The sequence below is a fragment of the Magnolia sinica genome, chromosome 2, assembly GCF_029962835.1.
Source record: "Magnolia sinica isolate HGM2019 chromosome 2, MsV1, whole genome shotgun sequence".
NCBI lineage: Eukaryota > Viridiplantae > Streptophyta > Magnoliopsida > Magnoliales > Magnoliaceae > Magnolia > Magnolia sinica.
The window spans coordinates 1,083,418-1,227,596 of record NC_080574.1 but is presented as its reverse complement, the minus strand read 5'-3'; the positions used below and the strand labels follow the sequence as shown (position 1 = coordinate 1,227,596).

The 144,179-nt window shown below is 39.3% G+C and overlaps 8 protein-coding genes across 21 annotated transcripts; 4 read left to right on the top strand and 4 right to left on the bottom strand.

The window, feature by feature from the left end:
- The first annotated feature begins 13,546 nt into the window (after window positions 1–13,546).
- LOC131231297 (beta-1,3-galactosyltransferase GALT1) lies at window positions 13,547–24,095 on the top strand. Of its 3 annotated transcripts, XM_058227445.1 has the most exons (8): window positions 13,549–13,774; window positions 15,132–16,368; window positions 17,604–17,839; window positions 17,962–18,243; window positions 21,176–21,304; window positions 21,390–21,569; window positions 22,814–22,921; window positions 23,351–24,092. In XM_058227445.1, exons 2-8 carry the CDS (start codon window positions 15,603–15,605, stop codon window positions 23,558–23,560), a joined length of 1,911 nt encoding a protein of 636 aa, XP_058083428.1. In that variant the 5' UTR covers window positions 13,549–13,774; window positions 15,132–15,602; the 3' UTR covers window positions 23,561–24,092. The 3 variants fall into 3 exon arrangements, with proteins under 3 accessions (XP_058083445.1, XP_058083428.1, XP_058083436.1); XM_058227462.1 differs by lacking the exon at window positions 21,390–21,569 and having other exon boundaries at window positions 13,547–13,774; window positions 23,351–24,095; XM_058227453.1 differs by lacking the exon at window positions 13,549–13,774 and having other exon boundaries at window positions 15,112–16,368.
- Window positions 24,096–28,466: 4,371 nt separating this feature from the next.
- LOC131231288 (GDSL esterase/lipase At1g74460-like) lies at window positions 28,467–31,450 on the top strand. The gene is made up of 5 exons (XM_058227433.1): window positions 28,467–28,890; window positions 29,026–29,156; window positions 29,388–29,627; window positions 30,120–30,369; window positions 31,059–31,450. Exons 1-5 carry the CDS (start codon window positions 28,644–28,646, stop codon window positions 31,310–31,312), a joined length of 1,122 nt encoding a protein of 373 aa, XP_058083416.1. The 5' UTR covers window positions 28,467–28,643; the 3' UTR covers window positions 31,313–31,450.
- Window positions 31,451–35,864: 4,414 nt separating this feature from the next.
- On the top strand, window positions 35,865–37,279 carry LOC131237985 (uncharacterized). Its single transcript, XM_058236117.1, has 2 exons — window positions 35,865–36,622; window positions 36,834–37,279. Exons 1-2 carry the CDS (start codon window positions 35,884–35,886, stop codon window positions 37,277–37,279), a joined length of 1,185 nt encoding a protein of 394 aa, XP_058092100.1. The 5' UTR covers window positions 35,865–35,883.
- A 24,119-nt stretch (window positions 37,280–61,398) lies between these two features.
- Window positions 61,399–69,957, top strand: LOC131231269 (granule-bound starch synthase 2, chloroplastic/amyloplastic-like). Of its 3 annotated transcripts, none has more exons than XM_058227412.1 (8): window positions 61,399–62,276; window positions 65,722–66,262; window positions 66,750–66,814; window positions 67,115–67,192; window positions 67,297–67,407; window positions 67,655–67,699; window positions 68,426–68,599; window positions 68,689–69,957. In XM_058227412.1, exons 1-8 carry the CDS (start codon window positions 61,884–61,886, stop codon window positions 69,643–69,645), a joined length of 2,364 nt encoding a protein of 787 aa, XP_058083395.1. In that variant the 5' UTR covers window positions 61,399–61,883; the 3' UTR covers window positions 69,646–69,957. The 3 variants fall into 3 exon arrangements, with proteins under 3 accessions (XP_058083395.1, XP_058083400.1, XP_058083408.1); XM_058227425.1 differs by having other exon boundaries at window positions 62,183–62,313; XM_058227417.1 differs by lacking the exon at window positions 67,297–67,407.
- A 2,580-nt stretch (window positions 69,958–72,537) lies between these two features.
- On the bottom strand, window positions 72,538–91,216 carry LOC131231232 (defective in cullin neddylation protein AAR3-like). 6 transcript variants are annotated; one of them, XM_058227366.1, is made up of 9 exons: window positions 90,867–91,169; window positions 88,566–88,650; window positions 83,841–83,898; window positions 83,591–83,666; window positions 83,366–83,448; window positions 79,541–79,637; window positions 78,663–78,702; window positions 73,703–73,800; window positions 72,538–73,102 (listed from the first exon to the last, which is right to left on the bottom strand). In XM_058227366.1, the coding sequence occupies exons 1-9, from the start codon at window positions 90,913–90,915 to the stop codon at window positions 72,780–72,782; spliced, it is 909 nt and encodes a 302-aa protein (XP_058083349.1). In that variant the 5' UTR covers window positions 90,916–91,169; the 3' UTR covers window positions 72,538–72,779. The 6 variants fall into 6 exon arrangements, with proteins under 6 accessions (XP_058083349.1, XP_058083357.1, XP_058083364.1 ...); XM_058227374.1 differs by having other exon boundaries at window positions 83,841–83,892; window positions 90,867–91,167; XM_058227396.1 differs by lacking the exons at window positions 72,538–73,102; window positions 73,703–73,800 and adding an exon at window positions 77,700–78,504 and having other exon boundaries at window positions 78,657–78,702; window positions 90,867–91,216.
- A 9,911-nt stretch (window positions 91,217–101,127) lies between these two features.
- On the bottom strand, window positions 101,128–116,330 carry LOC131231200 (myb family transcription factor PHL8-like). 5 transcript variants are annotated; one of them, XM_058227323.1, is made up of 8 exons: window positions 116,194–116,330; window positions 108,079–108,318; window positions 102,767–102,926; window positions 102,611–102,687; window positions 102,449–102,506; window positions 102,278–102,371; window positions 102,112–102,181; window positions 101,128–102,012 (listed from the first exon to the last, which is right to left on the bottom strand). In XM_058227323.1, the coding sequence occupies exons 3-8, from the start codon at window positions 102,921–102,923 to the stop codon at window positions 101,380–101,382; spliced, it is 1,089 nt and encodes a 362-aa protein (XP_058083306.1). In that variant the 5' UTR covers window positions 102,924–102,926; window positions 108,079–108,318; window positions 116,194–116,330; the 3' UTR covers window positions 101,128–101,379. The 5 variants fall into 5 exon arrangements, with proteins under 5 accessions (XP_058083306.1, XP_058083313.1, XP_058083321.1 ...); XM_058227330.1 differs by lacking the exons at window positions 108,079–108,318; window positions 116,194–116,330 and adding an exon at window positions 102,997–103,332; XM_058227338.1 differs by lacking the exons at window positions 108,079–108,318; window positions 116,194–116,330 and having other exon boundaries at window positions 102,278–102,368; window positions 102,767–103,332.
- Window positions 114,597–116,357, bottom strand: LOC131231226 (uncharacterized protein At5g19025-like). Its single transcript, XM_058227357.1, has 2 exons — window positions 116,230–116,357; window positions 114,597–115,490 (listed from the first exon to the last, which is right to left on the bottom strand). The coding sequence occupies exon 2, from the start codon at window positions 115,488–115,490 to the stop codon at window positions 114,792–114,794; it is 699 nt and encodes a 232-aa protein (XP_058083340.1). The 5' UTR covers window positions 116,230–116,357; the 3' UTR covers window positions 114,597–114,791.
- A 13,060-nt stretch (window positions 116,358–129,417) lies between these two features.
- LOC131225759 (uncharacterized) lies at window positions 129,418–130,829 on the bottom strand. Its single transcript, XM_058221351.1, has 3 exons — window positions 130,503–130,829; window positions 130,355–130,413; window positions 129,418–129,859 (listed from the first exon to the last, which is right to left on the bottom strand). Exons 1-3 carry the CDS (start codon window positions 130,603–130,605, stop codon window positions 129,725–129,727), a joined length of 297 nt encoding a protein of 98 aa, XP_058077334.1. The 5' UTR covers window positions 130,606–130,829; the 3' UTR covers window positions 129,418–129,724.
- Between the last annotated feature and the right edge of the window lie 13,350 nt (window positions 130,830–144,179).

Genomic DNA, 144,179 nt, shown 5'->3' with positions numbered 1-144,179 from the left:
GTTACTATGACAAGACTATAACAGACGCAGCTAAAGAGCTGAAGGTTGGGCTGACACTGCTGAAGAAAAAGTGTAGAGAGCTGGATATCCCTAGATGGCCCCACAGGAAGATGAAGAGCTTGAAGACACTTATCAACAACCTTCAGGTCCACCTCTCTCTCTCTCTCTCTCTCTCTCTCTCTCTCTCTCTCTCTCTAATTTAAATTGTGGTGTCCATGCAAATGGCATACTGCAATCTGGGCTGACCAAATCTTGGGCCCCAATTTTGGATGGTCCATCACCTGAAATTCACACCGATTGAACAATCTCAAATATCTGGTTCTGATTCTTGAAATTGGACCACTGAGTCCATTCTCTAGACACCATTTGGATGGTTATGACTATCCGATCATGGCATGTGTAGATCCCTTTGGACTGTCCAAATCATGGGCCCCTTTGTATGTGGATCATCCCCCAAAATTCACATCGATTGAATAGTCTTAACCATCAATTTTTGGGTTTCTCAGCATAACTGTCCATTTGATATCCACAAATCTGATGGTTAGTATTGTCTGATCAGAGTAATTTTTAGGCATTAATTCTCAATCCACGGTTGGCCCTGTGGTTTGGATGGCTTGGATTTAACATGTAGGCCATGTGCATAGTGGATGAGACAAACGGCTTAAAAGGTGGTGACAAACTGTGACCTTGATGTTAGTAAGATTGCATCGACACATGGGCTTTTGTAGGAGTTGGATGGGTTGGATGGAGAAGTTGGAGAAACCCAGCTGAGGACTGCAGAGATAATGCAACAAAGGAAGCTCATGGAAACGATACCAGCAATGCAAATAGAGGAGAGCACGAAGAAGCTCAGGCAGGCTTGCTTCAAAGCTAAATACAAGAAAAGAAGGCTTATGGAAATGGTTGATTAATGAAAGATATTGCCTCGAGAAAGACTGATGGACCAAACCAATGGGAACAATGTAAAACTGCTTCTAAAGCCTCTTAATTCAAGCAGTATGGCCTGCCTTATTTTGGAACAGGCTAATTTTTTATAAAAAAATTTCATCCTGGTGAGTTAAAGGATCAGTGGGTTTTATGAAATAAACACAAATGGTGTCCACACACACAAACCTACGGTTGCAATCCAGCCTCATTGTTCCCCTTATAAGAGGTCAACTGAGTTTGTGAGTTAACTCAACAAGACATGCTAATTACAGTTTCGTTTCATATCGACTCTGCTAAACATTTTGTCTAGTTGAGTTGACTCGATTGAGTCTTATATTGAGTCACCAAGGACTGGTTTAGATCTTAAGTTGCTTAAGATAAGTTACTTATGCCACTGGTAACTTATCTTAGTTTCTACTTATTAAGAAGATAAATATTTTTGATAAACAACTTATGAAGAGTAGAAAAGATATATATATATATATATATAAAGATAAAGTGATTAAGTACTTTTAAGTAAAAAAAAAGTAACAACTAATTATAAACCAAACTTATCTGAAATAAGTTACTTCTCTACAGCTGAAAAAGTAACTTATTTGGTGGTATCCAAACGGGCCCTAAGTGTCAAAATTATACATCCATTCTATCCCATCCAGTAAAACATACATTGACCGGCGTAAGTTCTTTTGTGCAATACAAGTGTTTTCTCTAAACACCCAAAATCTTCTTTGGATCATACACACCCTTCCGCTTGAGAACCTCCGTTGCAATCGAGGCAGTAGAATCGACAGGATTGCTGATGATGTAGATGGAAGCATTCGATCAGCTATCTACCGATTGCCTCGACTAGTGTCTTGACAATCTTGGCATTAATGTTGAAGGGATCATCACAAGCCATGCCTGCAGGTTTTCTTAGAACTCTTGCAGGTATGGCAACCACGGACGCGGATTAACTACTGAACTCAGTCTGGGTACTGAAGTGATGTCACCACGTTCTGTGGGCCCCACCATGATGTATGTGTTGTATTGACACCGTCCATCCATTTGGAGAGATCATTTTATAAGGGCATGAGGCAAAGAACGAGGAAGATCTAAAGCTCAAGTGGACCCCACCACAGAAAACAGTGGTGATTGAACGCTTACCATTAAAAGCTCTTATAACCCTAGAAAAAGAAAAAACAAAACCTAAAATAATAAATTTTAATTGAAAACCCTAATATAACACTTTAAACAAATATTGGATTTTGCGGAACCATTTTGGAGGTTAACGAGCCAACTAACCTTAAATTGTTAGCCAAAATATAGAGCTCTTCAGTAACTTTCTAACAATATATTATATGTGGAAAAATGAATAATCGGTTACTGAGTTAGGGCTATTGAGAGCCAGCCCGCTTTGGCCTGAATTTGTGCAATCTTAGTCTATCCAACAGTTAGTGGTCCCGTTCTACATCAATCAGCAACAACTCCTTCGGTCCTTCCACATTTGCAATATCACAAAGACAGAAATTTGAGACAAATGGGGATACCTTACTTAGAGGCGCAATGGGCTGTCCTATCCCTCTTATAGCTCCGAGAAAAATCACTAAAATAAAAAATAAAAAAATGAAGCCCAGAAGTTAAGTGTCTGTTTTTCAAATCTAAGCTTCTAGTGATTTGAGCCTTGTGCCAAAGGGCTGAAATATTTCATAAGGCTAACTAGAGAACTGAGCCTTGTGCCAAAGGGCTTCGAATTCGACAAGGAAGGTCTGCCAACCATAAGAACCGATAGAAAGAGCTTCTACTATTGTTGTAGCCATTGATTAGATAAGTAAGACCAGAATCATATCAAGATCATGGCTGTATATACGCCAAAAATTCATTAATTAATGGTCAGGATGTAACTGTTAACTACCGCAGCGGGTCAATATCTATAGGTGTACCAGGACCAAAGAAAAAATTTCTCTTGAAATAAATTGTTTCTGAAACCATGAGTTAAAAAATGAACTACTTCCAGTTGATTCAAGTTGATGAGAACACCCATGAAAGCCAATCCATTTTGAACGATACTCTCATCCTGTTGTCATCTTAAAATCCATTGCACAATTGAGTTAGCATCCTGAAAAAGGAGATTGAATCAATCACCCTCCATTTCGAGTCATATTTTATCCAGCATGAGAAGAAACTTGTTACATGCACTTTTGGCCCACATGACCGATGTTTGCAAGTTCATGCTTGGGGTGGCCATGGACCAAGTTGCTCGGACCAGCCGTTTAGGGATATGGCTTGGGCTTGAAATCCGGGCCTAGTGTCTGGGCCAGACAGGCCAGGGTTAATGAGGAGTGTTTAACCTAGCAGGTTGCTATTATACAAAAGGATGAATGATGTGACTATACTTACGTTTTCAGACTTTATTATTATTATCATTATTTTGGATCTGGGTCATATTCCTATTATCAAAATCATTTATATCAGAAGACTTGTTGCGAACATTTATCAAATATAGACTATTTCAAACATTTGATTATCTTACTATTTTCTTTACAGATCTATCCTAGCCCAATTAAGACCTAAAGAGGGTAGGGTAGGGCTAAGGCCGTTTCAACCCATTCGGGTAAAGATCAAGCTTGGGCATAGTTTAGAGAACTTGGGTTGGCCCTAGCTTGGCCCATTGCCACCTCTAGCACATGCTCCTGAAGGAAAAATAATTTGAACCACCTACCCTAAGACATGTCATTATTGTAAGACGATTTAGATATCATAAAAAAAAAAGAAAAAGAAAAAAGTATAAAAATAAGGTTTTATTCACATGCATTCAAACACACGTTAGACAAGATTTAATATGGTACACGTATTGTCTAATCTAGTGTGATATTTTGCATGTATTAAAATATATAATCTTCCATAATATATTTATTGGAATCTTGTATGAGTTGTACATTGACCCACAACCATTGTTAAATAACTGGATCATTTGGTCCATGCGTGTCTTGCGGAGGTCAGTCTCGCTCACCAAGAGCCACGTGGGTGGAACTTCAATGAGATCCAATTCGTCCATCAGGTAAGTTGCCTCATGTTCACCCTGAAACCAAAACAAACATGATGATCCAAAAATCAGCTAGGCCACACGCCAAGAAACAGGTGGTAGTTTTGTGTAGGCCCTGCCGTGTTGTTTATACTACATCCAATCCATTCATTTGACATAACTCACCAGGATGAAATGGTTAGCCAAAAATTACATTGTTCTAATACTCAAGTGGGCCATACATGAATTTAAAGGTTTTAGGTATGATTTTATACCGGGTGGCCCAAATGAGTGTTGAATCAGCATGATTTTAGGAATAAGGGATAAACAAAAGGGTGATATACGTAATGGGCGGTGTAGATTTCATGCAAGTTAAATCACTCCCTGCGTGAGTAAGTGACGCTGCTATGTATGCATTTTTACAACGGTTTCCGCATGCAGGAACCTTCGGAGATTGCGTGTTGTTACTTTGAAGGTTTACTGCGCAAAACTCACATAACCAGATGATTATGATCCTCCAATCAATAGCCTACAAAATTGACGGCCCAGATCATTTACATAAAAACTTTGATCCATCTATTTGTTTGGCCCACCAGGAATCATTTATGGTATTAAATAATCAGCTATATCAGATGGATTGATTCATCCAATCAGTATGATCTTTGCATGCTAGCCCCTTCACATGTGTGATGGACCTATCTATCAAAATAGGTAGACGGTGTGGATGGTGGTACCCAATCCGCCCCCAGGGAATCTCGAACGGAGATCTGCCAATTTTAAGAAGTTTGCTCGAATACATGCAGAGGGACTTGAGCCTTTTAATCTGGATGAGCTTCCAATGATTCAAACCGTTTAAAAGGTAAGTCTCTACTTGTATGGTGGATAGGAAATAAAAACAATTTAAAGTATTGTATTTCAACTATTTGAAATTTGGCTTTGTAAAATCAAAGGGTTGGCCGGGTTCTTACTTGATGTAGAGCGGGTTGTAGACAGTTTCATAGCTAAGATAGATCAGAAAAGGCCCGATCGATGAAAGAAGTGATTCAGACCGTCAAACTTTAAATCAAGAGTATCTCACAATCTGGAATGAATTATTGGGAGTAAAATATATGATTTTGAGTAGAACAAGCTACTTTAGCCATCTAACCCGACTATGCAAGCCGGATTTGCGAAGTATATCCATTGATTGTTTCCTTATTTTAATTTCAATTTTACTGTAAATAGTAAGTTTTAGTGTCATTATAACTTTTCATATGTTGGGCTTTAAGAGTTGTGCCGCACACAGGAAATGCTTAGAATAATTAGAAAAATAGCTTGGTGAAGCCAAATAAAATACTTATTATTATTGGCTAAAAACCTTGCGCACTAGTAGACATCATGAATGTCTATAATAAGTTTATTATTTATAGTAAGTTGTAAATTTTATTAATTTAGTTGTAATTCTGATTTCTCTCTCATTATTTAGTATCTATATATTAAAGGATTGTAAACTCATTTATTTCATTCATCAATCAATTTTAAAATTTATAAAATTTATTTTATATTTTTCTTGATCTTTTTCTTGCTGATTCAAACAGTCTTTGTGAGAAGTCTTGAAAATTTTCATCAATTCAAAACAATTACCCTCGTTGAAAATTGTGCTCAACCTCATGTCCTTCACTGCACCATTACTCATGCATAAGTGGTAGAGGTTTCAACACGAGGTCATGAATTTAAGTGGCCATTGCTATATGTATAAGCTACTGTAGTGTGAGCGCGTGGGTGTGATTAAGTATATATATAAGCTACTGTACTGTGAGCGTGTGGGGAAGTAGATGTTCAAGAAAGAAAAAAGATCAAAGGTTTGAAATATTAAATTTCGATGAATCTTTTGACCATCCACCGTCGTACAAATTTGAAATATTAAATTTTGATGAAATATTAAAGTATGGATCCTTACTTTTGCTGTGGTGTTAAACTCACAAGAGCTTCAACACAATTAACATAGGTGGTGAAATCCCGTTACGAAGGGAGCAGATTGGGTGTTACCCTTGTTGTGGTGCCCACCTTGATGATTTGCTGAATGGTACGTTTCGCCAACCCATTTTAGAATGTAGTCCAGAAACTTAAATGTAATAATATCAAAAATACAAAGATCAACTTCATCCGAAACTTTTGTGTCCCACAAAAAGTTTCTAATGATTATTCATCACTTTTTCTAGTTGTATGGTCTTCATAAGATTTTTTTCTTCTTAAGGTTTTAAATCTCGTCTTAAAATGAGATGGACGGCCTCGATATAACAAAAGTACATCATGGTGGCCCCCCACATGCTTAGGGTAACACCTTAGTGGGTATCACCCGAGTAACAGCTTATCCGCTCCCACTTCGGAGCTGCGCGTTGACTCCCATATCAGTTCTCCGCCATTTAAAAATGGTGATAAGTTTTTAAGCGTACACATGCCATAGTTGTACGACAATCCAGGCCCTTCAAGTCGCTTACCCAACAGTGCATTGAGTATGACTGAACAATTGTACCATCCGATATTTTTTCCTTCGAATTTGGAATCTCACCTTGATGTTTTTAGCCATTCATTTGATAGACATCATCTGGAAGATTAGGATTGGTTGATCAGTGTAATTTTTATATATACTCTATTGACTATAACGGCCTATAATTTGGACGGTCTGGATAGCTGTACGTCAATGCTACATGGGAGTTAAATGAGCACCCATTTTTAAAGTGGCATAAATATAACTAACATACGAGTCAAGCCCGACAACTGGACGAAGGAAGGGAAACAGCGTTTATACTTTGAGCCCTAGATTTACCCAGAATAACGAAACTGCCATCGCTATCTTTTAGACGTTACGAAAAAGGACAAAATCTTTGAAAATTTGATGGTATCTGTATTCTCTCGACGAGAGTGCATCCGGGAGTACCATAACTAGTTGTCTGATCAGGACTTTCCTATCAAAATGCCAAATTTGTAGAAAATCAGTAACATGAAAGAGATATATCCCACAAATAAAAATCATACGGAGAAAAATCAGATCGATCCACTGATCAAATAGGTCACAATATCAGAATCATTGGACAACTAATGATACTGACTCAACATATAGGTGTGGCCTATAAGATGAGATAAACGATCTGAATTTTATAAAGGGTGATCTTAGTTGTGGGACCTACCCTTTCAAGGGACTGATTAAGTACGAGAATGGAATAGTAGCGTAAAAGACACCGTTGCGTGACAAGGTATGATGCTTGCGCCTGTATCGTAATAGCTACCTTTCGTCAACGTAGCACAATTGCGGAAGACACGCAAAAATAAAGGGGCTTGAAGTATTCCCCTCGCGCGTAACCCGAAACGCGTGATAATCGCCGCTTATACTAAAATGACCTGAAATTACTAAAATGCCATTGTCACAATAGCCTCGCGTTATTTCTGTTTGACCTGTTTGGCTTTATAAAATTTTTTTTTTTTTTTTTTGCCTTAAAAATATTTAGGTAGCTACTTAAAATTTTATATATATATATATATATATATATATATATATATATATATATATATATATATATATATATATATATATATTTTTATTTTTAAATTTCTACTTTAAAATACCTACCTCCCGGGTTTCCCAAAAATCAGTCAATCAAATCAAAGATCTCTCTCATTGAAATGTTTGTTAATTGAGCAGGGGGCGTAGCGTGCACCTCCATACATGTGCCATCATGGTACACACGTTCGAGAACAAATCTATCTACCAGTTGTCCAACTATGTTTTTGCTCAAATTAAAATGGTCCACTCACTAGGTAAGGCCCCATATCGAGAACTGGTGGATAGGTTAGAAAATTTCAGCCAGGTGTTTTAAAACCTTGCATTTGTTTTCCAAACTTTAGTCTACTTAACCAGCAGATCAATTGGACTAGGGTATAAGTATATTGGTGCCTTTCTAATAGAAGGATTGGATCGTTGACACATGATTGCAAATGTGTGATGTGTACATGAGTTGTATTGCATGCTAACGTGGGCTTAGGTATTCTTATCTTTAGAGAAGCCGACTAACATGACTTCCTTATAAATAGTTTTGTGGAGCCCACTATGGTGACGTTCAACATCGACTCCGTCCATCCATTTCTTCGTACTATGATAGGGTATGACTCAAACATTAGGTGGAGCTAATAATCCGGTGTGCCGCGCCACATAAAATACTGGAAATTCAACTTCTCACATTGAAACTTTCTTGATAAAATTGTTTTTCCTAAGCATGTGCTTCTTCGCGTATACAATTCTTAAGAAATACATATAGAAGTGTTAATTGCTTTTGATAGTCAATTCTGCCGTTACTAGAAGCAATGCCAGGCAGGTCTTAAGGAACGATGACCCTTAGATCGGTTAGGATGGGATCAGATAGTTCCCACGATTCCACACTTGGACCGAAGCTAATCCATGAGAGGACCTCATGAATGAACGATGTAGATAAAATGTCCATCCGTGCATGATCCCAACATCCCGTTCCTTATGCCTAGCTAATGAAAGCCAGGTTTTTCTTTCCTTTTTGTTTGGACTAATAAACTCATAGCGAGGTGGGGTGGGCAAGAATGAACATGATGAAGCTGATCACCGTCTTCTTCAAAGGATAAGCACTCGAAATCTATAAAGCCTCTCTAGACTCTAGACTACTGAGACCTCTTGCATCCATGAAGAAAAAAATAAAATAAAATAAAAATAAATGTTATAAAATTTATAATTTAATTGATTGATAATTAAAAATGAATATACCACTCTTTAATATAGGGATTTTGAACTTTTGAATAAGTTTTGTAATCAAATTTCGACTCAAACTCCCTCAAATTTGTAACTTACTATAAATGGTAAATTTACTATTTATAATATATATATATATATATATATATATATATATATATATATATATATATATAGATATCTAAATATATAGTAGAAATGGAAATAAATTTGATTTTCAACCGTCAATGTGATGAAATCTCAAAAATGCAGCATGGACACTAAAGTAATTCGTCTAATCCCAAAATCATATATGGTATGTTGAGTAACTCATTTCAAATTGCGAGAGACATCTGTTTTAAAGTTCTGGCAGTCTTGATGACTTCCACCTCCGATCGGGCCTTCTTTGGTTCATCTTGAACATGAAAGTGTGCGCGACCCGCTCTATAGTATGGACCCTATCAATCAGTGATCTGCGTTGTACATCGGTTGGCCCCATCATATTGCCATCATGGGGAACTTTTGAGACATCTTCCTTGCAAAAATATGGCGTAGTGCATATAAGAACTGTACGGGAACTTACAGGTCCCCTCATCACCAAACATGGTGTTTGCTGAACTATGGGATTCTGCATGTTTGGTGATCTGAACTGTTTTCGATGGTCTGCTCAACCGTCTTTTGTCGGCTACTAATGGAAAGGTTAAGATCTTCTAATCTTGGAGTTTTTATTTTCTGAGGCTAGGATCATTAAAACATGGCCCTGCCTCTACCTAATCATGTGCATGCGCAAGCGTAAGCTATACGTTTGATGATGAAAAGGACAGGGTAAAATCTCGTTAACCATGGAATTTGGTAGCATGTGGTTGGGCTTACCGAAAAAAATATTATCGACATTTTCATACTCTGAGAGAATGTATGGCGCTGGTTGCACTTGAATTCCTTGTCCAACAAGCTTTATTCTCCGCGAGATTCACCTGTGTACGAAAAACCATATATCCACATGAGCCTATTCACCTGCTTATATCTGTGTGGGCCCCACGGCGCTGTGTGTTCCATCCAATTAATCCACACAATAAGTGAACCCTACCATGATGATTGGATTTATAAAAAATCAGGCCTATTGAATATCATTATGTTAGCCTTGCATAGTAACATAATTGACCATGGCCACACATAGAAAGCAATTCACCATCACCGATAACCTCCAAAGTAGTGGCCCAAATAATGGGTTCATAAACTTGATTTTTGGAACATACAACTATCATGGTAGGGTGGCACTTATGGACTGATTGGATGCCAAAACGACATCACTGCGGACTTATTCATTGTAGAATAAATCCAAGGTCCGAGGACTTCAAGAGGAACCAGCATCGATCCCTAGCTGGGGTGGCTAACATGGAGTGTGTGCACTGACATGGGTGTGTACTAACAAGCTAACCCAAAAAAAAAAAAAAAAAAAACAGAGAGGAACCGGCGTGGTGCACACTCTGATTTATTTTATTTTTTTCAATTGGAGGGCCTGTTACTCGGATGCAGATTGGGTCCTACCCTCGCCCAAGGATAGGCAGGGCTCTGTGGGGCCCACTGTGATGTAAGTGTTTTATCCAAGCCGTTAATTGCTTTTCTTGAATTGTTTTAAGGTAAATATGTAAAATTGAAGCAGATCCACAACTTCAGTGTACCACGCAGGAGGAAGCTGCAGTGAAAATGACACCGACCGTTGAAACCTTTCTAAGGGCCACAGTGATGTCTTTTTTATCATCCAACCTATTAATAAGGTCATGTAGACGTGGATGAAGTGAAAAAACAAATATTATCTTGATCCGAAACTTCTCCAGCTCCCAAGAAGTTTTTAATGGTGGATATTAAATCTCCACTTTGTGGTCCACTTAAACCATGTACCTTTCTGAGTTTTTAGTGCATAGCTTAAAATGATCTGAGAAAAGCAATTAATGGCTTGGATAAAACACTTGCATCATGGGGGGCCCCAAAGAACCCTGCCCGGACGGATTACCGTCCGAGCAGGGTAGGACGCAATCCGTGCGCTTTCCTGTTACTCCATACTTGAACTCTTCGTGGATCCGGGCAACTGCCTAGGTGGGTCAGACAGTCATGATAGGGCTTGTGACGTATGTGTTTTATTTAAGGTGTTTATCTATGTTTTTAAAGCTCATTTTAGGGCCTATGTCCAAAGTTGAAGTATATTCAAAGATTAAGTGGATCACACCGTAGGAAATAGTAGTGATTGAACACCAACTGTTAAAATCTTCTTGGGGGCCACAAAATTTTGGGGGACAAGGTGATATTTCTGTTTTCATCTAGGTCCGTATGACCTCATCAATAGATTGGATGTCCAATAAACCTGTTTCCTGTGATGCGGCCCACTTGACCTTTGTACTAGCTTTATTTTTGGGCTCATGTTCTAAAATGAGCTAGCAAAATAGGGGGTGGGCGTATATTCAAAACATACACATTTACTTGGCCCCAACACCTTCCCATGAAAGCATATCCAAATATCATGTGTCCAGTAACAAGACATGAGATAATGACGGCCACCTTTGAAAGCTTCCCATGATCTAAATTGTTATTTATTTATCATATAACCTTTTTATAAGGTCACACAAACCTTGGTGAAACACAAAAATGATTTTGATTCAAATTTCTTTAACTACCGTTAACTTTTCAACACTAGGCTTTCAATGCCTACTTTTCCTCTGGTGGTTTTTAGAGCATTCGATCCCTATAACGGATAGACGGCGTGGATAAAACACATGTATCACACCGTGCGACACGGTCACGAAACTACGCAGCTACGTGGTGCCGGCAGGCGTCACCACGCAATCCGTGTCCTTTTGGAGCGGGTTTAGATTCCGGTATTTGTTCACCATCGCTTAAGTTATTGAGTGACTTTTGTCCAACCAGGAAAATGGACTATAGGAATCGTGGCCTCAGTGCGTATGAATCATGGCCCAACATTCACACTGTTATAGCTGGCTTGCCACCTAGTTTTTAATGAATTTGTACTGCCGGCCTTCTAATTAATAAATAAAATTGAATGCTCCGGTGGGGACTGTGATGCTTGATACGCAGGCATTAAGAAACTGAACACTTGGAATATAGTAAACTTAAATTACGCTGTCCAAATAGTGGATCCCACTATGGATGGAAGGTATACCAAAAATAGCACTAACGTGATTTTCTAACGGTGGGATTGATAGGCATTTTAACTGAACGATTAACATGAAAAGTAGCCACCGGCTATAATTGGTCGGTTTTCCAGTTAAGACATGCCACGTGTCACTTTCTTTCGGAAGGTAGCGATTAGGTGCGCCCCGGCCTCACCCAAGAAGGTGCGGCCCTTACCGTTGGGAACACGTTGATTTATGAATTATAAATCCATGCCGTCCATCCATTCTTCCAGCTCATTTTACGGTAAGATCCAAAAACTGAAGGAGATCCAAATCTCAGGTGGATCATACCATTTGAAATAGTGTGATTGACGATTAAATTTTTTTTTTGTGGGCCACAAAAGTTTAGGATCAAAGAAGATATTTGTTTTATTTTCCTTTTATCCTATTTGTGTAACCTTATCAACAGGTTGGATGGAAAATAAGAATTACGGTGGGTCCTAGGAAGTTTTTAATGGTGGACCGTTCAACCGGCATTGTTTCCTATAGTATGGTCCACCTGAATTTGTATCTTTTCATTTTTGAGCTCATGCACTAAAAATGATCTGGAAAAACACATGGACGACGTGGATGTAGAATACATACATCAAGCTGGGCCCCACTATAAGGGCCGAACCGTCTTCGGAGAGGACGGGGCCGCACCTAGTCCGCTTCCTTTCCGAATGCCTCCACCATCAACCAACACCCCTTGCATTACAGGTGTTGACTTTATATGTGCTAATCTGAATGGTTTTAAAAATCTTATCGCTGAAAATCTTGTGCTAGCTCAATCCACAACACGTCCTACTATTTGGACGGTCTGGATTCCGCAAATGCATGACACGCATATTGTAGGGAGACAGAACACTCAAGTTTGGACAATTTCTCCGGGCGATTCTTTCTTGGTAGTGTTCGTTTTTGTCTATGTCGTGACTCGGGATCCGGCATGTATCGTTACCCACTGGGCCCACATGGTGAGATGGCCTGATGCTTTGAACCGTCCATATTCTTGTTAATACCGTACACAAGTTCCAATCACATAATCATCTTTCAATGGTGATGTTAACTTTTGATTTTTAGATATTTCTCTTTTGATAAATCTATATTCATCTATACAGATATTGATTATAACAATCATCCATTCAGTGTAATTTTATGATGATGGCCCATATGCCGTACATTTCACAACATGGACGGTTCCGATATTCAGATCATGTTAGCATGTTGGCCCTCGTGGATGGCGACAGACGGTCATTCTCAGTCGCGACAGAGGCAAAACGAAGTCTTCTTAGTTGGTTGAGACATTGATACTCCGGCTGCATAGGTCGCTTGATACACAAATCACTCAGAAAATGCAGACGTAACATATGTCAACTCAAATTAACCGACTTAGATTGTGCAATCAACTATTTTCAACTGACAATCCCAATATCAGATTGCTTTAACAATTGTAACCTCTGCTTCGTAGGCACTTTTGTTTTCAGAAATATTTTTAATTTTTAACCGTCCAGTAAATATCCATCAATCCGATAGTCGGACAATCAAATAAGCCTAAATTTTCTTCATGCTACATCTAGATTGGTCACCGTATTTTGGACGGTTTAATTGTACTTCTTGTATGCCACGTGTGCAACTTCTAACTGACTGTGTATCAATCATCACGTTCTGCCAGAGTATTAAAGTTTTTCTCTACATAAAAGTGGGGGACTGTTTTTCCTCTCCTTGACCAGCATCGCCCTACGAAAAAGGGTAGAGTAGGAAAAAAGAGAAAAGAAAAGAAAAGAAAAGCAACAGCTTCTTGTAAGTTCTAACCTCCCTCCGGTTTGGCGTAGAGTTCAAAACAAGAGGCTGAGAACCGAACCTTCGTCTCCTCTCCTCTTGCTCGAATTCCACGCGATCTCGTCTTCTTTTCTCTCCCTGCGCCAGAATCTTCGACCAATATTCAAGGTACGTTTCTTTGCCGCTCGTCGAGAGTCTTCTATCTGATTTCTCCTCTTCGTTGGAATGATTTTAAGTTAGGTTTCGTTGGATTTGGTTTTCTTTTTCCTGTTCTTTCATCTTCTTTCGGGTTTCTAGTCGTTTGTTGCTGAGCTTTTTTTTGGGGTGGATGGGTAGATCTGGTCAGAGGTTGTGTTCCTTGTCTGTTTTTGTTCCGGAATTGGAAGATTTGGACTGGAACTCTGGAGTGATCGTGTGGAGAACTCTTCTGTTTGTGATATTGATTGGGAATTAGGGTTTCTTGGACATTTTTTTGGTATTTCTTTTTTCTGGAATTGAGGTTTTTAAATGGTTTGAAGGTTTGTGGAAACCGAGGTTTTTGACCGAATGTAGTGGAATGGTTGGTCGAAGAACTACTTTTCTAATTTTCGGTGATTTGCTTGAAGAATTGTTCTCTCTCTCTCTCTCTCTCTCTCTCTCTCTCTCTCTCTCTCTCTCTCTCCGTTGTTTTTTTTTGTTTTGTTTTGTAATCTGGGTTGAAGTTAGGATTTCTTTTTATATTTTTTGTTTTTTCACTTCATTTTGGAAGAATGTAGTTTGCATTTGCTCTTTGTTTGTGGAAATGTAGATTTTAGCATGCATGTATGCATTACGTTGACTTGGACGGCTTCGGTTGCGAATTTTGGGTTTCTTGCCTGATTTAGGATGATTTGGGGATGAAATAACGTTTTCAAGCGTTTAAATGTTGGGGGTTTCGTGGGAGAATTCTTTCTCAAAATTATCTCTCTTTCCTGTAACTCAGCTTTAAAACTGCTTTCTTTTTAAATGAGTTACCGAAGAAGTAGGAGTTGAGAAGTTTAGAATTGGTTTATGACTGGAAAATGATACCTTTGCGAGTTGAGAAGGTTGAAGTCAAAACCTTTTGTTCGGAAACTCTTTTTCTGATCGAATGCGACAATTTCAGCAGGATAGTTCTTTGTTTTTCATCAACTAAATTAGGAAGAAACAGGGGATGTCTTTGGTAGCAGATGTAAATATTTACATGGACACCTACTTTGTAAATTGGCAAAACATGTTGCTGTCATTCAACTGTATTAGTAGTTTCTGTCATCCATTTTCAATTGTTGGGTGAAATCTGGTTAGCTGGATTTCCTTTTCTTGATCTCTAAATTACAAATAAGCTGCCTTCGTTTCTCATAGCAATGTTGCAACCATTAACTCCATCTTATGATACCTTGTGGTGACTAGGCTTTAGTTGTTGCTGATGTGTATTCCTGCAGATTCTTTAATTTATCCAGCCATCTCCTTCGGGGATTGCTTAGTCTGTTGAGCCTTTGACCGAAGCTTTTGTTTCCAATTGTCACAGAACAAAGTGAAGAGGTCAGAGATGCTTCCCGAGGAAACATTTTTGTAGTTGCATTATAATAGGACTGATGTTCAGAAATTTTGACAGTAAGCTTCCTGTCATTGCTTTATGCCTGCTTGCAAAGCATACAACTTCGCTGCATGGGATAATAGACGGATGATATGAAGATGTGTCTTAATTCATCACTGTAAAGATGTGAATAATTCCTTCTGTCTGTATAGTTTGCTTTCATTGAAAAGCTGGATTCTGTGCTGTTAAGATGTATTGGTTCATCCTTCATGAGTCCGAAGACATAATGCACTTGCTGCATTGGAAAGAAATTGTCAGATATTCACAGGCATGCCATTTGCCCTAAAGTTAAAAATTGTCAGATATTCACAGGCATGCCATTTGCCCTAAACTTATCTCATTCTTGTAAAGTGTGCCACGCCGAGCTGTAAAATATCAAAGCGAAGGTGTTGTTCTCTGAAGATGAAGAAGTGGTCCGGAGGTGTTCTAATAGCGTCCTTGTTTATGTTGTTGGTTCTGAGATATGGTGTCATGGAAAATGCCCTTGGACAAACATCAATTTTAAGTCCCTTCTACAATACATCAGATCATCTTCGTTTGAATCAGGTTGGGGTTCCAAATGCAGTTCAAAATCCTGAAAATAATACAGAAGTGGTTTCCACTAACAGCATAGTCTCCAGTCTTTTTACTCAAAGAAACTTTTCTGATGAAGAAGTACGGTCTTTAGAAACATGGAACCATTTGAAACAGTTAATTAGTCAAGCTGAGGCTTTACCTCATGCTGTTGAGGCTATCAAAGAAGCTGGAGCTGCATGGGAAAGCCTTATGGTTTCGGTTCAAGAGGAAAGACAGCTTGGTTCTGTGAATGGAAGCCTGAGTCACAAGAAGAAAGAGAAACAGTGCCCATATTCTCTTCATAAAATGAATGCTTCTGAACTTGGGGATGGTAGTGGATATAAGTTACAGATCCCTTGCGGCCTGATTCAGGGTTCCTCAATCACTATTATTGGCACTCCAAGTGGACTTCTTGGAAACTTCCGGATTGACTTAACAGGAACACCGCTTCCAGGGGAACCAGATCCTCCCGTTATCTTGCATTACAATGTCCGACTTAGTGGGGATAAGATTACAGAGGATCCTGTGATTGTCCAAAATACTTGGACCATAGCTCATGATTGGGGTGCAGAAGAGAGGTGTCCCTCTCCTTCTCCTGAGAATAATGGGAAAGGTATCTATTCCTGTTAATATTTTCTGGTATTCAAACAGTGGAAACTTTTCTCATTTGCAGTTCTTTATAAGTTGTTTTGCCACACGCATGCACATGCGTGCGCGCACACACATTACTTGACAACTTCAGTTTTATTGTCTAGTTATAGATTTCTATAGAAGCCATTTAAATTCGATTATTCTATAGTATACTTTCAATTGGAGCAGCTTTTTTCTCTCGTTAGGCCAATGCTTGTTCTTTAATTTTGCTTTAACATTGAATCAATAATTGAGAAGTAGTTTATCTTGTCTAAATTGCGAGGATGTTATAAATTTGATATTGATGCCGTTTGGATGGTTTTCTCTTGCATAAGTATTGTAGTGTGCAATCATCAAGGGTCATATCTTGTGCTGACATTGTTCATCTCGGTTTTAGTTTCTAATGTGTGGATAATGTGTAGATTCAAGGGAGTACATAGAAATCATCATGAGCAATGATTAAAAAGCTAGAGAAATCGAGTCAAATCATCCAAGTCAATTCGGCTTCAGTTGAAACAATTCCAAAATTCCCCACTTAAAACTTGAACACGAATGTACTTGTCTCATTCTGGATAAGTCCTGCCATGCAATTTATCATTTTTCGTCCATGTTATCTGTTGCAAATCAAATTTTCTTTTTATTTTTTTATTTATTTTTTTAATTTTAAAATTTATTATTATTATTATTATTACTATTATTTTTGTCCATTTTGGCTGTTTCATATTTCTTTGAGTGACGTCATAACAATATGTGGCTTTGAGGTAGTGGTTCACCATATTTCTTCTTGTTCTTGTGTCGAAATTCTGAAATATCATGCCTTCTGATTTAGGATTGAATGGTATATGCAGAATATTTTCAGCCTTGTTTAGTTCATAGTTGATACTTTGTACTTGGAACGAAATCATGGTTTATATTCTTTACTGTTGCCTGTGATGGTATCTATTGATGGTTTGATGCATGGCAATCTGCCCTAGTAGGTTGGTAGATTTTGAATGATGCTATTCCCAAGCAAATAGGGAAGGGATACCGTGTCTTCATTCATCTCATTTGATCTATCATCTGATTCATCTTGTCTTGAACAATTAGCTTGCGCATATTTAAAAAAGTTTTTATTCAATTTCGTTTTCTTTGGGATTCTGTTGTTCTTACTTTACTGTGATCAATGCCAATTTGATTCCATTACAGTCTACCTTTTGCTCATCTTAACTGTCTTTCCAGTGGATGAATTGGACCAGTGTAATCCAATCGTGGGCAAAGATGATAAGTGGTGGTTTCCAACCAGTAAATATTCTAATGGATCGAGACGACCTCCAGTGGCACTTGACAGTGCTAAACCGAGACGCTATTTTCCTTTCAAGCAAGGATACCTGTCAGTTGCCATTCTTCGAGTGGGACCTGAGGGAATCCAGATGACAGTCGATGGAAAGCATATAACTTCTTTTGCTTACCGCGAAGTAATTTCACTCTTGTCATCTGTTTTTTTATTTTATTTTATTTTTCAGTCTGGTTACTCCTCACATATTGAGAACATCTGCATTTAATTCGAATTTATTTATTTCTGCTGATGAAATTTCAGAGTTTGGAGCCATGGCTTGTTAGTGAAGTAAGAATTTCAGGGGACCTGGATGTGATTTCTGTTCTTGCTAGCGGTTTGCCCACGTCAGAGGACTTAGATCATGTCATTGATTTAGAAACACTTAAGGCGGCTCCTCTTCCAGCTCACAAGCCGCTTGATCTTTTTGTTGGTGTCTTTTCAACGGCAAATAATTTCAAGCGTCGGATGGCTGTTCGGAGAACTTGGATGCAATATGATGCTGTGCGGTCAGGAGCTGTTGCAGTCCGCTTTTTTGTTGGGCTGGTGAGAACTGAGAACTGAGCATGTAGTATCAATTGATGTTGTTGTTGGTATTGCTGTTTCTCTAGAGAACTGATCGCCTATAACCAATCATATGCTAACTTAACCCATGACTCATATTTTACAAGCATTTTTTCTTTTGAAAATATCCTGATCAGCTCTGATTTCCTGTAACTTAATGTATGATGTCAAATGTACAACCACATTGAAGGGTGCTCTATTTTGAAATCTTAGAGGGCAGGGTTCAATCTCGGTCGACTTATCAGAAAATTTATGTTGACATTGATATTAGCATCTTTGTTTCTTTGTAGGGTGTTAAACCATTAGATAATGCAATAATGGCCTTTATTTATGGAAATCAACAGGTTTTTACAAAACATATATATAGCAGTCTCCTGCGAACCGGACTGCAAGAGACCTTAAGTACGGTCTTAAGTGGTCTGCGGCTCCAGTGGGCCCCACTTCAATGTTTATGTGAAATCGACCCAACCACCAGGTGCATCACCCCATGTTAGGCCCGGGGCCCAAATATCAGCCCTATCTGTGATTCAGGTGGGCCACACGAAAGGAAACAGTTGGGAGAGAGACATACATGGCTGATTTTTTTAAGGCCCACAATGATGATTACGTGAAGTCACTCAAACCATTAATGCCACGCTAAAATTAAGGCATGGTCCCCAAAAACTGGGCCCATCTGTGATTTACGTGGGCCACACCAAGGGAAATAGTTTGGAGGGTGAGTGTCGCCTGTACACTGTTTCCAATCATGCGTTCCACCTGAATCACAGATGGGGCTTGTTTTTCATCCCTAGGCCTAAAATTGGTTCACTCACCTGCTGGTTGGAGTGGGTTTTGAAAATACATTATTATAGGGCCCCACCCCAACTGTACAACCCTTTACCTAAAATTTACATGAAAGCTTTTATGTGGATGCTGACTGCGTAGTGAGGCAATCGCCACCCTTTACCGTGGTGTGAAGACTGTGGGGCCCACCGTGATATATGTGTTTTATCCAAACCGTTCATCTGTTTCTCCAGCTCATTTTAGGGCATGAGACTATAAGTGAAGCATATCCCAAGCTCAAGTGGACGGTGGACCACACCTTAAAAAATAGTGGGGATAATGATGTCCACTGTTGAAGCCATCCTAGGGCCCACATTGATGTTTATTTGTCATCCAAATCGTTCATAAGGTCACACAAACCTAGATGAAGGGAAAACACAAATATCAGCTTGATTCAAAACTTCTGTGGCCCCCAAGAAGTTTTCAACGGTAGGCATTCAATGCCCACTGTTTCCTGTGGTGTGGTCCACTTCAGCTTTGGATATACTTCCAAGTTTGGTCTCATGCACTGAATGAGCTTGGAAATGGATGGATGGTGTGGATATCACAGTGGCCTCACATAGTCTTCACACCACGGTAAATGGTGGTGATCGCCTCACTACACAATCCGTGTCCACGTAAAAGGCTTTGATGTAAATTTTGTAAGAGGGTTATAAAATTCGGTGAGCCCCGCCATAATGTATTTTCAAAATCTAATCTAACAAGCATGTGTGGACTGTGCCATTGGAAATAGTGTACATGAAACACTCACCCTTCAAATTATTTCCCTTATTGTGGCCCACCTAAATCACGGATGGACCTGGTTTTTGGGGCCCATACCTAAATTTTATTGCGGCATTTAATGGTTCGAGTGGATCTCTGCAATCATCATGGTGGACCTTAAAATCAACCGTGTACATCTTTCTCCCAATTGTTTCCTTTGGTGTGGCCCACTTGAATCACGGATAGGGCTGATATTTGGGCCTTGGGCCTAGGTGACACACCTGGTGGTCAGGGTGGATTTCACATAAACATTGCGGTGAGGCCCACTTGAGCCGCAAATCACTTAAAGTCTCCTATGGTCCTCCGGTTCTCAGGAGACTGCCACACACACACACACCTCTGGTTCTCAGGAGACTGCCACACTCTCTCTCTCTCTCTCTCTCTCTCTCTCTCTCTCTCTCTCTCTCTCTCCACGCGCGCGAGTAGAAGGGGACAATTTTACCTTCTCTCTCTCTCTCCATGCACGCGAGTAGAAGGGGACAATTTTACCTCCACAGTTAGTTTTCCTAGATCACCTAACTTTGAATGTTCACAGGACATGGAAAGACATTTTACATAATGCTAGGGGTATTTTGTAACTTGGGGGTGTGCCTACTTAGCAGTATACAATTTAGATGTTACCTACAAAAAGCCAATAAATGGCTTAGATTTTACCACATAAAAGCCTCATACTCCTCTCTCTATGTGTAGCACACACTGAATCTCTCTCTGGTCTCTACGTGTAGCGCACACTCCTCTTGCTGCTGCATGTAGCTGTACCCTGTATCTCTCCCTGTATGTAGCCCACACCCCTTCCTTCCTCTCCCCACATGCATTGCACATGCTATACCCTGCCTGTGTGTGTGTGTGTGATTATAGGACTGTAAGTTCATTATAACAGGCGGCGCGTGCATGCACACAAAGAGGCAGGGAGGGAGGGATGATCCCCTAAGAACCCCCCACCAAATGGGGTGGGGCTCGCTGTGATGTGTCTCTGACATCCAAGCCGACCATCAGATGCATTCCATCAAGTTAGGCGTGGGGCCAAAAAATCAGGCCGATCCAAGGGAAACAGTTGGGATGGGGACACCCACCATTGATTCTGCATGGGGGCCATGTGCTGTGTATGTGGAATTTGGACCATTCAGCATGTTCATAGCAGCAAGAGTTGAGTCGTGAAAAAGGAGAGTTCACTCTTGTTGTCTAACAAAAGTTTTTGGACCATTCAGCCCCTTTTGTATCTTGATTCTAAGTTCTAACCACCATTTGAAGAATCTAAGGATCAGTTTCCTGTTTCTGTCGATGAAATATTCATCTAGATCTAAATAGTGACATTCATGGTTTCTTGCAGCATAAAAACCAGCTGGTGAATGAAGAACTTTGGAACGAGGCGCGTACATATGCAGATACTCAGCTGATGCCTTTTGTTGACTATTACAATCTCATTACATGGAAGACTATCGCCATTTGCATTTATGGGGTAAGTTCACACTTCTTTTTCTGAAACTGTGAGTTCTGCCCAGCTGAGTTAAATTTCTCTCTGATATATCTATATACTCGAACAGACAGAGGTTGTTGCAGCTAAATATGTGATGAAAACGGATGACGATGCATTTGTCCGTGTGGATGAGGTGCTAGCTTCTTTAAAGAGGTTAAATGTGACACGGGGGCTGTTATATGGCCTCATTAACTCAGACTCCCGGCCTCATCGAAATACCGACAGCAAATGGTATATAAGCCCAGAGGTGAACATTCAACTCTGCATTTCTAGGTCCTCTACTAATTCTGCTATCCCAAATTTGTGCAAAACAACAATTTGATCAAACTTGACTATGTTCGGTGAGGCTCTGATACCAAGTATCTTCCATTTTATAGAATCAGCGTATTATATATTGACTTGGGATTGTTTCCGAGTCGAATTCTTAGTTCTTGAATGTTGCTGAAGATCGTGTTGCATCGTATGTGCAGTCTAGCCTAATGTTCAAACCAATGTTACTTAAAACATGAAACCCGACCCAACCCAACCCAACCCCTTAACATTTTCCATTCTGGATTGAGTGATCCAGATTATCGGTCATTTGTAATCTAGATCACTATTTTTAGCTACCCGAAATCATGGTTCTATATTATACTACTGATTAAGTTCATGCAAATTTATATTTTCAATGTAGAGATTTATATAGTTATAATATAACACTAAGCATGCTAGGTTAATAATAATAATAAAATTCATCAGTTCGTATATAAAACTATATTGCTAACACAGTGTCTGTATTGGAGTTACATGATAGAGGTGGGTTGCATCAGGTTGGCTACTGGGGTCAAATTTATGCTATTAACTTTCATTGTGAATCAGATGGCAGGATGGGAATCATGTAGCCAACCCAATTAATTGGGATAAGCCTTAGATGATGATGATGATACACTATCCTACCCATAGTGTTCCATGTATTAGAGGAAATAGCATATGGTATACCCGTTCCTGTACCATGTATCCAAGCAACCCATGATCCAGGTAACTGTGAGGATCAATTAGAATTATGTCTATTGGTTCTCTTGGTATTAAGTCCAAATTCCCATGTCATGTAAAATCAGTAGAATGGCTAGTCGATGCACGTGTTACATATGATCTTGGTGACTTCTTCACTAACAAGGCAGAGTTGAGCTAGTAAGAATCAAAAGACCTATTTCCAGGTGGTTTCCGATTTCTGAATGTTGCATAAGATCATGTTGCTTGCATCATAATCATAGTCTTGCCTAGTTTTCAGAAACTTATGTCTGCACAGGTTCCAAGTTCTGATTTTAGACTCTGGTTTCATATGGCTCAGTCAGGTTGAACTCAGTAATTGCAAGACTTATTGACTTGGGTCTGAGTTTTTGAATGTACCTAAACCCTTGGGTAGGGTAGTGGTTGTTCTTGTTGTTTCTGTTGTCATTATCTTTAGGGTGCTCTTCTGGTTCTTGTCTAAATTTCTGTCTGTCTGTCAAGGAATGGCCTGAAGACACATACCCTCCCTGGGCACATGGTCCTGGTTATGTAGTTTCGCGTGACATTGCAAAGGCAGTCTACAAGCAACACAAAAAAAGGCAGTTAAAGGTATGCATAACTTCTTTTCTCATTTATTTAATATCTTGGCTCATGCACACAAAATACTTAATGTGCATCCATTGCTTTTGTGCTCGCACATGTGCGCAAAAGGTCAAGGTGACATATTGCTGCAAAATTTGTGAAACATGCATGTGCCTACACATTATTCTTAAAATAGTGTTGCCATGCAGCTCCATGCCATGCAGCTCCATGTGGTGCATATGATGAATAGAGCGATATGTACTCTACATGGAAGCACATGATACATGATATGTGGCAACTGAGCAACATGAGAAACAGACTTTGAAGTGTCATTTTTTGGCATTTGGGTGTCTACTTGCATGCTGCGGCAGTTTTCATCATTGTGCATGTTCTTGTGCCACGTGAAAGTTAGGATTTCACCTCTTTGAGCCGAAGATAGTGATCCTTACGTTGCAGATGTTCAAGCTGGAGGATGTGGCTATGGGCATATGGATATCGGAGATGAAGAATCAAGGGCTGGATGTTAGGTATGTGAAGGATGAGAGGATACATAACGAGGGGTGCCAGGATGGATATGTTGTGGCCCACTACCAAGAGCCCAGGGAGATGCTCTGCCTCTGGCAGAAGCTGCTGGAGGGAAACGGTCCTAAATGCTGTGGCGGTTAACATTTGGTGCCCAAGTGTTGGATTAGCGCATCTAATGCTCAAGGAAGAGATGTGGCTGACTGATGCTCTCGGGATGCTACTAACTCCAGTTTTAGGGCTAGTGGTGTATTATTAGGGTTTCGGGATGTTGGAAAATTGAGCTCGAGGAAGAAATATGCTGAGGGTTTAGGATAGGATGGTTGTAACTAGTGTTTTTAGGGAGAGATGTGATGGCTAACTAAGGTGGGGGTATCCAGTTTTTTTTTTTTTTTCCTTGTTATTTTTAAATTCTATATTTTATTTTATAGATGATAGGAACCACGGTTTTTGCAATAGAGATGGCTAACTAGGGTTTTTAGGATGGGAGAAGTGACACCACTCCATATCATCACAATTGGGGGGCAGTGTTGAATGAGTTTGCTAAGGAAAAAAAGGGGTTGTATAGTTTTGTAAAAGGGCACTATATAAGACAGTCATTCCATTCATTTCACAACATATATTGATTTTTAGTTTCGTCACATTTCCGGTCTATTCCCAACATATATTGATATTTTTTTTAGTTTAGTCGCATTTCCGTGCATTTCACCGCATAAATTGATTGGTAGATTGGTTGCATTTCTCTCTCTATAATTTTGCACGTGGGAACCAGTGGGGGCTACCTAATGTACCTCAGATGTCGGACACATTAGTTTGGCACATGTTCTGCACGCAATGTGAATGATGGGACATCTGTTTTTGTTTTTGGGTCTGGATTATGAGTCGGTTCAGGTAGGAGAGGAACCAAGTACATAGTAGGATTCAGTCTCCCCCTATAGAAGGGGTTGTGCACTACCAGTTCAACCAATGAGCTGGATGCAGGACCCCCTGCTTGATGGCATGGTCCACTCCCTAACATGGGAAAGGAACTTCACGTTGGCATTCGTGTGTCAGGTGTGGTTGCTGCATGGTTGCTTTATTCAGTGTGTGCATTGGCTCAGAAACCTGAAAACTCGACTGAATGTAAAATCTTAATTATTAATAACTTGCTAGAATGTTATATGTATTATAGAATGCATAAATTAGTATAAGGCGGAGAATTTAATGGAAAACTTGGGAAAACTTCCATCAGTGGAGTTTTTGACTCAGCTAGATGATGGCTAGAAAGAAACGCTGAAAAAAAAAAAAAAAGACCGATGAAATTGAGGATAAGAAAAGAAAGTGAAAAAGAGTTGTCAGTGGAGTAGATTCAGAATTCAGTGGCAATGAGTTGACTTGGTCAAGTTTTGATTTACTCGATATGTTTTTAAAATTATGCCCGAAGACTGTTTGGGTGCCAATTGGAGATGTGTTTAATCCAATATTTTACTGACAGGGGCTGCCAATTTAGGGTTATTCGGACTTGGATGTAGAGAAAACATAAATATCAGCTTGATCTAAAACTTCAGTTTTCCCTTAAAAGGATTTTAATGTCAGGCATTTAATCCCTACTGTTTCCTGTGGTATGGTCCATTTAAGCTTTGAATCTGCCTCATGTTTGGGTTCGTCCCCTAAAATTTGCTGGCAAAATGGATCAATGGCATGGATATAACAAAAACATTATGAAGCCTGGGACTGCAGGCAATCCGCCCAGGGGGAAACAAGGCAACTTTTCTTACTAACATAAAAGCCATTGTAATCATAGTGGACATGGATTGAATTCCCACCATTAAAAACTTGTGAGAGGCAGAAGCTTTGGATCAATATGATATTTTTGTTTTCCCTTCATTGAAATCTATATGATCTTATGAACAGGTTGAATGGCAAATAAACATCACAGTGGCACTAGGAAGGTTTCAACGGTGAGTTTCATTATTGGCGCTGTTTCCTGTGTTTTAGTACACTTGATTATTGGACCTGCCTAATTTTTATACTCATACCCAAAAATGATCTGAAAAAATGAATGGACGGCATGGATAAAACCATAGATCACAGGGGCAGGACACAATCCGCTTCCCATTTATACAGGACGTCTGAGCTGTGCAAAAGGTGTGCTACACAATTAAGTTGATCGAGTCATAATTCAAGGTGGTCGTCCTTATTTTGGTGGGAGTTGATATCCATTGTGTTGGCATCTTTTGCATGGCGAGCAAGCATCACCTATTGGCAGGTTCACATAGCATGGCCGCACCTAGACTTGGGGCTTTCAATAGGTTGGGTTTGGGTCTTGAAGGATCTGTGTCCGGGGGTTGATTCAGGTTGGGTCGTTTTTTTTGGACGTGAACCTGGATTTGGTCGGGTTTGGGCATATGCGTGCATAATGTACCAATAGGTGTCTGAATCGTAATTTCGAGTTAGATCCAGGCCAGGTACACATCAATATTTAAGGGATTCATATGGTCGTGACTCTCTGAATTATTGGATTACGATATATAGTCTCTTTCAGACACGCGTGTCTTAGCAAACATCATTCCATCTTTCAAATACTGGTCCAGAGAGAGAGGAATGCTCACCTTCTTACGTGAGCACCTGTGCACACCTTCGCACACTTGTCATGGTCACAGAATCTGAACGGTCCACGTGATGCGGCAGCCCTTGAAAATCTATGGGCTTAATTTTCAGCCTGATCTAAAACTCTAGTGGGGCATGCCAGTGTACACATGGTATACTAGTACATAATCTAGACCGTTCAAATATTGGGCCACATGCCCAATCCAAACCATTGATCTGATGGGCAGGACCGCCTTTGAACACTATAGTTTGGATTGAAGATGCCGACTCCTCTTCTTTGCAGAATAAGGTTATTCTACAGATTTATTTGACTGTCTAAACACTATTGAGTTCTCTGGTTTGAGCCTAGCTTACCCATTTAAAAAAAAAAAAAAAAGTAAAAGAAAAGAAAGAAAAAACCTCTATCTAGAAATTTTCCAACTGCCTGCCTGTGGCTTCCCTTGTTGTGTGTATGTTGTCCACGCTGCTCATCAAATCAGGTCTCTCTAATCATCAGGTGGGCCACGCTACGGAAGCCAATGGACAACCACCCAACAACATCTAAATTCACATGGTGGACCTGTGTGACAGTTGGGTCCACCCTGCTGGACGGATTGGATGCCATACATCTGCTAAGGTGGGCCCACATTTATAGAGAATGTTGCATATATAGAAACCGACCTCCTGGACTGAAAACGAATATGCCCCATCTCTGCCTGAGTATGATCCATCGTACGGATGGTGACATAATAATGTCACTCAAAATTATCCAAATCATGAGTTGTACGGTGGATGTAACAGGGCCCAAAAAAATCAGACTAGAAGGAAGATCTTAAGCGTCCAATTGTGGCCAATCAAATGGATGGTTAAGATTGTCCGATGTTTGTTTCCAGGGTGGATGAATGGTAATAAACACGCAAGGTACTTGAAAAACAAAAAAAAAAACTTCCTCGTAATTCTATAGTCAAAAGGGTAGGTGAACAATAATAACCTGCCTTTAGCTCCAATTTTCCAGGGGTGGTTCAACCGTGTTATAACTTATACCCCATCACCAACTTCCTCGCCATGTTTTCATGTGCACGCTTAAAAGACTCGGCAGGTCAGATCGACTCCTTCGGTACCGAGTCAACTCAGAATTCGCCTGAGTCAGGGCTGAATTGGCCCGACTCGCAGCAGGATGGGGTCCCACTCAGTCCAAGTCAACTTGGAAAAGTTGCAGTAGACTCCTTTTTGGAACCATGATTTTTTTAAAATTAAAAATAAAAAAAATAAAAAATAAAAACTTTATGGCAGAATCCCTCAAAATATTTCATATCATTAAAAAATGGCTTTACTCTAAAAAGTTCCAACCTTTAAGGGTTCAAAACCCAAATTTCCTCCTCTTATCTTTTCTAGAAAGTGGGGACTTGCACATTGTGGGGCCTACGTGGTGCCTGTTTGTGTGAAATCCAACCTTCACAGCTAACCATGAACCAATAATCAGGTGGGTCACACTGTAAAAGACAATGTGCACCACCTAAAAACCTCCAAATTCACAAGTGGCCCACCTCATGATTCCATCTATCTGAATTTTTTAGTTGGTCTGATCATCATGATGCGGTAGGCCTGTTAAATTGGTTGGATGTCATATGCACACTACGTAGGCCCCGCAATGCTCAACTCCATTCGTCCAATTGTGACCTATGCAACTAGCTGGACCACTAAGTTATGGTCACCTTGCCCATAATTACTAATGGGCATGCGCATATGACATCCAACGGACACAAAAGCTCAGTCCCACAATGAAGATCGATTAGTGTGAAATTAAGACAAATTCATTCATCATGTGGGCCACACATGTATAATGGATCAGATCATGCATGCCTATCCATTCGTTTTCTACGATGTACCCCATGATACGCAATATGGCTACTAATTAATAGCAGTACTAATTAATAAAATAAAATACAATTATTATTATTATTATTATTATTATGTATTATGATTATGGATGGATTGGGTCACTTGGGTCAAGATGCATGCTAATTCGGCTTTTGCATGTGACAACAGAGCAGCCATTCATCAGGTTGGCCCACCGCGTATGTACCATGGCTCAAAAGTCAAGACTGATCTGATCATCAGGTGTGCCACGTCTGCATTGAATTGCACTCCCAGCTAAATTTCTTCAAGTGTACTTTTGAGTATGACTGATGAATTAATGACGCAGCCCACATGATGAATAGCCGTGATACCCCACAGAAATATATATACGTTGGGCCCACATGATCAAAGGTCAGGAAGGCTCAACCCTAGGTGTATGGTTACCTTCAACAACTAAGCGCTGAAGTGTATTGATTAGGCCAACTCCCCAACAATGGATGAACCTACTTAACAAAAAATAAGGCTATTGGACTCTAGCTTTGAATTTGAATTCTATTTTGAGTAGGTTTGAATTTGTAATGGTTGGTTCATCCAACACGTCCCATTCTCTCTTCATCTTTACAAACATACGTCTCCCATTCTAATGATTTCCAAACGCTTTCAATCACTTGTTTTGTACTCAAAATCTACCTGGGTTTTACAAGTTTCCTTCTCTCCTTTGTGCTCTTCTTGTGTTTAAATACCACAAATCTCTTGAGCAAGACCACTACACTTTTTGGGTGCTTAGACATTGATAGAAATGGGACACACAAGGGCAAGCATGTCGACCATGATGGTGATGGCTGTGCTCGTCGGGCTCATTGTGGACCAGGGCTCTTGTAAGGTCGTCCAATTCATCTTCGGCGATTCATTGTCAGAAGTCGGGAACAACAACCGTCTCAGTAGGAGCCTGGCTCAGGCAGCTCTCCCATGGTATGGGATTGATTTCGGTGATGGAATGCCCAATGGGAGGTTTACGAATGGTCGCACCGTTGCCGATATAATAGGTAACTCTGAGTAAACTTGACTGGGTCGACTCATAGCCCAAATGGGTTTTGCCCATTTGCTTGTTTTAGACCATTTCTATGCATTATCAAACATGCTTTTCTCACCACTTCGTGTTTATTATGAAATGTTGCTAGGTGACAAGATGGGCCTTCCAAGACCACCAGCATTTCTAGATCCAGCCGTAGACGAGGATGCGATATTACAAAATGGACTGAATTATGCCTCTGGGGGTGGTGGGATCTTGAATGAGACTGGACAGTTATTTGTAAGTAAACTATCTATCAAGATGTTTAGCATGGCATATGTGACAAAAATGTATGAGATGATCCAGACTGTTCATCTTATGCCCTATTGAGGATGGGGCATACCCAAAAAGTCATCTTATGCCCACTCAAGAAAGGGACCAAGACGAACTATATGGATCGCCTATACGTGCACAACCCTTAATTAAATTTTACAATGCAATAAGGAAAAGCATGCATGATCTTTTGGGCAGAATCAAAGATTTTCACTCTCCAAGCAAATCGAGTTGTTTCAAGGAACACAAGTGCTGATAAGGAATAAGATTGGTAAACAAGAAGCTGAGAAATTCTTCCAAGAAGCTCGATACGTTGTCGCATTGGGTAGCAATGACTTCATCAACAATTTCCTGCTACCTGTTTACGCCGATTCATGGAGCTACACTGCATCAGGATTCATTAACCTTCTCATGACAACACTACAACAGCAACTAAAGGTAAGGTGCACAGAACATGCGTAGTTAGGGCATCAACAGGCAGCTGATTATATGTCTTGAGTTTCAAATCCAAGCAGTTGCATTGTTATTTTTTATGGGAAATAGTTGATCAGGCGAGTGACTCAGTTTGAGTCATGGCAAATCACATCAAGCTGATTGAGTTTTCAAGCAAACTCGCCGAGTCTTGTTGAGTCTAGACCAAGCTCGAAGTGTCATACAGTCAAGTTTACATGGCTGGATTACAAGCTGAGTCACTGAGTTTTAGAACTATGGCTAAGACAGAGACTGATTGTTCAAGCTTATGGGCGCGTTCCATGCCCTCCTAGCGCAACTCAATTGATCCCTTGAGAAACAAATGTCTATATACATATGCACAACATGATTTAGTCTTTTTTTAAAAAAAATAAATTATTAAATTCAATTAAATTGGTTGATTATTATTATTATTACAATTTGAGTAATTAGACGATGCTTTGACATGTCTTCGTGCAGCTATTGTACACTTTAGGTGCTCGGAAGTTGATGTTTTTTGGGCTCGGGCCCATGGGGTGCATTCCCTTGCAGCGTGTCCTAAGTTCCTCTGGCGATTGCCAGGAGAGCACAAACAAACTGGCACTTGGTTTCAACAAAGCTGGGAATCAGCTCTTGGAAGGCCTATCAAGCCACCTTCCTAATGCAAGCTTCAAATTTGGAGATGCTTACGATGTCGTCAACGATGTAATTAGCAACCCATATGAACATGGTGCGTATACATGAGTTTTTGGTGCCTAAGGGTGCCATTTCCCTAACTTAGGTCACTCCCAAGTCCTGATTAGCCTTCCCCAAATGCACCAAAATTCTCAACTCCATCTATAATCACATCAAACCAGTGCTAAATGCTAGTTTTTTATTTTTATATTTCCAAAATGGGCTCGAACAAGTTTAGTGGGTGTGTTTGGATGCACTAATTGAAATGCAGTGTTTAGCTTAATAAAGTGGAAATAATCAAATTATAATTGCCTTAGCATATTGTAACTTGCAGCCATAGTTCAAATAGCTATTCTTTTTGTTAAATGGTGAGCTCGACCAACCCAAGTGACTTCGGCCAAGCCAAACCGAGTTGTGTTGAGTTGGCCGAGTCAGCTATCCGACTCCATGACTCTGTCCAAGTCAGGATCGAGTCAATGCCGTGAGCAAGTTTCTTAGCGACTCAGCAAGATTTTTGAGTCGACTCAACGAGTTGTAGAACTATGATTGCAATTTACATTATTTTCAAGTTGGACTTGACGGAAATGGCCACTCGGTCGTTATGATTGCTAGGAAACATCATTAGTTTTATCACTTCCTCAAATTTGAACCAACGTTTGAAATTCAATTCACTTGTGCATCTAAACTGGGAATGTTACATAGCATTTATGCTCATGATCATCTTTTGGATTTGGATGATTCTAGGTTTCAACAACTCAGATGCACCATGTTGCTCCTTGGGACGGATTCGACCGGCATTGACATGCACCCCTGCATCAAGCCTGTGCACAGATAGAAGCAAGTACGTGTTTTGGGACGAGTATCACCCGTCGGACCAAGCAAATGAGATAATTGCTAATGAGATTATTAGAAAACTAGGGTTTTTGAAAAATAATGAAACAGATGCTCCAGCAAGTGCACCAGCAGGTGCACCAGCACTTGCTCCCTCTCCAGCGTAGTGGGTCATGGCACTGTAGTTTTATCGAGGGATGTTGTAGCTTATGTGTTCTTTCCATGATTTCGAAGTTTATATATGTATACAATTGAGTACAACTCTCAAATTCAAGTAAGTCTCATATAAATTCAATGGTCGTATATTTTTGCAAGAAGTGTATGAAAATGCATTGGGGTCACAAGCCAAGCAGTGAATGTTACAAGTCCTTCGATTGATGGACGGTTAAAATCATAGAATGGTCAATGGCATAGTTCTAAAACTTGGTGCTGAGTCAACTTGACTAGACAAGAAATTGAGCTGAGTCACTGTGAAACTTGCTGAGGAGATTTAATCAGTTCAGACTCACTTTGACTCGTAGAGTAGGCGAGGTTGACTCAACACAAATTGCTTCAATTAGCTGTTTTTTAAATAAAGTGAAGATAGTAATTACAACTCTAACAGACTAGTGCTGTGAACCATAGTTTCCAAAACTCGTATACTTGACCTGAAACCTAGTTGGGTCAACTCGAATAATTGAGATTTATAACCGAGTCTCTTAGAATCTCCATACCCAGGTTAGCCTTTTTATTTATTTATTTTGTGTGTGCGCTTACGAACTTTATATATAGTCATACTATTTTATGCATTTGTTGTTTGTGGATGAGATCATTTTTTTTTTAATTTTAAAAAACAGAAAAAGAGGAGCGGCTGTCTGGTGACCTGTCTTTTGAAGTCGGTGTCCCACCGATCATCATGGCTAACGTCACTCGAATTTGTGACCTCCACTACTATGTGGGTGATGTAAATATTGCATAAGGTGTTCCAACCAAGGAAAACTATCTTGGCCTTTATATCTATGGATGATTAATGGTTAAGATTACTTCTCACTGAAAAGAGGAGTGCCCTAACTAGTGACCCACTTCTTCAAGTATCCAGATTGGGCCCGGATTCTGATCTGATCTGATCTAAACCAATCAGACCTGGAATCTGATCTCATCAGAATCCACGGATCCGGGTACCTGTCGAGAGGCTAGGCATGCTGGTGAAACTATCACCTGGAGGTGCTATATTTGAAGCTTCACATTCAGCTCTCTCCTACCAACACCTCACTTGTGTAGCACATCTGAGCCGTTCGAAAGGTGTGGTTAACACCTTTGAAACAAATGGGCAGCCAATGGTGTGGACCAGTGTATAGGTGTGGCCACAAAACTAGTGGATTAGCCTGACTTTTACGGTTGGTGATCTTTATGGGTGTGGCCCATCTGGTCCGATGTCTTACACGTGAGACACGTGGTGCGTAAGAGGTGGCTGTATGTGGAAGTTCACATGCAATGGTTGTATGTGATCATTTCTCCACCTATTTCATTCTAAGAACCTGTTTTGAAGAGATGTTGACATGGATACATAAATCGTAACCGGACTAATAGTATCTCAGTTAGTCTTATACGAAATCCCTATAAATTTATACCATTTGTTGTCATCATCTTGTTATAAATTATTATTCTTAATAGGGAATGATCAGATGCGTCCAAACATGTGACTATTTCCATAGGGTCAAGCTATGTGGGGCCCAGTGTCATGCGTGTGTGCAATCCAATCCGTCCAAGATATGCCCACCCCTGTATTACATGAAGCTCAAAATTCAACCTAACCCAAACCTGAAGTAGGCCACACCACAAGAAACAACAAGGAGAAATGGGGAGGGAGAGATCCACCTTGGAAACTTCCAGATTTTGTATGGGGCCCATCGCAGAGAGTATATACTATCCAGTCCGATAATCATACGCTCCCTACTATGATGAAGGCATATCCCAAAAATCAGTCCATTTCATAACTTTTTTGGATCACACCAGGTAAACTTAGAGGTTTTAGACATGATTTTACATTGTAGCCTGTGGTGTAGACCACTTGAGTTGTGGATCGGCCTGATATTTGAGATTTGTGGTGGACGTGAGGTGGCACACCTGATACACGGTTTGAATTCTAGATACACATCATGGTGGTCACTACAGAAGCTCGACCTTATGGGAAATCGCACTCTTCCGAATCGACGTGACCATTCACCACTAATATCTAAGATGGAAATCTGGTGGGCCCACAGAAAGATGTGGGTTGTTTGGTCGGTCGCGTGATATGTGATATAAGCTTTGACTTCTTTGTGATTATCCATTCATGTAAAATGCAACAATGTCTTATATAAAGGTTCTGATCACGTTGGCCCGGCTGCTTAGAGTACCCATTTCGCATGGACTATTCAGGGGCTGGGCTTGACGGAGTGCCTGTGCTCTCGTCACGGCCTACAGGGGATCAGGTCTAGCCCATTTGCCTACCAGCTAGGCATAAAGATAACTATGAAGGGTAAAATTGTCATCAAGTTCCAAATTATATTTAGTTGGGTGTTTGACTTTTCAATTCTTAAAGTCTGTGATATTTTTACTTTGAAACTTGGTTCATAAAGGGCTAATTTATAACTATGGGCTCCACCATGATATATGTGACACATGCATACTCTTTATCTGTTTTCCTTGAACGTTTTAAGGCATGAGCTAAAAAATGAGATGGATCCAAAGCTCAAGTGGCCCACACTTAGGAAATTGTGGTGATATAAGATTTTTAACTGTAGGTGTTCAACTCTCTGGTTCATGTGGTATGGTTTACTTGAGCTTTCGATCTACCTTAATTTCGAGTTCATGCCTTAAAATTAGCCCTCAGAATGGATGGACAGCATGGATAAGGCCACTTATATTACAGTGCACTCTACATGAAATATGCACCTTCCTTCATTTTAGTGTTCAAAAATTAAGTTGTTACTGTTAGGTAAAAAAAATACACGAAGTACATTAATAATTGAGGAAAATGAAAAATAAACACAGCTTGAGCAGCAATCACATGGATGGAAAACGATTTTAGCCATTTGTTCGTTGTAGCGGGGGAAGTTAAACAATGGGACATTCATGTGATTCTGCTTGCGCCACGTGTTCCTAGATAAAACACAATATGAGCAAGAGAGTAAAATGACTTTTTTGCCCCTACATTTGCAAACAAAACTAATAGCCTGCACGTGCCCACACTCGTTGAAAGATAAAAGTAAAAAGTGACGATGGCAGGTCCATGTTTTTTTCAGCCTCAGGATGAGAAAGGGGTGAGATAATATCTACCATATAAAAATGAAGTAGGTTGTGGATATTTTTGCTTCCAAAATTAATTTTCCTCATGAATAAGGACATGGTAAAACGTTTTAATTAAGTCAAGAGTACGTTAGGAAAATGAAAATATGGCTGACCTCAATCAAGCAAAGCAGCGAAGAAAGATTTCACCTGTGAAAGCCAATGTGCAGTTTCTGTCTTACCTGCCGACTTTCTCCAACTTGAGCTTAGGAGCTGATTGTTTTTATTTTTTAATTTTTTTCGTCTTCATACTCCCTCTCAACATGTGCCACACACCCGAGCAGCAGCCGTAGTAGTAATAATGATTGTGGTAAGAATCGGATCGCACCATGCTGTGAGTGCTATTTTGATTTTGATAGCATGTGGTCCAGTGATCACATCAAAAGGATCAACTTAACCATTGACTTGTGGAGTTGATTGCAACCATAAAGATTTTTATTTTCAATGGTTCACATTCAGCCAAACACATAGGGTGGCTAGAATCACACGTTTAAGTGTAATTAAAATTTTTTTAAAAAAAAAAAAAAAAAAAAAAAACTGTTGCCTGCCCTATGGAAACACCCAGAAAGTGGACGGTTCAAACATTCACCACGTAGAAAATGAATATGGACCTAAATGGGTCGTATGGCCTCACACCTAACGGCCCAATAAAAACTGAAACCCACAAAAGGGAAAATTAGGGCGACTTGAGCCTCTTACCTAATAGTTTTAGCATTTAGCTCTTCTCCGTTGAAGTTCCATGGACCCACTTACAAAAAGGGTCTTAAAAATGTGATAAGAAGCTAGTCAATAGGTGCTCTTAACTATATTATAAGCAACGTTTGGCCTATATTGGAAAGAAAGTAATATACTAATTAAATACCCCATGACCCTATTAACAACCAAAGGGGAATTATGAGTTCTGATGCATATAGAAATGGGAATTTGTGAATGCTGTCCAGGTGCATCCCTTTAGCACAAGTGGGCCCCATGGTTCATTGATCCAGACACGATTGTTCCTATTGCGGAGATAGGACATACCAATAAATAAATAAATAAAGTCTTGGTTCGTCAATTCTATCCATATATATATGATACAGTACATAAACTAGTTTGGACCATTTAGATGGGCCAATAATCCAAGGGTTATTTATAATCATTTAATCACGCGTCTATTCTGAATTCCTTTATATCAGGGGTCGGGAATATTCCTGAATCAGGGCTCCTACGTGTGCAAACTTGCATATCACCATACAGTTCCTCACACCCACAATGTATTTTTGTGATGGGATGCCAAACAGTCAACCCATCTCCTTCCTCGATACTTCACTTGAATTAACAAATAACAATCTTGTGAGTTTATATACATTGAGAAAGCATTGCCAATTTAAACTGACTTTGCATATCTTACCTTACTCGTACAAAGTACAAGGAATCAAGTTGTTTTGAGATGGCTTTACTTTTATCATGTTGGCTTGCCATTGAAATCATTCTCATCCCACATGGATTTGAGAAATGGTATCGCCTCAGCTTCTTCATCCATCCAGTCCTGCTTGTTTTGTGCCAGATTTTCTTATGGGCCCAATTTCTAGCAAGTGGGATATTGATTTTAATCATCCATCCTCTTAAACGCATTTGGTATGCGTTTTTATGGGTCTTTAGACTTCTAAGAAATCGAGTAATGTCCATGAATTTCCAATGCGGACCAGATGATTATGGAGTTACACAGGGTAGTGGAACGTATGAAGCATTCGGTGTTAATGGCCCAATTCAAAGTATAGTGTTATATCATTCTTACAGAGATGCGCAGATCATAGATGGATCAAAAGGAGTATTAGGAGATAATAGAGACCTGTCTGAAGAGGAGGAAGACAACGAGGAAGAATCAGATGTTCAAGTGTATGGGGATTCAGAAGCGGACGAGTCGTCTTCCCTTAATTGTAGCTCTGAGTCGGTTTCCCTTATGTGTAGCTCTGAATCGTCCATCGCTGAAAGGGTAGGGGAGAACACAAGTGAAGAAGAAGATGTGACGGCTTCCCTTATGTGTAGCTCTGAATTGTCCATCGCAGAAGGGGTAGTGGAGAACAGATGTGAAGAAGAAGATGTACAAATCGATGAGTTTTACAACAAGTACACTGAAAGAATGAAATGGTTTGACCTACTCAATTACGAGCGAACATGCGGAATAAGTGAGTATTTCTTCACCAACCAAGGAGATCTCAATATGCAGCACAACACACCATGCCACAATCTATGTCACCCAATTACGGTGTTGTCGAAATCTTGTTTTGGCATTTGAAAATTTAAGTACCAAACATGGGTTGTGGCACACGCTTCTTTCAACTCATTTCATTTGATTATGTTCTTGATTTTCTCACTAACCATTTCCTTTTATGATAGACGCTGATGCAGGTGCAATCTTGAACAAGAAAATGGGGAATTCGAGCTTATTAGAGAGCAATATTGAGCCTGTGAATTTCTCTCTCCCTTATATAAACTGTAGCAAGGAGACTAGAAGAAAGCTTATAAGGAGCTTGGAGAGTGATTTTGAATTGGTGTATGTGGGCCAGACATGCTTATGTTGGGAAGCCCTTCATCATCAATATAGGAAAGTTGAGGCACTTGCGGACACTTCTACTTGTATAAGAAGTGCATTCTATGAGAAAGTGGCAGGGAAATTCCAACAATTTCAGGTCTTGTTGGAGAGGTTTATGGAGAATGAGAGGATTGGAGGTCAAAGGTTTTGGAATTATGTCCAAAGCAGACTGCCACTCAAATATCTACTACAAGTTCCTGAGATTCCAGGTATTGAACTTCCCCTACAAAAGAAATGCAATGGCCACTAGTATCATTTCATTGTTTAAAAGCACAAAGTTTCCGACTTGAAACCTAGTTGAGTCGAGTCAACTCAAAAACTCGATTGAGTTTCTCGAATTAGTTTTTCCCAGTTTTCTTTCAGTATTTTATAAATATTTATTAAGTACAAATAACATAAATAATGTCGACTTGTACAAAGTCTACTTGAATTTTGCTGAGTTTTTTTTTTTTCGAGTCGAGTAAGGGTTTTCTCGAGATTTGATCAGAAGGGAGTTTTTCTCTGGTCCTGTTGAAATCTGGTCAGGTCAAGTCGAGTTGGGCGAGTAGAGTCGAGTTTGTAGATTATGATATCATCTAACTCTCCCCACCTATGGTCAAGTGAGGCCTTCCATCATGTGGCCCCCACTGCCTATGTGGCATGGCCCACAGTGAGGCTTGCCTGGCTAATGGGAGGGCCAGGCGTATATAGACAAATGGACGGTTAAAGGAAATTGACAACGGTCATGTTTCGTTTGCATGTGTTGCTTACTTGGTGGGCAGATCGGCTTGCCAGTGGGCACGTGGCAGGACACACCTGATGAACGGCTGGGATATAGCGTGGGATAGATTTGTGAGTGGCCACTTTAGGCCCACATGTCTGTGGAGTTACCAAAATACCCTTGTCGATTTGGTTGGAGATACAGGACTTCTGACTTTTTGTACAATTGGGTTATTAATATAAAATCATGCGTGTTCATCTGTTTACGAAAATAACGCATTAAAAAAAAATGTATTTCTGTCAATTTAAAATTTAGTGAATTTTGTACATTTGTTATCATGTTGAGAAGGAAGTTTATTAAAAAACTATTTTGCTAGATTTGCTTTTAAAATAACTATAAAATATTATTTTCCTAATGACCTAGTTAATCTAAAGTAAATGGAGTTTAACGTATGTCGTTGGACAAGAGACTTGACTTTGAGATCTACTGCTCAATCTTTCCATGACCTAGTGATCTAGAGCGGGTTGAGGACAGTTTCATGCCCAAGATGGACAAGAAAAGGCCCGGTCAACGACAGAAATGATCCGGACCATCGGACCTTAGATCGGTCATATCTCACAATCAAAAATGAGTTATCAGGCATAGAATATATGATTTTGGGGTAGAACAAGCTACTTTAGCCAACCAACCCCGCTATGCCGGGTTGTGCAAGCTGAATTTGCGAAATACCCTCGCATCGACGGTTGTTTCCCTATTTTAATTTTGTTTTTACTATAAATAGTAAGTTTTAGTTTGATTATAACCCTTCATCCGTTAGGCTTTAGGAGTTGTGTCCAACATGAAAAGTGCTCAGAATAATTAGGAGAACAACTTGGTGAAGCCAAATAGGACACTTATTATTTTTGGCTGAAAACCTTGTGCACCAGTAGACATCACGACCGTCTATAAATAGTAAGTTGGAATTCTAGGAGTTTTATTTATAGTTTGCTTCTGATTTGTCTTCCATTGCTTGGTACCCTTATTTAAAGGGTTGTAAACTCGTTTATTTCATTCATTAATTAAATTTCAAATTTATTAGAATTTATTTCTATTTTTTTGCTTTCTTTCCTCGTGCATTCGAGAAGTCTCTATGAGGAGTCCAGAGAAGCTCCATGGATTCAAAGTAGTTATCCTTGAGGAAGACGGTGATCAACCTTATCACGTTCATCCCTGCGTCAATTGGTATCAGAGCGAGGATTCCCTTCGGGCCGATGGCAAGCAACGAAGGTATGAGCCAAAATCCTGTGGACGGTGATCCATGGATTCGTGAGCTTGCAGAAAGAATGGAAGCTTTCCACCGAGAGAGTCAGTTAACCATGTAAGGGCTGCAAGCAACTCACGACCGTCTTGCGGATGTGTTACTTTCGCCCTGAGCCCTAGGCAGTACTCCACCACTCGTGGTTGCTGTACGACACAACACCAATTTTCGTAAAGCACTACCAGTGGCAAACCATAAGGTGACACTAGATGATTCAAGTTCTAGCGATGAAGACAATAATGAAGGTTTTGCCCGACGACCAATACATGGAGGCGATTGGTAACACGAAACGATCTGTCAGAATCTGAGTAATTGAAGGTGGCACGATTTATAGGTAGGTTGCGACCGATAATTCAGGACCGAGTTCAAATGTACCCAATCGGGACCGTGGATGAAGCAGTTCAATTGGCAGGTAGGGCAGAAACGCAACTTGCGAGGGTTCCTGCTCTGCCCTATCCTTCAATTCGACCCCTCCATGACGAGTCTCACGCAGGATCTAGTGCTGACATGAGGAAAAGAACCAGTAGAATAACATTCTCAACCTCCTACAACCACAAGCTGTGATACGGGGAGTGGCTCATTTAGACCTCAACGTGTAGCACCCACAACAACGGGCCCGAATAGGATTCCAAATCTTTATGCTCGGCTATGGTCAAACAATTGTTACAACTGTGGCCAACCGGACAACTTATCAAACAACTGTCCTCAACGTCTCGTGACATACTTGACCATAAACGAAAGAGGCATTGAATGTGAGGTCGCAGAAGAAGATCTCGACTTTGATGAATATGAACAAGCTACTGAGAAAATAGCAGATAGCAGTGAAGTGACGGGTGAGGATCGTGGCAAATCTCTAGTTGTGAGGTGATTACTGCATACCCCACAGAAGGAATTACATTCATAGCGACACAATATATTCCGTACGCGGTGCACTATCAACGGAAAGGTCTGTGATGTGATCATAAGCAGTGGTAGTAGCAAGAACATCGTCTCAAGAGTAATGGTGGATAAGTTGTAGCTACAAACGATAAAACATCCTTCCCCGTACTCAATTGGCTAGATAAAAAAGACAAACGAGACCAAGGTAACTGAACAATACACTATCTCATTTTCAATTAATAAAAATTATAAGAATCAAATACTTTGTGATGTGGTCGACATGGAAGCATGCCATATATTACTCGGTCGGCCTTGACAATTGGACCGTGATGCGACCCATCGAGGACGAGACAATGTCTATATATTCGTCAAGGATAGTCGAAAAATAATTCTTGTCCCTATGGCACTAGAGAACTACCCTGAACCCTCTAAAGTGGAGGGGAGTTCCCTTTTGACCATTCAAAATTTCATGGATGAATTCAAGGAAACCAGCGAGGTATATGCTGTAGTGGTGAAGGATGAGGAATCGAAACCCTCAAACATTCTTCCAAGTTTAAGACTATTGCTAAACGAATTTAAAGAAGTCTGGCCTGAAGATTTACCTGATGGATTGCTCCCCATGAGAGATATTCAATATCATATAGACCTCGTCCCTAGGGCTAGCCTACCCAACCATCCTCATTATCGGATGAGTACGAATGAATGTGAGATATTTTAGGGGCAAGTGGATGAATTGATCCGTAAGGGTCTCTTGAGAGAGAGCATGAGCCCATGTGCCGTACCAGCATTATTAACGCTAAAAAAAAATGGAAGCTGGTGCATGTGTGTCGACATCCGGACAATCAACAAAATTACCATCAAATATTGGTTCCCAATCTCGCGGTTGGACAACATGCTCGATATGCTAGAGGGGGTCAAGGTGTTCTCTAAAGTCGACCTGAGGAGCAGGTACCATGAAATTCTTATCTAACCCGGTGATGAGTGAAAAACGACATTCAAGACTAAGGAAGGGTTGTATGAGTGGCTGGTCATGCCCTTCGGTCTATCGAGCGCACCAAGTACTTTTATGCATTTGATGAATGAAGTTCTAAAACCGTTCACTGGCCGATTTGTGGTAGTATATTTTGATGACATACTAATATATAGTCAGGATGAGATGGAGCACAGGAAACATCTCAGGTCGGTCCTATAAATTAACAAGTTGTACCTCAACTTGAAGAAGTGTAGCTTTTTAACGAACAACCTTTTATTTTTAGGATTTGTTGTAACGTCCACGGGCATCCGTGTGAACAATGAAAAGGTGCGAGCGATTAGGGAATGACCGATCTCGACAAACATTCATGAGGTGAGTAGTTTTCACAGGTTAGCGACCTTCTATCGTCGATTCATGCAAAACTTTAGCACAATAGTCGCGCCTATTACAGATTGAATGAAAAAAGGATCATTTCAGTGGACCGATGAAGCTAATAAGAGCTTTTATGAGATCAAGTATCGGTTGTCCACAAGACCGGTCTTGGTGGTTCCTAATTTCGATAAGCTGTTTAAAGTAGAGTGTGACACTTCATATGTCCATATTGGAGGAGTATTATATATCACAAGAAGGTAAGTCGGTAGCCTTCTACAAAGAGAAGCTCAGCGAAGCCCGAAAGAAGTGGTCGACATATGAGCTTGAGTTGTACGTAGTTGTTGAGGCGTTGCGACATTGGCGGCATTATTTGATTAAAAGAGATTTTGTTATGTATACTGACCACCAAGCATTAAAGTTTATTAATAGCCAGACTAACATGAATCATTTGCATGCTAGATGGGTTGCATTTTTAAAGAAATTCACGCTCATTCTGAAGCACAAATCAGGGCAGCAAAACAAGGTGGCTGATGCACTTAGCCGTCGTGCATCACTATTTGTTATGATGAGCAACGAGGTGGTCGGCTTCGACTGTCTCAAGGACCTATATGCCGAGGACGAGGACTTAAAAAATTCTTGAGTGAAGTGCCAATAAAGTAACCCCAATGACCTTCATATACAGGACAATTTTCTCTTCAAAAGGAATCAATTGTGCATCCTTCAAAGTTCTCTAAGAGAGCAGATTATTCAGGAGCGACATGGAGGTGGCCTCAATAGACACCTTGGGCGAGATAAGACGCGAGCTTCTGTGGAAGAGCGGTATTACTGGCCACAATTGGTACGTGATGTGGGAAAAGCGGTACGACGTTGTCATGTTTGTCAGACCTCCAAGGGGCAATCTTAGAATACGGGCCTCTACAACCCGTTACCTGTGCTTGATAGTCCTTGGGAGGATTTATCTATAGACTTCGTGCTTGATCTCCAATGAACACAACGCAGCATGAATTCAGTGTTCGTGATGGTAGATCGTTTCTCCAAGATGACACACGTTATCCTATACAAGAAGACCCTCGATGTAACACACGTGGCGAATCCATTCTTCAAGGAGGTCGTACGGTTACACGGGGTCCCCAAGACTATTACTTCTGATTGTGACATGAAGTTTATTAACCATTTTTGGCAGACTTTATGGACTCGATTTGATACACGACTTCAATTTAGCAGTGCTTACCACCGACAAACTGATGAGCAGACCGAGGTTGTAAATTGCACATTGAGAAACCCCCTTCGCTGTATTTTAGGAGAAAAATCGAAGCAGTAGGATTTAACCTTGTCTTCAGTAGAGTTTGCATTCAACAACATGGTGAACAGCTCGACCAAAAAATCAGAGTTCTAAATTATCTACGGATGAGTGCCTCGTCACACGCTTGAATTGGTCCATCTGCCCAAGCTCCTAGGCAAGAGCATTGCAATAGAATATATGACAGGCAAGATCATGAGCATTCATGTGAAAGTGCAGACCAAGTTACATACCTCGAATGAGAAGTATAAAGAACAAGCGGACAAGCATCGACGACAAAAAATGTTCGAGGTGGGCGACCGCATTATGGTTCATCTGCGTAAAGAAAGATTTTCGACTGGGACGTACAAAAAGTTAAAGAATAAGAAGATTGGACCCGTCCCAATCATCTGAAAGATCAATAACAACGCTTATGTTGTCGATCTTCCAGATGACATGGCGATCTCGCGGACTTTCAATGTTGTGGACTTGACCGAGTATCATGAACTAGAGTAGAATGAGTTCTTTTGAAGTGGAAGGGACTGATGTAAAATGGATTGCGGACAGTTTAATGGCCAAGATAGATAAAAGAAGGCCCGGTTAACGACAGAAGTGATCCGGACCGTCCGACCTTAGATTGGGCGTATCTCACAATCCGAAATGAGTTATCAGGCATAAAATATATGATTTTGGGGTAGAACGAGCTACTTTATACAACCAACCCCGCTATGCCTAGTTGAGCAAGACGGATTTGCGAAATACCCCCGGATCAACGGCATTTCCCTATTTTAATTCCGTTTTTACTATAAATAGTAAATTTTAGTTTGATTATAACTCTTCATCCTTTAGGCTTTAAGAGTTATGTCCAACATGAAAAGTGCTTAGAATAATTAGGAGAACAGCTTGGTGAAGCCAAATAGGACACTTACTATTTTTGGCTGAAAACCTTACACACTAGTAGACATCACGACCGTCTATAAATAGTAAGTTGCGAATTCTAGGTGTTTTAGTTGTAGTTTGCTTCTGATTTCTCTCCCATTACTTGGTACCCCTATTTAAAAGGTTGTGAACTCGTTTATTTCACTCATTAATCAAAATTTGAATTTATTAGAATTTATTTCTATTTTCTTGCTTTCTTTCCTCGTGGATTCGAAAAGTCTTTGTGAGGAGTTAGGAGAAGCTCCGTGGATTCAGATAGTTATCCTTGAGGAAGACGGTGATCGACCTCATCACGTTCATCCCTGCGTCACCTAGTTTTACTGAGGGTGCGATCGTCACATAGGACATTGAAATCCCACCATACTTGTGCAAATTTGAATATCCATACTGTCACGCCCCAAACTCGGAAAACGGGCTTACAAAATTTTCGATCGTCGAATCCGGTATCGACAGCCTCCGTAGTGCTCCATTCTCGAATTTCGGTACTCTCATGCCAGATTCCGATCCTGGGATCCTACAAGGAGGATTTTCAGTATAAATTTTTTTTTGGTTTGTAATGGAGCATAACCACAAGCATAACCAAGTCACAAAACAACATCATCACATATCCACTAAATCAAAAACTTTAAGTACAATGCGGAAAGGGAAATACAGGGTGATTAAATAGCTTTAAAATAAACTGATGCGCACTCCTGCCTCAGCGCTGCTACTGTCCAACACTACCTGCACGCAACGGTCGTGCATAAGCTTACAAAAGCTTAGAGGGTGCTGTAAGTGTGTGTGCAAGGCCAATGCCAAGTGTACAGTATCAGAGTAATGCGGAAACATGCGGTAAGTCCATTAATGCTATCAGCTGTACCAAAGCTATATGATGTAAGACATGAATGCTATCGGCCATACCAAGGCCATGCGATGCGAGGCCTATGTAGCCAAATGTCATATGCAAGATGCAAAGCAAGCATGTCAGTCCTCATCAAGTACACATATCAGTACAGTTCCTCTCTGGATATCACCAGGGTCTGATACACTCTATACAGACTGCCTCCTCCCTACCTGCACAGTCGAGCAAGTGGAATAGACCTCACTATCCACCTGACCAGTAGTCTACCAATACCTACCCGGCTCGTCGATAGCGGACTCATTTACGAGTTGGTCAAACTCAACCTAACTTATAGCCCCCTCACTCGGGCGGATAAGGCCACACCCCCTTCCAACCGACCACGACACAGTGGGAGACGCGTCCTACTGGTATTCGGCACTCGGGCGCTCATGTATCCACTCGGTCTAGACGTTGGAGCATCTCCTGTTACCAAAAAGGTTCTGAAACTTTCGCCCAAGGACATCCTAAGTGCCCACAATGCTAGAGCCAATATTTTCGGTATCCGATACGACCATCCACGATGTGCTTGTGGAGGCCACGGCCTTGATGTCGCTAGGGCGTGCAGTGATCAAGTCACACATATGCGGAATACATGAGTCACATCGTCAAATCATGCAGTAATCCTGTGCGTACCATGCACTCATGTGGGGGCACTCCGTCTCATAAGGAGTCCCGTAAATGCCACAGCCCAACGGCTTATGCTATGATCAAACATTCCTCATATCAAGCATACATATGATGTGTATGGGCATGTATCATGGAGCTATACTAAGCATGTTATAAAGTGATGAATTATCCCTACAATGTAAATGGGCCTAAAAGGCCTACACACCACAAGTACGGCCTATCAATGGGCCCTAGGGAGAGTCGTAATGCAGACATTTAACCAACATTATACATGCAATGTGGACGTCAAACCAACATTGCACCCAAGGCATAGCCTGCCATAAACCATGGAGAAATCACGCATTGCAATGGACCCTAAGGACAACCCATTGGGCCTCGACCCATGGGCCTTAAGTACATCAAATGGGCCGTATCACATGGGCCTTACATTCATCAAATGGGCCACATTAATGGGCCTCACCAATGGGCCTTATGTACATTGCAATGGGCCATAACCCATGGGCCTTAGAATACATCAAAATGAGCCTAATCACATGGCTTTACATATCTTAAATGGACTACACTAATTGGGCCCCATATGTACATCAAATGGGCCTCATAACACGAGCCTTATAAATGCCAAGGTGGGCCTTAAAATGGCCACAAATACATACATACATACATACATATATATATATATATATATATATATATAAATCATGTCCAAGGATCAACCGACCCTCACTTCAAAAAATAGTGGTAGGACCCACTTGAACCACAGATCTGACTCAATCTTTAGCTCATGCCTTAAAATGAGCTCGCAAAATGGATTGACGGTTGGGGTGCAGCACAAGCATCATGGTGGGGTCCACAGTCCAGACAGCGGACAGTGTGGATAAACAGATAAATCATGGTGCGCCCCACCGTCTGTTGGACAGTGGAAATGAAACACGTACACCACTTTGGGCTCCACCGTCCAGTGAGTAAATACATAAATCACTGTGGGTCCCACGTGGGGCCCACCATAACATTTATTTTCCATCCAAACCGTTGATAAGGTCGCATGGACCTGGATGATGGGTAAAAATAAATTGCAGATTGATCCAAAACTTCTGTGGCCCAGAAAAAGTTTTCAAAGGCAGACGTTCAGTCCCATTGTTTCCTACGATGTGGGCCACCTGAGCTTTGGGTGAGACTGAAATTTGGAGGACGGCCTGCTGCCCTAAGGGCCCACCATATGAACGGCTTAGATGACATATAAACATCAAGGTGGGGCCCACGGCTGGAGGGGAAATGTTACGATGGTTTTGAAGGCGCTGATATATATATATATATATATATATATATATATATATATATATATATATATTTATATTTATTTATTTAAAACCCTTAATTTTGTGGTTTTTCAGAGGTAGGGCCCACATCTGTTGAATCCGGGTCCGCCGATGGATTCTACCATGTATAACAAATCCATCAAGTCCAATATTGGGCATTTTTGGGCATGTAGAAAAACTAAGGTGAGTTTCAATGGTGAAAATTACTATTTTCAAAGGTGTGGCCCGCTAGAAAGTTAGATCAATCCCAAATTTCGGCTCAACGCCTAAAATAATCTGAAAAATGAGATGGACGGCTTGGATTTGAAGCATACATCAAGGTGAGGCCTATATGAGTTGGCCACCAAGAAGCTTGTGAACCAAGCTTATATTTGTGTTTTCCATGGACGTCCAGCGTCCCTGGACGCTGGACAGTCTAGGCCTATCACTCGCATAAGGTGGGCCCTGTTTAGGTGGGCCACCAAATGATGGGTGCTGTGGATACAATATATATAAGGTGGGTCCCACCTATAGATGATTTGGGATAAAATACAAGCCTTATGGTGGGGTCTATTCGGGCGGGCCACACAATCACACCAACATCACATGAAAAGAAGAAAAAAAGAAAGGGAGGGAGGGAGAGAGAGAGAGAGAGAGAGAGAGAGAGAGAGAGAGAGATACATGTGTGATGGAGGGACCCCAGCACTATAGGCCCTCCGTTTCAAGCATCCAATCATACATCAAGTGGGTCCCATTGCATATGGGCCCACCAAATTGAAAATCAACGGTGGAGATCCTTTCTCCACCAAACTAGAAGGTCTAGATGACCCTATTCATGCCAGAAAATAAACATCATGATGGGGTCCATGGAGAATGGCCCCATCATGGAATGATCTTAAGCATCAAGGTGGGCTATTAGCCACATCAAGGGTCCAAAGTGAGATCCATACCATTGATCGGTAGGCCTCACTTGGCCCATCATAAGAACATGAAAATCTAGCCTATAGAAGCACCCACCGGTCGATCTTCTCGGTCCGTTGAAATGTCGGTCTCCTTAAGCTTCACTTTGACGGTGGAAGATGAGAAGTGAAAGGCTAGGATGGAGGATTTGGGATGAGAAAGTGGGCCACACACATGCACTCTCTCACATGGAAGAGAGCTTGGACGTGAGCTCTCTCTTTGGTTGCTTGGAAAGTGTGAAGAGAAAGAGAGGGAGAGATGGGATGTAAGGAGAGGAGTGATGGGTGTGAGTGATGGGTGAGGTGATGGTGTACTTGACTAGCATGGGTGTGTAAGAGAGAGGGTGAGAAAGGATTGACTTTGGAGAGAGAAAGCATGGGTTGCTTTGTACTTGACATGAGGTGATGGATGGGATTGATTGATGGGATTGATTTGACATATTGTAGAGATTCTCTTGGGATTGCAAACGCGCGGCATTTTCTTCGAAATAAACGCCGGCTCACATCTTCCTGCCAGGGTATCGGATCGGTGCGAGAGACGCGGCGTTGGAACCACGGCGACGGTGCGGTCACAATGGTACAAATCTTGATTTAAGCCGACTCAAATCTATAGCATAAGGCTTAGGGTCGATTGCAATGTCGATTATACGTCACAGGTTGCCGAAATTCGACAGGAATGATCGTGGGATTCGACGGAACAGTACGGACTAGAATACGGGTCTTACACATACACTACCAATTTTAAGGTGAGAGAGGTGTGTGCCCATTGGGGCAAAATGTCATGCTTGGATCCATATCGCCGAGGGTGATGATACAATAGAGCTAGTGGAACCAGAATATGATAGTGATATATCTGAAGGGAACACCATCTAATTTTGCATACTATGGATGAAATATGGTCCAAAATATGTCTGTCAAATGATTATAACTATTTGATCAGTGGCCTTCAAACCAACTAAGATACATAACCAAAAATAGTTAATGTAGCAGAGCAAACAACTGGTGAGATAATGGTTGCTTCCTAAGAGATTCCAATAGTCATGGTTAAGCCCGAGGACAACCTCCCATTCCTCTAAGGCTGTAGACACCCCACCCAGGCTGATATCTTGAGAAAGCTAGAACAATCCAAGAACCATGGTCTAATCCAAACCAAACTGTGATCTCAAACCCTAATCCCAAAATCAAACCCTAATCCAAAACCCTAATCCTAACCTGAGCCATCACGAGCCATCATTCAAAGTCAAAGCACACCCATTTGAGCTTAAAAGCCTGAAAAGTGGATTACTGGACAAAGTGGAACATCAGATAAAACCTATCGGTCAAGGCCCGGATCGAACCAGGCTCGGGCGGTAGTCTGATTACCGTTACCGCCAGCGGTAATCCAATTACCTCCGCGCGTGAGACATGTGTGCCCTCCGAGTAAGAGCTATCCCTCGTCCCAAAGTCAACTTTCCTATAGATTTACCCCTAAGCCTACTTTATTTATCATCCTACCAAGCCTAAGAGCTTATGAAAGTATGCCACATGGCATTCCTCTCTCCTCAACCAATCTCAAGTTGTCATATCAACTTTTACAGTTCATAAACCCAATAATTATCACAATGCCAATAAATAGCTCTCTCCTCTTCACATTTGAGACACAACAAGTCCAAGAGAGAAAAAACTCTTCTCATTTCAAGGGAGAGAGGGAAAGAAAGGAAGAGAGTGAGGGTGAGAAGGAGCTTCCAAGCCTCCAAGTTCAAATTTTTCAGCCACCCCTTAGCCTCCTTCAAACCTTCTCAACCCACAAGTCTAGCCTAGATTACTCATGGTGCAACCCATGTCTTGGCCTACTCAAGATCAAGCCAAAGATCTTTTTATTACATACTAGTATTCATCAGGACATTTATTTCCTTCTCAACATCCCTTCTTCTCTAGATCTCCAGTGAACGTATGCTCTGTGACTTGTCGTATATCGGATCCTTTCACATCAGAAATTCCTAGCGATCTAGTCCACGTTTTTTTAAAAACCTTTTTGCATAGGCGTCATCACATCCATTTTCTAGACATTCCTTGGGCGTATGTTCTGTTGCTTCCCCGAATCCCGGATCTTGCCACATCAAAAATTTGGGTTTGTCTAGTCCCACTTCGATCATATCATCCCATCCCCTAAAATCATCTTACCACACAAAGTAGAGACCATACACTCGTACGGGAAGAGAGGGTGCCTAACACCTTCCCTCTTTGTAACTGAGGTCCCTTACTCAGAATCTCTAAAATCGCAGATCCGGAGTCAACTTAAAGTAAGGGAGTCTTTGGATTCTCTAGCTTTACATATTCTGCAGGTTCTAGCCGACTGCGGGATTTTGAGTTAAGTGGCTAGTAGCGACTTCAAGTCTACATTGCATCACCAATCCAAATTAGCCAAATCACCCCACCATAAAACATAAATCTATGTGGGCGCCGATTTCCAGTGTTCATAGAATGGCAACTCCGTTAGGGATTTGCTATCTCGTACTAGCTGAGACCTGACTTGAAATAATGTGGTAATATAATCTTAGGGGATATTCTATATATAGACACTTACATTCATACCTTACATAAAAAAATGAGCATCGACCTTTGGCTTGCACCCATTTAAGGATTTCGTTCACCCCATGCTTACCTGATCCAATCTTGCCATTGCAAAATAGGAAAAAGAAACCATTGCTATTGAAAGGCATCCCTCAGATCGCCTGAGCTCATGGCTGGTAATACTTTAACCAATGCATTCATGGTCGATATGGCTCAAAATCTCAAGGCTTTGCAGGACCTTCTTGCCCAATGTATTGAAAGAGGGGTTGCCCAAACTATACAAGTATCATTGCTTAGTGCTCCAGTCATCTCAACTTTCCAGCATCCTCTCTTTAATGGGAGTTACGTTCAACGTCAAATTTCCTCGGCCGACAATCCTTTCCAACGGCCTCTCACTGATGAGAACCGCTATTAAATGCAATCTCCCACAATCAGGAATCTCAACCAATTCCAGCATCTTCATCCTGATAGGAGATCCAATCAACTCTAAGGGGCAAAATCCTTCTCATCTGATCCCTCCGAAATCGAAAAACTCCGCGAGCAATTGCAAGAGATGCAGAGAAAGCTACGAAAATAGCAGGGGGTAGATCTCTCATCTACTAAATTCAGGGATCTTTATCCCTTCCCTGATGCAAAGGTACCTCAAAACTTTAAAGTATAAAAATTCCAAGGATATAATGGTACAGGGTGTCCTATGGACCATTTAAGAGCATTTTATGGAGAGTTTAATAATATGGCAGGTAATGATTGAGCATTGATCCGTTTGTTTCAAAACTCCTTGAAAGGCGATGCGTTAGATTGGTACACGTCATTAGACTACCATCGAATTAAGACTTGGGAACAACTTTCCTAAGCTTTCATTGATCGTTTCGTGTACAATCTTAATGTAGCGTTCAAAAGGGTGGATCTTGCTGCCCAAAGGTAGAAGAATGATGAGTCATTATCAACTTATGTTGGACGGTGGCGGGCCATGGCCACCAGAATGAAAATGTCCATTGATAATGAGGAGCAAATCTACATGATTATCCACTCGGCAAACTTGAGTATCTCTGGATACCTCGTCACCTATCCATATGCAACTTTACTCAACTCATCCATGCTGGGGAACAAGTCGAAGCTGGAATAAGAGCTAGGACGATCTCCCCTTCGTGGCCGCATTAGGCCTCCCCAGTACAACGGATAGTGGAAGGAAGGCCTACCGGATACAAGAATGGTAACAGAAGTGTTCCTGACCTCCATCCAACAGAAGAAGACAATCTTGTTGCCTTTACCCAAGGTGCTCAAGAGGGACAATGGTAACAACAACAGCAAAGGGAGATCCTCAGTACCCCAATCATGGTTAGCAGATGAGGATGGCCCGGGAACCTAGGCAATTTACACCGATGGCCTAAACTTACAGCGAGATACTAGCCATGGTAGTCCAAAGACAAATACTTACACCTTCCCTCTTTGTAACCGAGGTCCTTTACTCAGAATATCTAAAATCGCAAATTCGGAGTCAACTTAAAGTAAGAGAGTCTTTGAATTCTCTAGCTTTATATATTCTGCAGGTTCTAGCTGACTGTGAAATTTTGAGTTAAGTGACTACTAGCAACTCCAAGTATACATTGCATCACCAATCCAAAACAGCCAAATCATCCCACCATAAAACATAAATCTACGTGGGCACCGATTTTCAGCGTTCACAAAGGGGTCATTTGGATACATGTAAAGTCTTTAAGCTATAAACGAAATTACATGTAATTTAATTATAGGGGCTATTTGGATGCATGTATTTGTCTGTAAAAGCTTTACATATGTTATAACTTTTAGCTGTAATCTAAAACTTGATAAAAAGTCATATTTCAAATTACAAATATTAAAGCTAAAAAGACATTATACATATTAGAACACAATAGTTAATATACACTTATGATATTCGAAGCCCACTGTAATGTGTATGGTACATCTGATCTTTCCATCGTATACTTCCCTTAATGTTCTCTTGTGACCCTAAAGAAACAGATTGTCGATTGTCGATTATCAAATGGATCACATGAGGGAGGGATGAGACATTCACTATTAAAAACTTTTAGATTGCATTCAAGAGTCACTGTAGAAGAAATTCAATCCGTTTTATGTGTGCATTCTTTAATGCTCTCTTAGGACCCTAAAAAAACATCTTATGTGATTTATGGATTTGGAAGGTTCACCCCCATGCTCTATGCTATGAATAGCTACTTTATTCATTATAAACACTTTACAGTCTACCCAAATCACTAATATTCTATATACCTGTAAACATATTGTCACTTGAAAGACAAAAAAGAATAACATGTAAACTAATTACACACCTAAAATTCATTTTATGCCTAATGTATTACAATTAGAAAATTTATTGGCATCTAAACAATTCCTAGTATTTCAATAGTCATTGCTTCATGCTCTAGCTAGAAAGGAGAGTATTAGACTAATCAAGCCCGACAACAAGAACGGTAACAATAGTAAACTAATCATATGGATCTTTTAATTATAAGTCATCCGTGGCGTGTATCACTAACAGATGACTTTGATTGATGTGTCACCTTGTTGGGGGCCTTGCACAAAACCTTAGGATCTAGCCTCCCAAAAATACCAGAATTATGGGATAATAAAGTAATGAAATAAATCAAAGCATAAACCACACCACACAAGAGATTTTTACGTGGAAAACCCTCAAAGAGGTAAAAACCACGGGACCTCGTCCAGATCAACAATCCACTATGAAGTAGAACGTTACAACTTTCTTCACTCACGTAGGAGTGGATAATCAATAAGAGAATAAAAGAAAAACAGAGAGATCTTACCAATTATGAGGACGTAGAAGCGCTGAGATGTCAAGTGCACAGTAGATTACCTCCACGAGCATAACCTCCCTTTCATAAGCTTCCTCTCTCTCTTTCTCTCTCTCACACCTTTGATAGCCCTAAACCCTTTAGCAAACCCTTGCAAAGATTTAGGAAACCTTCTTGCATTACCTAGAAAGCCTTAGGTACCTCCTATTTATAGTTTAGGAAACTTCCTTTCGCATGGGTACGAAAATCGCCTCAAAATTTTGAATCTCGTACAAAATCAGACTTAAATCTGCATAAGCTCGACTAGTCGAGCCGTGTCCTCGACCGGTCAAGCGGCCCACTCGACCGGTCGAGTACCTCCCTCAACTCGTCAAGCACCACGAGAAAAAATAACCTAAAGTCGCTGGACTTTGAGTCAAGTCAGGGCTCGACTAGTTGAGCCTCACCCTCAACTGCTCAAGTAAGGCTCCCGACCGGTCAAATCATGGGAGGAAATCCCATCATTGCCTAGTGTATTTGGGTTCTTCTAAAATATAGGTGCACGCACTTATTCTCATCTTAAGAAAACAGATGGATGATCTATTAACCTAATACAATCTTTATGATATCCTCTAACTACTACCTTTTAAAAATAATTACCATGTGATTCAAAAGATATTTCTTTTATCTTTTTCGTGAAAATATTTTAAATGCAACTTGCCCACAATGGCAAATTGGAAAAGGTTAGGATATTCTAATCTCTTTCTAACTATGGATAAGACTATTTTAGTAAACCTCTTTCATATAAACATCTGTTTTGGCCACCACGAGAGTCTGTGCTTCTAAAGACAAACAACAACACGACAATTACTCAGGGCTGTCAATGGGTACCCAAACACGTGGATACCCAACGGCTTTAATGATTCAAGGTCCCGATCTTTGGACCGGTTGAGAACTTGAGTTTAATTCGGGTCTCAGCCTTGTGGGCCGTGAAAATTCAGTTGCTGAGTCCACAACTTGAGTCAGATAAAATCTGGTCAGGTCGGCGCAAGTTGTTCTTGCCGGTTTTAATATACATGTTAGCTTTTTCAGAACCCATCTCCCCTGGTATGATTATAAAATTTGAACTGTTCATACGATGCAGCACCCCATAAATCCCCCAGGGCCTAACTTTCACTTGTTCGAAAATTTTGGTGGGCCATGGCAAAAGGGTGACAAATCAAGGGAGGAAGCTAATTCCTTTTGCCATGGCCCACCAAAGTTTTGGATCAAGGTGAAAGTTGGGCCTTAAGTGTTTTAACGGGTGCTGTATCATGTAAACGGTTCAGATTTTACGCTCATATAATAAGAAATGAGTTCTAAAAAATTTCTCATCAATTCTAGTGAGAACTGTTGTGCAAGTGAGCATTCCTCTCTCTAGGGAGAGAGAGATGTGTGTGGGCCCTGCCATGATGTGTGTCAAACATCAACACCGTGCATTTGATGGTTCGCCTTCAGGTTATGTGATATTTCAAAGATCAGTCGTATATAGAACTCAACTGGGCCATGCCATCTAAAACTATGAGAAGACTTGCTTAAAATATGTAAAAGTACTTGGTGGGGCCTACCTAAGTTTTGGATGCGGCTGAAACTTGGTCTGACCCCTCATCCAAGTAGGACACACACAATGGATGGTTGGAATTGTTAACTACATCTCAGTGGGCCCAATAAATGATTATGAATGTTTTAATGGGAGGGTAACCCTTCTCAACTTTGGTATGTGATATGGCCCAACGAAGTCATTTATTGACTTGATTTTTAACCACGTGGCCCATCATGGAATGATGCATCTAACTGATGGTGTTGATGTTCAACCCACATCATGGCAGGGCCCACACAGCTTGACCTCATGGGAAGTTCCCATGACATGGACCTCCTAGTACCATTTCCCTGGACGCGGATTAGTACTGACGGGTTGAGTAGCGAGACTGGCTACTGAAGTGACGTCACCAAGTTATGTGGGCCCCACTATGATGTATGTTTCATATCCAAACCGTCCATCCATTTGGAGAGATCATATTAGGGCATAATGTAAAGAATGAATCGGATCCAAATCTCCAGTGGACCCCCCTACAAAAAACAGTGGGGAGAGTGACGCTCGCCATTAAAAACCTTCTAAGGGCCACAAAAGTTTTCTGGTGAAGCTGATATTTGTGTTTTTGCTTCTTTAATGTCTTTGTTAACTTATTAACAAGTTGGATCTCAAATAAACATCATGATAGACCTTAGGAAGGTTTCAACGGTCGGCGTCACTCTACCCACTATTTTATGTGGTGGGGTCCATTAATGCTCTGGATCTGCCTCATTCTTTTTCTTCTTTCCTGAAATTATAGTGTGGGTGTGGATACAACAAATATATCATGGCGGCCCATAGAACTTGGTGACGTCAGTCATTTCAGTAGCGAGTCTCCCTAATATATATATATAAACGCTCACCTGCGAACCAGTTCGTACGTACTACGTACGAACTTTTTTGAGAACCCATCATACGTGATGTGCCTAAGTGCGCAGGGGAGCATGACTCTATATATATAGATACGCATGCTCACCTATGCACGTGCGCACCTTACTTTGCACACGTGTTATGGGCATCTAATCCGAACAGTTCATGTGATGCGGCATCCCATGAAACCCCAAGGTACCAATTTTTATCCTAACTATAACTCTAATGGGCCATAGTAAAGAGAGATACAAATCAAGGAAGGAAACTGTTTGCTTTTTCCATGGTGCACCAAAGTTTTGGATATTATATATATGAAAGAGAGCCTCTTCACACACCATGCATGTGTCAAAATGGCACATGCGTGTGATCTATGTCTATACATCGAGTGAGCTACACCATCTAAATGCTCTTATCAGCTGTGAACTCAACTCGAAACCTGGGTCCCAAGGCCCAGAGGGTTTGTATCCTATCATATCAAAGTCAGATCATAAAAGAACCAACAAAACCCTAACAGGGTTAGCCCCTGGTCGAGGTAGCATATAATCCAACCCATTGACAGCCCTATCTCATGGAATTCTCCATCAGTTGCAGAACCCCAGCCAACCCAAACCCAGTACACATGGCACAAATTATGAGATCTGGACCATTCATCTGTTGGACATGATAATAGATGGGCCTTCAGATGAAAGGCCCGTATCATGCCACATCTATAGAGATTTGAGCACTTCACAACTGACAACACCTACTCACATTTTATCAATTAGCAACAAATATCTTCTCTTAATCTGTTTTCTTAGCTAAGTTTCTTCCATACTAATGCTTGCTTTGGTCAATAAAAAGGGTATGTGGGGGAAGAAACAGAGTGGATGGAAGGTAGAACCCGTCCCATATTTGCAAGAGCTGTGATGAAAGCCATAGAGAAATCCATCACAACCTTTTGGGATTTCATAAAGACAGACAGCAAGTGGAAATTAAGAAACCTTTTAAGGACCAATCCACAGGTAGAAGACCCAAAGGACTTACATCTGCTAGCTGACCTCACAAAGGCTCTCCAAAAGGTACTTTCGACTCATCATTTTCTCTTCACATCTAACTTCTCTTTAGTTAGGTTAAGCTAAATTAATAACAAACCTCTTATATGAAAACTTGTGCATATTACAAGATATTTACAGCTAATAACACTTATCGTGGTGCATCATCATGTTTATAGTGTCCATAAACACCAGTTTCTACAAATTAGGCCCCTGGTATGGTGATGCAGACCGTTGATCTTATGATCCCTACTCCTGATGGGAGATTCTAGAAAAAATAAAATTATAGAGGTCTCTAATCCTTAGATTGGTATTCTATAACTCGATGGTTAAGAGAAAATACAGGAATGTTGCAAAAATAAGTGTGAGGATTGGATGGCTAGGATCTTCTGATCTTAAAGAACGCTGGGTGATCATCAATCCGCAGCGAATCCCTTGAGAGCAACGGTTTAGATCAAGGAACCATTGGAGCCAACTTGTATGAAACAGGTGCTTCAGGACAAAATTAGAAGTGGGACGTATCATGATCTTATCATTCCTCTATTTAATGATCATCTCCGATCGAGTTTTTGCTCATCGAATGTGGACGGTTGCTTATTTCTTTCATTAAGCTTCCATTTTTGGGCCACTGATTGGATGGCTACCACAATTTGGTCACTTTGCTTCTTGTTGCATGGCCCATCAGGATGGAGACCTACCAAAGCATCATTCCCTAAAGCATTTTAAAAAAATATTTTTAAAAAAAATGCTTTGGGGAGTTGATCTAAATGGCCTTCTATCTAATGTAGATAAATGAATTGTGGGTTAGTTTCTTTTTTTCTTTTTTCTTTATTTTTTCAGAAGGAGCTGATGATGAAGAATTTACGAGGGAGGAGGAGATGTTGTTTGAAAAGGACAAATCCACTTGAAGAGTCTCAAAGATTGCAAGTCCTTTTTTGCATGATAGACATGAAACTTGTATCAATGGTCCTCAAAATGTCTCTGATTTCCACACATCAACTCAAATGGTGTCAGCAAAAGCTCACCAATATAGATTTTAAGGAAGGTGGGGTTGTGAGGGCTGGCACTAGTTGCTTATTTCCACCTTCCTAGCCATCTTTCGTGATTTAAACTGTTGATAAGTGGGGTTTTCTGTGGATGTACCGTTCACTGAATATACCCAGGCAGGAAGATCCTAGCAGTGTAATATCTGGCCTCTTTCTTCGCTGGGTGTGAACTATTGCTCTATTTGTTTTCTTAGCTGTCTATTTGTTGCCCACTTATTAAAGGGTTAGGATTTCTTCCAGTTGGGAAATTTCGGTGCATGGACGCCCATAACATCAACTGTCTGGACCACTGAAACATGGGGCCCACTTACCATCAGTTGTAGAAAATGAAGACCCGAGTGGAGGTGCATGTGTATATTGGTGTCATTTCATTGCCTTGTGAACTAATCTTGTGAATGTAAATTATCTTCTCTTTTGTACAATTTGATGAATGGTCCTGAAAGTTTCATGGAAGCCAATTGCCTATGCCCGCTCCCACACAAATTCGTGTGGCATTAGATTTGTGGGGCCCACTGTGATGTCTGTGTGACATTTACTCTGCACATCAGTTTCGTCATCTCATGTTGGGATATGTATCTAAAAATGAGGCATATCCAAAACTCAATTGTAGCACGCCACGGAAACAGTAGGGATTTAAGACACACCTTTGAAACATTCATGGGGCCATGGAAGTTTTTTACCAAGCTAACATATGTGTTCTCAGTTCATCTTGTTCCATCCCCACTCTATCTTGTCACATGGACCACTTGAGTTGTACGTCTGCACATTTTTGGAGTCGTGTCCTGACATTAGCTAGAGCCAAACTGATATGCTCAAAGTGGATTTGTCACGAACATCGTGGTTGCCCCACACAGCTTCCACCTTATGTAGGCTGTGGCACATTAAAGTCAACTCCAAGTTTCACAGCATGAATAATAATAATAATAATAATAATAATAATAAAGCATTTTTGTTCGATCCCTGAGGCTATCAGATTGGCACGAGTGTCCATTGTTCAATATCACTGAACATTGGTCCAATGGGCCCTACCCCATACCCCAAAAATCTCCTGAGCAAGACAATCCTTACCTTTCACATACGTTATGTAAGAGGTATGGCATGTGCAAACCGCAAAAGAAAGAGGATTTGTTAAGAGGGTGAGAGAAAACCAGCCGTTTGGGGATAGAAAGCCTACTGGCTTTTTTTCTTCTTGTTTTTTTAAAAAGGATTTTAGCTGTCCCATGGGCAACATTCACATCTTTTAACTTAAGGGCTCACCTGACCTAACCTAAGCCTAGCCATTAATATCCCTCTAGTGCATGGCCATCATGAACCTTAGAGCAGCTTAGCCCGTTGTGGATGGCGGAGCATTTAGTAAACTTGTAGCAATTTGTTTGTAGGTGTGGGTCTCTAAAAAGCTAAGGCTTGCTTGGTTGCCCCTGAAAAATCAGTTCAGCTCATTTTAGTTAGCTCAGACATTTTCACTATAATTATAATGCATACAGTTGGTTGAGTCCCACCGAAATGTGTTGATTACACTACTTGGACGATCATGCACGCCCTTATAGAAGTTGAAGTGGGCCCAAAAATTTGGTGAACCCAAAACTCATATGGGTCACAGCAAAGGAACAGTCAGAAGTGGGCCCAAAAATCAAATGAACCCAAAACTCATATGGGTCACAACAATGGAACTGTCGGGAGTGGGACGCCCACCATTGATTTATGGAGGATTTCATTGCAGTGCACATCACAACGTAGTGGGTCCTCAACAAAATTAATAGTGGGTGTCCACCTCCCAACTATTACCATTGTTGGTGGCTTACCTGAATTTCGGATTTGGCTGATTTTAGGCCATGTGGCTAAAGAAAAAGGGTTGCTTGCATGATAGTCAGAGCAGATATCATGATCAACACATTACTGAGTAGCCAACATCAACTGCTTATACTTATAATTGTAGTGAAAAATGTTTGCACTTGAACATATAACATATTTATCAGAGGGTTTTGATGAAGCATGGTCACCCAACCTACACAAAGTCAAGTCTATTTTTTTTTTTTTTTTTTTTTTTAAAGCATGGAGAAGGACAGCGCTGTGTTTTTGTTTTTTTTTTTTTCAAGGCATGGAGAAGGACAGAGCTCTGGAGGCACTGGTACGATTGCAAAAACATGTGAGTAATGTTACATTTATATTATGGAATTGGCGGATCATCTATGCATCAAGAATAAATATTCAACGTAACACTCACAAAGGCATATTTGATTGAAAAACCATTCCCAACGTTGTGTCATAACTGAGGGATGTCAAGTCTTCCACGCCTTACACTTTCAGGAAAACCTTCAATGGAACTAGGGTTTTTTTTCTCACGTGGGTGAATAGACCAAGACATGGGTAAATGGTCCAATATACGTATTTATACAAAAGAGGGTTAAAGTATTTTACCCATCACATGTCACTCCTCTGGAGTCTCCACAACCTGAGTTTTTATATCTGGATTAATAACCCTTGTATATACAGGGACCATAGTTTAAGCGTTCCGCCCCGGTACCGAATTGTGATGATCAAAACTATAGCAGGGCCTACTGAATTGCTTAATCTGAGCCATCTGACCATTAAATTTAAACCAGTGATCATGTGTGGCTATTCTTATAAAAGTCTTCCAAGGCCTAGTTGATGCATGCACAAAATCCAACCCATCCATCATATGACTCACCGAAACCTTATTCCAAAGCGCCAATAATCATAGAATAGGGAAAGAGATGGAAGGAAACGCCACCCTTCATTTGCGTGGGTGGGCCATACTGTTGTGTATATGACATCCATGCAATTCAGACCCTTCATCTGCCCTGGGCTGTTAAGTAGGCCTGAGCCCATGAAAACGGCTCATTCAAATTGTGGTTCACATTTCAGACGTGTCAACCGACCAGAAATAACCCCTCACGTGCTAAATGGTGGATGTGGATTGGGGATATCAAATGGACGGTAACAAGAACATAAAACTTTCAATGGTCGGGATTCAACAAAAAAGCACGCCAATCAAATGTGACAATTATTTAATCAATATAATTGGTCTACGACGCCATCATGTAGCTTGATTTGCATGCATGCATGCCACGTTCAAAATGTGCTGTTCACGAGTATCAACCACCACACTCTGCAAGAGTACAAAATAACAGAGATATTTGATACTCCGGCGGAGTATGATGCTTGATGCGGAGGCACTCAGAAACCTCGTGCATGACATATAAGAACTCAAATTAAACAGACTAAATTGTCAAAACCCACTGCACAGTTCCAAATCAGAGTGGTTGAACAATCCTAACCTCTGATTGGTGGACAATTGTTTATTGAAGTACGACCATTGAATTTTTTATTTTTTATTTTATTTTAGGGCGTCCAATAAATGCCGACCAACCGGGTAGTCAGATACCCATCACAGCAGTGATTTTTGGTGCATGATACATCTAAGATTGACCCATACTTTGAGCAGTTTAGTTTGAATTATGTCCATGCTACAAAGGAAATTTCCAAGTGCCTGCGCATCATCCATCACACTCCATCAAAGTATCTTTTTTTTTTCTTCCATAAAACACTCTTTGAAAAAAAAAGAAAACGTGAATGATTATCTCCGATTCCAAATTTTATATATCCACCCTCAAAGCGTCATAAACGATCATTTTCTGGGGCCGGACCAAAATACAAATGTTCTAGGACGCTTAACGAACAAATTGACGTGTAGGATCCACCATGATGTTTTACTATCATCCAATCTGTCTATCATGTGATGAAATTCCCACTCTAATTATATCCCAAAAATCAGGATGATCCAAAATTCAAATGGGACACACGATATACAGTTATTCCTAAAACCTCTAAAATCACATTGTCGCCCACTTGAGTTTCAGAATATAGTAAATTTCTTTCAGTGTCCATTCATCCTGGTCGGATGAAACTTCTGAATGGATTAGATGAAAAATTAAAAACATAGTCGGACCCACATACCGTCTGGAAGGCTTTTAATGGTGAACGTTCCCATCCCAAATGTTCTCTGTGGTGTGGCTTACCTACTTTTTGGATCCTTATTTTTTGGCATGAGGAGAGTAGAAGGGGCACACATGATGGAAGGATTGGATTCCATTAAAACATCACGGTGGGCCCCACGCATCGATTTCTCTGTCAAGCTTTATCCTAAAATGTTTGTATTGAATCGGGCCTCAATGAATCATATTGATGGGGCAGTAATATCAACTTTAGGGGGTAGAAAAACAGAAGTCTCTCTCTCTCTCTCCACGTTTTTCCCAAGCTCGTATCTGTTTTCTTGCTTTTGTTTATGAGCCGCACGCTGCATTATCAACTTCCAAAATCAAATCTCTGGTTTCATCTCTGCTGCAATCTGAGCGAGAATCTGGACCTCAATCTGCCCTGTTCACTCCCTTTCAATGGGCCCATTTGAACATACTCAGGGCCAGTTATTGTATGGTTTCTTCCACACACATTTTCCTCTGCTGTCTTCTTTAAATCCCATTTCGTCGATTGGGTTTTTTTTTAAATCCCATTCCTCAACCAGCTCCTCTTGAAATCCCGTTTCTCCGACTGGTTTTTCTTCCGTCTCCATTTCCCACAACTGGGTCTTCTTGAAATCCCATTTCCTCAACTGGGTTTTCTTGAAATCTCTTCCAGTAATACCATTTCCTCAGCTGGGTCTTCTTCATCTCGTTTCTCTTCAAACTTTAATAACTTTCTAATTCTCAGAGTCTTGTAGACAAACATAAAGATGGCTTCTTCTCTTGGGTCTCTTTCTTTTTTCATCGGAACAGTGATGGAGAATTCTGTTCTTCTTTCTAACAGAAGCGGTCATCAGCGTAGATACGCTATCAATGCATTCCATGGGAAAAGTTCTCTTGATTCTGGTGTAAGTAGTTGCAAATTCGGGTTTCAGAAGTTAGCAGACCGTGAAAATTTCGCAGGTATTTCTTCAAACGGCAGAAATACGATAGACCAACATCGTAGAAGAAAGTTTGGGTGGAGAAAGGGCCTAAGAGCAACAGATAAAAATGCTGTCAAGGGAGGGAACGAGGACAGTGATGACGATGTACCAGACTCACTTCAGGAAACGATCGAGAAGACTAAGAAGGTCCTAGCTTTGCAAAAGGACTTACTTCAACAGGTTTTCCCCCCTCTTTGAGCTGATTATCTTCTCCAAGGTAGATTTGTAGACAAAAGAATGAGTTGATCTTATTTTAGTTAACAATGATTATGTCTTAGAAATCTTGATCTCTAATACATATTTATTGTCAACATAAACTCATTATTTATCAGAGATCAAGATCTCTAATACATAATTACTGTTAACTAAAATGAGATGATTCATTTTTTGGAGTTACCAAATAGGGCTAATCTCTACATGCTTCATGTAAATTTATGAACTCATTAGTAAGATAATCCATGAAGGAATTGAAGCTGTGTTATGATTGAATGCAAAACATTTAATCCCAAACTCCAAAAAGAAGAAATGAAAATTAAACAATTTTTTAGTAATATAGAATTAGAAATAAGACATCTAGAGTTTAATGAAAAATCCAGAGTTGGGGACAAATGAACATTGCCAAAATAATGAGGGGAATGTCACGAGACTAGTGATCGCAATGGGAGAGTGATTTCCTGACCATAAGTTGGATTTTTGTTGTGTTTTCCCGTTTACTTATGTTTTCTCTTATGTGTTTGCGAAGGGTTGCTGGTCCCCTTTTGTAGATTCTGATCCACTAATGTAATGGTCAGATCATCAACTCTCCCAAGGTGAAACAGCCCTCGCATTTAGAAAACGTTAATCCTTTTATTAATCTCAATTTAAGCAGTTAAAAATGATTTTGTAAAATAAATAATGTTAATACAAAATGAAAACTGATTAGAAGCTCGATTAACAAGCCGATGAGGAGATTAACCAAGGAGCTCCACCATGAAGGGCTATCATGGCCATTGATCCATCATTGAATTGGAGGTCTAATGGGGAATTAACCTTTAATCACACAAGACCAGAAGGAATTCACTTTCACTCGATCATATATTGGCAACGTCCGAATCCCAAGCATGCTAGGTTTTTGGTATCAATACCATCAATAACGATATCCGATACTTCTCCTGACTGTTGTCACTTTTGTAGATCATGCCTGGTTGAGAACACAATTTTCCATATCTATCAGTTAGACATCCCCTTGATAAAAGTGTCCAATCTGCTGATCTTTGTGTGGATGCATGGGCAAGCTCTATTTGCAAATCAACGGTGTTTTTTATTTTTATTTATTTATTATTTTTATGAAACTGTGACAGGGTTGATATGCTGTCTTCCTGGGCGGGAATGCTGAATTGATCTCCACTTATATCACACTTTGTCTAGCAAACCACCACTCATTTCCCTCCAAGTAATTTCGAGTTTTCCACCCACATCAATGAATTTTAGACAAGAGTGGGGTTTTCATTGACTTTGTAATTGTTATTTCACAAGTCCAATTGCAGTTGTTTTAGTTTCTTCTTTGGTGCTGTTATCATAGGTAGGTTCTGATTATATCTGGGCTTTAGAAGTCACTGCCTAAAACAGTTGACATATTTAAAGACGATTCCTCTGAGCTTGTTTTATATGTCCATTTCTGCTAGTTGTGAAAATGATTGTCTCTTTTAATCAAAAGGTATTTACTGAACTGAGGTATAAATGCCAAATTGGCAACACATCCGAAAGTCCTACTCGCTTGCTCTTTGATATTTTCAGTAATCAAATACGAGGCAAAATTCTTGAAATTTTTGAAAACCCCTTTCCTAACGTCATTTGGTCGGTGCTCTTATGAGTTTGAGCCGTCGAGGGTTCAATTCCATCGGCCAATCGACTGCTCAACCGGTGAGGACATGGGAGGATGAAAATTTCATCTTGTCAAGTTTATACTGCATGTGTGCCATATGTCTGTGATGATCTGAAATGTTCATTTATCATAACTCTCTTGGCCATAAGCACAGTGGTGAACAATCATACCCATGTAAAAAATGTTCTACAAAAACCAGCGACCAGATTTTAGTGTTTTGTATACAACATTATTAAATAGTTAGGATTGTTAGATCTCTGCATTTTCTAGTCTATGACCAGTTCATGGATTTCCCTGATGAATGTGAAGTCTGATACACGTCCCATATATCATACAAAAACTTGGGAGGACGAAAATTGTGAACTGTGTCTCATTCCATGTGTACGCATCTGGGTATCATCTCTATGCCTTTTCACAAATCCTTTGGGCATTGGTTCAATCTAGCAGGTTGGATGGAGTAAATTAATAAAAAAGAAAGTCCTTGTTGTGTGGTGGCAAGACTGTTATCTTGTCATGCCTGTATTTTAGAATTAGAGTCGGATTTCAAAATCTGTCCAACTGTCTCACTTCATGCAAGATCTGGGCCGTCAATCTGAGGCCTTTGTATGTGTCGTGGCCTGAAGATGAGGCTGGTAACACGCCTCACCAGGTATGGGCCCCACCAAGAATGTTAGGTTGCCCAAAATTATGTCTGCTACTTGCCCCACTATGAATGTTCCAGTCTACACCATATATTTAGCCATCCAAGAAAAGAAAAAATTAAAAAGATCCAGGTAACTTGTCCTAGGGACTTCTCTCTAAAGCTCTCTTTGGCAACCGTCATTGAGTCTTCATCTTTGCAGTTGCTAATTGCATATTTCCTTCAGTTTTCTGCTGGCCCATTATAGTCATTCCCCAACTGGATGTTCCTCCTTCCACCTCCAAGAAAGTTAACATTCTGGTTGTTGTCACTGTAATTAGCTACACACTGTTTGAAACTCATTTTTGGAAAGGGGGGAAAAAAAGGCTCAAAGTAACATCATATGTTTCAGAAGATTGGAAGAATACTCTTCAAAAAAAGGCTCAACGTAACATCATGTGTTTCAGAAGATTGGAAGAATACTCTTCGAAAACCAAATTAAAGTCGTTAAAAAACACATTTTTCAAAAAAATAAAAAATAAAAAAAATTGATGGTGATTTGAAAATAGAGATTGGTTGTCATCATCCCTTCATAGAATTGAGTAGATGGTGGAAAATTTCAGTGGAGAAGAATAACCTACATAGGTATTTTTTAAAAAAAAAAACAAGAAGAAAAAACTATGTTAGGCTTTCCAGTAAAGGAAGGATATGAGAGAGGCAAAGAAGTTGATCTTCTATGTAAATTATTACTTGTGAAAATATTAATTCCACCCATTTAATTGAGGTTTATATAAAATATATGCACATGTGTACATGTATCGTCTTTCTTTTTTCACTCCTATTAAAACCTAAACTTTTCTTTCTTCGAGTTTTTGACATTTCTGATTATTTGACCAAAATTCGACCGTCTTTTAAGGGTCAAAACTGAATTAAACACTGATGTGTCCCATACTGTTGTTTGCCATAAGGCTTTATGCTAACTATAGTTGTCCCTGGTCATCATTTTAATTATTTGTAGTATTCAATACATTTCTTGCCGATGCCTATTGTACTTGTATTTCTCATCAATGTGTCAATTTGTACTAATATTGCAGTAATCCAACCCTAAACTGCTTTGCTTCAACTTCCCCATTTCATTGCAGATAGCGGAAAGGAGAAAACTCGTGTCATCTATAAAGAATAGTATTGTTAACACAGAAGAGGATGCAGTTTTTGATAGAGAAAGTGATAATTCTTTCTCAAATATGGATCTACCTTCTGCATCTGGAGAGCTCAATGGAAAATTTAGAGGTGAGATGCTTCCTGACAGTTATGCCCTCTCAACTACAGTTGAGACATTGGAAACCCTGTCCCTTGATGCCGGTGGAGATTTTGAAGCCGAAAAGAAGGAATCATGGGAGAAGAACTCGTTTGAAGAAGCTTACTCCACTATAGATTCTTTCAATGACTTCAAAGAAACAGCTCAGTCAACAATAATGCCATCTTTGCTCCCAGAAGCCTCTGAAACTCACCATTTTAGAGATGAAATGTTCAAAGAGTTGGCAGAAGCAAATGTAGAGGGTGAGAGTGGTGAACTTACTGCGGATCCTACGGAAGAAGACTTAAAACCCCCTCCTTTGGCTGGGGCAAATGTCATGAACGTCATAGTTGTTGCTGCAGAATGTGCTCCTTGGTCCAAAACAGGTACTTTACATTTTATCGTAACCCCCCGTTTCAACACTGAGGTCTTGGTATCGATCCCTAGTGGGGGTGGCTAACAGTGAAGTGTCAACTGACAGTGTTGTGTACTAACAAGCTGACAAAAAAAAAAAAAAAACCTGCAACCCCTTCTTGTGAGCATGACATGACATTTTCAAAGACAGAATTGCAAAATAAAATTTCTGGAGGCATAAAAATGGTTTGTAGCATGCAACCGGTTTTAGGTACTCGGTCCCCAATGGACCTAAATGTACTGGGCTTTTATATAGGTGTTTCATTTGTATGTTGCTTGAGCCATTCTAGGTAATCAGTCCTGAATGGACCTAAAATGTACTGGGTTTTTATATAGGTGTTTCATTTCTATGTTGCTTGAGCCATTCTATGTAGTTTCTCTTCTTTTTTTTTTTTCTTTTTTTTTTTTTAAATTTTATTTTTAATGCAATGCAGACTGACTGGTAGTGAGTTCTCTTAGGTGGACTTGGAGATGTTGCTGGGGCTTTACCAAAGGCTTTGGCTAGGCGTGGGCATAGGGTTATGGTAACTTTTCCTCCATGCTATGAACATGGTTCTTGCAAATAAGTAAAGAAAAATGTCATTTTTCCCAGATCTGTCAGGTTTGAGAAAAACCAGCTAAATAAGCCAGTTCACAAAGAAGTGGACCTGAATGGCTATCCATAGTTGATAGCTTGACGCCAAATTTGCAGTTTTGGGAATTGAATTGCACTGAACTGAGTTGGACCAGCTGGGTCAGTCCGTTCTGACTTTGCACTTTCAAGAGGATGAAATCATTAATAAAATAGAAAGTTCTTGAGTAATTGATACCGCCTGTTTTCTTAGGTCGTTGCACCACGGTATAGTGACTATCGTGAAGCCCAACCAACAGGAGTAAGCAAGACGTACAACGTGAATGGTGAGGTATGCCGATATGATACATTGCTTGTAGCTAGATTTGATTTTCTGTTAGCATATTACCAAAGTACCTTCTGCTTGATTGTGGCTTGTGATGTTTTAACATGCAGAATGTGGATATCACCTATTTTCAAGCCTACATTGATGGCGTGGATTTTGTTTTTATAGATAGTCCTATGTTTCGCCATCATGAAAAGAATATATATGGTGGAGATAGATTGGTGGGTCCCCATTCACATGATTTGCATTTGGTTGCCAGTTTTTTTAGGGGTTTCATTTAGCCATGTTTATTCTTTTTCAATTGCACTGCTGTACTTAGGATGACCTTTCCCAATTTAGCCTGTTTAGTCTTCTTCTTCTTTTTTTTTTTTTCCCCTCTCATTTTCAACTTTGATTTTCTATTTAGCATTGTTTAATCTCCTTCAACTTCTTTAATTTCAAACAGCTTTGATTTTTCATTGGATGCAGGAGATATTGAAGCGCATGGTTTTGTTCTGCAAGGCAGCTGTTGAGGTATGGTTCCAAACCACTGAATTTGGAACATGACTAAAAATGGTTACTGTTAGGGTGAATACTCATTATGGAGTACTGGTCTCTATGAATCTTGATGTACTCGCTCATTACTAATCCTTTTGTAGAACAATCTGCTTGTTGCTGTAGCACGGCACTGTAGCAGTGCCATAGCACGTGAAAGGAGGACAAGAAGAAGAGGAAATCCCTAATTGAGTTGGACCTCCCCTCTCCCTTTCTATAACTAAGAAATCCAATATGACAATTATATCTTTTAAGTAACAAAAGCAAAAATATCCAACATGTTTAACAGCTACATGGTGCTAATCTTGAGGGCCTATGAGAAGCTACAATGAGAAGAAGGAGAAGGAGAACTAAGGTGGAAGAGAAACAATGAGAGAGAGTGAGAGATGGAGAACATGAGATGCTTAGTCTATCGAAACCCCAACCCTCTACTCTTAGGGTCTGTTAAACAGCTACATAGTGCTAATCTTGAGGGTCTATGAGAAGCTACAATGACTATGGGCCTTATTACATAGACTTGGGCGCAAAGTACTCAGGTTGGGTTTGGGTCAATCTGAACCTAATTGACCCAACCTGAGTACAGATTGGGTTGTGAAGGTCCGCAGGTTTGGTTGAAGTTGGAAAACACCAACCTGATTTGAATTCAGGTTGGCGTTTTCCATCTCCGTGACTTGTTTAAAAGAAGAGGAGCTAAATTGTTTTCAGGTCGTCTGGCATGTTCCATGTGGTGGCGTCTGCTATGGAGATGGGAATCTGGTTTTTGTTGCAAATGATTGGCACACCGCATTGTTACCAGTTTATCTCAAGGCATACTATCGTGACCAGGGCTTGATGAAATACGCCCGGTCCGTTTTTGTAATCCACAACGTAGCACACCAGGTTTGTCCCACAAGCCCCTATGGATTTGGATACTGGTTCTTGAAAATCACCATCTCTTAAGTGTATGTTAATCCAGATTTATCATTCAGGGTCGTGGTCCGGTGGACGATTTCAGTTATGTGGACTTGCCAGATCACTACAGGGACCTTTTCACATTGTATGATCCGATTGGTGGCGGCCACTTCAATATTTTCGCGGCCGGCTTAAAAGCCGCAGATCGAATTGTTACGGTCAGCCATGGTTATGCCTGGGAGCTGAAAACATCAGAAGGCGGCTGGGGTCTGCATGAGATCATAAATGAGAATAGTTGGAAGCTGAAGGGTATTGTGAATGGAATCGACCCAAAAGAATGGAATCCAGAATTGGACATCCACCTAAAATCTGATGGCTACACCAATTACTCTCTAGAGACCCTTCAAACAGGCAAAGGCCAATGCAAGGCAGCCCTCCAGAAAGAGCTCGGCCTGCCTGTCCGGAGTGACATCCCTCTGATTGGTTTTATTGGAAGGCTGGACGACCAGAAAGGTGTCGACCTTATCGCCGAGGCCATGCCGTGGTTAATAGGCCAGGATGTTCAGCTGGTAATGTTGGGAACTGGGAGACCAGATCTTGAAGAAATGCTCAGGAGATTTGAGAATCAAAACCACGACAAGGTCAGGGGATGGGTCGGTTTCTCAGTGAAAATGGCGCATAGGATAACCGCAGGTGCAGACATTCTACTGATGCCGTCGAGGTTTGAGCCATGTGGTCTGAACCAACTCTACGCAATGAGTTACGGAACCGTTCCGGTTGTTCATGCCGTTGGTGGACTGAGAGACACTGTGCAGCAGTTCGACCCATACAAAGAGTCTGGGTTCGGATGGACATTCGACAGGGCGGATTCAAGTAGGCTTATACATGCTCTTGGGAACTGTTTGTACACACATAGGGATTTCAAGAGCAGTTGGGAGGGTATCCAGAGACGCGGTATGATGCAAGACCTGAGCTGGGACAATGCTGCTCAGAACTACGAAGAAGTCTTTGTCACTGCCAAGTACCAGTGGTGATCTTTGGAATGTGAGAGATGGATGGGCTGTTTCTGTTTTCAGGAAATTTGGTTTCCGCCATTTCACCAGGCAACTGGCTACAAACAAAGCTTCAAATGTCTGAGTGAGTGTGTCAGTGTAATAATATTTTAGCTGCTTCCCTGTATCTTGTGAGTTTTGTTTTTGTTTTTTTCTTTTTCTTCTTTCTCCAATCTTTCTATGCTTCTGTATGTAGGTTTATAAAGGAAATGTTTCTCAATTCCAAAACAGAGTTATTCATCTGTTCTTTAGAATGGTCCTTGGTTTTAAATATACTGGTTGAGCTTTCTTTCACTATTGGCTTTCGCTGCATTGAGGAACGCTGCTTCATTGTGGAATTTATGGAGCTGTTTAGTAGTTTATATTCGTTTTATTATGCATTGCTTGGGCTGAGGGATTGTACTCTACAATTCCCATTTTCAGTTTGTACAAGTGGTGGGTACAGTTCAGATCATCCAAACTGTTGGTAACCACAGATCAAATGATCATAATTATATGATATTTGGACGTGCCATTCATGTAAACTGTTTCTGTATCTCCTTTCTTAACTAACTTTTTATTGACCATCTATCGAAGGGTTGGGATTCTTTTATTCTGAGGAATTTTGGGTGCATAGACATCTTTAGTATGTCCTATTGTTGGCAACCACTTTTCACTCGCTGAACCGTGGGCCCCGCTTGATCCCCACTAATACAAGCTGAAAACCTGAGCAACACCATACTACCTTCCTGCCTAGCATTGTATGATACCTCTATATTTGTATTATTCAGTACTAATCATCCCAGCAATGTTTTTTTTTTGTTTTTTTTTTCTTCTGGTCGTTAAGTAAAATCCTCAAGCTAACTACTTGCCCGCCCACATGTTTACAATATAGTCCCACATGTTGAGTATCTGGCTCATTGTTCAAAAACTTGAGTGACCCGACATCCAGTCGGGTCGGGTCAACTCGAAGAATTGAACCAGTCTTTGTTCAACTTGACTCAATGTCCAATTGGGTTGGGTTGACTCAGAGACTTGAAAGAGTCTATCAACTTGACTCAATATTTCATAATACATCATGGAATATTTAGCATAATGGAGACGTGTGCGCACCATGCTTATTTATATATAAGCAGGAAAACTAGGCAAGCATGCGCTAGCCCAGTCGGTGCAATGATTCAGTTCCTCACCAAGAGATCTTGGGTTCCAAGTTCAAACCCTGTCTGCCCCTGGCTGCAGCATCTCAGGTGAAAATCTTGTGGAACCATGTAGACTGAGTTTTGAGTCAATTCACCAAGTTTTAGAACTTAATGATACTAAATTCCATTGATAGAATCGTCTGATAGGAGTGAATTTTCAGACAAACCATCGATGATAAGGCCCTACATATGGGTGGACCTGATTGATACATCATACATCATCATCCCTTGTCGTATGCAGAGTTGCTCTACCGTATTTAGATTTCTTTCTACTCCAAATCTTCCTCATTTTTCTTCTGCATTCGACTGAATAGTTAGGCAGTTTCTACAACAACAGACCTTGCGGTCTGGTAGAGTACATCCGGCAGATAGGACCCAAAAGATTAATCTAACGAAATGCAACAATAAGTGTGGTTTCATAAAAAATCGTCAAGATTGAAAATTCATAGACCTTGGAATCAATGGCCTTCAAAGAAATTGTTAATGGTACGGTCCATAGTCAAGGGGGTAAAGGGTCAGAGATCCATCTTGTAAACCGGTTGGATAATCGAGTACAACCCTAGATCCAATTGCTACAGCTAAGTAGCTATGTAATGTAGGTAGTGTGCGCGAGTGCATAAAAAGAGGGTTGCTGGATGGTTTGGATAAGTAGAGATTTTGTTCATATATTTAAGGAGGCTAAAATCCACGCCTTCTTGTTTTTCCCCCGGCAATGGGCAAAATATCACCCCTTATAACGTCCTATTAGAGGAGATTACCTAAATGCCCTTAACCCAAGGGAAATTTACATTTTAAGAGTATTTCATCTTTAAGGAAAAATAAATAAATAAATAAAACACGTCATTGTCATCTAAGCCTTATCCCAATCAATCAGATTGGCTGCATGAATCTTGTTCCACCATGGCCAGATCTTTACCATAGGTTATCAAGTATTTACTTACTACCTCCAACCAACTGTTGGGCCTTTGCTTTTTTGGAGGCTTCAACTCGTACCAACTCACTACTATGTAGTGCAGTTCTTGGTCTCCATTGCACGTAACCAAACCATTTAAGTCCATTGGTGCTAATCTGAGGTTCCTTAGAATGCATTAATTTATGAGTCTATCCTTGTATTGCCATTCATCCATTTCAACCCCATCATTTCAGCCACATCTTATGAACATTTTTTACCAACAGCTCTTTCTATAGGATTTAAAATAAAAATAAAAATAAAAATAAAATAATTAATTTTAAAAGAGCGGGGACAATAGTTCACTGCAAGTCAATCTTGATTCACCGCGACCCCCTCCACCTATAACTTCCACAAAGCCTCTGTATGGCAGCGGTGGTGGTTAATATTCATGGACGAGAACCACTGTCTAGAAGTCACTTCATTTTGATAACCCAAACTGTCAGATCAGTGGCTTGCAACATGCAAAATGTTAAAACCTTTAAAACAAAAAACAAAAAACAAAGAACCAAAAAAAGGGGGACAAAAAGTTCATATTTTAGCAGCAAAAGATCTATTCATAGCCATCCATTCAGTTTCTAGTGCCAAACAAAGCTCATTTTGAATGGTGCCCTCTTCATGAAAAGTTCAGATCACAAACCACGAGCTGGGTGCATGGGAGGGACGCTGCAACTTTCCCATATCTCCCAATTGATTCCCATTGTTTAGAATAAGAATCCAGAGAAGTGCCTCACATCTGACAAGCACTTCAAGAAGCAAGAAAACATAGTTCAAAATATTATTATCTCATGAATGTATTTTGATCTGAGACTTACTAAGAAAAAGTAAAATAGAAAGTCTTTACCAATATATCAAAAATAGCACAGACAACAAGCGCCAATACATGATGATTAAGATAGAAGAATGGAAAGGAAGATCATGCAAGACAAACTGCTTGAGCATAAACACATGTGAAATATCACTCTCCTTCCCTGATCAAACTGCAAAAACTATGTAAATGAAACTCTCCTTCCCTGATCAAACTGGAAACAGTGGCCCATGGAGAGGAGTCCTTCAAAGCCTTTCAACAGACTACCCTCAATCGCACATGACAAACTGTTTGAGCGACCTAGCTGATTGTGTTTATTGACTTCCACGTGATCATCTGATGAGTTGGTCTCCTGGGAGGCCTGTTTATCAGCAACAGCAATCTGCCTGCTACGCTGGCATTTTGAGAAATGCTCTGATTTCATCGAGTTCCAAGAGTTCAGTGCTTCATTTCCATTGACGGCGGCAAGAGATTTCCTCTTCATACCAGGAAGCACTCTCAGTCCTGTAAAATAAAAATGACAAGATAACACAGATCACCAGCATGGTGTACTGTAATGGTTGTTATGTAACGGCAACAGTGGCAACTGTTATAGAGTTGTAACAGCCGTTGCAGAAAAAATGACCCATAATGGTCATCATGGGGCCACTACAAGCTTTTTCAGTGTTTTTTCTCTTCCTTTCTTTTTTTTTTTTTTAAAAAAAAGACCTTAACGGTCGTTACAGCCTGTATTCCATTGATACTGGTGTTATGGCCAAGGCTCTCTGAAGCAGTCAGGCATACCCTAAAATTTTGGCCGAATGCAAGAAACAGTTTTGTAAAAACCAATCCAAACTGGCAGATCCAACCAGACTTGACCTGAACTGAACACCTAAACCATTTGGTTTCATACTGAGGAACCACTGATGCCAATACCATCCAAAACTGGTCAAAACCAACGAAACCCAGTCTGAGCAGCTGGCTTTTTAAAACCACACAGCCTAGTGAACATCCCCCCAGCCTAGTGATAATCCAGTTATTTATATAGTATTTCAACTGCTAAAATTAACTAAAGATTCTAATGATTGAAAGATCAAGGTAGCAACGTTGACTTATAGAACATACCAGCATATGAACCAGGCATGCATGGTTGTGTTTCCATTTCACCACAATCACAAGAAATGTTCCGTGTGCTGCAACTGTTGGATTGAGTTATTCTGTACCTCAGTTCCAAAAGAAAAGAATGTAATATGAGCAAAGGCAATGAAACATCATTCAATGTTAAGCATGAATAGTGGTGGTGATTCTTCACATTAAAGAATGCAGTTGGTAAGGAAAAAAAAATGAAAAACCATGAGAGAGGATTAATTTCAATACGAAAGGCATGTCCATCAACTCAAACTAGCCCTTCTTTTATCTCCTTGTTAATGTTAAAATTGGGTTTTAGATTGATTTATTATTTGCATTACATAGGTGGAATTTTTTTTCTATTGTTACTAGGGGTATTTCTAGAATGAGAGAGAGAGAGGGGGGGGGGTCCAAACTCATACCCTCCCACCCTCTCTCTTACATGCTATTAAAGCAGTCTTGATCTTGATCCATCTTCTCTTAATTCCTTTTCTTCCCTCCTATGCTTCTTTTTTCTCATGTCTTGTGCTAAAGAATAATTTAAAAAAAAAAAAAAAAAAAACTATCATAAAAAACATAAGGTTTCATGTAATGTCTCGTGCATGATATGTTTGAGATTTATGTGAACATCACCCCTTGTGTGGCGTGAAGACGTGTGGGTTGATATCTCCAAAGCATTGTGTTCACTCCATGGGAAGTGTGCAAGGAAAGTGTTTGTGAGTTGTGCTAGGTCAGCCCATGTTTGTGCAAAGCGTATCGTACTCCTCTTTCCCTTGTTTTTAATGGAGGTGAAAAGTGATTTGAGAACCTTTTTTTTTTTTTTTTGAATCCAGTGATTTGAGAACTGGATTCATAAATCCATCTGATTTTAGGGGGCCAAATAACCTCTATTAAATTGAATGGAACAAATTATCTCCAATGGTCTAAATCAATTCAAGTGTTTGAAACAATCAAAGGCATATTAAATTATTTGACCACAGAGACACTGGATGAGAATCAATGAATCCAAGATAATGCTTAATTTGTGACCTAGTTTTAGAATAGCATGGAATCATCAATAAGTTCAAACATAATGTTTTTGGACACTGCAAAAGAAATATAGGATGCATTACGGGAGATGTATTTATCTGACAAAAACATCTCTTGTATGTATGCGAGAGATAAAACCCTAGGTGAATATTACTCAAAACTAAAATGGATGTGGGAAGAATTGAATGCCTATGGATTTAGACAAACAATGTCAGCAATGTGAAAAGTTTCAGTTAACTAATTTTTTATCCATGTTAAAACCTGAATAGAAGCCAGCTCCTGTGCAGATTTTAGGTGGTGTCATCCCTGAATGAGATCTATGCACGTCTCCAATGTGTATCTCTAGGGTTTACTTGCGGAACCAATGATAGCTTTGCTCTAATATCTTTCTTTGGACGAGGCAAATGTGGTAGTCATGGTGGTAGAGGTAATCAAGAAGCTCGTGGTGAAGTGGGACCTCTGCAGTGCTATGAATCATTCAGCTGAGAAGTCATGGGATCTTCATAGAAAGCAAGCATGGCGAATCAAGCATCTCATATTGGAGATAGTAGGTCTCATCCAGCTGGTTCCACTTCTACAGCAGAACCACCACGTACATCTAGAGAGATGGTTACTCTTACATAGTAAAAAACGTAATCTAGTTCCCTTTTCTCTAGTACACATTCAGATGTTTGGGGACTAGTTACAATTCCTAGTAGGACGGGGCATAAATACTTAGTTACATTCATTGAAGATTTTTCATGTATGACTTAGATTTATTTCATAAAAGAACAATTGAATTATTTTTTAATTTTAAGACCTTTTACATGGAGGTACAAAATCAATTTAATTCAAAGGTGCCTATATTTCCTTCCAATAATGCCAGGGAATATATGCCAGATTCCTTTCATTTGTATTTTTCCAAAATAGGTATAGCGCATCAAACTTCATGTGCACATAACCCACAACAAAAGTATACCAAAATGGGAAAATCGTCACTTGCTGGAAGTAACTCAAGCCTTATTACTTGACATGAATGTTCCCAAAAGTTTCTAGAGTGGTGCATTAATTACAGCATGCTTCTAGATAAATCGAATTTCCTCAACAATCTTAATGGCTAAGTCACCTCATGACATCTTACTTCCAGATGCTCCACCATTCTCTTTGCCTCCCAGAGTCTTTAAATGTATATGTTTTGTTCACTTGTTGGAGTCGGGCCATGATAAATTAGATCCTAGAGCCATCAAATATGTTTTTATCATATACTCTCGAACATAGAGGTTATTGTTGCTACAACCCCTCACTTCGCAAACAATATGTGTGCGCTGATATCGCTTTCTTCGATTCCACTCCATTCTTCTCAAATGACAATAAATCTCCTTATATGGGAGTTGTCCCTATACTTGTTGTAGGTGACGAAGACATTCATCTCCTACCACTATACCTTGGTTGAAAGTTTACTTGCGTTGAAAACGGACAGACAGTACAACCACTCATGATAAGCCATCTACCTTATCTTCTTTTGAGCCTTGTGATCCATCAGAGTCTCCAAACATGTCTGATATTCCTATCACCCTCAAGAAAGGTAAGCGTGCATGAACTGATCATCATATTTCGAAAGGTTGTCTCCCAACTTTCATAAATTCACTCTATCCTTGTCATCTTATTGTATTCCTAAGTTATATCAAGAAGTATCATTAAATGAGGGATGGAAGAAGTAGGCAACAGAAAAGAAATGACTGCTATTTATCAAAATGACATTGGGGAGCTCACTAGTCTACCTATAGCAAAAGGTATCATCGACTACAAATAGGTGTACACCGTTAAATTCCAATATGACGGTATGATTAAACAGTTAAAGGCTCGCCTGGTTGCTAAAGGATATACTCAGACACTTAGTGATGATTATACTGAAACATTCTCTAAGTTGCCAAATTGAATTTAATTCGTGTTATTTTCTCTATTGTTGTTAATTGTGGCCGGCCCCTCCTTCAACTAGATGTAAAAAATGTCTTTCTTCATGGTGATCTCACAGAAGAGGTATATGTGGAGCAACCATTCGGATTTGTTGCTCAAGGAGAGTCAAGCAAGGTGTGTAAATTCCGAGAGGTAATCTATGGTCTAAAGCAGCTATCACATGTATGGTTTGAAAAATTCAGTAAAGTTGTATTGAACTATGGCTTTGTTCGTAGCCATGTAGATCATTTTATCTTTATACGGAGAGGCATGATAGGCCTTATTGAGCTAGTAGTATATGTTGATGATATTGCTACTAGGTATAGTGTTAGATCAAATGAATTAATCTATCTTAATGAAAATATGCTTTGGATTTGTGCATAGAGATTCGTCTTCTTGGTTCTAAGCCAATAGATAAACCTATGGATCCAAATCAAAACTTACTAGTAATCAAAGGGAGGTACTTGAAGACCCAGGGAGGTATCAAAGATTGGTTGGTAAACTCATCTATTTATTCACAATGGAATCAAATGCCATTTTTTCTAACATGATTCTACACTCAAGAAATGTATGAAGGAAACTTATTAAAGGACTCTTATATGTTTTTTAAGGTAAATTTTTTGAAAGACAATAAATAAATAAATAAAGGAAAATGACAAGAATCCTTTATATCAAGATATGTATACCATATAAATCTTCTTGATTGATAATATCATGATATGTACTATTTTTTTTGGTACATGTTGATGGGAAATAGATGATTGATGAGTTTTTATTTTTTATTTTAAATCTTTTCTTATTTACTAATAATTTTTTATGTTATTATTTTTTATTTTTTAAAAAAAGAAATCATAAAAAAATCTTGCAATTTAAGATACTGATTTGCGATTATATACGATTCAAACCCTATTACGCGAGAGAGAGAGAGAGAGAGAGAGAGAGAGAGAGAGAGAGAGAGAGAGAGAGAAGATACCGATTTGCGATTATATACGATTCAAAAACCCTATTACGAGAGAGAGTATCATCATCATCATTTAAGCACTATCCCAATTAATTGGGGTTGGTTACATGAATCCCGTTCAGCCATTTCACTCTATCAAGGGCCAGACCTTGGAATTAGTATAAGTAAATATAAAATTGGAACTTTTGTCATCAAGCCACTGGTTGACATGCCAGTTAAGCTTGCTTCCCCCTTTGCCAGAGGTTGTGGGTTCAATTCCCCATGTTTTATACCTTAAGTTCCCAAGACTGATTTTGCTGTGGCGAGTTGCGTCGAATTGACTTGATGAGTCTTCCTGAGTCTCGATCGGGTCAGGCCCAAGATTGATTTTCCAAGTGAACCTGGCTCAAAATCTCATCGAGTCAAGTTGACTAAACTGAGTTTTGAGTCAAGTCAGCAAATTTTAGATTTATGATACCAACCATGACAATCTCACAATAAGTGTTATGTCAAAGTCAATCTATGCTCGGGTGGTAGACTCTCAGGAGTTTCAACTCCCGGTCAAGGGTTCGAGTGCCCATAGGTGGTGAAATTCCACTAGCGTGAGTGTGTGGGGTGTGTGCGCGTGTGTAAAAAAAAAATTAAAAAAAAATCTATGCGAAATTCTTGAAAATCTAATATATCAAAACAAGCAGCAGCTGCAATGATGAAGATCTTCTGAATGAATAGCAGTCTATGACAGAGGATAAACTTCAAGGGAGGATAATTTCAAGATGAAAGCCATGTCTATCAGCTCTATCTCTGAATACCAACTATGATGATCTCACAGCAACCGTATATCAAAGCCAATCTAAGCCAGCTCTTTTAAAATCTAAAATATCAAAATAAGCGATAGCTGCAATCATGAAGATCGCCACAATAAAAGCAGTCAATAACAGTGCATGGTAATGCTTTGAGAACTTCTAATAAATGAATTTCAATTACAAAAACAATTCATGGATAAAAGCTACAGATCGCATAAAGCATGTAATGTGGAAGATAACAAACCTGTACATATGCTCAACAAATTCATCAATGAGAATAGGCCAAGCACCTGAAAAGGGGGACAAAGGCGCAAACACTTTTATGATAGCATAAAAATTCATGAAAGCCTATTTTCTAGCAGCATATTCTTAACTCAAGCCATTCATGTGCCAGTTCTGATAATTATTTTTTTTAAAAATGCAAGGAAAAGGAACTTCTGTTTTGTAAGAGAAGCATCCTAGTTATTAATAACTTTAATTCATGTGGCATCCAAGGGATTTCAACTCTCCCATCTGATGGCTCCTTTACCAACTTTTCCATAATGGTTTTGAGTCCAGTTGACTACAGGATCTCTAATTACTATCATTGAGCATATCTTCGTGGGATGTTATGTATAGAAAAATCTTTCAATTCAAGCAATTTTACGACATACAGTAACATGGATTCACTAATAGACCAATGACAGCCAAATCAGCACAATCCAATTCAAGCAATCATGATTTTACTATTGATTACACAGGGAAAATGGCCATAGCACTGCCATTTGAACCAGCCAAAAGATTATCAGAAAATCATATATTAGTCTTTCACTTGTTGGCTACAACTATCCTTGTTGTTTGCCACCTCAAAATTGTAGAGATATCATAGATGTTTGTCTTTTGCACCATGTTCATTGAAGGACGGAAATCTAATAAACTGTGGCCACGTTTGGTGAGAAGTTACAGAAGTCTATGGTCTATGACTCTGCAATCTAGTTTTATTCTTTATGTGAATCTATAAGAAACTAAACATGGAGAGAGTAGCTTTAAGATCTTGATTCCATGTCAGTTCAAGGCTAGATGATGTTTCCAAATCCCAAACCTAATGTGTGCATGTTCCACATGTAAATTTATAAGATGGGTGCATACCTTTAGGGTCATATCCTTCAAGATCCTCATGTATGCATCTGCTAAACGGTAGAAGTTGTTGCCAAGTGTCCTCAGAAATATTATGCCGATGATGTTTCTAAATACAACTCAATAGATTAGTAACGATGAGAAACCAACAATAGATTCATCACTTTAGAAAAAGGAATTGGATTTGTGACGTGCGAGCCCTTCTCCAAAATTCATCAAGGGCATGTTTGTTGCACCAATTACCATAGTAATGTAAAGGAAATGTGCAATGATTACAAATTATTTTACCTATCTCCTGATAACATCTGCATTTGACCACCAATTCCTGTGTTTGGTTTACACGATGGTAAAATTGTAATGATGACACTTTTAAGTTATTTTAATATCAAATTATCACCAAAATGCACTGATATCACTGTTTGGATTGGAGATTTTCATAGCGAGTCCCTGAAAAGTGCAATTATTACAAATTACTTGTCTCCTTTAATGCAGGGGCATTTTCACATCAGGCTCGAGTGGGGTCGCCTATGGGATGCAGGGGCACACTCGAGGTGGGCAGAGCCCACGGAGGAGGTCTTGTGTTCGAGACTCCTCACTGGGGGTGATTAATACGCATTTCATACCGGGCTCAAGTGGGGTAGCCTGTGGGATGCGGGGACACACTCGGAGAGGGCGGCCCGTGTGAGGCAGTACCCATGTGATTTAGGGCCCACGAGGGGAGTTCAGCCAAGGTCCTAACCCATGAGATGTGGGGCCTGGGCTATGAGATAAAGGGATTAATTCACCATACTCTTAACAGTTCGAGCTTTTAGAGCAACTGGTTAATTGTCCTGCATCAAATTGGTATCAAAGAGGGAGGTCTCATGTTCGAGACTCCTCACCAAGGGTGATTAATGCAGGGGCATTTTCACACTAGGCTCGAGTAAGGTTGCCTGTGGGATGCAGGGGCACACTCGGGGTGGGCGGGGCCCACGGGGGAGGTCTCGTGCTCAAGACTCCTCACCGGGGGTGATTAATGCGCATTTCACACCGGGCTCGAGTGGGGTAGCTTGCGGGATGCGGGGACACACTCGGGGTGGGCGGTACCCATGTGATTTGGGGCCCATGAGGGGGGTTTAGCCGAGGTCATAACCCATGAGATGTAGGGCATGGGCTATGAGATAAAGGGATTAATTCGCCATACTCTAACAGTTCGAGCTTTTAGAGCAACTATTTAATTGTCCTGCATCATCCTTAATACATTTGCTTTGACCAACGATTCCCGTGTTGGTTTGGCAGTGGCAAAATCATAATGATGATACATTTCCTTTACATTGCTGAAGTAATTAGGAAAACAAATAGGCACCAAAGTAAATTCTCATTTGAATGCAACAAAGACAAGTGCAACATTGAAATGAACAATTATAAAAAGAAAGAGAAAAAAACACAAACGAAAAGCGACTTAAGGTAGGTAGTTGCCCAGAATTATCGATGCATAGGCTTATTAAAGTGGAACAGACATTGTTTGGGTGGAGGCATGCTACAAATCTGCAATATAAAGATCCACTTTCAACAGTCCCACTCTTGCCCTGATGACTGGGGACTGGTGAGAGACATTTAATATTATTTAGAAGTGAATTCCCTCAGTTCAGAGATAGTTGCCCAGAATCAACACATATGCAATGACAAGACTTTTACGCAGATCAATGTGCTAAAGGCAGACACAATAGAAGATTAGGACACCACACAAATTTTCAAGTGAAAAAACAACCAACAGAACAAATTGTGGGGAATGCACAAGATGGTTATGCAAAAAAGGGATCCATACCTAGGGAAGTTAACATGATAGGTGTTCTTACACCCACATCACTGGCATTTAGCAGCACATATACGGAGGGTAACTTCCTGGAGTGGATTACGTAGCAAAAAATATGGTAACAATGAAATAACTTGATTCCAAGGTCAAGGACTAGAACAGCCCATCAGAAATCTTAAGAATCCAATTGCCTCATTATATGCAGATCCACAAAGTTGCTGCAGTAAAAATTGTAAAAATAAAAATTCAACAACATAATAAGGTACTCCCTACCTTTTTATTCTAAAGGATAAAGTACCAACTACTGATTCAGGTGTACATAAGAACAGGGAACTAAACTGTCAACTGTCAGTCAGGTTTGAGACAGACTGAAAGAAGAGTAAAAGATACAATTTAGACGAGTATCGCATGGAAAAGGTTACCAAGATCAACGAAGCTATGGCTCATTACTATATTAATAAATTCTATCTCAACATTTTTTTATTGGTTGTACCTAGTGTTCCAAATATCAGCAATATTATCGATAATGTCGTCAATATTATCGGTATATCGCCAAGTCAGCGATACCAAAATTGCTGGCAGTTTAAAATATTCCAAATATTGCCCATATTTTCAATGTTATCACCGATACTATCGATATCAATGATATTTTGAAATAATCTCTAATAATAGTTCCCTAGTATTGGCAATACTAACAATGATATCCCCAATGCCATCAAAATTCGGATACTATGGAAACATCCGCAAATAGGTGAAAATTGTCAAAAATTAGGAAAATTTTCCAAAAACCCAAAAATCTTTTTTTTTTTTTTTTTTTTTTGGTTTGTGGGGGGGGGGGGGGGAGGGGGGTGGAGTTTGTTCCTTAGGTGCTTGGTGTGTCGTAACGGCCATTATGGGGCTGTAAAGACTGTTATGTAAAGGTAACGGTGGCAACTGTAACACATTATGGGGTCGTAGAGACCATAACAGCGATTACAGGAAATATGACCCGTAGCGGCTGTTATAGCACTTGTAACAGCCCATTACACCATCCCGTAAAGGACATAACGGCCCCATAAAGGTTCATTATGGGACCGGTACAGGTTTTTTTGGTTTATTTTTTCAATTAAAAGAGAGAGAGAGAGAGAGAGAGAGAGAGAGAGAGAGAGAGAGAGAGAGAGACTATAACGGCCATTACAAGAGCCATAACGGTCGCTATAGCCCATATTATAAAGGTAACAATGGTGACCGTTACAACCACCGTTACTGTTATGAAATACCTTGCTTAGGTGATTTCAATCATTCTTGGTTTTATTTAAATTGATGTTTGGATGTGAGGAGAAATCTCAACTCGAAACAGACGAACCAAAACTCAAAGGTAACGGAAAATCATAGAAACTTCAAAAAAAAAAAAAATTTAAAATAAATAAATAATAATAATAATAATAATACTAAAATCTTCTTTTCATTATGAGTTCCTAATTTTACCCTCTTTAAATTGAAAAATGAGATCCTAATTTTACCTTTTTTATATTGAAAAATGTGTTTTTCACTGTTAATTAACGTCGAAGGTTTATATATTAAATAGTGTTATCTGATCTATTGATTGGCTACAAAATTTATATATTTATTTTATAATGATTTTTTCAACAACACATGGTTATAAAATGGAATGAAAATCTACATTTTTTTAAAGGAACTGAAAATTTTAGTAAGCAAAACATAATGAAAATCAAAGGCGAGAGAGACAGCTATATCCCAACTTAGGGGGGGGGGGGGGATGAAATCATTACAGGCCTTTAAAAGGAGACCCACCCATGAGGTGTATCTTAACCCAACCACCTCCAACACTGAACTACTCTAATTCCGGAAGCACCAACTATTCCTCTCCCCCCAAATAGCCCATAAAATCACCAACAAGACGAGCAGACACACCACCCCTTTTCCCAATGTTTCCCTCAAACAATGATATCTTTCTAAGTATTGGCATTACCAATACATGTTTCCATATCCCCAGTCATCAATGCATCTAATGATACTGATATTCTGAACACTATTTGTACCTCGACGAATTCACACCATTGGTTAAGAAGTCGAAACCTTCCTGTCAAAACTAATCTCCACACAGCTACAGCCCTTCTTACACCTGGAAAGAATCCCATAAAGAACAAGAAGTCAAGATATCTGATGGAGAATAATAGCATTACATAGTTTAAAAAGCAACATGGGATACAAAAGATGGTTGTTAAAGGATTATATTAAACTAAGGTAAGACAAAATGGACTTACCGATGTTCTTTTGCCCATTTTCACGGCAAATGAAAAACACAAACCCATAGAAACATGTGAATGAATGAGAATCTACCTATAAAAGAATTGTCAACAATGACAATTGTCACTTACAAAGACATAACAATCACATCACTAGTGATAAAAGTAGCAAACAAAGAACCTTGTCAATAGCACAAAAGCTTATTATGAAACAAAAATCAAGAGCACTTTAGAAAACCCATATAACATAAAAAAGATAGTGACTCACAGTCAAGTTTAGGAGTGACATGAGCTTGGAAAGGTCGTCAAAAATCACACTCCTGTCACTAGAAAAATTACATTTCTTAATATGGTAGCCAAAATAGGAAATGGCAAGGTTAATTTCTGTGGCCAAGTGCCATTACTTTCTAGTTAGCTATATGAAAAGGGTTCTTGGTAAAGACCTGTAGCAATCAAGAATTTAAGTTCTATCTCATTGACAGTTTGAATCAAGAAGAAAACAGTTATAGAAGAACACAAATGTGACTAAGTGAGTATCACTTTTCAAAACCCAATTCATGCATTTGGTCCATAGACTCATAGACCGACCCACCAAACTCTTTATATGTAACTTGAGAACACTTCTTTTAACAAAGGGTATGATGGGTGTATTGAACTCATTGTACCCTTTATAAAAGAAGCAGCTAAAATCAGCTAACCAGGCATTGGTCCATAGAATTAGGCTGGTTTGGGATCATTGAAAATTGGTATAAGCCACCACATACACATTGTGAAAAAGGCAACCAAAAGTTAATGGAGTTTCCATAGGTTGCAATGCAAACAAAAGAGCTTCAAATTAGTATGAAATCCATGATGGACAAAGTGGAGCTTAGAATTATCCAGCAAAATTTGCAAGAATGGGAAAGCGGAAAAGATGAATTGCACCAAGTATATGTACACATAAATGTTACGGATCATCATTCATTAGTTTGCCTCATTAGTCTGTGTATAACTTCAAATTATATTTCACATGGGTTGTTTAAGGAGAGGGATTCTTTAGTTGTCCTTGGGAACTTGAGATTGGACTCACCAGCCTCTGGTCAAGGGAGAGTTATGAGCCATGGATCTCAGTCAAGGTATTCAATAACGATAACGGTGGTCGTTACGAAACAGGCTGTAGAGGCCGTTGCAGCCCCTGTAATGGCTGTTTATAATAAAAATAAAAATAAATAACTGTGTCAGCCATGTAATGGGTCATTACAGGCCATTTTTCTATAACAGCCATTATGGCCCCGTAAAGTGTAACAGGTCCTACCATTAATGTTATCTTAGTACCTTGTTTTTACATTACCACTTACCATATTCTAAGACAAATGTGGTTCTTCTTATGTGGTCATCCTATGTGAGAGGATTGATGACAAGGGAAGGTGATGAGGACATCACGTCATGTACACTCTTACGAACATATCATAGGAAGAGGCGGGCTGCACCAATTTCCCTGTGGCTAGGCGAGTACTCGTGATCGTGCTGATGACCCCATGTGCATGTGCAAGCATCTGGAAGACCCTCACTTGGAAAATGCACATGAGATGCTTTATGGAGTAATCTAGACCGTTGGATCGGAGGGACGCGACGATCGGGCCATTGAATCGCATGGATCACATGATCAGGCCATTAATCATTGATCGTCCACATCAGTTTTAGACTTCATCATATTTTATGATTTAGTTTTTGATTATTTTATATTTGGACATATTATGAGTGTTTTATTTGATTTTATTTAGACTAAGGCTATTTTCATAAAAATTCACAAGATAGGGGATTTTTGTAATTTTTGAAACTTCTTGGATCTATAAAAAGAGAGGGGCATATGACCTCTCTCCCATTAGATTTTGTGATTTTAAAGAGAGAGAGAGAGAGAGAGAGAGAGAGAGAGAGAGAGACTTTTACTTTCTTCTCCCATCTTCATGCGATTTGGAAGGAAGATTGGTGCGAGGCTAATCTTCATCAACAGACGTGCGAGGTCTCCATCTATCTCCACACCATATTCTCTTTTCTTCCCCATCCAAGTATTTTCTTCAGGTTCTTCATTCTCCCCATCACAGATCTTTGACTTCTCCCAAACCCAACCTTCCCATACATATCCACAATCCAAACCCTAACCGACCTAAACCCATCCTCCCACGCCACATGTGTGGTCGTACAGCCACACGTGTGTATCCCACTTCTCCCTTTTTTCCCACCATCATTACATCAAAACCCCTTTCTCCCATCCCCAAAACCCTAACCTTAAATCTAAAATTCTTAATTTTCCTACTTTTCCAAATTGCCCAAACCCTAATTTTCACCCTAGGTTGTATTAGGTTTCATATTTTGAAATAGACTATATCCTATACTAATTGGATATCCCTACATCCATTAGATCCTAGTTTCTTTTTATTTAATGATCTTGAGTTACGATGTTAGTAGCTTAGGCTAGGATTATGCATGGTTTTCTTTGGATTTTCATGATATTTGTGATGATTATAGCGATGTTTGTATTTTTTTTTTTTTGTTAAATATCTTAATTCGGCTATTTGATCTTACATGTTACTCAGTTCATGCATCAGTTCTGCATTAGAAGGTCAACAGAAACAAGCTTGAGAATGAAATGGTGCCTTTGCCCTACCCCACATGGGAGCGAACATGTCCATGGATATGGGATCCTATGATTGGACGGTTGGATACTCGCATTGGCAAATCCCTTTAAGTCTCTAGACCAAGAGACCCATCATGCTTTGGACTAGATCGACTTTTGTGTGTGTACTAGCTTTAAGTCTTTGACTAATTCTTAGACATGAGGGTATTTGTAGAGTCCAAGGTCTTGGTGTCATGTGCTTTGGCTCACTTTACAAGATTATTCAAATGTCCAACATGTGAGTGCATGTAGTAAAGTCCGGTTGAGGCACACATGATCCAATATGGGATTCGTTTGATAATGTAGGGGCATTTTCACACCGTGCTCGAGTGGGATAGCCTATGGGATGCAAGGACACACTCAGGGTGGGTAGCCCGTGTGAAGCAGGACTCATGTGAAGTGGGGCCCAAGAGGGGGTTCGGCCGAGGTCCTAACCCATGCGATGTGAGGCCTAGGCTATGAGATAAAGGAATTGATTTGTCACTCTCCATCAGTTCGAGCTTTTAGAGCAAGTGGCTAATTGTTCTACATCAAAGTGCTATCAGAGCGGGAAGTCTCGTGTTCGAGACTCCTCACCAGGGGTGATTAATGCAGGGGCATTTTCACACCGGGCTCGAGTGGGGTAGCCTATGGGATGTGGGAACACATTCAGGATGGGTAGCCCGTGTGAAGCGGAACCCATGTGAAGTGGGCCCCACAAGAGGGTTCGGCCAAGGTCTTAACCCATGCAATGTGGGGCCTGGCCTATGAGATAAATGGATTGATTCGCCACTCTCTATCAGTTTGAGCTTTTAGAGCAAGTGACAAATTGTTCTGCTGCATCACTTGGTCACTTGGGAAATTAATAGTGGACTGAACTTATGGTTTGGGTCATTTGTCAAGTGTCTTTTAAATTGGTCAGCATCCAAAGTTTTCTAATGGCTAGCCGAAGTTTTTCAACCGCTATTTTTTAGTTTTAATTGTTGATTTGTTTTAAATCAAGCTTGATGGACATCCATTGGTCAAGATCTGTTGATCCATCCTATGGACTTTCATGGGATATTGAGCCTAGAATGATAGTTAAGAGATTTGGTTAATTTGGATACGTGGTTAAGAAGAATTACAAACTTTTGATATAGTAAGGCATGCAAAAGATTGTAGGGTCGTGGTGCACCATAACCTCTCTCTCACCGTAACCCTAACTCCTTGTTTATAGATCCTTTTTTGCGTCTCCATGGAAGAAAACCAAAGGCTAGTCATTTTAGAATCTTTCGGGGGATATTGAGCCTGGAATGATAGTTAAGAGATTTGGTTAATTTGGATACGTGGTTAGGAAGAATTACAAACTTTTGATATAGTAAGGCATGCGGAAGATTGTAGGGTGGTGGTGCACCATAACCTCTCTCTCACCGTAACCCTAACTCCTTGTTTATAGATCCTTTTTTGCATCTCCATGGAAGAAAACCAAAGGCTAGTCATTTTAGAATCTTTCGGTCTCAATCAGCCAGCCACAGGCAAGCATTAATTAAAAAATGAAAACGATACGAGGCTACGACTTTAGTTGGACAGACAAACAAAAAGAAATGAAGTGACTTAGACAAATCTTTTTTGTCAATAACCTCGGACCAATCAATTGAATATTGATTAATACGTAATCAATCGACTACCAAACTGAACTAAGAGTACTTTCTTTCGACGGGGGGGGACCACCCTCTAACTCCTAAGTATTCCTCTGACATTCGTTGGGCTTCCCTCTGCGGGAACCAACGTCCCTATGCCAGAGGGATTAGGAGTGAGAGCCTTTAGACGTCCCAAGACCCCTTGGGTGTCACCACCAAAGAGAAAAAAGAGAGAATGGAGAAGAGAGATAGAGACAGAGAGAGAGCATCATTTCCCCTCCCTTCTTCCACATGTCCATGTGTGGGGTCCACTATGGATGGCTCTCGTGTGCCCGTCTAGTCCTACCATAGATTGGCATGTTGGCTCTCATCCTTCTACTCCATTCAGGACAAATTGATGAGAAACCTACTTTTGAAGAATCGGCATTGAGACATCGTCAAATTTAGCATCATCAATCAAAGAGGTAATCTACTAATAGAATTCCAATGTTTATGTTTCTAGAAACTTGATAACATCTATATGGGGATCATAGAGTTGAAACTAATTAAATCTTGATTTTTTAAACTTTTGTTTTTCTGCTACATTTCAAAAATCCTAACAATTAATACATGCATGCATATTGCATACATAATACGTGTATGTATATATATATATATATATATATATATATATATATATATATATATATATATATATATATATAGTTTTGCATAAAATTGTTAAGAAGAATTCATATACCTTGATTGTCCTCTTGAGTCAACCAACTTTGAAAGCAGAGCCAATTCCTCTTTTGATTTTGCATGTTCATTTATTGATATAATCTCTGTATTAAGAAAATTAGGATACTAAAATATCAATGACAAGAGCACACACAATTCATTCATAACACGAGTAAATGAAATAAAAGTGTCCACCTACCTTATAAGCAACTATGAGGATATTGGAAAAGGAAACAAATGGATTTTTTTTCCTCAAATTGGAAATTAGTAATGTAGTGTCCAGAGAGGACCTAACTACCCCATAAAGTGCGTAATAAACTTCAAGACATTAAAAAACTCCACTACAGGCTGGGTTTCAAATTAATAAGAAAGTAACTCATAAGGAAAGGATTTTATTAGGTTCTAAGCTCATCATCATTACAATCCTTATCATCATCCTATACTTTTACCAGCTACTTGAGGCCTGCTTTACAAATCTTGTTTCATTGTCATAATATAAATGAAAAAATATTTGACAATTGATAATAGCAACAAGATCATTATAACTTGCACCCCTTTTCAAAGAAGTTCAATCAAGGAATGTTATCCAATAGTTATAACCCAAGGGCTAATATAAGTAACCATTGACTAAGGGTCCATGCCCAACTGAGCTCAATTACGTTCATATAGAAAAAAATGACCTAAAGTGGAGGTTACACTATTTCAATTCTGGTTAAGACTTAAGTAGAGACTAGTTCCTTGTTACAAATAGAGTGAGTGATATCCAAAAGGGCCATTTCTTCTTCTTTCTTCTTCTTCTTCTTCAAAGATAATGGGGAAAAAATTATTAAAGAAGGCCGAAATGGTGAGAAAATTACAAGCCTAAAAAGGAAAAGAAAAATCTTTCAAAATATCTATACAATGAGCCAATTGTATAACATAAAGCATCCTTTTCTAATGACCCACTCCAAATTATTGTATTTGTTTTGAAAACATCACTCGTTTTTCTCACCCCAAAAGTGGCCATGTCCAAGTTTACCAAATTGAAAAAGGGAAATGGGTTGCTCAAATACATCCCGACGTACTGCAATAAGATACGTCGGGATTTTAGCCTTTAAATCTGGGCCATCTTCCTTTTTTTGAAAGATAAAAAGTTAATAACCAATGCACATCCAGGGAATTGAAGAATCTGGGCCATCTTCCCAATGTTCCAAACCATTTATATGATGAGTCTTACTCAATATGGCGGAAAGTAAACAAATAAAATCTCTCACTTGGATTATTTCAACGCTTTAATAATTTAGCTCTTTTTCTTTGAACATGAAAGGTTGCTATAACCTTTGTATAATCACCTGGTTTAAATTGGAGCATTTTTTCAGGCATCCCGCACCAAGCCAAGGTCTATCAAGTAAACAGTTTGAGTCATTGAAAAAAAAAAACCTAAATCTAACGGCTAGAATTCCGATGTATCTTATTGCAATACAGATGGATGTATGATTGAATCACACCCTAAAGAGGGGAAGGAAAAAGATGCTGGGGCATGAAAGTGACAGGGAAGGGTCAATGGCCAACTAAAGCAATGCTGCAATGTGGAGTTAAGTGAACTGAGCTAAGTACACTTTTTAGCACTTGTCACTCAGATCGCACCAAGGCATGTATGCAAGATCCAAGCCATCCATCAGGCGGATCCCACTGGGTGGGTGCATCATGTCATAATTGATGCTGATCTGATCATGATATGGCAATATGCATTTGTAGTATTTTGATCATCTCTCTTGACTGTTCATTTATTTTATGTGTATGGCCCATCTGATAATCAGAACGACTGAATTTTTGAAATGCCACATCTACACATTAGACCCTAGCTGACGAGCAGCTGGGATCTCTCAGGTGCCATGTCCCCATGTCTGAGAAACAACTGCCAAAAGAATGTATCGCTTGAGCTCACTAAGCATTCCCCATGCCATTTTTGTCCAAGGATGCGTTTGGTTGCCCCAATTTCATGATATTGCTTGCTTAATCAGTCTAATTTGGTGCAAATTTTCAAGAAATTTGGTGCAAATTTTCATGAAATTTGGTTCAACCAAACACACCCTAATACTGAATGCAGATGGCATTCGCGAGCACGAAATTCACCTTCAATGTACTAATTTCAACACTCTTGAATGAGAAAGATCTCAAAACAGCATCTAAGATAGAATACAACAGCCAAGGAATTATAAATATTGCGATCTCAATATCGAAAGAATTGCAAAAATGATGGAACCCTCACAGAAATTGAACTTCTTCTCCTCAAAACAAAATATATCCTATATTGGCAGAGAATGAGGAATCTGCGTACCGCAATATCGAGTGTAGATGTCGACCAGATTCGAGCCAGGAGAGTCCATCGATGGTTGAAATCCAGCTCGGAAAAGCTAGGGGTTTTTTATTTTTTATCAATTAAAGAAACAAAAACCCTAGCTTAGAGGGAAGAGCTCTCTCCCTCTCTCCCTTTCCTTCTTCTTCCGTATTTTATAGTGACGGTGGAACGAGTGTTTCAAGAGCTCGACCCGGTTCGCCGCTCCAACTGGAATCTCACCAACGAGAGAAGTGCGACACGGCTACGGAAGGCACTTTCCTGTGACACTTATCTGCATGAGGCCCATAGCGACGTCTATGTGAAATCCATTCCGTCCATCAGTTTCTACAGCTCGTTTTGTGCTATAATATAAAAAATGATTCAATTCCAAAGATCAAGTGGGACACGCTGTAGGAAACAGTGGGAATTGACGGCCTACCATTGAAACTATCGTGGGTGACCGTGATGTTTATATTCCATCCAAACTGTTCATGAGGTTATTCCCACCACGATTAATGGAAAAAACAAATATTATCCTGATCCAAAGCTTCGTTGGCCTTCACGAAGGTCTCAATTTTGGGTGTTCAATCCCCATTTCGTATGGAGTTGCGTAATTGAGTTTTGGATCAACCTCATTTTTGGGGTTAGGAATACCATGTTAGCCGACGTTACAGGAAAGTCGCGTGCTTTCCCACTTACCCACAGGTGTATGAGGGACGATATGATATCTTTAGCAAGTGGGCCCACCGTGCACGTGCCGTGCCTCAAAGCCACCACATCTGATCGGATACGAGACGTGAGTAAAAAATGAAGGGCCATGAAGGATTGCTTCAAACGTGCATGCGCGGCCAACTGATCCCTGTCCTATTTTGTGTCGGCACCTAGCGAACGCATCGTGAACCACCGAGGTGACCCTCCTAACGGATGATCTAGATCGCACTGATACGCCAAGGGGTCGTTTGGTACCATGGATTCAAGGGATTTGAGGGGATTTCTAGGGTTTCAAATCCCAGGTTTTGAAATCTAAGGTGAGACTTGAGTTGCATCTAAAATTATTCCCATAATTGCATGTGTAACATGTGTATCAGTGGACTATTAATATATTGGACATGTAGCCCATTAATGATATCCTAAAATAATTAGATTATAAATTTTATCACTATAATTACTTTAGAGTATATGATGCATCGTCAAAACATTGTCCATGTAAATTAACAGTTAAAAATCATTGATTAGTCACTCGGACTTAATCTTGTGCTTGTGGCACATCCGAGAATTGAAATTTCATCATTTTTTGGCAAGTTATATATTTCAGCGGGCTTCTTACAATTATTGTTTCAAAAATTATATAAGTTCACTAATTAGATATATTAATGTTGATTTAGTAATTAAATTTAAATCCCTACAAATATATTATGAATAGCTACTTTTGGATTAAATTTGATTCCCAATATAGGGTGCCAAGCACAACAAAAGGATTTTAAATCCAGGGGGTTTCAAATCCACGCTCCCAAACAGGCCCTAAATGGTAGAGGCAGATTCCCAACAAAGCCCTTTCGCAAGACTTGATGTAGAGCGGGTCGCGGACAATTTCATGGCCAAGATGGATCAGAAAAGGCCTGATCGACGACAGAAGTGATCCGGACCATTGGAACTTAGATTGGGCGTATCTCGCAATCCGGAATGAGTTACCTGATGTAAAATATATGATTTTGGGGGTAGAACGAGCTACTTTAGCCAACCAACCCGGCTATGCTGGGTTGCGCAACCCGGAATTGTAAAAAATTATCGACGGTCGTTTCCCTACTTTAATTTCGTTTTTACTATAAATAGTAAGTTTTAGTTTAATTATAACTCTTCATCCGTCGGGCTTTAGGAGTTGCGTCCAACGTGAAAAGAGCTTAGAATAATTAGGAGAACGGTTTGGTGAAGCCAAATAGGACACTTACTATTTTTGGCCGAAAACCTTGCGCACTAGTAGACATCACGATCGTCTATAACTAGTAAGTTTACTATTTATAGTAAGTCGCGGATTCTAAGAGTTTTAGTTGTAGTTTGATTCTGATTTCTTTCCCATTGCTTGGTATCCCTATTTAAAGGGTTGTGAACTCGTTTTTAGTCATCAATTAATCAATTTCGAATTTATTAGAATTTATTTCTATTTTCTGCTTTCTTTCCTCGTGGATTTGAGAAGTCTCTACGAGGAGTCCAGAGAAGCTCCGTGGATTCGGAGCAGTTATCCTCATAACGTTCATCCCTGTGTTAATTGGTATCAGAGCGAGAATTCTCCTCGGGCCGATGGCAAACAACGAAGCTATGAATCAAAATCCCGTGGACGGTGATCAAGGGATTCCTTATCTTTCGGAAAGAATGGAAACTTTCCACTGGGAGAGTCGGTTGACCATGCAAGGGTTGCAGGCAACTCTTGACCGTCTTGCGGATGCGCTACTTCCGCCCCGAGCCCTAGACGGTACTCCACCACCCATGGTAGCTCTACCACCCATGGTTACTGTACGATGCAACCCCAATTTTCGTAGAGCACTACCAGTGACAAACCGTAGGGCTACACCAAATTATTCAAGTTCTAGCGATGAGGACCTTAATGAGGGTTTTGCCCGACGACCAATTCATGAAAGTGATCATCTAGATCGTGCTGAAAGAGACTATCGAGGTAAGGCTAAACTTCCTAGTTTTAACGATTTATTATGTATAGAAGATTTTCTCAATTGGCTAGCCGAAGAAGAGAGATATTTTGATTATATGAATGTGTCAAATCATAAAAGGGTAAAATTGGTAGCGTTTAAATTAAAATCTGGTGCTTTTATATGGTAGGAACAATTACAACTCTCACGAGCCCGCCAGAATAAGACGCCTATCTCATCATGGCCACGGATGAGACGTATTCTTCGATCACGATTTCTTCCCAGTAATTATGAGCAAATATTATTCCAACAATATTAAAATTGCGGATAAGGAAATCGAACCGTCACAAATTACACCGAAGAATTCCAACAGTTGGCTACACGAAACGATCTGTCAAAATCTGAGTCACAGAAGGTGGCACGATTTATAGGTGGGTTGCAACTGATAATTTAAGACCGAGTTCAGATGTACCCAATCGAGACCATGGATGAAGCAGTTCAATTAGCGGGTAGGGAAGAAACACAACTTGCAAGAGCACGCAGGATCCAATGTTAGTACGAGGAAAAGATCCAGTACGAGAACGTCCTCAACCTCCTACAACTGCAAACCGTGATACGGGGAGTGGTTCATTAAGACCTCAACGTGCAGCACCCACAACAATGGGTCCGAGTAAGATTCCAAATCCTTATACTCGGCCAAGGTCGAACAATTGTTACCACTGTGGTCAACCAGGCCACTTATCAAACACTTGTTATCAACGTCCTGCAGCACACTTGACTATAAACGAAGGGGGCATGATGATGAGGCCGCAGAAGAAGACTATGTCTTTGATGAACATGAACAAACCACTAAAGAAAAAACAGGTGGCGATGAAGTTACGAGCGAGGATCGTGTTGAATTTCTAATTGTGAGGCGATTACTGTATGCCCCACGAAAGGAATTACATCTACAGCAACACAATATATTTCGTACCCGGCGCACTGTCAACGGAAAGGTCTGTGATGTGATCATAGACAGTGGTAGTAGCAAGAAGATCATCTTAAGAGTGATGGTGGACAAGTTGCAGCTATCAACGATGAAGCATCCTTCCCCGTACTCAATTGGCTGGATAAAAAAGGTGAATGAGACTAAGGTAACTAAACAATGCACTATCTTGTTTTCAATTGACAAAAATTATAAGGATCAAATACTTTGTGTCGTGGTCGACATGAAAGCTTGTCATATGCTACTCGGTCGACCTTGTCAGTCGGACCGTGATGCGACCCATTGGAGACGAGATAATATCTAAATATTCGTCAATGATAGTCGAAAAATAATCCTTGCCCCTATAGCACCAGAGAACCACCTCGAAGCTTCTAAAGTAGAAAGGAGTTCCCTCTTGACCATTCGGGATTTCATGGAGGAATCTAAGGAAACTGGCGAGGTATACATCGTAGTGGTGAAGGACAAGGAAGATGAACCCTCAAACATTCCTCCAAGTTTAAGACTATAGCTAAACGAATTCAAAGAAGTCTGGCCTAAGGATTTACCTAATGGATTGCCCCCCATGAGGGACATCCAACATCACATAGACTTCGTCCCTGGAGCTAGCCTACTCAACTGCCCTCATTATCGATGAGTCCGAAGGAGTGTGAGATACTTCAGGGGCAAGTGAAGGAATTGATCCGTAAGGGTCTCTTGAGATAGAGCATGAGCCCATGTGTCGTACCAGCATTATTAACACAAAAAAAAGATGGAAGCTGGCGCATGTGTGTCGACAGCCGGGCAATCAACAAAATTACCATCAAGTATCGGTTTCTAATACCACGGTTGGACGACATGATCGATATGCTAGAAGGGACCAAGGTATTCTCTAAACTAGATTTAAGGAGCGAGTACTATCAGATTCATATCCGACCCGGTGATAAATGGAAAACGGCATTCAAGACCAAGGAATGGTTGTATGAGTGGCTGGTCATGCCCTTCAGCCTATCGAACGCACCAAGTACTTTTATGCGTATAATGAATCAAGTTCTAAAACCGTTCACTGGCCGATTTGTGATAGTATATTTTGATGACATATTGATATATAGTCAGGATGAGGCAGAGCACAAGAAACATTTCAGGCAGGTGCTGCAGGTCCTACAAATTAACAAGTTGTATCTCAACTTGAAGAAGTGTAGTTTTTAAACTGACAGTCTGTTGTTTGTATGATTTATTGTAACGTCCACAGGCATTCGTGTGAACGATGAAAAGGTGCGAGCTATTAGGGAATGGTCGATCCCGACAAACATTCATGAGGTGAGGAATTTTCACGGGTTTGCGAGTTTCTATCGTCGATTTGTGCGAGATTTTAGCACTATAGTCGCGCCTATAACAGATTGCATGAAAAAAGAACCATTTCAATAGACCAATAAAGCTGACAAGAGCTTTAATGAGATCAAGCATCGTTTGTCTACAATACCGGTCTTGGTGCTTCCTAATTTTGACAAATTATTTGAGGTTGAGTATGACGCTTCATACGTCGAAATTAAGGGAGTATTATCATAGGAAGGCATGCCGATAGCCTTCTACAGCGAGAAGCTCAGCGAAGCCCGAAAGAAGTGGTCGACTTATGAGCATGAGTTGTACGCAGTTGTTCAGGTGCTGCGACATTGACGGCATTATTTGATTCAAATAGAGTTTGTTCTGTACACTGACCATCAAGCATTAAAGTTTATTAATAGTCAGACTAACGTGAATCGTGTGTATGCTAGATGGGTTGCGTTTTTATAGGAATTCACGTTCGTTCTGAAGCACAAGTCAGGGCAGTAGAATAAGGTGGTTGATGCACTTAGCCGTCATACATCACTACTTGTTATGATGAGCAATAAGGTGGTCAGCTTAGACTCTTTTAAGGATCTGTATGCCGAGGATGAGGACTTCAAAGATTCTTGGGTAAAGTGTTAAGAAGGTCACCCCAGTAATTTTTATATATAGGACGATTTTTTCTCAAAGGGAATCGATTATGTATCCCCCAAAGTTCTCTGAGGGAGTAGATTATTCAGGAGCTACATGGAGGTGGCCTCGGTGGACGCCTTGTGCGAGACAAGACTCGAGCTCTTGTGGAAGAGCGGTATTACTGGCCACAATTAGTACGTGATGTGAAAAAAGCCGTACAACGTTGTCATGTTTGTCAGACCTCTAAGGGGCAATCTCAGAATACGGGCCTCTACACCCCGTTACTTATGTCTGACGGTCCTTGAGAGGATTTATCAATGGACTTCGTGCTTGGTCTCCCACGAACACAACGCGGTATGGATTCGGTGTTCGTGGTGGTAGATCGTTTCTCTAAGATGGCACACTTTATCCCATGTAAGAAGACTCTTGATGCAACACACGTGGTGAATCTATTTTTCAGGGAGGTCGTACGACTACACGGGGTCCCCAAGACTATTACTTCCGATCGTGACACGAAGTTCGTTAGCCACTTTTGGAAGACTTCATGGACTCAATTCGATACACGACTTCAATTCAGCAGTGCTTACCACCCACAGACTGATGAACAGACTGAAGTTGTGAATCGCACATTAAGAAACCTCCTTCGCTATATTTCAGGAGAAAAATTGAAGCAGTGAGATTTGACCTTGTCTCAAGCTGAGTTTGCATTCAACAACATGATGAACCGCTCGACTGGAAATCACCGTTCCAGATTATCTATGGACGAGTGCCTCGCCACACGCTTAACTTGGTCCCTCTGCCCAAGCACCCAGGCACGAGCATTGCACCAGAACATATGGCAGACAAGATCATGGGCAACCATGCGGAAGTGTAGGTCAAGTTACTTGCCTCGAACGAGAAGTATAAGGAACAAGCGGACAAGCACCGGCGACAAAAAAGTGTTCGAGGTGGGAGACTGCATTATGATCCATCTGCTTAAAGAGAGATTTCCAACTAGGACGTACAACAAGTTGAAAAATAAGAACATTGAACCCATCCCAATCATTCGAAAGATCAATGACAATGCTTATGTTGTTGATCTTCCAGATGACATGGCGATCTCACGGACTTTCAATGTCGCAGACCTAACCGAGTATCATGAACCAGTGCAGGATGAGAACTCGAGGACGAGTTCTTTTGAAGTAGAGGGGACTGATGTAGAGCGGGTCGCGGATAGTTTTATGGCCAAGATGGATCAGAAAAGGCCCGGTCGACGACAGAAGTGATTCAGATCGTCGGACCTTAGATCGAGCGTATCTCGCAATCCAGAATGAGTTACTTGACGTAAAATATATGATTTTGGGGTAGAACGAGCTACTTTAGCCAGCCAACCTGGCTATACCGGGTTGCGCAACCCGAAATTGCGAAAAACCCTTGGATCGACAGTCGTTTCCCTACTTTAATTTCGTTTTTACTATAAATGTAAGTTTTAGTTTGATTATAACTCTTCATCCATCGGGCTTTAGGAGTTGCGTCCAACGTGAAAAGAGCTTAGAATAATTAGGGGAACGGTTTGGTGAAGCCAAATAAGACACTTACTATTTTTGGCCGAAAACCTTGCGCACTAGTAGACATCACAGCCGTCTATAAATAGTAAGTTTACTATTTATAGTAAGTTGCGGATTCTAGGAGTTTTACTTGTAGTTTGATTCTGATTTCTTTCCCATTACTTGGTATCCCTATTTAAAGGGTTGTGAACTCTTTTTTAGTCATCAATTAATCAATTTTGAATTTATTAGAATTTATTTATATTTTCTGCTTTCTTTCCTCGTGAATTCGAGAAGTACCTGTGAGGAGTCTAGAGAAGCTCCGTGGATTCGGAGTAGTTATCCTCATCACGTTCATCCCTGTGTCAAGACTCAAGAGCTAAGTGGGGCCCACCATGATGCTTGCCCAAAAACCACCATGTTCATCTATTTTTCCAGATTATACTTGGGACATGAGCCTAAAAAGAGGCACAACCATGACAGCCTGCAGGTAAGAAAAAGTGGGTAAGAAAATACTTCAAATTTTGAAATCTCTCTGGAGTCTACATTGATGTTTACGTGCCATTCAAACCGTTTATAAAAGTCATTCCTATTAAATGAGCTGAAAAGACAATGATTTTCTTGATTCAAAACTTCTAAGGCCCCAAAGAAGTTTCACAATAAAAGTCATTCCAATTAAATGAGGTGAAAAGACAATGATTATCTTGATTTAAAACTTCTGTGCCCCGGAGAAGTTTCACAATAAAAGTCATTCCTATTAAATGAGGTGAAAAGACAATGATTATCTTGATTCAAACCTTCTATGGCCCGAAAGAAGTTTCAAGCGTGTGGACTTAAATCATCACTATTTCCAGTGGTACGGATCATTTGAATTTTGGATTAGTCTTCATTTTTGGGCTCACAGCCTAATATGATTTAACCAGATGTATATAATGTATTTCTCACAAACATCATAGTAGACCTCACCTAGGTTTTGACAATCCGCATCCGCTCGGTTTGGGGAATGCTTGAAAAGATTTCCATATTGACTGCTCGTGTTCAAAACAAAAGTAAAAGGGTTAAATTACCAATGGGTCAAATTATCAAAAGGTTGAAGTAGTCCAAATTGAGAGCTTTTTATTTGTTAATTTTCCACTGTAAAAAGTGAGTCTTTTATTCAGTATAAACAGTGTGGATTATTGGAAGATGACCTGGATTCAAAGGCTAAAGTTCCGCAGCATGGTATTACAATGCATGGGGATTCATTTGAGCAAACCTTGCATCCGGACAATTGGATCTGGGTCATGTTTCAATCACCCAGACCATTCACATTATGGGCCCAATGTGTGATACTAATAAAATCTTCAAGATTAGAGGATCCTATCAGTGCCCTACTAAAAAGAGCAAAAGGAGTTAATCCATACTCAAAGGAGGGGTATCATAGAAATCCTTACTGCAACATGATTCAGATACAACTAGGGCCCAACTTGTTTGGGCTCAAAACGTGAACTTTAACATCGGTTGGGGTTGGGGTCATGTACCCAAGTCCAATGAGTGATGGATGATGATTACACATTTTAGTTTCACTTTGGTAAATTAAAAATATTACTTTAACAATGGAGCCCAATTCACATTCTTAACAGGGCCCAATTCCGGCCTACTTGCTGACCAAATTTGAGCCACGTCTTTGGACCCATTTACTATTGATCGAGGCTGCCTACTTGCTGAACAGCTTTGAGCCGTGTCTATAGACCCATTCCCTAATGGTCAAGGCCCTATTTGATGCTCTTGCTAGTCCGCATCTTGGGATTTTATGTCCCTCTTTTCTTTTGGGCCATATGACTGTATTTTTGGGTATTTAGGCCCATCACTCAATTTTATCATTTTTTTCAGGCCCATCGGGTTATCTGATCAATCAGGGATGGGATGTAGGGCTCACCTAGTAGAGGTCTTACCTTAGGTACTAATAATGAATATTATCCCAACCCAACCCAGCTCAGCCAAAACTAATATAAGCTAATCCAACCCAGATGGTATTAGGATTAGGGATAGCATATGGGGCAGCAGTCGGCCCCAGGGCCCACCTGATGAATGATTTGGATTCACCAACATCACTACCACACATTGAGGGGCGAGTGGGTGGAACGGACATTACTTTGGTTTTTCTTTTTCCATGTTGTTCCGGCAAAGGTATGCTTAAGGTAATATAATGATTTGTATTGAACTGATTCTAAGGCCAATTCACCCATGACCAGCTAATTTCTGTTTACACGTGTTTTTAAGGACTTGCAATAACATATGTTTCCATTTTCTATCCACAATGACAATATAAAGTTTCTGTTAGGATATTTATCTATGACTCTAAAGGTGTCCCATCCATGAAGGAATCTTCGATGACGGTTACACAGGACTTCATTCCATCTTTTTTAAATTCGAATATCTTCTATATTATCTCTACTGTTTATACTTGTGTAACCTTTATCACAACTGTATATACAATGCAACTAGTTTTTGGACAGTTTTGCTCCTGCAATTAGTTAGGGAAGGAGCATTAGTTGGGTATGTACACCCTTCAACTAAAAGGCATTTTTGTCTTTTCAATTTATAAATGGAAGTAGTGAACTCCCACTCGTCTAGCCCGCAGCATAAGCAAGTGTGAGGGGACCATTACGTGGAGCCTACCATGATTCTTATGTACCATCCATACCGTACATCCATTTCACCAGAAAACAATACAAATCTAATGCTCGAATGGGGCCATAGCATCGGAAACAGTGTTCATGGATCATACATGATCGAGATCCATCTCTCTCCAGGTGTAGCCTGAAGTGGGTCGAGCTACATCCTTTCCCTCACTCTCTCCATGTGCATTGCATGTGGCATAACCTAGTCTATTTAACCGAACTCTCCGAACTTATCATCATAAGGGTGGTAATATTAGAGAGATTGCCTTTATTGCTTTTCTATATTTTCATAGTATCAGAGTTAGTGATCCACATATAAATGAACCCAACCCTTTTTTTACAAGTAAAGACCACCCTTATCCATTTGTAAATATCCTAACAGTTTTTCCCTAAAATACCAATATATATGGTTTTGGATTTTAATTCTTCTCCCATGGTGTCTTTTTATATTTAGAATCACCCAAGAAGCCTTTTCCATAATACGGCAATCATCTTATTGGAGAGTACATGGACATATCAAATTCATATATACTTTTTAAATATCTATTATTAGTAAGATATAAAGGTATTTTATGATGAAATCTAGTTGAATTGGAAAACCCAATCCTCTTTAATACATGTATTAATTTCCTGGCTTTAGATCCATATGCCACAATATAAACAAAATAGCAGTTTCTGATAACTGAGAGAGTCCATGCCATGTGAAGCCCAAGGCCTACTGATATGTCATCCTGAGAGGAGACCTTGAACAAATGACACATCTCAATTGCAACAATTCAAGTCTAGTTCTTGCCGGCTTGAATCAAATTCACACTGATATTTGCTATTCAGATCGAGTTCTTCCAATATTCTTAACTTTTTCGACTGCTCATCTGAATTCTCTTGATGGGGTGGTCCTGTCGATGATTGGTCGATCCAATCGTCACCAGATATGTTATTATGAGTCCTTTTATCTCCCACAGCTCGATGGCTCACTCGGATCTTCCTCGGGCTACTTTTATTTGGATTGATTTCTGTTGATGGAAGTGTGGAAGTCGGTCTATGCTCGGTATCATCCTTCCAATTAGCCTGGAACTTCTGCAGTTTTTCATCCTTTCTTTCTGAGCTTTCTGAAGATGTTAAGCAGCTATCCATGGAGCACTCTGTAAACTGAGATTGGTGAGGGATACATCTCTTTCCTTGCAATCGTACTTCAGACATTTCTGTTAGTTCAGAAAATGAAGAGCTCGGGCATTCAACGTCGACCATGGAAACCAATTGCAAGAGTTCTGCTTTTGCGGCTTCTGGTCCAACAGAAGATGAATTATACCTAGCAAGTGTTTCCTGCGCTTTCTTCAATACCGATTGTAAATACTTCCCTTGCGCTTCGATTCTGAGCTGCAGGTGTCTCTGTACCTAAAACAAACACAAGACAAGAAATCAGTATTATGGATTTTTAGCCCCAGTCCAGATGAGTAACGGTTATACACGTTGAACCAGGCCATCTGATATTACCTCAATCTGTTCATGAAGTTTCTTCTGCACCTCCATTTGCATCTGCAGAGCTTCAGAAAGCTGCAAGCTTCTGAGAAACAGAATCCAGAATTAGCAAAACATATCTTCTGAACAATTTCTTCCAGACGAATTGCATGAAAGAAAGGCCCTAAGATTCACATCTTACTCGTTAATCTGCATGTGGCTTCTTCCCATGTCATCACCGTTGATTTCGACTCCTCTAGTCTCTGTGTTTCTGTAATCTGCGACTGTGTGATCTTCTATAGAAACCCATCAAGACCCAGATGAGGGAAGCTGAAACCAATCAGAAATTTTCACTCTAAACCAACAATCTCACCTTCTTTCTTGTCCTCGTTGCAGGTTCCGGATTGTTGATTCTTACCTAGCCTATACTTCTGCAATATTTAGAAAAAAAAAAACCCAACATATTTAAACTTACTACCGGCTTCTCGGGTAATTGAATTGAGATAGAAAATCAGATTCTGCAGAAAAAGGATACCTGCAAATGACTCTTTAGGTGGTATAATGTTAGTCCAGGGACTCCCATCACCCTCATCACAGCTTTAGGAGTCGCCTCTATCAAAAGACAAGGAGATTAGAAAATTCACATTAGAAGCTTGTTAAAAGAACATGAATAGAAAGATTCCACACTTACTGTCAGCACCTCCGAGCTGAGAAACTGCGTCGACGAACCTCAGGTGAAGCTCTGGAGTCCATTTGAGCCTGGGCTTAGCATCAGCGGATAGAACCAATCCCATGTCTCTTTCTCCATGAACCAAAGAAAACCCATTCTCAATTGGGTTGTTCATCATTCTCTGAAAACCAATATCAATCAGGATTAAAAGCTTGCCAGATCATATAAGAACATCGATTTTGTTTTCTCACATCTGCTTCAATACATGGAAGTAGCAGCTCTCTTTATATAATGGATTTCTTTTTTCTTTTTTCTTTTTTCTCTTTCTTTCTTTGGTTCCTCCATATCTGAAAACAGAAGTGGTTTAGGTTGAAGAATATATGCATGAGCTGGGGTTGTTCCTTTCTCTATCTCCCACTCAATATCTTCTTTTATTATTGTTTTGTTTTTCTTTTGTGATTTGAAAGGGAGAGAATCTTTGATGCGGGAAACAGAGAAAAAAGCACAGTTCAATTGAGTCTCAAAAGGAGAGAAAAGGGTAGAAAAATAAAGAGTAGCGAGTGTTTTTTCTTGCTGTTTTCTCACTCCTCTCTCTCTCTCTCTCTACATGATTCTCTGTTTCATCAAGCGGGGTCCACCATGATGGATAACGGGTACTGCTTTTCCGTGGGAAAGCTTTGAATGGAATTAACTGGTGACTGATTTTTATTTTATTTTTTCTTTTTTAATTCCTCTTTAGTGGTTGAAGAATGAAATCGTGTGTAAAAATGGTAATTGCACGATTAGAAGAGCCCCATCTATAGTGAGATAGACATTCTCTTTCTCCCTGGGTGGTATCCGGTCGGGTTCGGGTAGTATCGGAGTGAGCCCATTACCTTGACCAATTGACTAGACTGGATGGTGAACCCTTAACCAAATTGGCAAATCGGTCGGGTCCCAGAGTTCAGTCCCGGTTCTCTTTTTCAGGACTGGACATGAATCAGACAGGGTTTAGTACCTATGGGAATCTGTGGAACTTGGTTTTGAGTTGGATGTAGGTGGGGTCAATATCGAATAAGGGAATTTATATGATTTGGCCTACTTGGATGGATGGATTAGACCACAAACGTGTCACTTTGAAATATCCAGGTGTAAATAGGCTATCCTGCATCTACATGGCCTGGCAGACTTGATTCCATTGCTAGAATAATCAATATACTGTAAATATAATAATATAATATAATATTACAATTGAAACTAACTGGACCCGACCATAATCCAAATTTAACCGGGTTCAAGACAGTGGACTAGTATAACCATACTCGTACCATGTCTGAATTGGTATACCCAAGCTCAACTCAATTTCTGACTGGCCAAGAAATTTAGACCTGGACCTATTAAAAAAATCTGGTCAGTACTATCATCATCGGGTACATGAAGGTACCCGTTGACTGCAAAGGGCCCGACTGAAAATCACTCGGACCGAGATCGATCACATTCTACCCGTTGAATTGTAATAAGGTCGGGTTTATCCCGTAAGCATTTGAAACATTTTATGACGAAATTTTACTACTTTTTGAGGGATCAGGGATGGCTCTCACCGTGGATTGGTATATGCCCAAACAATCAACCGTATGAAATGATCTTAACCCTTCAATCCGCAGCATGCAAGCAGACTATCACTGACAAGAATATTCCACCTTTTAACGGTGAAATGGCCCAATATTTAATGGCCAGGATCTTCCAAGCGTAAAGATGTATGCTTTCCATCGTTTGGATCAGTTATAGAAATTAGCCTTTCAGGATGTATAATAATCTGGACGCAAGATTGTAAATTACGTTTGATCTTTCAGTTTGTCGAGGTGGGCCTGTAATTCAGTGGTCCAAATCGTTGGTCTGGTGGGACTCACCACGAGTGAAACCAAAATCGCCCAATTTCAATATCTTAGCCATAGGATATTTGCCCTTTACTTTCTCGACTCGGAGCCCTTGTTACATTCCCTTTTGGGAGTGGATTGTGTGTGGTGACCAGATTCCGTCGGGTCCACTGTGAGGTATGTGTTTTATCCACTCTTCCCGAGTGTTTTTCCAATAGTTCATTTTAGGGCATGAGCTCGAAATTGAAGTACATCTAAAGTTGAAGTGTATCACACCACACAAAAGAGTGAGGATTCAACAATTGAGCACAGAAGTTTTGGAGCAAGTTGATATTTGTGTTTTTCTTTCCACCATGCATGTGTGACCTAATGAACAGGTTGGCTGGCAAATAAACATCATGGTGGGCATAGGAATGTTTCATCAGTGGACGTTATTATCCCACTGTTTCCTCTGGTGTGGTGCACCAGAGCTTTGGATATGCTTCAATTTTGAGATCATGCCCTAAAATGAGATGGAAAAACGGATTGAAAGAGTGGATAAAACACATACATCACCGTTGGGCCCACAGAGTTTGGTCACCAGGGATATCGGTGGTGTTGGGTCCCCACCTAATCCGCTTCTTTTCTTTTTCTCTCTATGCGGTTTCCATTTTATCTAAAAAACAAAAAATGTTAGGACTTTCCCATATGGGAGGTGCAAGATCCAAGACACTTTTGGTGCGGCCATTACGTAGATGTCCCAGGCTAAAAATCATGTGGGGTCCATTCATCAGGTGGGCCACAATTCAAGGAAACAAGCCATGTGTCTTTTCAGCTACCCAAAAAGAAGTCCATGTGGCACGTGCGGAAGAGATATGTACCATTCATCAGTAGCGCCCCAGCATGAAGGGTCCATAGCCTAAAAGATACACTGATTAGATTATCCTATCCCTCTGATCCGAGCTCTACAAATCGGAGGTAAAAGACAAAAAAGTAATTTTTATTTAAAAGACGAGTAAGAGGCAAAAAAGTAATGGTCCATAGCTAATAAGCAAAATGCTTTTAAGATAAGTTCAGGTTGGTCCCATCAGTATGATTTTTAATTTCTTTTTTTAGCAGTGGACCATCATGACTAGCGTGGACCTTGTGTATTGTGCCAAGTGTACGGTTTATGAATGGTGGACACACAACTTTGAGTCTGTTTGACATTGAAACATTTTTAGGATCATTCCATTTCCATTTGGAATCAGTTTCCTAGTTGAATCAGGAAACTTTGGACAGTCCAATCCATTGATCTTAACCGTCCATTATGTCTAACACCCATTTCATGGGCTCTCATGCAGAACTTGCACCCATCACGGCTATTCAACTAGCTTATCCATAACCGTCATGAATGGTTTATTGATCTAAATAATCATATTTAACGAGTCCTGACCATCAAACCCATTGGTTGAAAAATGAATCACTCCAAAAGAGTATGCCAGTTTATAGATGCATTGTATAATCCAATGGGTGTGATTTTTTCATGGTTACTCATGAAATATGTGTTGGCATAATGTATGGTTAAGATCAATCAGACTGTCAAAGTGTCCTGATTCAACTAGGAGGAGAGCAATGAATGATTTATCATTTATATACTTTAAGAATTATTAATGATCCTAAGGTAAGAAAAAGGCTTCTGATAATCCAAATCATTCATCTCAAAGATCCTATCATGATGTGTCTAAAATATCCGCCCAATAAGTAGAGCTTGCAAACTGGCAGACTGAGTGGAGATGCCTCGTTTCAACACTTGAGGTCTTGGTATCGATCCCTAGCGGGGGTGGCTAACATGGAGTGTGTACTGACATGGGTGTGTACTCACTAGCTAACCCAGAAAAAAAAGAAAAAAAAAAGAGACGGTAGAGCTTGCAAACTGCTATTCCATAGTTAATGATCGTCTGATTAAAGATCATGGGATATTTCCCATCCCATAACATGGCCCACTAGATCAACAATCTGGATCACCCAACAATCAGCCCTGTCTAAATGAAAGCTTGTTGGGGCGATCCATTTACTATTACTGGCTCTTTAAGAAGTAAACAGAATCTGCAAACACTGTTGCTATCAGCAGCTGATTAACTCATTCAACTGCCACCTCGTAGAGATTCACTTTGGCTGATCCACCACAACTAATTGCCCTGCCTAAAATGAAGTCTACATGATTCTTAAGTTCAGATCCATTGCTTGTTTTGAATTTTTGTAACCCTCATCATGTTATGTTCACATGCATTATCCATGATGTCTCCCTCCCATCCGATCCACGATGCGCGCGCATGGTGTACACGCGCTTTTGAAATGACCACAACTATCCTTACTCTCTCTCCCAACCTATCTTTTGAATTGATAGAACATTACCTGCAAACCTTACCCTTTTTTAAAGTTTCAAAAAGAGAGTTTTTATTTATTTATTTATTTAAGAATCAGCTATTGCAAAAGAAAAATATATGCCAAAGTATATGTAGCTTTTGCAACCATAACCAACAGCTGAACTGAACTGATGAGAGGAAAGAATTTAAGCAAAGGCCAATAGAAAATGAGAAAAAGAATCTGATCATCGTCGATCGTATTTCTCGGGATCTGGGTGTGAATTTAATCACCCCATATCGGAATTTTAATCATTGGACTTCAAAGTGCTGCCATCTCAGTGCCATACATTCAGTTGGTCTGCTGCATGGATCAACCCTTTAATGATTCAAAGGTGAAAGGTTTAAAAAAGAAGATAATATTAAAAACAGACCCAAAGAAAAGCCTGCAACTTGTTTAATCCAGCGAGGGTGTTTTGGTCACTGTAAAAAGTAAAGAGGCTAAAGTTATACCTCGCAACAGTGTTGGTGATGGCGGAAACTAAGCTTATTTGTTCTGCACTTTGATTCAAATAGAAGGATAATTGGAATCTTGCTTTAAGTAATAGTTGCAATAGATAGAGAAAAATGTTCATGGCTGCTAACTTACAGACTCCACACATGCATCCACACACCAACATGGCGAACGTGCATGGGATTTGTGAGGCAGGCCTCACTGGTAATCGGCCCTGACTGAGAAAATCAGGCTGGAATCCTCATCAGGTGGGAGCCAAACAAGTATTATGGAATATGGACCATCAGTTAATTGTTTTCAAACTATCCTGTGGACCCACGTCATGAGAGGTGAGGGCCCACCTGATGAACAACCTGAATCTTGTACACATGGCTATGCTGGCATGTGCCGGGCATCTGGGTGACTGCAAATGCATGCCATCTGCCAGTAGCATTCCTCTATATAGGATAAAAGCAAGCTTGTGGTGGTGTCACACCACAACCACAATCTAAGGGCCCAATAGACCTCTAGTTTTCTTGCTATCCCTCAAATGGTAGATTAACCATCAAATCAATAGATGGGAATCTAAATCATTTGATTATGAAAGGAGCAATAGATACCTGCCCAAAAACATTTGAAAGAAGGGAGCAATTCAAGTACCTTTTGCTTTAACCAGCTGCTGTACTTCTATCTACTTTCCTGCTTTAATATATTCTGAAACAAGTAAAGGAGATTCTGGGATGATGCCAAACGACCCTCGGCGTGTGTAGGGGTGGTAGGAGAAGGTCCGGGGAATCGAAACTTGCTGGCAAAGGTACCCATCCATTATTCTTCGCGGGGCCCATCAAAGCCAATCTTCCAAACCTAAAAGCATCGGCAGACAGACGCTGAGAATATGGCCTAAGGAATCAGGAAAAAAGCAAGAAAGACTCATCAGGATCCCACAAACACAAAAAAATAAATTTAAATAATACCATTGCAATTTCATGGATGGAATACAGCTACCTACCAATATGAGGCAATCACTACAACAAATTGAAAAATTAAAATGACAGAGTATGTTTAGATGGTGTGACTGTTTCATGAATTCCACATTATAAAAAGGGTGTATGCATCCAAAAAGAGGGTGTAAACGCCAGTGTATATATATGCAGCCATGGTGGATTTCATTTGTTTTCTTCATTATGACAATGATACATTTTGACATCTGTAATTTTAAAATTGAAGACTTGCAGAAGTCTATCTCAATGCATCTACAAGACCACACAACTTGCTTGACAGAGAATATTGTAGGAATATAGAACAACGCTGTGAGATCCACTCGAATCCTTGGTGCTAGGCCTTTTTCTTTTTTTATTCAAAAAGCTATGGCAGAGTATATCAAGACCTTGGTGCATCCTGGTCAAGAAGACCCAGACCCTGGACTTGGCCACCAATGCATTGAGTGGATTGGAAATTGGAACTTTGAAGATGCGAAGCTACCCAATTGCTTCCAAGACCTACCAATTTGATTCATAAAGAGTGGGAACAGAATATAAGACCTGACCCACGGCTACGATTCCCATGAAATTTCTTGGCAATTTAAAAATCCAAATCATTAGTAAGTCTAGACTTTCATATGACCTGAAATGCTATGAATATAAAAGTGGCCCCGCCCCGACTGGACTTTTGGCGATCTTTCCCGGTTTAAACATTTCTTGTACCAATGCAAGACAGAAGAAATTTGTGCTAACTGGCAATCTTTATGTATGGAATTTCCTTTTTCAGAAATTCCTTTACGAGCATTTTAAAACTATCACAAATATACTCAAATTTCATTCCACAAGCATAACATTGCAACAACAGTGCAATAAGACCGAATATTGGGTGGCTATGAGCTTCCAATCTTGGGGTTTATTTTGGGCATGGTATATCTATGCTGGGTCCTACCAAATCAATGGCCTGGATCACTGAGCTGCAGGATCCAATCATCTGAACTCGAGCTGCTAGGATCTTTTGCACATCCTCGGCTCCATATCCATATAATTTCTTGCCACTAAAAGTGGACCTTCTTTCATCTTCCTAAAATTGGAAAATCTTGTCATCATTTCTCAATATCAATGTTCCTCAGAGGTGTGCATACCCCAAACTGCAGAATCACCCAATGTAGACACTTCACAACTTTTTCTAAGGCCTTAGTTTGGGGGCATGCCATTGCTGAAGTTGGTTTCTTCTATCATGATATATGCACCAAACACCATTGGAACATTTAGGTTACTTAAAGCTTTGATTATATCTCATAGATATTTATTTCTAGCTGTCGATCTCGCATACTAATTATGTTAGTCTAAGTGATGCCGTCTGTGAGTGACCTGCAGAGCAAAACATTCCAAATGCATCTTGCCACTCCATCCCTATAAGGAAAACCCTGCAGGTGTTTTTGGTTCAAGGCATCTCAGATCTTGAGTCATGTCATCATCATAAAACTAGGTCCGAATCGAATCATATAACACATGTTGGTGAGTCATTGTCGGGATGAGGGCTACATCACGGTGAGCTATATTTCATCAGACAAACTACATGGGTGTGTTTCGATGCAGTATTGAATTGAATTGGATTTATTATTTTCAGGCTCTACCAATGTGGATATCACCAAATCATATTCACCTTCTTCAGCATTTATATTGAGGGAATAGGCTTCAAATTGCGACCTCCCAAGTTGGATTGAAAGGAATGTAACTTCAATTGAAGGGCTACTTCGTCACGATCAAAGCTCAGGGAGCATCATCAACTTTTGTCATTTCCTCTCAATTAAACAGAACATCCAAAATTTGATTCACTTGTGCATCCAAACGTGGATTGTGTCTTGGAAAACAAGGTTCGATTCACAGTATCGTTCGCTCTGGTTGTCATTATGAAAATGACACTAAAATATCGTTCCACAGACGGACAAAAAAGTGGAAGTAAAACCGAATGAATATTAGCACACCGGGAATGTGATTTTCACCTGATATCCCTCCCTGCAGTCAACTTTATTTTCTTCCATGTTAGGTTTTACAAATGGAGAAATGACATATTTGTTTGATTTTGAGTCTTTGAACTATGTAGCACAAGGAATGCCTATAGGGGAATATACAAAAAATGGAACTGTTTTGCAGAGTAGTTATGACTAGAGCAACCATTTCAAAATAGTTATAACTAGAGTTACTGATTCACCACCAAGGAAATTCTCCTTGACACAATAACAAAAAGGACGCCATTCACAATCATGTAGTGTGGCACATATGACTGATATCTAAATTATTCATCAGGTGGGCCTACTACAAATGTCCATATCTCAAAAGTCTCATTGATTAGACATTGCGAATCATCCAAGAACTAGCCTTAATAATTCACACTAAAAGATGGTTAGAATAATCTAACCAGTGGATTCTTCAAGATATGAACCATCCATGGTAGGAGGGCCCACTGGATGAGCAATCTCACCACCAATTGAACTTGGAACTTAAATTCTGATCCCAGTTTGGTGACTACTTCTGTGTCATCTTCATTGCTTTATGAAAAAGAAATGGCAAAACCAGAATGCTAAAGACCATAATAGCCAACTTTCAACTCCTCACAGAAGCATCCTTGAGGAGTGTTCTCTAACTCCATAATAGAGGGTGGCCTATTAGGTTGAGAAGAAACAGTCTACTACATGCTTAAGAGAGTCTCAGATGGCAGATGAAGTTATTAAATAGAATACTAGCAAGTAGGAATATGAAACTGCAAGACACTTAAAAACTCAACATATTAGGTGCAAGCAGATGTAAAGATTTAAGTAAATTTCAGTATGCAACAATTATAAGGAAATTGATTAGCATTCACGCCATCTGCAACGGGATGTTAGAGGTAGCTAAGCATTTACAACAGGACCCACATGTTCTAGAGAGATCACTGTGATGAAGGCCATATAAATAGAATGTTAAGAGGAGGATAAAAGAGCTGGTGAATCAACTTCCATCTGATACCATATCAACAATTCTTTGAACTGAACAAGGCCCCTAATTTTGCCTCTCCTCAAATACAATTTTATAACTGAAACAACCAAAAGAGCCATCATTGGAGGGTTTTTTTTTAAAACAGTAATCATCATTGGAGTATTACAATAGCAAAATGACATACACAATTTCCCATTTAACAGAGCTATTTTGTTCATTCTCCATTTACATATTTAGCACATGCATGGACCGGAGGTGTTGTTGCCCATTGACCTTGGCAAATCCAACATGTCAATACAGTTGTATGATTTGTGTGCATGAATATTAGAAAATATAAGTATATTATATAACAAAAAATGGGTCCATATCTGGTAATTCAACTTTTAAATCTCCTAGTTATATATTAATAGATGTGTGCTATGTGTTTGGTGAGTCATATAAGGTCCTTGGTTCAAGATTGATGGGTCACTTAAGTATCTAACGTAACTTTGATACATATGCACTGAAGTAAAGGTCAAATCTATAAATAAATCTATAACATTACTTTAGTTACGCACCTATTTATACTAATATATCATGCGTTCTTGCTGTTAGTTTGATGTTTGAAATTGTGGGGGGATTGTTATGTTTTTATAATAAAAATAAATTTTGGAAAAAAAAAAAAAAAAAAAGAGCTTATTTTTAGAAAGTAAATACTAAATATATATTATATATGGAAACTTTTTCAAAATTACTCAAATTTATTGGTAAGAGGATGGGTTTTTCCTACAAGAACCAGGATTCAAATCTCCACAAGGACAGTGCGAAGTATCATTAGCATACATGCGCGCAGCATTGGTTGTAAGGTGCATTGGGCGCTTTTTGGTGCTTTATTAGGCACACTTCACACATGCGCATCATTGCAAGGAGTCTAATGAGCCTCATCTTTTTTGCACTTGGCTCGAACCCATCTAAGCCATGGTGCAATTAAGATTGAAACAGGGTCAAGTAAGAGGTTTGACCCAATGACGCCTAAGGTTTTTAACCATAGTGTTGATTAAGAGAGTGATTGAGACATTACTATACACATGGCAACGGTGCCATGTGTCGTACATATGACGACAGTTGTGATGAGTATGATCTGAGTTACATATGGCAACGGTTTTATACTGATAAGTAACAACATCTCTCCAAAAGTGACAGAAATAACTGCCACAAGACAAAGGGTTATGCCCATTCATGGAAGATTGACTATTGCAGTGAATGGGTATGGATGTCCTAAAGAGGCACAAGAGTCTCTCCAGGAAGGACATCATACCTTCAATTTCTATATATCTTGGACATCAAATCCAAAGAAATTACAATCCATCCCTAGATCAAACTATCCTTAGTCTAGTACTCTCAAATCCGCCCTCTTGCAATTGCTTTTTTCCAGAACGTTTGCTAGGCATATTAGTGTCTAAAGTGGAGATATGTTCAACACTTAGAGGTGCAAATCTTTGTATTGAATTACAAATCTGTGAGTTCATTATATCCAAAAGACAATTTGCTATCTCCCTTCTTTGCATTTGTTGGAATATCTAGAGAAGGGTAGCAAATCTGTCTTGAGATATTAACCATTCAAATTAAGATTCGAACCCCTAAATTTGATATTTTCAACTCAATATTTCTCAATTCCCTCCGTTGTGTACTTTGATTTTCTAATATACTCCAATGAGGAGTGCATTCAAACTATAGTAGTCTAAAACCACAACAAAATTGAGATAAGTGTTTGTCCCTAACACTCCTGTGGGGTGCGTCCAAACCAACATTTTCTCAAGAATAAGTATGCTTGATGGAACTTTTCAGATAGAGAGATTCACATGAAGATAACTAAAGCAAACTAAAGAAGAGAATGTTCCCTACTCATGACTCAATGGAGACTCACAAGAGTTTCAACACATAGGTCATGGGTTCGAGTACCCACTGTTGTGTGTGGGTGAGTGTGCATGTGTAAAAGAAAAAAAAAAAAAAACTAAAGAAGAGGATTGTTGGTATTTCCTTTCAGACATAAAGAACCCCACATATTGAAGTGATTTGATAACACCCAATGCATGAAAAGAGATCCTGAAAACTGAACTGCCATTGTCATCGTTGATGAAGATTTCAACACTAACAGTACTTTGTCTCTAATAAATGCTGAAATTATCGAAATATAGAATACACAAACTTCCTATGCCTTCTTCCATTGTTGATAAACTGCCTTCTTTAAATCCTTGGCAATAGCAGAAAAATTGGATATGAAGTTCTCAGACATGCAAATGCATGGAGTTTACCAGCAAATAAGAATTTTTCAAGCAACAAGTGAAATCTGAATGCATGGAGTTTACCAGCAAATAAGAATTTTTGAACTGGCGACTGAAATCTGTCAACCATAACAATTAGGATGTAAACAGCACTTGCGTGACCAGTCTTGAAATGCCTATCCTGCAGTACTCTTCCAAATAGTGTCAAGCACTGTTATCGGAATCTATTTCCTGTTGCCAGTACCTATGCCTCCTGCTTCTCGTTACCTGCTTTCATTTCACACATATGCACAACTACCAGGCAAAAAAAAAAAAAAAGTTTAGGAATGAACAATCTCACTTCCGTTTCCCACATCTACCTCTGCATTCATCATTTTACAAGATACAAATTAGAGTTAGGAGGTATCGGGCAGTAGTCCCAAAAGCTTAAAAAAGCATTGAACATGTTGACAATAGGCGCCTATACAAACTTCCCGACTATACCTGAAAATCAGAACCTAAAGATCATCCTCATTAACTTTCGGTCTCGACCCCCTTCCACAAAAGGAAATAATTCCATAGGAAAGCAAAGTGGAATTACTATTATGAGAAGAAACTCCAACCACGATAGGATTAGAATGTAAGGACCACTCAAAATAACGAAAGGTCATGCATTTCCAATTATTTCAAATTTTATGCGTGCACTTCGATGCACTATCAAATTGAATTGCAATTGTTAATCTCGAAAAGCATAAATAATCATAGTAATTTGCTTTGTTAGCAGTTGTATTGAGAGTTTGCAGTTACATTGCTTTCAAGTTGCAGTTGTAAGGATCGAGTGCTGCCTCCTTTGTATGAATTGTACACAAAATTCATCATTTGGCCTTGACGAAACCAAATGTTCGTAATTCAATTGACTTGTCCATCCAAACACCACATGAACATGGAATTTCACAATAGAGAAAATCACTCCATATAAGAATATAAAGACTGATAGGATGTTATATTCATTTTATTGACAATAGTTACATGGATATTGTCATCCTCTTACTTAAAATTTTAAACAGTACAGTTCATATCAAGTATTACTATACCAAATCGAATTGCATGGGAAATGATGAGATAAGTATCAATAACTGATATTGATCCCTTGATATCTATCATTCTCACTCTACTTCTTCATTTTGCGAAGCTTTTTTGGTCCCCAAACTTCCATTCTACCAACAGAACATCCACACCTGCCCCGAAAAATGAGAATAGCCCTCCCATTAGGAGGTGCCATATTCCTAATCTCAGCTTCCAATTCTTTGTGATGAGCTTTAGCCAATTCAAATAGTCCTTTCACAACATCAACTTTTGCCACCGGAGAACTCGAATTCTTCACACACTCCTCGGTCTCAAGCTGGATATCAAATTCTGCTGCGTTACGAAGTCCACGGCAATTTGGTCTGTCGCACTTCCTATCCATGCAGAGAAAAATCCCCCAAACAAATATGAAAGCGAATAGAAAACCAAGTCCTAGAACCATATAAACAATGGGAGCCTGGCCCACCTCCTCTTTCACCACAGAAAGTGTAACACCACCAACTTCGACGATTCCATGGTAGAACAGCTTAACATAAGGAAAGACCAAAACCCCACAAGCACCAAGAACCACGACCAAGATTACAATATCAACAGCGGCTGATTGGGACTGCGCGCAAAGCGGGATCTTTAAGGGACTCGAAGAAGGGGGCAGTTTTCTATTCTTATGAACTTGATTGGGTTGTTTCAGATGAGTGAATTCATCAGTTGAAGTAAAAGGATGGGTCATGTTTGTGTGATTGTTGAAGTACTTCCGAGATGAAATCAAACCACGGTAATCAACCATCTGAAGAGAACCCAGAAAAAAAATAAAAATAAAATAAAAATAAAAAATCTGGTGAAGACCAACCAGCGAAAAACTAAGAACAGATGAAACCAACCGTCAAAGAGAACTCGAAGAGGTGTTTGAAAGCACCCGAAGTCTGATTTCGATGAAACCGATAACGCTATGTATGTCAGTTTTTCCTAGCTTAAATCAAATTTCCCTTCAAACAACTAAACCGGGGGAAGAATGTAAAGAAGAAAAAAAAAAAAAGACACAGAAAATCAAATCGATATCGGATGTAGGTCTACCAATTGAAATCCAAGCACATATCAAACCCACCATGTAAACGGACGGGATGAGGTCTTCAACTGCACCTGAATCTCTGATTTTAATGAAATCGATGTTCAAATTACGAAATAAATATTCAGAATTCGATCATTTGGGAGAAACAAACCCAGATGACAAAATCGATATCAGACTGAAAACCCAACAACCGAAAACTGTAAACAGATCAAAACCGCCAACAAGATGAACAGAAAGATGTCTCTGACTGCAGCCTGACTTCAATGAAATTGAGACCTTTCGCCGGGGAGAAAATCCAAATTTTGTACTAGAATTACAAAACCAACAAGCAAAGCTCGGTCGATTGGAGAAGTACCCAGATAACAAAATCGATCACTGATGAAAACCCACAAATCAAAAACGGGAAACGTATCAAACCTACCAAGGAGAAAGGGAAGAGGGAAGTGTTTGGCTGCACCTATTAATGGTCTGATTCTGATGAAATAGACATCTCTATACACCTTCCTGGGAGCTGAAATCGAATCTGTGGTCGAATTCTTCTTGTAAATTGAGTTTGAGATCGAAACGGATGCTAGAAATCTCAACCTCAGGAATGAGGATTTGGTCTGCCGGCGAAGAGAAATCTAATCAAAGTCGAGAAACGGACAAGAGATGGGAAACAAGTGATGATATCATAATATCGTTTCGTCCTTTTTACCAGAGTTAGGGAAGTTATTTGGCAACTTCTCACTTTTCATACGTTGACTATGGTAAAACAGAAATGATCCGATACAGCGTCTGTATCTTAAACTCTGTAGGCCCACCATGGATCTATATGTCTTATACACTCATCCGTTTGTACGCATCATTGTAGGGCATCATACTAAAATTGAACCATATCCAAAGCTGAATTGGACCACACCATAGGTAACACTGGAAATAATAATCTCCACCGTTGAAACCTTATCATGGCCCATGGCGATTTTTATTTGTCCCAAGTGAAAGAGCGAAAAGCTCCCTCCCGCATCATCCGGTGAAAGGAAGAAGAAAGTGCGCGCTAGCTTACGTTTTCTATCCTATCAGAAATAATCACACTATTTCCTAAGGACTTTCAGGGCCTCTTTGTTTTTTATGTACCGGAGAAATACCCTTGAAAAAGTTATTATTACCCTTTTACACTGTTTCAAATTTCAAATGTATTTTCGTCGTGGTCCAAAATAGCTTAAATTTGTGGATCCCATTGTGATGCTCATCACTCCATCTGTTTTACCAAAAGATTTTAACGCCTGAGTTCAAAATTGAGACAGATGCAACGCTCAAGTGGCCCGTACCTTAAATGTCTACCATTGAAAGTTATTTTGCTTATTGGGCCTACATTAATGTTTTTTTGTCATCTGATATGTCTACGAAGTCATATATACATTGATAAAGGATAAATACAAATATCAGCTATATCCGAAACCACCAAGGGTGACATAAATTTCTATACAGTACGCATCTAATTTCCACTGTTTCCGGTGATGTGATCCACTGGAGCTTTGAATCTATTTTACTTTTGGGTTCATGATCTAAATAAGGCTGACATATAAGATGAATGGTGTTGATACATCACGTGCATCACAGTGGACCCTGTATTCATTTGGCAGTTACCTTCAATGCCAAAAAGTTAAGCCGTCGAAGTCAGTGCAAGAAACGATGCAATAAGGATAAGTAATTATTACCCATTTACCACGTACCTAATTACGTCTTACCTGAAAAATCGAATATGCCGTTAGACATTCTACTGGAAAGGGCACTGTGCCCGGGGCAAATTGGTTTTTCTTCTTCTCTACAGTCTATTTTTGCATCCGTCCTGGATTCCGCTCGGCATTATTTGTCATCCAACCTATTTATAAGACCACAAAAACATGAGTGCCCATTGGTTGTTACGGCCGGCGTAACAGTTTAGTAGGTGTTATCCTTACCATATGGCCCACCTGAACATTTGTTGTATATCCATTCGGCCCATCCATTTTTACAACTCATTTCAGGACAATTTCCTAAGGGCCCGTTTGTCGGGGTGGATTGGAAGGGATTGAATGGTATTAGGGTGGATGGCCCGGATTTTAAGGTAATGACGGTTGTGTGAATGGATTGGTGCAAGATCCATAGGATTGCTATATCCAGGGATTGCTACATCGAGTCTTTTTGGCACGCCCGGCCAATCCCAGGATTAAACATTCACATCCCTTCCAATCCCTCAAACCAAACACATCCCAGGAAAATTTGAACGGATTAGGGTGGATTGGATGTGATTTAAAGGTAATGATGGTGTTGTTAGTGGATTGTCTTAAGATCCATGGGATTGCTATATCCTGGGATACAGATCACCCAATCTGTTCGGCATGCCCGGACAATCCCAGGATTTAACTTCCAATCCCTTCCAATACCATCCAATCCCCTTCCAATTCGCCCGGCCAAACGGGCCCTAAAGATTAAGCATATCCAAATCTCAGGTGGACCATGCCGCCAGAAAAAAGTGATGATTGAATGCACAACTCATTTCAAGACAATTTCCTAAAAATTAAGCATATTCAAATCTCAGGTGAACCACGCCACCAGAAAAACAGTGATGATTGAATGCTTGCCATTAAAAACTTCCCGGAGCCTGTTTAGGTAGAGCCATCCTTTTACTTGAAAAGGTCAAATAGAACTGGATTATGCCAAAATAAAAGGGTGAGCTTAATCCAAAACTTTTGTAGTATGAAATAAGCTTTTAATGATCATTCATCGCATTTTCCAGTAGTGTGGCCCACTGGGGATTTGGATCTACTTAACTTTTGGGATAACGTCTTCGCTCAAAGAACTGATAAACAAAATCATCAAAGCTAGCAGGCCCCACACAGTAAGGGTCAGGAAGATTAAAATTAAAAAAAAAAAAAAGAAAAAAAAAAAAAACCTATAGGCTAGATCCAAAACTTCTATGGCTCCTGAGAAGTTTTAAACCATACCCCATTCAATTCACATGGTTTTCTTTGGTTTGGTCCATTTGAGCTTTGGATACGCTCAATTTTGAGTTCATCCACTAAATGATCCGGTCAAATGGATGTACAACATGGATAAAAAGATATATCACAATGGCCCTACAGACTTAGCATGTATATAATTGGCTTCCCTTTTTATTATGCTAGTGTGGCTCTGTTTAGAATTTTCTATCTAATGTTAGGATCATTTATTTATTTATTTATTTATTTCATTACTAATACACCCACACACACCACAATGGGTACTCGGATCCATGACCTCTGTGTTGAAAATCAGACCCATTAACAAACCACCAATTGTATGATTTAGGGGCTGTTTGGATGGATGCAAATTAGTGCAATGTATCGTGCTGTAACACAATGCAGGATTACTCAGTTTGTCCACCACCTAGAGAGCCTCAAATGGTTACTGATGGATGTGTACATTGATGGCATCAGTAGGTAGCCAGCCTTCTGAATGTAGGTAATACTATCAATAATGTTATTGCTGATATCATTAATATTGTGAAGTGAGCAGTGCTCAATAATATTCAGCGCCAATATCATTGGGTGTTGTCAATGTCTTAAATCTATTTGTACTAGAGTCTATTAATGTCATCGACAGACCACTCGATTTTATCGAATAGATGTCTATGCCATTGATAAATATTTGATGTCATCAAGAAGATTCAAAAAAATCCTACTTGATTACTAGACATTTTTTGAGTTGCTAGATGGCATCGAATGTGGCTTTAATGTTATCGACTAGTTCTCTATGGTTGTCAATGCCATCAAAGGTCCCATCGAAGGTGTGCACAAAACTATGTAAGTATGTGATTTGTTTTGTATTCCGATTGTGGTATTATATATATCGGGGTGTAATTACGATTAGAGTAAGGCTAGGATTCTCTAAGACATTCCTATGGGTTCAAGAACATATATAGGAATTTCATAGAGATTTTTTTTTTGGGTTATTCGATTGATAAGTTCATTCATCACTTGTAATATTGATTTAATAATGGATTGCTTATTACTTTATGCAGTGATTTTTTTCCATTAGAGATTTTTTTTCACATAAAACTTATATGTTCTATATATGTTTTGCTTTCATTTAATTTCGTCTTGTTACTTTGAATTCGGATTTACTTGCGCCTGACTCCCAACATTAGGATTGCCAATTGTTGATGTCAAAACTATTACCAGTTTAAAATTTTCAAATATTTTTAATATTTTTAATAATGATATTATCAATATTAATGATATTTTGATATAAGAATCTCTAATATAAGTTTCCTAGTATCGGTAATGGCATCGATAATACCGGACGCTGGACGTGTAGTGGAATGTGCACAGACAGTGGGTGTGCTAACAACAAATATATATATATATATATATATATATATATATATATATATATATATATATATATATATGAAAGATTAGAATTTTACTTCTTAAGTAATTTCAATCACTCTTATTTTTATTAAGCTAAACCTTGAATTCATAAAAAATATCAACTTGAAACATGGATCGATGGTCGGAACTCAAATGTGACAATTTTATTTTTTAATATTGAAAAATGTGTTTTTTTTTTTTATTGTTAATTATGTGAAAATTTTATATATTAATGAGTGTTGGCCGATCTATTGATTGGCTACAAATTGTATATATTTTGTTATGATTTTTCGACAACATATAGTTAGGCATCTGTAAAATGAAAATTTATTATCCATAGTTGTTTTTTTACAATATTTTAATTCCTACATGCATAAACATGTACCTTTTAAAGTTTAATTTAAAAAATTACTTCTTTCCAATGTTTTATTGAAGATAACGAAAATTTTATTAAGCAAAACATTAGTGAAAATCAAAGGCCAAAGTAACACCTACATCTCCATGAAAGAAGAAAAATTACAATCATTACAAGTCTTTAAACAAGCAATCCATCCGACAAGGTGCAGCTTACCACTGCCAACCATCTCCAAAACTTCTTACCAACTGTTATTTTGGAAACACGGAGTATTCATCTCCCTCTGAATAGCCCATAAAATAAACAACAAATCAAGCTATTACACCATTTTCTTAACATTTCTACAATGTTTTCCTCACATAATAATAATTTTTTGAGCATTGGCGATACCTATGTATGTTTTTGAATCCCGGATCATTGATAGATGTAGTGATACTCTACTTTGAACACTCCATGTGGCACATGTGAGTTACTTGAAAATTGATGCTACTATATGTGAGTTCTTAAACTTGGATAATAATATAATACATATAGAATATTTAAAACATATGATGCATGTGCACTGAATAATATACTCTTAAATATATTAGATAAGAATTTTTGTATATATCAAAACTTAAATAGTCATTTGGATGTACATGTTCTCCTAGTTCTCCTTTTCTTCTTCTTCTTCTTCCTTATTTTATTTTATTTTATTTTATTTTATTTTATTTTATTTATACATAGTGTGTGATAGTGACAAACGCTGTATATGCTATAGATGCTATCAACACAGTATAGCGTGTGGTGTGCAGTACACCACTATGCGTGCATCCAGATAGCCCCTCGGTGTATTGTTGGGCCCATGCAATGAGTGTATTGCCTTGCTTTCCATTCATGGACCATGTCAGACCTTCATGCCTTATGCATAATCAGGCAAGAGCTACGGCATAAGCATTCTTACAAATATCATTGAGATTTTTAAAACATAGCTTTTGATTAAATGATTTTATCGTGATAATATCGCAATATTTTTGAAATCTATGCCATTTAATTTTTTTCAGATATTTTTGCAATTTTAAAGCAAAGTTTGTGTGATGGCTAAAATAAATAAGTTTATGGCTATATTTTTAAATTTCTAAAAATATTTATAAATGATATTTTATATTTTATTTTCAGCAACAAGTGATAGTTTCCCAAAAATATTGCGCGGTTGTTAAAATCTCCTGAGAAATTGCCGCCAACCAGATTTATAATATAGCAACACAGGACTTATTTGATTGCTGGGGAATCAATTCTGTAATTTTTATATTTCCTTAAAAATATTAGAGTTGGTTACTCTTTTATGGGGAAAAACTAACCTTTGTTTATATCTTGGCAAAAAATGGACTATTTGAATTCTCTAAGTTTTTCAGTCTCCTTTAAAAAGCTAGGGCAAGTCATTATTATTATTATTTATTTATTTTAAAGGAAAAGATGCTGAGTAGAAATCCTAAAATATAAATTTTAATTTAAAAAAAAAAAAGAAAAAGAAAGTGTGAGCTAAACTTGGATTTTTATTAAAATCAGAGAATATTTTCAGTAAGCTAAAAATTGAAGAATTAAGAAGCTGGAAAAAAAAAAAAAAAAAAACCAGAAACCAAACACTCTTTTAAGTAGTATAGGTGTACCATGCACCTAATTTGCAGTTGCAATTTCATCATTGAGTTGAGCTCTTGCAATTTATACCAAATCTGCTAGACAAGCGTTGGTGTTTTATTCTTCCATCTTTCATGGGTCTATGTACTTTAATCTAGTTTTTCAAGTTGTGGGTCTATTGTGAATGGTCCTTATCATGTAAGTTACATTAATAGATAATAGACAGATAAACTTAAATAGATCACAACACAAGAAATAGTACGTTTGAGAATGGCGACCGTTGAGGCCTTCCAAAAGCTCTAATATCATTAGCCAAATCATTCTCCCAGATTTAATCATTAAATATAGAGTTAAGTTGAATAAAGAATTCGAGTCAACCCGACTTGTTTGGAGATCGAATCGTGTTGAGATTTTGATTTTTTTTAATATGCTCCCTCCCTCTCTCTCTCTCTCTCTCTCTCTAAATGTAGGATCCATGATAACTAATGGTGCTGATAAATTTTTAACAACCACTTGTCATTGGGTTCATCCATGCAACCATTTGTAAGGCGAGTTTGTTGGTAATTTACTTTCTTTTTTCTACTTTATAATCATTGTACTGCAAGTTTGTTGGTGATTTACTTTCTTTTTCTTCTTATAATCGAAGTGGCTACTTAAATGGAAATGAAAGGGAACTACATACTTTTGTAAGGCGAGTTTGTTGGTAATTTACTTTCTTTTTTCTACTTTTATAATCATTGTAATGCAAGTTTGTTGGTGATTTACTTTCTTTTTCTTCTTATAATCAAAGTGGCTACTTAAATGGAAATGAAAGGGAACTACATACTTTTTTGGGCCTCTTGTTTGCTTAGTGGGTCTCACCACTGGGACAATGCTTAGATTGATGGGAATGGAAAAATAGTGGCTGGTAAGTGATCACCACCTCACCCCCCACTTCATATAAAGGAAATATATATATGATCCTGGGGCTGAGCATATGCCCAATTTTCTTTGTTTTTCAATCTGTACAAGTGGGGCCCATTGTTTAGCATCAGGAGAGATATTCTGTCGGCTCAATGCGGATAGATCATAACCCAATAATCTCCTCCATATAATAGTACTCCCATCCTTTCCATTTGTAGCCTGATGGTTCACATTCAACTGCAAAAAGGCCACAATTAGTGGCTACAATCTTTTGAACGGGAAGATTTTTCTGGTCTAGGCAATCCATGGTGGGCCGCATGCTAATAGACGGTTGTGATGACGAAACATTGTATTTCAAAGATACAAACCGAAAACCAGAACATAATGTGGATATCCTCGGTGGTGGGGCATGTAAATTCTCATCCACTCATATGTCTATATATCACATAGAAAGTGGGTAACCGCATGATTGTGGACTTTTGAAAGGGCCTTTTAAGTGGTTCAAGCAAGTCTTTGAACTAACGTATTCTCTCCTTGTCCTTGGTTGGTTAGTCTGCAGGGCTATCATGTAAGGCTTTTGTTTGGTGGGCTATAGCCGATCAACGGTCTTGACCGAATCAGATCAGTCATTCGATCTAAAGTATGCCGGTGTGGCCCGCTATTGATTACCATCAAAATATGATTGAGGTGGCAACGCTATCCTTGTTGTAGTTTCTACTCGACTTTTGTATGGATGGTTTAGGGATTTGATCTTGGAAGCTTATTTATGACGTGTAGCCGCATTCAAGGTATCCGATCTGAATCATCGGACAGCATTCCTCCATCTGAGATAAGCTCGTGGAATTGAAGGCTTGATGATACATGGAAGTGTAGAGAGCCGTGATGATGGAGGGACGAACGCGATGAGGTTGATCACCGTTTCCTCAAGTAAAGCTACTCCAAATCTTTGAAGCTTCTTTGGACTCTTCACGTGGACTTCTCAAATCCACAAGGAAAAAAAGTAAGATAATATAAATAAATTTTAATAAATTTATAAATTGATTGATGAATGAATTAAACGAGTTGACAACCCTTTAAACAAGGATACTAAACAATGAAGGAAAAATGTGAATCAAACTACAGCTAAAATTCCTAGAATTTGAAACTTACTATAAGTAGTAAACTTACTATTTATAGACTGTCGTGTGCACAAGGTTTTAGACCAAAAATAGTAAGTAGTAAGTGTCCTGTTTGGCTTCACCAAGCTGTTCTTCTAATTATTTTAAGCACTTCTTGTATTTGGCTTCACCAAGCGGTTCTCCTAATTATTCTAAGCATTTCTTGTATTGGGCGCAACTCTTAAAGCACTCTTAAAGCCGAACGGATGAAGAATTATAATCATACTAAAACTTACTATTTATAGTAAAAATGGAATTAAAATAGGAAAACGACCATAGATTTGGTGGTATTTTGCAAATCCGGCTTGCGCATAGCGGGTTGGGTGGCTAAAGTAACTCATCCTACCTTAAAATCATATATGATACGTCTGATGACTTGTTCCGAATTGCGAGATACGCCTAATTTAAAGTTGGACGGTTCGGATCACTTCTGTCGTCAACCGGACCTTTTCTGATCCATCTTAGCCATGAAACTATCTGCAACCCGCTCTACATCACGTGACCTCGGATAGTTCATGTATACAAAGATAGACATGGTCCAGTACTTAGTACATTGAAATAATGGGCCCAAGTTGTATAGACTGGGACGTTAGTGACTCTGGTTATTCCAACATCATAACTGTCTGTTTTTTATGAGCCATAAATGGCATGGTTAGAATAATCAAATCAAAGGTATCATAAGTATATGAAGTTGGCCTGATGTATAGAAAAGATGGTTCAAAATGATGATTAGACCTATTCTTAATCTGCTCAATCTTGATTGCCCATTTTCCACGTCATTGGTTAGAGGCTTAAACTAGCTTGATTTTTGCACCATATAGCTTGTACTTGGTATGAAAGAATGGACAATTTAAATTAACGATTGGGTGTCCCACATACCATTCAAAAGATTTGGAGACATTGGTAAGGTCCCATTAAGGTGGGATATTATCAAAATCATTGCACCACGCACAGGAGATAACAGGGAAGTGGATTGCATCCTGCCCCTTACCAAAATCGGTCCAAGCAAGAGCTCTTTGGGGGCCGTTGTGATGTATGGGTTTTATCCATACTGTTAATCCATTTTTCCAAATTATTTCAACGTATAAACTAAACAAGAAGCAATCCAAAGCTCAAGTGGACCACACCACAGGAAGCAACCCACCGAGACCTTCCTAGGGCCCACTTTGATGTTTATTTAGATGAAGGGAAAAGAAAAATATCAGCATAATCCAAAACTTATATGGCCCCAAGAAGCTTTTAAACCATGGGTGTTCAATCCCTACTCTGTAGTTCACTTGGGCTTTCATTTTTGGGCTCATACATTAAAATAATTTGACAAAATTAGATGAACAACATGGATAAAACTCATATATCATGGTGGGCCCCATAGAGCCCTTACTTGGACCGATTCCGTCTAAGCAATGGCAGGACACAATATGTTCCCATTTATTTACATAATAAGCGTAGCATAACATTTACACCGAAGCATGAGACAAACTATATAGTGTGAAGCGTTGCGATGCCCACCCGAAAGCATTGTATATCCTTCTTTTTCTTTTTTTTTTGCTATATATGATTTCCAAAAAATAAACGGAAAAAGTGTGAAGCTCCAGGTCATCGTTACTTCTGGGTTTTTAGTTAAGATTTTTCTTGATGTCATAAAGTTTTATGATATTTTGCATCAAATTAAACTAACTAATTTATTCTCTAATTACCAAATATGATATATTTTTATGTAAGTATTTATCTTTGATAAATATAATTTATTTTCCTTAGTTCTCACAGTGTTAATAGGTCAATCACTACTATTATGGTGAAAAAAAATTCAGATAAAAGTTAAAAACAACTCATTAGAAGGATAAATTCTCCACTTTACTTAGTCTTTATTACATGTGGCTGAAAATACAATTGAATTGTTAAGTCCTTAATCTCAAACGACCAAAGCACCAAGTTCTCGGCCAAAAAATGAGGACGAAAGCCATATCATTGAAATTTTCCTTGGAACACCTTAATGTTTATATGCTATCCAACCCACTTGGATGTAAGGGGGAAACAACTATCACACAGAGCCAAAACTTCCACACCTCTGTCATGTTTGGGATCATGATCTTAAATGAGTTGCCAAAACAAAGAGGAGTGGATATAACCTCACGGTGGCCCCACATAGCCTGGGGTTACAGGGTTAAATGCAAGTGGCATCCGTTGGACTCTCGATCCGCGGTTAGAAAACTGATTCACTTGCGACCCTAGCAACTCCTTGATGGTAGGCACTGTGATGTATGTGTTTTATATCTTAGCTGTCCATCCGTTTTGCCTGCTATTTTTAGGAATGTGACAAAAAACTGAAAAATAAATCATATCCAAAGCTCAAATGGAGTATACCACAAGAGTGGGATAATGATCCTCACCGATGAAACCTTTTCGGGGCCTACCATGATGTTTATTTTTCCATCCAACGTGTTTATAAGGCTACAAAAACTTGGATGAACATAAAGTACAAATATCAGCTTGATCCAAAACTTTCATGGGCACTAATAATTTTTTAATGGTGGGTGTTCAATCACCACTATTTCCTGTTTGGTGGTCCAAAAAACCTCCGATCTCTTCATTTTTTTGGTCTTATATCTAAAATGAGGTGGAAAAACATTTGGATGGCATGGATATAAAACCCATACATCATAGTAGGCCCCAGAGCGGCCTGGCCACCTGGAACATAGCTAGTAGCAGGGTACGTAGGCAATCCGGTTCCCCTCTATTGTAATAGGGATTGCGCTTATGGGTACAATGGAGATCGGAATTGACGGAAAAAAGGTGAAATCGTAGGGAAAGAAAGATCTTCCTTAGCTTTTAATGGCCGTACAATCGGTTCCTTCATTCTTAGAAAGAAAGATCCTCCTTAGCTTCTTATGACCGTACGATGGGCTCTTTTTAGACACCAGGGGATTGAGATGCGTCTAGCCCTCTTACAAGTTTTTGCCAGGGTAGAGCTTAAAAAGGATGGAAACATCACCATTGAAACCTTCCTCAGGCCCACATGATCTAGATGTTATATGCCATCCAAGCCGTTCATAAGGTGATTACCACCTGTATGTAAACACAAATATAAAAAAAATTATCTGGGACTGGGTGGTGAATCCCCACTTTTTCTTGCGGTTTTATCTTACTTGAGTTTTCTATCTGCCTCATTTTTCGGCTCACCCAAGGAGATAATCCGGTAAAATAGATGGACGGACTAGATATCATAAACACATCATTATGGGCTGTATATAGCTTTGGGTTACATGGCCCCGACTCATGTCAGACATCCAGGGGCTGCTAGTTGTCCACGTAGCTCCACGCCCATTGGCGGCTGCAATGTGGGGCCACAGAAGACATAGGCTGCAAATGAAGTTGACCTTAGCCTTCGATGGCCATAGCTTGGACACGTGATGTTGTTGGAGTATCCAGGCCGTATGATACTAGGCCTTTTATTGGCTGAGTGGAGACTTTAATTTGTTGTATCTTTGCCATCTAGGAGTGGGCCCCATGGTACCAAAAGTCTCAATCATCCAACAATGAGACCCACTTATAAATCTGATATTTGATTCCTATCGAAGTCCTGCTTGGATTAGTAGAAATCATATGAAAGAATTATGTAGACAACAATTTAAGCCGTTCCAATATAGTATGAATTGAAGCAATGTAGACAGTTCAAAATTAGGTGGCCATTAATTTAGGTTGTTCAAAAGCAGGTGAACAAGTAATTAGACTGATCAAAAGTAAGTAATCAATGACCTAGACCTTTCCAAGATGGCAGACAACGATCTATACCATTTAAGAATAGGTGGGCAATGATATGGAGCATTTCAAGATGGTGGACGATGATTTAGACCTATCCTTCCATCAATAGAAGCCAAGATATGACGACCACTTCGGAGAGGGTATTTTCTTTTTCTTTTTTACAGAAGGAATTTTTAAGAAATACCACCCATAATTTTTACTAGAACCACCCAAACGAATTTTCTTTAGATGTAACCACCCACATGTTCAGGAGTTTCTTTACTTATCCACTTTGAGAAAAATCTAAGCAGTGGTAATTAGCTATTTATAAATTTGTCAAAAATGCCATGAGAAGTGGGAACCATGGAAACCATTGAGGCATTGAAAAGCATGCCGACAGTAATATGGACTGTTCCAAAATAGTGGGTAGCAATCTGGACCATTCTACACATGGATGGCTAAAAATTTAGACTTATCAAAAGTAGGTGAACAGATATCTAGACCGTCCAAAGTATGTGGACAACAATGATGTAATCTTTTTCAAGATGGTGGATATGTAATGATATAGACTATTCAAGAGCAAGCAGACAAGGGTGTAGAGTATTCCAAGATGGTGGACAACGATCTTGATAGATTATTCCATCAATATATGCAAAGATATGACTATTTTGTAAGAGATATTTTCATCATTTTCATAAATAAATCAAACATACATGACTTAAACTTGAGGTAAAATTAAGAGACGAATCAAAATGTAGGTGTTGAGATATAAAGAAAATTCGTTTAGGTGAAATATTCCTTTTAACTAATGGGAGCTGATCAAAAGCCCAAAGTTTCTAAGAACTGAATAATCGGCCTCAACCAGAAGTTTAATCAGGCTATATAAAGTTTGTACACTACTCTTTTCTGTCTGAAGTTTGTTCAAGCGGACACATGATTCAATGATCCAAACCATCGATAGAAAGGGCCCCACTTTCAATGAACGATGCTCCACCGAAAACCTCCAAGATTGGAAGATATTAGCCGCCCTACAAGTCCTTCTCGGTGTTGAATGTGAACTATTCTTGTATTTTCTTTCTTAACTGTTTACTTGCTGACCACCTAAAATGAAGGGCTAAATATCATTCCGGATAGCAGATCCAACGAGCCTCCAATGCATAATTACAAGGTGGCCCATCTAATGAGTGGACTGGCCTGATTTTTGTGTTAGGCAATCTCCATGGTAGGGGCCACCTTATGCACCTTTAGGTTGTCCTAAAAACGTGAATGCATGCCACATCTGCATGCGACGTGAATTGCATGATATGCAACTGTTGCAAGTGATCAATCCTTACATTTACTTCTAAATATATAATATGAAGCAAACCAAAATGAACAGTACTCTTCATAAGAAAATTGTAACGCAGTGTAAACATGGGCGCCTCAACTGTGCTAGGAATGACTTCGAGATGGACGGCTGATGTCCAATCAACCAGCAGATGTAAGTACACAATGAATTAGAACAACAAAATAAGCTCTTTTCAATCTATTTATAATTTCTTAAGATTCATCTGCAGCTATCATATGGATACATGAGCAACTGGACCATTAAAAACTACCATTATATTCGAGCTAAGCCATTCAAATTACAAAACATGGCCACTCTTTCTTGCTACACTTTTAAGGGTCGGCACTTCTCTATTAGACTACTAAACTTGTAGTTTGGACACAAGGAGCAAATACTTGTTCTTGGAGGTTTTGTAAGTAGGATGTTTTAAATAACACCACCACCTAGAGAAAAATTGTGTAATTTGGAAATCATTCTCAGTTTTTTCCTCCTGGTGACCTTGGAGTGTGCCGATTATTAGCGCCTGATCCTGGATAATCTTGGCTCTCCAAATCCATCCGGCCGTTGATCATGTCTTCATGCTCCCATGCATATGCTTCCTCAGTGGTTGTCTGTCGTGATGGAAAATATTACACATTAATCACGTTCACTTAGAAATTCAAGTTTCAATAACAAGAAAAAACAAGCTATCAGAAAAATATCTAGAATGAGTTGGAAACCTCTTTTAAATTGGTCTTCTACACCTCTAATGGCCTGTTTGGTGGATGCCTAAAAATGTGTTCATTTCATTTTAGTTAATCATGAGGTGAGTATTAGAGATGATATTTCTTTTTGGTAAGGATTAAAACACTCTTGAAAACCAACAATCATGATCTCCAATGCATAATTACAATTAATTAAAATGATATGAATTCATTTTTATTTCTACCCAACAAGCCTTAATTAAGGTTTTGAAATTGCTAAATTGTTTATTTTCCAAAATATCCTTCTCTCTCATGCAGATTTAGTCCAGAAAACAGATTAAAATTGCCTTTTTCTTGCCCAATCCTTGCCAAACTATAATCACAAGAAATTATCAAACTTGATTGATTGATGATTGTATGTACCTTTTGCGAATTGCCCGAAGCCACCAGTCCTTGTGGATCTTGCAACATCTTTTGAGTCCCTACAATCCCACAAGAAAATTATCCTTAACAAAGTAGTTGATGATAATTAAATGATGATGGCAATGATGGTGATGGTGATGAGACTTACTTGTTAAAGGGGTGGCATTTAAGGCAATAAGGTGAGAAAAGCCCAATAGAATCACAAGGAGATGAAGACTCCTCTTTCCCATTCCCATCAGAACTCTTTTCATGTCAGTGGTATTGATCTCATTAACCTTGTTTTCTCAGAGAGGCTAGTGCTCCTTCCATGCATTCTTATAGTAGAATCCCTTTGGGTATATGTTGTGTTGGTGGACACACTCATTCACTCCAAAGTCAAAAAGGTGTGAAAACACCATGTCATGTAATTGGAGGTCTACCTAACTTCTAGTCGCCTGCAATAATAATGTCAGTGACAAAAACATGTTTCACCCTCCCTCCCCTTGTGAAATGACCAAAATGCCCATGTGGTTTTTCTATGAGGACACCAAATTTGGATAGGTGGACCATGGGTACTATGTAAATACATGTGGGCTTTTCACGGAAATTTCCCAAGAGAAGTGAGATATTTGGAGTTGAGTGGGATGATATCATGATGTGTTGAAAGCTGAGGAAGAGGATAGATTATTCATGGAGGAAATTGATGACAGTTGTAAGTCAAATGGGGGATTAAAAAGAAGATCAGGGCCACCATAGAGAGTGGGGTATGACATGAGAATGATTTTTGCGGCATTAGAAATTTAGAATTCCTACTCAAGTTGTGTCTTGAAGATGTTAGTGGATGTGAGCATAAGATACAATGATTTCAAAGGTTGAGATGATGAAAAGGCCCCACTAGTTTCCAAAGTTGAGAAATCAATGCCCTTTATCTTTTCAACAATTACAGATATACCCTTACTTTTAATTATTGTTCCAAGAGTTGGTAGACAGTCCATTTTATGGAATGATTCTCAACCAATGGATATGTATAGTATCCTTGAGTTTTCACTTTGTATAAGTGGGGGCTATGGTTAAGTAATCCTGACCGCTGATATGATGTGCTTGGTCAAAGATGACTATGTGATGATGAAATGCTGAGGTAGAGTTAAAGACATGAGGACGAAGAACAGTTTAGGATTTACATTGATCAAGTGTACTAGTCTGTGTTGTTGGATTCTGTTAGAAATGCAGTAAAATTTAAACCTTTTTATTTATTTATTTAATATCCAGCTTTTACATTAAGCCTATGGTTTACCGTCTTTGATACTTTTAGATTTTTAAGACTAGAGTTACAGAGAATGATTTAAATCATACCTTAATACGATGCGCATGCTTGTGATTTGAACTTTTCCGAATTGATGCTACTCCTTCAATGCAGGAGGTCTCTCTCCTCAATCTATCTGAGATGGAGGGAGAGTCAGAGCTCTACGTTAGCCTCTAGGTTGGGCAAGTGACATGCACATGTTTATACAAAGTGTACGCCACACACGTGTGGTGGAGATGAACGAAGGAGATGAGGAAACCTCACTTTCATTCTCTAACTCATGCCCAATGGGAGGGAGCATATGAGCTTCTTACTAGCAAGATGCTCTTTCCTCTATGATATGATCTAATACATGTAGAGCGATTTAGGATTTTAGGAGTACACAAGTTATTGTAGTTTGTCACTCCATGGATTTTCACAGCCCCTACACATACACATGAATGAGATTTGTAACCACTCTATCAATGCTTGTGCTTATGATCCAATTCTTCTACTTTTATGATTATCTATCAAAAATATTTAATAAGTTAATGGATCATCAGACCTAGGCAATCAAATCATCATCAAGTGTGATAAAATATTTTAACGAGTAAAATAAAATTTCAATAGTTAAAAACCCTTGTAAAACATATTAAAACTTTTAAAGTAATAGGCTCAACAGACAATCACTAGCTAAGTTCCCAATCTATTAGATTTTGTAATAAACATGTCTTTAGAAAATCAGTAAATCTCTTATTGGCTCATTGTTGGCTCATGTAAGAATTAATAGACCTTTGTGGATGTACATAGCCACACCCACATTTGCACGTTTAAGGATTATTTAACTACCATGCATCATCAAGTCTAATCATAGTTTAGGCTAATAAGCCCCCAAACTAGTGATTTAATCTTAATCCACCAATGCAAGAGCCTAGTGATCCAATAAAATCTTGTATCTACGGTACACACACCCCATGTAGGGTAGGTTAAAGGCATACCAACACCAGGTCGGCCCCTGATGGTGGAGATGCTCTATTCTAACTCAAGTTAATCCCTCGTATGTTATAACAATTCTCCACATGATGCGATGGACACAAGTTTGGCCTAAAACTTGTAATTGTCATGGTACAGTGGGGTACTAAGATCCATGGATTACAACCATCTCATGATTAACAACCATTGTGTCCAATCTCAAGTTCCAAAGACATCCATTGGAATCACCCTCAAGTTAACCTATATTCATTTACATTTAAGGTAACACCAAATATCAACTAAAACACAACCTTTTGTCTGCTAACAACACTTGGTTATCATAATCTATGTCTGAGATCATCAGTGTTATATCTACATGGCTAGTGGAATGGACTCACACTAACTTCAATATATAGTTTGATAGGCTTTCAAGCTTAGCCCACCATTGCCAGGCATATTTAAATGGGCCGATCCAGCTTAAGTTTGATGACTGTCCACGGGAGTGAAGGGAAAATCTAGGTCCACCTTTTAAAACCTGAAATTCAGAACCAGTAATTAAAAAAGAAAATGAAAAATGGGCCAAGTTTGGGCAGATGTCGGCCAGAACCCAACCAGCACATTACCATCACTTGAAAACTTTAGGGGTGCGTTTATGCTCGTAGATCACACACTTAGATGCATTTTGTACTAGTTAATGTATGAAGTCTTGTATAGACCCAACCTCTTTGTTGTTTGGTTGACATTATGAGTTGTAACTATTTTGTTTGGTTAGCATCCTAAACAAGGTTTCATAAATTCTGTTTTTTAAAAAAAAAAAAAAAATTTGTTTCATAAGTGAAAAGCAATATTTGTAAGGAATATAAAATATACATAGAAAGTGGGCCCAGGGTTAATTCATAACCACCAGCATCTCAAGTGTGTATGGCATCCAAGCTATGCATAGTGGGCCCCACAATGAATCTTGATGCTCCAAAATGTCACGTGTAATATATAGAAACTATTTCAAACGTAGACCTAGTGTCAAGATCTTCTGGTGCAAAACGATTGCAACCTTTGATTATTGATCAACCATCATCGCTTGATCCAACCGTTGATAATCTAGTATTTCTAGATCCTACCATTGGCTGTCCATTATTGTTTGATTTGACTATTAATTGTCCATTATAATGACATCAGACCTCTGATCATCTAGAAACACTAGATCATACAGCCACTTATCATTAATTATCATTAGCTCGGATCGTTGATCTTTCATTATAATCTAATATACCATTGATCTACTCGTTTGATTAGATCTGATCACTGATCTTCCATCATTGTAAGATTTAGCTGGTGATCTTCCATTATCAGTAGATTAGACAATGGATCTTGAAATATCACTAAATCTAACCATTGATTTTCCATCACTTTAAGATCTAACCGTCAATCATCCATTATCACTAGATATGACCATCAATCTTTCATCATTACTAGATTTGACCATTGATCTTTAGTCATTTCTATATCCAACTTCAATCGTCCATATATTCTAGATCCAATCAACCATTGAGTTTTCATTGTTTTGTGATGAACTAACCATTGACCATCAATTCCTGCAGTGGATCGCCACCTCGGTCAAGCTATCAAATGTTGGTTCCGACAATTTAGACCCTTAGATCAAGTGATTTTGGGTGGAACAAAGGGTCAGGCCATAGAATGGCATGCCTATGTTAGGGGAGATAGTTCTGATTTAAATGAAACACACACACACATATAGGGTCCTTATTCTTGCTCGGGTGGTAGACTCTTAGGAGTTTCAACTCCCGGTCAAGGGTTCGAGTACCCATAGGTGGTGAAATTCCACGAGTGTGTGGGGTGTGAGGGCGTGTGTTAAAAAATAAAAAATAAAAAAATAAAAAAAATGAAACATATATAGGGATGGAGGGAGGGCAAGCCCAGATCAAATACAAAGCTTTCTACGTTAAGCTTAACATACAAGATGCATTTAAGTATATTGAATTGTAGTTGAATGAACATAGACACACTTAAAAACTGTATTAATTAGGCATACTTGAAGCAAATACCTGCACTTGGATGAATTTAAATGCACTTAGACATACCATTTCATGCAATATTAGCTTGTTTGAGATCTAGAAAATGGGAATGTGAATTTTGATAAATCCATGAACTTATCAAATTCAAATTCATGGATTGCATTGAATTTGGATTTTGCGAAATTGCAAGTCTATCATTTGGGGATGAAGTGATATATCTGTGGATTTGGAGAGCATTTAGGCAATGACAAAACATTTATGTGATTGAATAACTTCTATTACTTCTGTGGTAGTCTCTCATTTTGCTGATTTATTTAGTCCCTGATTTTTTAGGGGATTTGGAGTTGCCTGAAACCTATGGATTTTTGGATTGAAGATTTGGAAAATTCAACGAATCAGGAAAATCCTCAATGAAAAATGAACACGAAAAAAAATAAAATTCATGGATTCCACAATTCCCTGTCCCCAATCTCTGACCCCAAACAACTCCTAAGCTTAATGTTCAAAGCTTTGTGTTGGATCGAGCCTCTATTTATTATAGGAAAGCTATTTTGACAACAGAGACTGTGAATGGAGTTGCTGCCTTTATTCTCTGTGATGATGATTAGCATATATGATATTGGTGGGGTTCATGCACATGCAACCCACATGGGGAGAGTAAGGTGGAGAGAGATGGAGGGAAATGGTGAGGCTATATACAAGGTGCATACAAATGTTTAAAGAGAAATGGGTTTAACAATAAATGACCCATCCTAACATAATTTTCAGATCATGTGACTCAAGATTTATATCTCTATCATTTTTTACTCAATTTCTTAACATGAGTTGGCATATTACATGCATGAACCCCATCTAAAAGTGATGCTCGTTTTATATATCTTTGAACTTCATCTAAAATATCTTTTCATAATCTTCTAAGTATTCGAAATTCTCAGCTGTAGGAAATTAATTGCAAGGTAAAATTGGCTAATTGGGGCTCGTTTTATATATAGTATAAATTTTCTTCATAATGTAATATGAATAGTAAAATAAAAAGACTGTTATTGGTGAGGGGATCACCACATATATATACTTATAGCGTGGAAGGCTACATAAGCTTTCCCTTTACACTTCTATCCTCTATAGTCTCTACTCAATAGGTTTTTATATCATATTAATATAGGGATCAGGTTCAAGTATATCACCCCATGCCTATCTATAATGATCACAACTATAGTAGGCCTAGTGTATCGATCAATCTAAATAATTCAACGATCAAATCAAAACTGATGGTCATGTGTAGCCCACCTAATAAGAATCTTACACAATCGTTATTCCATTTTCTTACTTTGACTAGCATTAACAAGAGAGTGATTCGGAGATCCTGGCATCTTGTTGCATCATCCGAGTTCTTCACAAGAACCTACAAGTACAACAAAACGTTGGAAGGAGATTAACGAATAATGTTGTTTTCTTGTGAGAATGTAAAAGCTTCAACGTCGTGGATCAAAGCATTTTCTGCTGTTGAATGTTGTTTTCTTGTGAGAATATAAAAGCTTCAACGTTGTGGATCAAAGCATTTTCTGCCGTTGAGGACAAGGGCAAATAGATTAACAGTGTCAGCTTGAGGGTAACAGCTTTGAGGGGGGGAAATAAAAACACTCGAGTACTGAAAATAGGTGCATTATAATCTTTTAAACAACACTTGGGAAGGATGATTTCTAATTCCAAATGGCACCAACCACAAATGTACCACATACGTGCTATGGTGTCTTAGAGACAGGAGATTTGTTTGGTTGTCCACATATTCGCCCGAAAATCTGCCCACTGTTTATCAGAGCATGGCATACATGTATGAAGAAATGGATGGATGATCAGGACATCAATAACTAATGATATTCCATATTCAAGGTGCACGTGTTGCTCAACTTATTAGTGGGCCGGCCTGATTTTTACGAGGGGACATATTCACTGTGGGGCCCATCCTACCTACATCCTAGATTCTGGACACACCACATTAGCACGTGCGGTGAGACTTGAACCAATATTGGACTTGTACATTTGGGCCCCCTAGCTCGTAAAAAGTTAACACTTTAAAGGCTTAGCCCGTTTAGCCCAAGCCCATTGCAATATCTGCAGAACAAACCCCAAGACTTGCCCTTCCCCGGCCCAGGAGCTAAGGGCAGAGCCATGGCTCACAGTAAGGATCCAGGCCCCAGACTTGCTAGATGGACCACAACGTCCCTCGGGCCTTTGAAAAATGTTAAGCTGAGGGGGACAGCAGTTTACTTAGTAGGCCTGAAATGAGGCCCAAAAATGATCCATGGACCTGTAGCCACGAAGTATGGCAACCGAAGTCTGTCGGTTGTTCCGACCTATTTGCAGACCTACTTGAGTTCCACTGCTTGGTCCATTTATTATGGACTCATATGGCTGCATTATCGGGTGATATAGGCCGTCCATTTGGGTGGATGGGTCACGTCCCAAAAGAACATATTGATTCAAGATTCTCCACATACTGACCTGTAGCTTACAGAAGGACAAAAAGGAAAAGTTCACTAATCAGATGGCTACGTCTGTCCTACCAATGTGACTTTCATGTAATGGACCATCCATGGTAAGGCCCACTATTTGAATGATCCGGACAATCTAACCAGGCAACCACATGCTCTCCATCCCCTAATCCCAAATAACTGGGGTCGGCTACATGAGTCCTTTTTCAGCCATTCCACTCTATCAAGGGTCATCAGGAGTAATAGCTTAGATGCATCATGAATAAAATTTTATTGCTTCATTATCTGATTGGACGGCTAAGAAAATGAAAATATCCAATGGTTCTGTTTTAACAAGTGTCCAAGATTTGGAGGTTAGGGAACGTGGATTGGGTACTTACACTGCCTGTGGGGAGCTTGCCATAAGCAAGGGGCACGGAGGGGCAACCATGATGTATGGGTTATATCCACACCATTCATCTATTTTTTTCATATCATTTTAGGTAATAGGATCAGAAATAAGGAAAATCCAAGGCTTCAATGAACGACACCATAGAAAGCACAGGTGATATTGACCCCACCGTTGAAACCTTCATAGGGCTCAACGTGATGTTTATTTTCCATCCAAGCTGTTCATAAGGTCACATAGATATGTATGAAGGAAAAAAAACGAATATCAGCTTGATCCAAAACTTCTATGGCTCCCAAGAAGTTTTTAATGATGGCCATTCAATACCTATTGTGTGGTCCAATTGAACCTTGGATCTGCCTCAGTTTTTTTATTATATACTAAAATGATATGGAAAAATGGATGGACGGTTTGGATAGTATCTATACATCACGGTGACTCTTGTACGGAGCTCGGGACAGGCGTAGTACCCAATCCGCGTCCAATCCGTTGACCTCTATTCCTAAGGTGCTTGCCAAACGTAAATCCCACTTAAAACATGGAGACAGGTGTATTTTGATCGAGTAAAATGCGGTAAAACACTTCTAAATAACCCATAGTGGAAGAATTGTAAGATCCTTACATGTAGTCTGGGACCCTGACCGTTGATCTGAAACAATCCACAGTGGATTTGTGGTATATAAAAATTCTCCAAGATTGGTTGATTCTACTCTCTGGATCAGTTGATTACACATAAACGGTTGGGGGAATGAAGGACACGCTTCGTGTAACATCTGTATATTGAATGGATACAATCATTCAATCTAGAAAATTTTTGGGTTATAACTCATCCACGATGGATCATATGATTTGGACAGTTTGGATTTAGGTATATATATACAAATTGTATTATAATTGCATTGATGAGGTGTATGTAGATGTTTATAATGAAAGCGGACTGCATGTGGCACCACGTCGCCCAAGCTTTGTGGGACCCACCATGATGTATATTTTTCATCCACACGGTCCATCCGTTTTCACAGCTGATTTTAGGGTATGATACTAAAAATGATGAACATTTAATGCTCAACTAGACCACACCACAAAAAATAGTGGGGATTGAATGCCTATCGCTAAAAACCTCATAAGTACCTACCCTAATGTTTTATTTTCCATACAACTTATTCATAAGGTAGGATGAAGGGAGAACACATATATAAGCTTAATCCTCGCCTCCAAGAAGTTTAGGGGGATGAGTGTTAAATCCCTCTATTTTCTATAGTGTGATCCACGTGAGCATTAAATCTGCATCATTCTTTTGGTTCATGCACTAAAATGAGCTTGAAAAATAGATGAACGCGTGGATAAAGAAAATATATTACATAAAGCTTGAGCCACGTCGGGTCCTTACTCCTGCTCTAGTGGTAGACTCTCAGGAGTTTCAACACCCGCCAAGGATTCGAGTGCCCATAGGTGGTGAAATTCCACTACTGCGTAAGTGTGTGCGTGCGCGTGTATTAAAAAAATAAAAATCATAATAATAATAATAAGTTTAAGCCATGTATAGGACCCGAATTGCGTCCTACCCTCACCCGCTCAGTAATCCATCTGGGCAGGGCTTTGTGGATACCACCGTGATGTAAGTGTTTTATCCAGTTGTGCATCGCTTTTATCAGACAATCTTAAGTTATGATTCAAAAAGAGAGGCAGGTCCACAGCTCTAGTGGACCACACCAAAGGAAGCTTCAGTAATAATGACACCCACCGTTGAAACCTTTCTAAGGGCCACTATGATGTCTTTTTACCAGCCAACCTATTAATAAGTTCATTTACACGTGGATAAAGTGAAATCACAAATATAATCTTGATCAGAAACTTCTCCAACTCCCAAGAACTTTTTAACGGTGGAAGTTCAATCCCTGTGGACCTGCCTCCTTTTTGAATCATATCTTAAACTGATCTGATAAAAGAGATGCGCGGCGTGGATAAAATACTTACATCACGGTAGTCCCCACAGAGCCCTGCCCAGACGGATTACCGTCCGGGCGGGGTAGGACGCAATCCGCGTCCACGTATATATCCCTGTGGTCGGTTCCGTCTATAATCTGCTAATATGCATAAGCACGTATGCACACCTTTGAATACGTGTCATAGGCACAGAATCTGAATGGTACACGTGATGCGGCACCCCTTGGAACCACACAAGCCTGACTTTCAGCCAAATACAAAACTCTGGTGGGCCATGAAAAATGAAAACAGTTTCCTCCCTTGATTTGCATTTCTCTTTTTCATAGCTCACTAGAGTTTCGGGTCAGGCTAAAAATTGGGTTCTTAAAGTTTCAAGGGGTGCCACATCAAATGGACCGGTTAGATTCTATGTCCATGACACGTGTGCAAAGTTGTACACAAGTGAGCAATCCATATATATATATATGGAAAAGATTATGTACGGTTGAGCTCACCATGACATCGAGCTGTGTGGGCCCCACCATGATATATGTTGAACATTTACCCCATCAGTCAGATGCACCGTTTCACAGTGGTCTAGGGCTTAAAAATCAAGTCAATCCGCGTACAAAAGTTGAGAGGGGTTACCCTCCATTAAAACATTCATAATCATTTTTGAGCCCGTCGAGATGTGGTTCATAAATCCAGCCTATCCATTATGTGTGTCCCACTTGGATGAGGGGTCAGACTAAGTTTCAAATACATCCAAATTTCAGGTGGGTCCCACCAAGTGTTTTTATATGTTTTAGACATGTCTTCACATGATTTTAGATGATATGACCCACCTGAGTTATGTAGACGGTTGATTTTTGGGATATCCCATAATTTAAAGGGGGCCCATCAAATGCACGGGGTTGATGTTCGACATACATCATGGTGGAGCCTACAGCTCAACCTCATGGGGGGGGGGTGTGGTTCCCATGAGCTCGACTTGTATAGAACCTTTTCACACACACACACACACACACACACACACACACACATATATATATATATATATATATATATATATATATATATATATATATGTGGACGTGTTAAATTCTGTGAAGAGAGGTCAGTTGAAAGCCACAATATAGGCTTGATGTAGCTAATAAGATGGTGCCAAGTGCACCGACTACCCATTGAATCTTTTTTACTTAAAAAGAGAAATAAAAAATAAAAGAACAAAAGTACGAAACAAAACAAGGAAAAAAAAAGAAAGATAAGATAAGATATTAAGGAAAAAAAAAAAAAGATTATTTACAGCCAATTTTATGGCACCTTTCAAATGTTCAATTTCAACGACAATGACATTTCGTCACTAATACTATGGTAAAGGGAAATTTAAGTGGAAACAAACACGCCTCTCTCTCTCATTGTTATCTAAGAAAACGTAGACAACACTTTAATGATAGCTTCTGGTCCTTTTCTTAACTTTTTTTAAACAAAAGCTGGCCATATATCTACATTAAAAAGTGGTTTCTAATAAATGATTTTTTTATTTTTATTTTTTCCCTTTTTCATGATGGTATCAAGTGAGATTAGGTAGTATGGAATTGCAGGGAGTGAGATTAGGTAGTATGGAATTGCGTTTGGTCCCTGCAAAGTCCATTTTGTGTTTGGAAATTATGGTAAGAAATGGATTAATCCCAGTATCATATCATCTAAGCCGGTAATATGTATACCCCGAAGGGTTTCTCATGGATTTTAAAATCCACTGTATCTATGAGCCCCATGCTTATCCATATGTTTTATCTATACTGTTCATCCCATGAACCCTTTACATGTAACATTCAAGTTGCATATGTGTACAAGTGACTAACATGAGTCGTGAAATTTAGCCGTTTGATTACAATTCTATGGTCTACCAAAAACAGGCTTCGCTTAATAAAATATACTTCCCAGAGGAAAAATTGGATCCCAAACAAGGGATTGGATTGCCAAAATACTATGGTACTTTCGTACATGTAATTATTGGGCAATAATAGTGTTAATTCCATCCAATGCAATTCCATACAATTTAATCCAGCTGTCCAAACAGGCACTAAGGTTAAAAAGCTAAACGTGGGATATGAAAAAATGCTTAGTATTTATCTTTTATTGTTTAAATGTATTTGATGACTATCTTTTCTATCACCCTTTAAATTAGGCCCAGCAATGGAGATCCAAGCCCAGATTTTGAATTGATTAGGCTGGCCATTTCCCATTAAAAACTTTGATTTTGTTAGGCCAAGCCTAACACATTGCCAGCTTTACTTTCAATCTTGCAAAGCATGTTAGCCTAAAATTAACAGCATGGGATATTTTTGAGAAAGAGGAAGATTTTCGAAGCTCAATCTGATGGTCATCATATTCAATTCCAGTGAAGAGTAATGGACATAGATCAAATGCCGAGACCTAAACCATGGTCAACAAAATTTAGCTTTCGCTTTGCCTCTCTTTAACTCAATTTCTTTGCTTTAGTTATTTGCTTAAAGTTTAAAAATATTTTGACAATTTTACATTTCTATTAGTGTGTATTATAGAGTAAGAATTTAGGATAGAAAACAAATAGCTTAGGTTGATTGAGTTATGTATTTAGTTTAATTCATTATATATTAATGCTTGTTTCATTAATGAATTGAATTTTGTGTTTTTCTACACCTAGAGTGCATCCAAGTGTGCAAGCGCGTGCCAAAGAAATAATAGTTGGATCTTACAAAGTTGCGAACGTCACGTTTATTGTGGCTTTTCAAATCCCTATTCCTACGAGCCATTCATAAGGTGTTCTAGCCTTGTTTATTGTAACAATTTCATTGGTGTACTTGTCTAAATCAAGCATCTATACATATTGCCAACCACTCACATGGTTTAGGTGATGGGATTTCATCAAATTGCACAACAGATGAGTCTTTTCAATTTGGAAATTCAAATTCTAATATTAAGATATCCCAAATATAATCATATAAAATTTCTAGAATCAAATAATTAACTTTAGAAGTTAGAACATATCTGAAATTAAACAATGTGTTGATCCAATGTCAATGATGGTTATCTAACTTAGGACGTCTCTCCTCGATATATTCTACTATCAAAGAAATTTATATAGCCCAAGAAATTTTCTCTAATTGGTGTAAAGATTTCTGTCGGGGATGTAACAAGCCCTTACATGACCTATCTAGCGCGAAAGCAACCTCAAACAAAATCATGCAATGTAATAAGGGAAACAAAAAATTCAAACAACTATAGAAAACACACGAATTTTACGTAAATAATAATAATAATAATAATAATTGCGAGAAATAACCATCGCACCAAGCGACATACAATCCATGATAAACATAAAATTACAAGAAATGAAACAACTTATAGATTTGTAAACCCTAATTTGCCTCTTTCAAAACCCTTGAAAACGTGCTACGCTCCTTTCATTCTTCCCTAATTGCATAATTAGAAGCATATTTATAGACATCCATACAAAATTAGAAACAAAAACCCGCAGTTACGCATTTCTCTCGATCGCATCTTCGGTTGATGGAGACATCAACAAAGTCCCTCAATCAATCAAAACAGATCTTGGTCGATCAAAAACATCATAGCGTACTTCTGTCGACTCAAGAATTCTTCGGTCAACCGAACAACACTGCACCAGATTAAAGGCACTCTAGCAATAATCTACACCCATGGCTTTAAGCCTCCAGCTCTACTGTTTCAAGTTGCTATCACTCTCTCTATTATCTTTCATAGTAATATCATCATTGTCACTTCTTATGCATACTCTGTCTTCATTCCTTCTTTATCAAGTCTTAAGAAGTCGAGCAAAACTTCAACTTCTCTACAGGAACCATCTTTGTAAGCATATCCGTCGGATTTTTACTTGTATGAATCTTCTCAAGAGTGACACTGTCTTCTTCTAGCATTTTTCAGATAAAATAATATCAACATCATTACGTTTAGTATGAGAATGACACACTGAGTTCTTTGCCAAATTGATCGCACTTTTGCTATCACAATACACAAGCATGGATTGCTGAAGCATCAATTCATTTATCATCAATTTCAACCAAACAACAGCCTTAAGTACTTTTGCCATAGATATATATTCCGCTTTGGATATGAAAAGAGAAATCATAGACTGAAGCTTTGCTCAAAGATGTTCACCAAGGACTCATGGTTATCATGATCTACGGCTGAGATCACCCTAATGACATTTACATAATTAATGAATTATAGCTCATATTAGTTTTCCATAACACTAGCTCTAACATCAGGCACACATCTCCCTAAGGAAAAAAAAAAAAAAAACAATCTTCTTAAAATGTCAATATTTTCCTTAGCCATGTGCATTGGTAGGGATTGATTCGACTATTAATCTCCACTAATGCTAGCTGCCATGAGGATCCATGGCCAGACATTTCAGCAGCTATAAAGTTCACGGACCAGGCAGAAGGAGTCATTACCATAGCTAGTTTTAGGTAACCTGCATTGTATTTTTACACCTGATTGTGCTTTTAAACTATATGATTTTCTCAGGGGTAAAATTAGAAACAAAATCACGAAGAAAAAAAGAAGAAGAAGAGTTGCAGTCTACAATCGGTTGTACCTCAACTAATGCTTTTCTTTTGTTATTTCTTTTCTACTTGAGAATCAAGACCTTTTATCTATGCTTATGCTGATCCCATCCTATCACAGCATGCTTTTTTGACTTCGCGACCCAGACCGACTCATTCAT

Excerpts from the sequence above, each read along its gene's own strand:
- LOC131231297 (XM_058227445.1), top strand. The coding sequence starts at position 15,603 with ATGAAGAAGTGGTCCGGAGGTGTTCTAATAGCGTCCTTGTTTATGTTG. Across the intron at positions 16,369-17,603 it reads TCCTGAGAATAATGGGAAAG|TGGATGAATTGGACCAGTGT; the intron begins GTATCTATTCCT and ends CTGTCTTTCCAG. Across the intron at positions 18,244-21,175 it reads TCCGCTTTTTTGTTGGGCTG|CATAAAAACCAGCTGGTGAA; the intron begins GTGAGAACTGAG and ends GGTTTCTTGCAG.
- LOC131231288 (XM_058227433.1), top strand. The coding sequence starts at position 28,644 with ATGGGACACACAAGGGCAAGCATGTCGACCATGATGGTGATGGCTGTG. Across the intron at positions 28,891-29,025 it reads CACCGTTGCCGATATAATAG|GTGACAAGATGGGCCTTCCA; the intron begins GTAACTCTGAGT and ends AAATGTTGCTAG. Across the intron at positions 29,157-29,387 it reads ATGAGACTGGACAGTTATTT|AATCAAAGATTTTCACTCTC; the intron begins GTAAGTAAACTA and ends TCTTTTGGGCAG.
- LOC131237985 (XM_058236117.1), top strand. The coding sequence starts at position 35,884 with ATGGCTTTACTTTTATCATGTTGGCTTGCCATTGAAATCATTCTCATC. Across the intron at positions 36,623-36,833 it reads CGAGCGAACATGCGGAATAA|ACGCTGATGCAGGTGCAATC; the intron begins GTGAGTATTTCT and ends CTTTTATGATAG.
- LOC131231269 (XM_058227412.1), top strand. The coding sequence starts at position 61,884 with ATGGCTTCTTCTCTTGGGTCTCTTTCTTTTTTCATCGGAACAGTGATG. Across the intron at positions 66,263-66,749 it reads TGCTCCTTGGTCCAAAACAG|GTGGACTTGGAGATGTTGCT; the intron begins GTACTTTACATT and ends GAGTTCTCTTAG. Across the intron at positions 66,815-67,114 it reads GGCGTGGGCATAGGGTTATG|GTCGTTGCACCACGGTATAG; the intron begins GTAACTTTTCCT and ends CTGTTTTCTTAG.
- LOC131231232 (XM_058227366.1), bottom strand. The coding sequence starts at position 90,915 with ATGGACTCTCCTGGCTCGAATCTGGTCGACATCTACACTCGATATTGC. Across the intron at positions 88,651-90,866 it reads CATCTACACTCGATATTGCG|AGATTATATCAATAAATGAA; the intron begins GTACGCAGATTC and ends TTCTTAATACAG. Across the intron at positions 83,899-88,565 it reads GACTCAAGAGGACAATCAAG|TGACAGGAGTGTGATTTTTG; the intron begins GTATATGAATTC and ends TAATTTTTCTAG.
- LOC131231200 (XM_058227323.1), bottom strand. The coding sequence starts at position 102,923 with ATGATGAACAACCCAATTGAGAATGGGTTTTCTTTGGTTCATGGAGAA. Across the intron at positions 102,507-102,610 it reads ACCTAAAGAGTCATTTGCAG|AAGTATAGGCTAGGTAAGAA; the intron begins GTATCCTTTTTC and ends TAAATATTGCAG. Across the intron at positions 102,182-102,277 it reads AGCCACATGCAGATTAACGA|AAGCTTGCAGCTTTCTGAAG; the intron begins GTAAGATGTGAA and ends TCTGTTTCTCAG.
- LOC131231226 (XM_058227357.1), bottom strand. The coding sequence starts at position 115,490 with ATGGTTGATTACCGTGGTTTGATTTCATCTCGGAAGTACTTCAACAAT.
- LOC131225759 (XM_058221351.1), bottom strand. The coding sequence starts at position 130,605 with ATGAAAAGAGTTCTGATGGGAATGGGAAAGAGGAGTCTTCATCTCCTT. Across the intron at positions 130,414-130,502 it reads AAATGCCACCCCTTTAACAA|GGACTCAAAAGATGTTGCAA; the intron begins GTAAGTCTCATC and ends GTGGGATTGTAG. Across the intron at positions 129,860-130,354 it reads CTTCGGGCAATTCGCAAAAG|ACAACCACTGAGGAAGCATA; the intron begins GTACATACAATC and ends CCATCACGACAG.